A 144,179-nucleotide genomic window follows, 5' to 3' on the forward strand; every position below is an offset into this window, starting at 1 on the left:
AGAATACCAAAACTGCTTAATAACACACTCAAGTGACTAATATGTATCAACAACAAAAAATTGTCTGGAAATATTCATTTTTACCTAGTTAATCATTTGGCCAATTTGTTATTTCAACCAATTTGTTTTAAAACAATTCGTATGTAGTCAAAATTTCCTACTCATAACATGGTGAATGAGGACAAAAATAGATGTTTGTAAAGGGACTGAATCAAGACAGACAGTTAATAAAGCATAGCTCTTCATTTTTTTTGAGGCTCCAGAACCTTGATAGCCGGCCAACAACACAGAACCAAAAAAGTGTAACAAATTGAAATAACTTTAAGAATTGAGGATTGTTGGAGAATCGTTTCTACAAATTATCCTATTATTCAGCATGTCTGATGTTTGCATAGTTCATGGAGCTCTTGTCTTTGGCAAAAAGAGAAATACATATGTAGTTGATTCAATTCTACAACTTATTGATTTACTTGTCAATTTGAATATTTGTAACCCGGTTAAAGGAGGTATAACCAGAGGCTTACCTGCTTCAGGCTGTTCCCTGAATTCTCTCCCTGGTCATCCCTGCTATTGGCTATGGTGACCAACACTTATACCATGAACTCTGGTGACACCTGGTATCATGTGCAATAATATCAGAATTTGGGGTTATATTCTTCTTTAGTGGTATATACACACAGATACATTAGCTGAGCCAAGTTCTATCTCATGATTCTTCCTGTTTTTTATAACTTTTTGCTGTTTCTATAGTTAATAACTATCTCATTTCCCGCTCCAAAGAGAACTGCCTTTGGGCAATCACCCCACAGTCATCCTGGGAATTCCCTCGCCTTCCTCTCGCCTGTTGTAGCATCTGTTTTCCGGATCCCATTTCTCCGTCTCTTTGGGGTTTACTTCCGCATTTTGGTGAAATGTATCCTCTGATAGAAGCTTGAGAAAAAAAGCCCGTGGGTAAGTTTGAGACTGTGCATGTCTTAAGCTGTTTTTATGTTATCCTTGCACTTGATTTATAGTTTGCTAAGATGTGATTCTCAACAATTTTTTCTCACTCAGCATTTTCAGGCCTCATGTTGCCTCTAATATTGTTGCGAGAAGTCTGATGTCATTCTGATCCCCACTCCTTTGTGTATAACTTTTTTTTCTCTTTTGGAAGCTTTTAAGGTCTTCTCTTTATTGTTAGTGCTCTAGTAAATATGCTTTGATAGGCCTTCTAACATTTTTCTTTTTATTCCCCTGGTCAGTGTGGTTCAGTTGGTTAAGCCTTGTCCCATGCACCAAAAGGTCTCCAGTTCAATTCCAGGTCAGGGCACATGCCAGGGTTGCAGGCTCAATCCCCGGTGTGGGGAGTGCAGGATCAGCCGATCAATGATTCTCTCCCATCATTGATGTTTCTCTCTTTCTCCTTCTCCCTTCCTCTCTGTCCCTAAAATCAATATATATATATATTTAAAATTTTTTTTTGTTGTGCTGGGCACTTGGTGGACTCTTCCAATGTAGACTGGGGACTTTTTCTTCTTGATAATTTTCTTTTTGCCACTTTTTGGGGAAATTGGACTTCCTGAGTAAATTATCCCATCTTGTCTTTTCTATTACATATCCTTTCTTTTTTTAAAAAAAAAATTCTACTTTTGGGGAGATTTGTTTGACTTGACATTTTAACTTTTTGCTGACTAAAAATATTTAGCTACTATACTTTTGAAATATTCAAGAACTCTTCCTTCACTGATAATTCACCTTTCATAGCAACTTGTTCTTGTTTCATGCTTTCTTTGCAATTCTCTACTGCTCCCTGCAGTAACTCTGCTATCTCCAAGTTCCTTTTTGGTTGTTTATTTGTTTTAGTATTGTTTATCTTGGAAGCTTTCCTCAAATGCCTAGCAAACCTTGGCTGTCTCTTCACACATGTAAGAAGTGGGCTACGAAAAAGCTGATTGGAGTGGGTATGGCAAGACCCCGCTGTGCTGTGGTCTAGTTGCTACTCAAATGTCAGCATCCGATAGATCTTTCCACTGAGATGCTGCCTCCTAGCAGAATCCTCCAATTTCCTGACTGTGAGTTTGAAGCATGGCTGCTGGTGTGTAGAGGTGGGTGGGGAAGGGAGGCTGGGGTATCATTGTTCAGTATTCAGACTGTAACTTAATGATTAAGTTTTCAGTGTGATATTTTCCTGACTATCTGGGTCCTTGTTTCAGGAACCTCTCTAGTTCATTTCGCGAGAGACCATATCACCTCTCTCTGTGGGGGAGGGTTGCATTAAGAAGGAAACCTGGAGTTATAACTGACACTAACATACACCTCAAGGAGCCCCCCCTGTTTTAGGCGTCCTCCTCCCACCTGCTTTCTGGGTGTTTCCAATGCCTGAGCATCTCTGGAGTTTCAGTGACTCCGCTTGCTTCTCCTCGGTGGCGCCATCTAGAGGCCCTCGTTCTAACCCCCCTGCACTCTGGTGGGGCATCCTCGTCCTGTGTCTATTACAGTACACGGTTCTAGATGTCCCCTTTGTGTTTCTGTTTTTCATTCTACTTACTGTTTGAGGATGGCTTTTGAAAGGGTAAGGAGATAGAAGTGTCTTTTCAGTATCATATTGAAACGCGAATCTCCGGTGTTAACCGAGACATCAGAATATGTCGGGAGTGGAACTTGCTCTCTGTGGCTGTACAGAGAATACCCGGACACTAAAGACACTGAGCTCACCCCTTTCTTCTTCTTTACAACAGTTGGGTTTGGTTTTCATGGGATTTTGAGCTTATGCTGTCTACTGACCCTATGGTTAGTCGCCTTAGACCTTCGACATCAAGTTAGCCAACGACACCAAGTATTTCGGGGAGGACAGTAGGTGATGAGGCAGACCGAGCCTGCTGGTCGGTGGGCCCTTCACTGTGTGGGTCTCTATCTAACCCCGTGCCCATGCTGCTTGTGATAATGCGAGAGAGTTAGTGATTTTCGTCTTTGTTTCCAATCTTTTAATCCGGTGCAAATGAGGAATAATTGGCTTCTTAATTATTGCAGAGTGTGACTCCTATGGTTCCTTATGAACCACGGGAACTTGGACAAGTTAAGCGATTTTGCAAACTCAGTCTCTTCTCTCATAAGCTAGGGCAACTAATACCAGTTATTGGTGACACTAAGTGATTGAAGGAGCTAATTCATTTTGTTTATTTAACAAACGTGCCTTAAACTCCTCTCAAGTGCCAGGCATTATGCTGGTGATGCAGCGATGAGTAAGCCCCAAATCCTTGAAAGCAGTTTAGCAGGCAGGGAAGCACGGGAGTGGTTATGAGGTGTGAGTGGTGAGTGCTGGGATAGAGGGTGGATTACGCAAGGACAGAGGAGGAAACTAGCCCAGTCCTGGGGTGTGGGAGCATGTCAGGGATTGCTCTAGAGACGGTGACATCTGAAACTTGCGAGGCAGATCTTAGAAGAAAGGTAGGAGCTACCCAAGTGAAGAGGGAGTAAAAGAATAGTCCATGTCAAGGAGACAGCGTGAGCAAAACGACAGAGGTGAGAATCAACATTGTTTGTACAAGAAAGTGAAAACGATTTGGTGTTAATGAATTGCCTACCAGAGACTCTGGCACCAGAGAAATGTTAGTGACCTCCCTCCCTTCAGCCCCTAAAAATTCAAGGGGCCCTCAGTTTTTGGAGTCAAGATGCAGAGATGTCTGTCATCAGTCAGGTATAGCCCTGCAGGATGTGTGTGTGTATGTGTGTGTGTACACACACTTGTACATGGGTGTGTGTTGTATGTGTGTAGGCGAGCTTATACTTTGTCAACGATGGCTGATTTCACATAGCTTTTGTTAGGAAGCCCATTTCTTCCTCTTAGCAGTTCAGTTTGACCTCTGTCATTAGTATATTAGATTAGAGTATAATCTAATATGCATGTATATATTATACACACAAAATATGCACTAATGTGGTCTATTAGGTTACTCTCTGCTGTACTTCTCTATGAACTCTCTGTGTAATTCTCTACGAAAACAGCTGTCATGTTTTATGAAAGTCCTTGTGCTCAGACTTGTGCCAGAAAGGGGACTTTTGCTTCGCACTGAGCTAGATTTGCCTACTCCCGAATTCCCTGGAAAGGCCAAGGGCTGCAATGGAATTGAGACATAATCTCTCATTGAGGCATATGGGGGATTCTAGCTCAATATGAAAACTCTGCGATTGAGATTAACATGGATTTTTCACAAAAGGAGATGGATTAATTACCTATAAGTTCTTTTTTTGTAGTTTGGAATTTATTTGTGTATACAGTTAGATGCAGTAATATAATAAACAAATTTAATCCAATCAATTGATGGCTGTCCAGTTTACGAGAGGCAACAGCTAGTCTTGATATAGCCTTTCCTTTATATCCTGAGTTATAGGAGTTCTGATGGTTGTCCTGTAATTTAGTGTAATTTTGCTGTGGTTGTGGGAGGAGGTGAGCACATCATTTACCTATCCACCATCTTGACAAAATCCACCTGTAGATGCTTAATTTTCTCTCTTAGTATCAGAGATGAGTTGCATGAACATCATGCAAGGTGCTCTGCTAGTGTTTGTGGCTTTGCTTATATTTTCCACTGAAAGCATAGTGTGTCTTCATTATTGCTGAACTGAGCTTATTTCAGAAGAATGGCAAACACTTTCTCTCATGAAGTGTATCCGAAAAACAATGAAAAAATCATAGGAAGAAATATGGTCTCCATTGTGGTTATTCTCTTGGGAAAGTGGATTCTGGTGTCCATGCTGCCTTCCAGATCCTGAAGCATATGGCCTATTGAATATTCTCAATTAATTTCATCCTCTTTTTAATTTTTTTAAGCTGATTTTTAGAGATGGGGTGTGCAGGATGACTGCACAGAGGAAATAAGGATGCCCTGCCAAGTGACTTCCCTAAGAAACAGGACTGTGTTGGAATATTTAAGTTCTACCTTTCTTTTAAAAGATATATCCTTACTTTGTAGATGTGTTTACAGTGATATGATTGTATTACATATTTGAATTTAACTATAAATTTCCTATTCATATCATATACCTATGAATTTCCATGTACCTATAGAGGGAAAGATTTCTGGATAAATTAAAAAGGAAAGTCATCTGCCCCATTTCTTTTAGAAGTACTAAACTCTGTGTTTTTTTTCTAAGACAACAATGGACATGAAAATTTTTTTTCATATTGTTCAAATAAGAGTTGGAATTGTTACTGCTGTTTCTACCTGGACCCATTCACGCTTTAAATCAGATATCAAGCACAAAGTTATTGAAATGACTGATTTGTGAGCCTTGTAGCCTTTTCTTTTCTTGTAGTAAATAATTTATCAGTTGAGATGAATGTAAAGAAACAGCAATAAAAGTGACCAAAAAGCATATTTTATTTAATTCTTTTAGGAATATGCTATTTTATTACTTTGGGGTAAAATGGAGAAGCAACAACCCTCTTGCCCAGTGTAAACAGTTAAGAACAATTCTAAATTCTCTATTTACTTTTATTGATCTGTTTCCATCATTTGGTTTCTTTCCACACAACTTTCTTGTGCAGAAGTAAATGTCATCTCAACCTCAAAGTACATATAACAAAATTTATAATTTATTCATTGATCATAACATCTTGGAGGTGGAATACTGCCTGCCAGCCAACACCAGAATTGGTTGCAGCCAGTGCTAGGTTCTGGATACATTAAAACAGACACACACATAAGATCTAGGTCCTTCCTTAAAGAATGGGAGTCTAACTAGAGTTTCAATAACTTAATGATACTTTTAACAATTCCTGTTAAAGGCTTGTGGTAAACCCGTGGCTCTCTCATTCATAAACTCTTCGAATACTGAAACCCTGAGAAACCTTTCAGGGGGGATGTAAGTTAGTATGATGTGCTCATTTATTAACTATTGAGTATACAGCTAACATCGGCCAGGCATGGAATTAGTGTGGAATATACTGTCACATGGGCATGGTTTTTGCCATCATAGAGCAAATGTGCTTGGAGATTGAAGGAAAAATTATATTAGACATGACTTATGCTTCTTGTTGATGAGACAACGTACGTTAAAATTCAGTTTTAAAATTTTTTTCAGGTTTATAAAAGCATGTGGTACCAAACACCTGAAATTCCAAGGCAAGACGCAGTTCACTCTGATGACTGGTTTGAATCTGGACGCCTCCTCCCACATGTGACAGCTAAGTTCCCATGTCAGGAAGGAGTGTGACCCAGCTCTGAAGGTGTCCCCTGACATGTTACTGAATTTCAGGGCCAGAACTCGGGCCTAAGAGATGTTTATGGTGACAAGTTTCCACGTGTGTTTTCCTGACTGCTGTATATTTTGGCCATTGTTTATACATGCAGCACATAGTGGTGGGGTTGGGGGGGGGTGCGGAGGGTACACGTGGCAAGAAAATTCACTAAAAGATTTTGATGTTAAAAATGACGGACTTGGGACCTGGAATCGCATGAGAGGTGTGGGTAGTGAAGGGTTCACCAAGCCAGTCATTAACACGAAGGAAAAAAATCTGCTCAGATGTGTTCGTAGGCCTGAGGCTCGTCCTTCCACAACAGGGCACACCCAGCCCACATCCTTTGCAGGCCTCGAACAATCGGCTCTCTCAGAAGATGACACCCCCTCGCGGGTGCTGGGTTGGGAGGCCGGAGGGCACAGGGCGCCTGAAGCAGCCTCTGCCAGGTCAGGGCCGTGACCGACGCGGACAGCGGGCTGGGCCCGTGGCAGCAGGACAGGTCTCCCAGGGCTGCACGTGGCGCCCATGGCCATGAGCCGGCAGGTCTTGGGGAGGCGGGGCAGCGCCTAGGCTGGTCTGCATCGCTCCTTCTTTTGTTCCCCTTAATCCCGTCCTTAAGCATCTGTCAGGGAGACAAGCTCCCCATTGAGAGAGATTATGCGGAATCCGCTCTGCAGGCAGCGAGGTGGGAATGTAACTCTTGCCACATGCCTTGGACTTAGCTCCTTGCTGAGGGAGAGGTTTGGTAAATATCAAGAGACCAAAGAAGTCCAGAAAACTCCCAGAGGCAGCCTGAAACTGAGCTCTGCTTGTAGCGAATCCAGACCAAAGACCCCGAGTTGTGGAACCCACCATGCCAGACACTCATGCCAGGCACTCCTCAGGTGGAAAAGTGGAAACAGGAGTGTGGGCGGGAGAGACAGGACAGCTGGAGGTCTGCTGGCAGGTGCCAGGGCCACGCCCGGGCAGCGACTGAACAAAGTGGTTGCAATTCCTGTTCTTGTTTTATTTTCCTTTAAATGGCAGATCCAAAATTTAAATCTCTTCTTAAGTCACCCACTCTGCCTTGTCCAGAACCTTCTCTCATGGTCAGAGATGAATCTCCAGGGGGAAGAGGGGTCCTGGAGGGGGGGTTACCTTGGAGTTTGCCTGCATTTCCTGCCGGCCTCTGACAGGGTTACCTTTTCCAATGTCATAAACGTACGGAATTACTTTTTCTAAACGTGGTGGAGGGGTCAGAGTTTCTGTCGCCTTTACTAAGATTGCAGAACTTCTTAAGGTTGAGAGAGAATTTTCCTCGTGTGATAGAAAATTCCTGAGAGATTCCTCATTTAGTGTTTTTTGGATGCAAAGACTTGAGCACAGTGTTTTAATTCTCATCGAATAGCTGGGTGTAGATGTAACTGCTCTTCCTCTCATAGTTGACCTCCACGGGCCACATTGCAGGCTGTGCTGGTCCTCATGCCCCGGTTTAAAGGAGGGGAACTTAACTTGTCCATATTCTGGCAGTTGTTTTCAGATTTTATTTCACCCCAAACATCCAAATAGAAGTAAGTGTACATTTAAAAACACATGTAAAAATGCACTATAAAAGTACCTCCTCGAATTAATTTTATTAGGATGGCCTACAAATCCCAAATACATGTATAGAAATGAAAACTTGCAATCGCAACCGATTTTTCTTTTCTTTTCTTTTCCTTTTTTTTTTTTTTTTTTTTGCAGGAGAATGGAATTCTTTGCTGCATAAAAGAACTTCCCACAGAGTTGACTTAAGTAGCATTCCTGCTCGTTTGTTTAACGGAGGATTATGAATATGAAAAATTCCTAAGCACTTTGAGGTGCACTGAACTTCTTAAGAACATTTCTAAGGAGTGAAGTAAGGCATTCGCGTGCTTGTCTTTCATTCGACAGATCATCTTTAGGTGCTTTGTGTGGGCTGAATGCGGGGCTCGATGCTAAGAACCCCGTGGCGGCAGACCCCGTGTTGAGTCAGGGGTGGGTGGATGAATAGGCTGCACGTACCACGCCACATGGCCAGGGCTGTGGCTTGTTATGCAGAGAGGGTTCTGGGAGCACAGAGAGGTGTGTCTCAATCAGACGAGAGGAGGAAGGTGGGCTTCTTAGAGTGGCGAGATTTGACCAGGACTTGCTTGTGGGATCAAGACCGTGAGCCCGTGAGAGTGACGGGAGAGAGGACTTTGTTGGTTTTACCCCTACTCACCGGTTACTCCTGTTCCATCTTCTTGGCTGGCTCCTATTTTTCTCCCTTAGTTCTTTTTTAAAAAATATTTTTTCTTTTTCAATTCTAGTTGACATACAATTTTATTTTAGTTTCAGGTGTTTAGCACAGTGATTAGACATTTATCCATCTCACGAAATGATCACCTGAGTAACTCCCATGCCCTCCGACACCATACCTAGTCATTGCAATATTACTAACTATATCTCCCTTACTTCTTTTTAAAAAATCAGCACCTAAGGATCTGTTTATTGATTTTAGGGAGAGAAAAATGGAAAAAGAAAGAGAGAAAAAAAAGATTGAGAAATACCCATGTGCAAGAGAAACATTGATTGCTTGCCTCCTGTTCATGCCCCAACGGGGGATCAAGCCCACAGCCTAGGTGTGCGCCTGACCTGGAGTTGAACCTGTGACCTTTTGGTGTTTGGGATGATGCTCCAAACAACTGAGCCACCTGGCCAGGGCTCCCTTAGTTCTTACCTTCGGATTCTGAGAGCTCAATCCTTGGGCCCCTCTCCCAACAGTCACTCCTTTAGTGAGTTCATTCCATCTCATGCCTTTCATTGCCATCTCTCTGCCAACAGCTCTCGAAAGCACACATTCTCGCCTAAGTGCTCTTCCAAACTAAAAACTTGCAAACCAAACCATCTTTTTGGCATGACTATTTGGGTGTCTGATAGACCTTTCAGACTCAAAATGTCCAAAACAAAACTGCTAATCTTCCCCACTAGCCTGCCCCACCCACTGCCTTCCACCCACAATGGCCCCTCTCTCACCACCACTGATGGCCACTTTATTCTCCCAGTTACTCAAGCCAAAATATTATGCGAATTATTTTTCTTTTAATAGAGGCAAAATTCACAGAAAATAAAATTCATCATTTTAACCACTTTAAAGGGCACTATTCCGAGGGTTTAGTACATTCAACAGTGTGAAAGCATCACCACAATCTAATTCCGTAATATTTCATCACCCTAAGGAGTCATTCCTTCCCCATGAGCCATGGCTCCCATGCTCTCCAGCTCCCGCAACCACCAGTCCTCTGGCCGCAGCTATGGGTCTGGCTCTCTCGGATATTTCATAGAAACGGAATTATCTAAGTGGCCTTTTGTGTCTGGCTTCTTTCACGTAAGAATAATGTTTTCAAGGTGCAGCCACATTGGAGACTAAGAGTATTTCTGATCTCTCTTTCTTTACACCTCATGTTCACTCCGTCCAGAAATTCTATTAGCTCCATCTTAAGAATATATCTGAAATCTGAGCACTCAACCCCTCCAACTCTACCCCCAGTGGGAGACGCCACGTCTCGTCTGCATTACTGCCATCATCTCTACCTGTCTGCCCGCCCTTATCCTCACCTCCCTCCCGCGATTCCCCACCCAGCGGTCAGGTCAGAGGGAGGCACAAAACCCGTAGCCAATGGCACATTTTTGATCAGCTCTAGGTACTGATGTACCCTAAGTGGCTAGATCTAGGGTCTTAGTCATAGCAACAAATGAACAAAATGATTCGATAATAATATACATCTGATATTCAACTGTGATTACAAACAGCCTTATTCTGTGCAAGCATTCAAGGAAAAAGCAAATGTTTCATTGAATCAGTAGTTATTTTTTCCTTTGAAACATTAATGCAAATAGCATGCATCTGTGTCACAAATGAAACAGATGAGGACAGGAAAAGAATCAAACTCCAACTTCAAGTTTAAAAGAATAGTCTAGTACTTAATGGATGCAGTTTCTCATCTATACATCCTTTGTTACTGAGGAAAAAATGTTCAGATAGGTGAATAATTACCAAAGACGCCAATGAAATAAGCGTTTTGTGTGCGATGTTCCTCTGTTCCAGAATCTTCCAGTTGACAGTTGCCGTGTTCTAGGCAGCGTATCGGCAGGAAAGCAGGGGTTGCACATTAGGCTCCGGGAATGAACCGCAGGGTGGGGTTTCTCAAGCTTTGGAACCTGCGATGTCTGTTGTTTTCCTTTTTCTCTGCTTTCTGAAATAGCCTGCTGTTTTCTAGGAGAAATACACCTACAACAGGGGGAGGCTGCACTACATTCAATATGCTTTGTAAAATTTGTCTTTAAACGTGGAAAAACACATTAAATATGAACCAGTTGGACGTGGCTCGAGTTAGAGATTAGTGACAAATGTGTTTATAAAGTAGCATCAAACTTCCAAAGTGGCAAACGTAGGACACTTAGAAATGTTAGACAAAATGAAAAATTGTACACAACCACCCCCCAAAAAGGACTCCCCCCAAAACCAAAATCCCAGGTCGGCGCATGGCAGGCCTCTGCTCTAACCTGGCGGTGGCCCCCGCTCCACTCAGCGGGAAAGCCAAGTCCCTGGTGTCTCATGAGGCCTTTGGGACCCTTATAACCGTCCAAAGCGGTGATGAGTGGCCTTCTCCCTGCAGACTGGCCTGCGCCCCTGCATCCTCGCTGAGCCACAGGCCTTCCTGCTGCTCCTCACTGCACTCACTCTTCCCTCTGCTTAGAATGCAGCCCGCTCCCGTCTCAGGCCCTTGCTCATGGGCCACCTCCTCCTTGAGGCTCTCACTGACCCACCCCTCGTTTCCAATTGCTACGGAGCCGCCCACCCCAGCACCCCATCTCCTTTGCCTTGCTCTTCTATCACCATTGTATGTGCATCTCCCACAAGAATGTGAACTCTACGAGGCTGGATATCTTTGTCTGTTTTTTTCTTTTCTTTTTTTAATTTTTATTTATTGTCTAAAGTTTTACATATGTCTCCTTTTTCCCCAATTGACCCCCCCCTCACCAAGTCATTCCCACCTCAGGCAAGCCCCCACCGCCCCAGTGTCTGTGTCCATTGATTATGCTAATATGCATGCATACAAGTCCTTTGGTTGCTCTCTACCTCCCCCCTCCCCTACAATTTGCCTCTGGATCTATTCTTGTTCACCAATCTTTGTTTATTTTGTTTACTGATGTACCCTAAGTGGCTAGAATAGTGCTTGGCAAATAGTCCTCAACTTGAATAAGTTTATAACAATCATTGTAATACATAATATTTTTAGGGCTAACTACCACTTATTGGTCTTCTAATGTCCCAGGAACTCAGCTAAAAGCTATCCTTTGTCTTATGTAATGCTCACTAATGACTCCGTGAGAACCCTCTCGAACTTCTTTCCATGAAGGGCTGGGATGTGAAGGCAGAGGCGGTGCAGGAGGCAGTTGTCAGACCGGCGAAGGTGGGCCCCATGCTGAGCTGGCCCGGAGATGGGAACCCAGATGGGGTCAGCTTTTCTCCTCTTGGCATCCTGTGCGGTTGATACGGAGTTAACTTAAGTTTGCGTGTTGCCTCCCCACACAAGCCCAACTTGTGAGAGGATTTCGTTTCACAAAAGCAGAGTTAGAGAAAACAATGAAAGAACAGTCCCTTCAGACTTGGGTCATCTCCGAGATTCCGTTTTAAGAGCGATTGAGTGTAAACACATTTCTAGGGTTTCCTGATACCAGCTGATATCATCCTTCAGGGAGAAACCAAATGTGCCCAAATACAATAGTAGTAAATGCCACAGAGAAATTCTCACAAAAGATAAACTATTGCAAAAAGAGATATACAGGGTGCCCCCCCCATGTACACACACTTTATCAACTGATAGCTCAATTTTGAAAATGAAATGTATTTTAATAAACATTACCTTTATAATTATTCAAAGTGTGTGCATACATTTTTTGGTATATATATATATATATATATATATATATATATATATATATATATATATATATATAAAATCAGCTTTGGCCAGACTCAAGAAAGATAGCTTAACAGAGGGCAAAGATTAAACCATAATACTTTGATTCAAAGAGGCTCAAAATGATTTAAAATAATCCTCCCATGTTCGCAAGGGAGTCACTGTGGTCTGGGCTCTCCGGTGTGTCCCTTGCTGAGCTGGCCCAGAGATGTGCACATCCCAGAGGGGGCTGGTGGAAACAGCCAGCACCAGGCCCTGGGTGAGTGGTGGCCTCATGCAGCTGCAGGTCCTTCTGGCGTGTTCCCTCCGTGCACAAGAGGGACAGTCAGCTGCTCACAGACTCTTGGGTGTTCACAGACTCATGTTTATCCAATTTTGATTTTGCAGCCTGGCCAGCGTGGCTCAGTGGTTGAGTGTTGACCTATGAACCGGGAGGTCACGGTTGGATTCCGGGTCAGGGCACATGCCCAGGTTGCGGGCTCAATCCCCAGTTGGGGTGTGCAGGAGGCAGCCAATCAATGATTCTCTCACATCATTGATGTTTCTATCTCTTTCTCCCTCTCCTTTCCTCTCTGAAATCAATAAAAAAAATATTTAAAAAATTTTTTTGCAAACGCTCACTGACCTCCTTTCATTGAGCAAACGTTTGCTTGCATTGTGCTACAGAGATTCACCAAGTCTCTTTCCAAAAGCATTTCAGTCTCTTGAAGGAGCACATGAGTGACCCACAGTGACCATGCCTGAGTAACAGGGTGCCGGGGGGTCGGGGAAGGCGGAGAGTTCATCTCGGTAGTGGGGAGCAGAGGGGGGTTTCTGAGGAAAGGGCCCAGAGCAGGCCACACGGGAGCTGTCTCTGATACCCCGAACTGTAGCTGAGTGAGAGTAAGCCCCACCCGCGTTCCCAGTGGGAAAGGTTTGTCTGTCTTCCTGAGCCATGGCTGTGACTCAGCAATGTGTCGGAATGTGATTTTACCCGTTTCCATCTGATCCTGCTTTAGGTTCAAGGTGTGAGAAACTAAGACACATTCGGTATCTCAGGCGTCAGGGGGCCGCTTTAGAGCCATGGCTGCCTAACTGACAGTGTTTGCTCAGAGGGAACGCCTTGCGAGGAGAGTTTAGAGACCATGCCACCCACATTTGTACCTCACTCTTAGAAAGTATGCCAATGGCCGTGGTATTATGTGGCTGATGTAGTGACTAGAGCCCACCTTTCTCAGGCAAAATCTCAGAGCCAGAACCTGCTGTGACAAGGCGAGTTGTGTCTCCCTCCAAAGGCACATGTTGACTGTGACTCTATCTGGGAATGGGGTCATTAGCTAAAAGGAGGCCACCTGGAGAGGGTGGGTTCCTAACCCAATGTGACTGCTCTCCCTATGAACAGGTGCCATTTGGACACTAACCCTCACAGCGGGGAGGCGATGGGAAGAGACACAGGGAGGAGACGGCCACCTGCAAACCAGGGACAGAGGTCTGGGCGCACCCTCCCCTCACAGCCCTCAGAAGGCGCCACCCTGCCGACACCTTGGCCTTGGACTTCCAGCCTCCGGAACTGTGAGACAGCACCTTTCGGTTGCTTCAGCCACCAGTGTGTGGCACTTTGTCTTGGCAGCCCTAGTAAACAGCACGCCCACCCGCCTGGCATCGCGGCCTCAAGTGGCGGGAGCGGGGCTCCGGAGCGTCACCTCCTCGGTCACAGCTACTCCCTTGCCTCCATTGTCAGGGGAACCTCAGTCTTTTTCCCCAGAAATGTCAAGTGGGGATTGTGAATGCAGCACGACGCAGCCTGGGGGCCTCTGTCTTTAAAAATGGTATTAGAGGAGGGGAAGGACTCACAGAATAGCCTTCTATTACTTTGTGGAATGTTGGACGGGGAAGAAAAAGAGAAACAGCCCTCAGGCACTTTAATAATGCTTACTTTTAACTAGCAGTGAAAGAATTCACAAGTTATTGGATGGGATATTTTTAAGGAGAGAAGGTATTTTTGTGGATTTCCTCTTGAAATGACAAACAACAACAACAAAAAAAACAGAACCCAAGCCCAATAAACCCTTCACTTTTTTTCTCAAAGATTAGCAGCTCTCTACGGTCTATCTCAAATCCCTGGCTTCGTTTTCAGTTTTTCTCTGAATTTCAAACCTTACTGCTCAGTATTCTTTAATTCCACACTTAATTGTTACGAGTTGCCCAAGAGGCCCATAACTTCCTTTCCCTGATTTGCAAAGGTGTGTGTATTTGTCTAAGGAGCAGGTTAGAATATGATTCCACATTTTATCTTATAATGTGATAAGTATTAATAAAGTCCATGCATACAATCATTTGAATGTGACTGAGTAGAAAGCAAGTTAAAGAGAAATATGGTGTCTAGGAAGAGAACTGACATTGTAATAATTGACGCAAGCTCTGACACTTCCTGCCTCTGCACCTGGGACCTGGTCACACCACCTCACTGAACACTATTCAAGATATAAGATAGCGATGTCCCCCTGTATTTACTCTGAGAATTGCAATTAGATCGTGTACTTCAAGGTAGCTGGCACGATGCCCACACATAGGTACATCCTAAAAAATAGCTATTGGGAATTCATTAAATTGAAAGCTCTGTTAGCGTAATGGATAGATATTATTTGGATAACAAATGGATATTAATAAATGGACATTCCAGTTTTCCAATTTTTAAAGAGCATGTGTCTTCTCAAATGTCAAAGCTTTTAAAAATTAAGCCAAAGGACCTAAACTATCATCTATTTTCAAGGCACCTAGTTTGAGGATGTCACTTCCTATTTGTTGAGGCTTTCTTGTGTGCCAGAATGTGTTTCCTATCTGTTACCTCATGGAGTCCTCATAAAAACCTGAGGAGAGAGACACTATCATGACCCCATGAGGAAACAGGTTTAGAGAATACCTTCAACTGCCAAGTCCCCTCCCCAGCTGGCAGGGGAAGAACTAGCTATAAAGAAGAATCAAGCCAAGTGGCTTGGGGGTGAGAGCAAGCTCTCAGCTCTGCGCTGGGCTGTCTCCCTGTCGTAGGAAACAGCCCCAGCCCTGCCTGCTCACTAGCCAGAGGATAGCTTATGGATGGAAGGTTTTTATCAGGAGAGATAACTAGCAAAGGGAATCTGATTTATTATTACCGCAGCCTAGAGAATGGAGGCTTCTCGGAGATCGCAGCTCTCTTTAACCTCTTCTGGAATGAGAGCTCTTGGGAAAGGAGCAATGAAAGCGAGCGGTGCCTGCCTTGAGAGAGAGATGGTTTCCCACATCTGAGATGACTCACGTCTTAACCTTCTTGCTGTGATTTCTCTCTCTGTACGTATCCTGTGATTTACTCTCTGGGTGATGGCTCTGCAGCCGATTCCCAGCCGATGCACGCAGACCCCACACACTTCGGAGGAGACATGCCCGCTGGTCTAAGTGGCCATTTCCCTGGTCCCAGATTCCTTCCCCCTGAGACACGCCGCCTCCCAGGAAGCAGCTGAGGAGGCGGGACCGTCTCGTGCAGGAAGTGTGGCAGGTTGATTCTGTAGAGTTTGGCTGCATTGGTTCCTGGATTGCTTCTGGGTATCGCAGGCTCCCGTAACCCCCTCCTGGGACTAAGGCCATGCCTATGGATGCTGGTTTTGTAATGTGGCCGACATAGGGCTGATCACAGCCCAACAGTCAGAGGCTGCCTGCTGTGATTCCGTCTTATCAGTCTGTCTCATCTGGCCTCAGACACAGTCTTCTCTTTAAGACGACCTCAGTGCTGAGAAGAGTGAATTCCAAGAAAGCCCAATAAATCTGACAGCAAAATGTGGAGCTCGAGAGCCACGCCGACCGTGAGGACTGGCGCATGAAAGGCTCCGGGAATTGTGTTTATGACTTCTGCCCCTGCCTCTAGCGCTCGGTCCCCTGTGCCCATAAATGGTGCGGGCTGGCTTTTCATGAACTCGGAAAGATGGAATCATTCTTTGTAAAGGATTCTTCAGTCGCGCAGGATCCCAGAGTTCACCAAGACCCAAGCCCGAGGCCTGGTGGCGGGCCCAGCAGCGTGTGTGTCACGTCCAGGGCATGGCTTGCTGCCTTCGCAGCTGGAGCTGTTCTCATTTCACGTCCCCTCTGACACCGTCCCCAGCACAAGGGGCTGCTCTGTGCCTGATGTCATCTCCCTCAGGAGCCAGGACAGATGCTGTCTGCATGGGCCAGCGAGTCACTCTGACTTCCCCTCGATATTTCCTGCGTGTCGTGAGGCATGGAGCCATTCTTGGCCCTGGGGGGTCTGGCCAGGGGTGGGGGAGGCGGGGATGAAGCAGAGAGATGCTTCATTGTTCAGACCCCCTCGGCCTCTTTTCTTCTCCCTTCGGGAGGGTGGGATGTGTTAAAGAACCCCGAGGTGAGATGAAAGTAAACCGAGAGCAGGAGAACAGGTGGCCCCCCTTCTTGGACATGCTGCTCTCTTGTTCTTAGCCTGTCATATCGTCCTTATGTTTGTCATTGAAAATATACGGGCACAGGAGGAAATGGCGTGTGAGCGACATGGGGGAGACCAGCTGGGCTGTAACAGCCCCGGGAGCACAGGGGGCTTTCAGGGGCCGGCCACTCCGAGCGCCCCCGTCGTGGGCAGAGGCTCAGGGCCATTGGGACGGGCCACACACAGACAGAGCAAGGACAGCAGCCCGAGGAGGCAAATTCTTCCTGCAGGAGCGGGACAGGGGCCTGGGCAGGTGACCTCCAGAGGCTCCCGTGTGTCCCTTGGTGACTGTATGGTTGGACGATGGCCACCTCGGTCGGTTTCCAGAGGAGTCCATGGAATGCATGAGCGTCTGGTCCCCCGTGTGACCGGTAGTGGCTGTGACAGCTGAATGCCCTTCCAGGGGCAAGAGGAGGCCCAGGAATGAAAGACAGAGAGGAAATGATGGCAAGGTGGCTGTGTACCTGGTGCAGGAGAGGGAGCCCCGAGAGAGGAGAGGTGGAAGGTCAGAGGGGAACGTGCACCCCACAGCAGGCCCAGGACCCTGCGCGGCAGTGCGATCTGCAGTCCTGCTTCTACTTGCTGGCCTGGGTCCCTCCTTGGGGGCGTCTGTAGCCCGGGTCCGGTGGCCTTCCCATCATAGCACAGCATTCGGACCCTCCGAGACGTCAGGCCCAGGCTCCTGCCTCCCATGGCTTGCACGGCGGGAGGCAGTTGCGTTAACCTCTCCTGCCTTAGCTCGCACGTCTCCATTGCGGGCTTACAGGAACGAAGCCCTAGCTCTGCCATCGGGGTAGTCATGGGTCCAGTAACACAGGGAGGGTCCCAATGGTGGAAGAATGCTCTGGTCACCGACGCGTGGCAGCGCTGGGGGCGCAGTCAGAACAAACACGGCTTTTCTCTCGCTCCCAACCACAGTCAGACATCCCAGGAGCTGCGAGGCAGCCTCCCCTTCTCCCTCCATAAGGAGCAAAATATATTTTAAAAAATGGAAGCATCTGGTTAAATATTAAATAGGAGAGCCATTCTTCGGAGGTCTCGCACCGCCAGCACTTAGGGAGCCGCGAGGGAGGAGGCCGTGGGCTTTGACAGCCATGCATTTACGATGCTGCATAAATAACAGCTGACAGCAGCTCCACGGCGGCCTTTCCCCCCGTCTTGCGTCTCTTTGCAGTTTCTTTAGTGGTTTATACACACACACACCCCTACACCCACACCCACACCCCTACACCCACAAGGGCTATCATAATAGCTATTGTCTCTTCCCTCCCCCCTCCTTTCAACAGATGTGTCCATTTTTAGTTAATGCAAAGGAAATGGCAGCTTTTAAAGGTAGCCTCTTGCAGTGGGAAAGAGCTGCATTAACTGTAAAACCTTTTAGTTGCACAGTTTTTAGTTGCACAGTATTCAGACTCCCCTCCCCAGACATTACTCGCCCAGGCCCGCATTTCCCGTGGAGCTCCCTGGTCTTAGAGGGAGGGCGGAGGGCGGTGGGCGGAGGGCGGAGGGCGGAGGGCTGCCTGCAGAGGAGATCTCACAGCAGCACCAGCAGCCACAGCTTAGAAACTGGGTCCCTGGGCGAGGGGCCAGCAGCACGCACGGCCTCTGACAAAGTAATATCTGTGCGCAAAAAGGGCTGCGTGGAAAAGCTTGTGGTGCCAACCTGGGCTCAGAATGCTAACGGTATTGGTCTAGGCCAGTGGTTCTCAACCTTCTGGCCCTTTAAATACAGTTCCTCATGTTGTGACCCAACCATAAAATTATTTTTGTTGCTACTTCATCACTGTAATGCTGCTACTGTTATGACTCGTCATGTAACTATCTGATATGCAGGATGGTCTTAGGCGACCCCAGTGAAAGGGTCATTCGACCGCCAAAGGGGTCGCGACCCACAGGTTGAGAACCGCTGGTCTAGGCCATTGGCCAAAAAACAGATTCTGAAGTGGAAGGGCATTGGAGTCAAGCTCACCTTCCCAGGGAGCCTCAGAATGCGATTAGCCTGTGTGCTCGTGAGACCATGGCATCCACAGGGCCCCTCTGGGACAGGCTCCGGCCGTAAAGGGACCTCAAGGGAATCCACCAAGGAGAGAACCCTTGCACGTTTGCAGTGTGGGAAAATCCCCCGGTAGAGTTTTCACCCGGAGTCGCTGAGAGAATCCACTCAGGGGCAGCCTCGGGGCCTGGGTTGTGGGAAAAGCTTTCTAGGTGGTGGGGAAGGCCAGCTCCATGTGCCAGCCCCGAGTTAAGCGAGAAGGCCCCAGGATCCAGTCCTGCGGGGAAGGTTTCGAAAGGCGATCCCTCGGAGCCCCGCTGGCACCCAAGGCCTCACACCTGAGCCCGAGAATGCAGCCTATAGGCCCGGTCGGAGAGAATGCCACCAGAAAGAGAAACCGCCCTGCCTTCCGCCTTGCCTTGGCCTGCAGGTTTTTAGCGGCACAAGATAATCTGAGGATTCGAAACCGCTCTGGAAATTCACGAATGCAGGAAAACTAGATTCCATTGTGGCTCAAACCTTGTTACTCCCGGGAAAGATGCCTGATACAAGGGTGACACCCCTGCTTCCATACTAGACTTAAGGAACAGTCTGTGACAGATAGCCTCTCCCCCGCCTCCCCATTTCTGAGAAAACCTTTCCTGGTCCTCCTAAAGGCTGCTCCCAGCCAAGGTGAGTGGAGGCCTCTCTCCTTTGGGCAAGCACTGGACTCTCCCATTAGGACACGGTGCTCGCTCCTCTCAGTGGAACTGAGCATCACTGAGGAAATGGGGTTATGTACGGACACTCTGAGGATTCTAGTGTCTTCACCAAGCTGCCGTTCTCAGAGAAACATTGGTGACAGTTGTGTTAGGTTTCTAGAGCTGCCATAGCAATTTACCTCCAACGTAGCAGCTTGGATTTTATTTATTTCCGATTCAAATGTATTTATACCAACCCTTGTATGACCTCACGTTCTCTGCAGCAGGTCTATGGGAGTCGGACGGACGCCTGTCTCAGCAGGCCGACATCAAGGCGTGGCAGGGCTCCTTCCCGGAGACCCTGGGAGAGACTCTGCGTCCAGACTCCTCCGGATTGTTGGCAGGTGTCACGTCCATGTGGCTGTAGGACTGAGCTTCTCATTTCCTTCCTGGAGGCCCGCCACGGTCATTCCCAGCTTCCAGGGGCCACCCGCGGGCCTTGGCTCTCAGCGCCCTTCCTCGGTCTTTAAAGCCAGCAAAGGTGGGTTGCGTAGTTCTCACGGTTCACATCCCTCTGGCTTCCCCTCCCGGCTTGTCTGTCCTCTGCCTCCCCCTCCCGCCACATCTCTCTGACTCACTCTTCCACCTTCCCCTTCTGCTCTCCAGGGCCCATGTGTTTACATCGGGCTCACCTGGATAATCCAGGACAGTCTCCCTATTTTAAGTCAGGTCAGCTGATGAGGACCCTAAGTCCCTCTGTGCCAAGGTTGGTGTTGGCTTAAACTCAGCCTGAGGCTGAGTGAGAATCTTGGAGGATATGGTTGAATTCTGCCGGCCACACTGGTGATTACCAGAGAGAATGGGGAACCCTTTTGTGGACAGTAACTGGCTAGAGGTCAAAGCCAGGGTCAACCAGTAGATGAATGTTTTGAACTGATTATTATTTTAGTGGTGGCCATAGACGTCTACAGATGATGGCCCTGTGGCTGATGGAGCCAACTAGGGAAACAGGCACAGGTTTACCCCTGACTTTTCAGCTCACAAAGACCTTTCTAGAATTGGCTTAGCTGTTTGAATACTGGGCTCTGTGCAGAGGGTGGGCGGGGATCTCAGAGGTGCCTCAGGCCTGCTGAGAAACGGGGAGGAGCTGAGGACCAGAAGTCAAACAGGTCGGGCTCTGCCCTCCTCCTCCTCGGCCCTCCGAGCGGAGCAGCTCTGCTTTGATGCATTTGGGTTTGGGGCTAGACTGCAGTGACTCCCATAGAAACGTCTTCATGAAACCATCTTCGGGGAACCTTGTGAGGTGGTAGTTCATCTGCTGGTTTCCTTGTTGCTGGGGGGGAAAGAGGTTCCCTGCGGTTCCATGGGGTCCCTAGAACCCATTTAGCCTGGGTGCTTCATTCTGCTCAGCTCTGGTGGGTTGTAGAGCCCACCCACAAGCCATGCGAGGAAAATCAACTTTTTTTCTTTTTGTTTTTGCCCTAGGACAATCCCATTGTGACCCTCAAATATTAGACATCAGCCATGGCCCTTGGCACAGTGGACTTTTCCTACAAATCATACTATGCAAACATGAAGGAGATTTAAAATGATGTGCTAAGCACTGAACATAGCGGCAAAAGAATTTCTCACACAGATCGTTGACTCTGTGTGTATGTGGAGGGGAGGGGAGGAAGGGAGAGGCTTCATTGAAATGAATCCAATTCCCGGACAGGAATCCGTTTCGAAGAGGATGAGACTTGTTTGGATCCATATACGTTTCCAGTGTATGTTTTAGACAAACAAAGTCACCTACATTCACCATATTCAGGTTTGGATAGATTTAATAAAGGCCTTTGAAATGACTGGAAAAGGGACAAGGAGGAAATGGAAAATACTCTGAGTCCATGGCACGTTATCAACCCAAATATTAAAGCTGTGTGTTGCTAAGCTTTCAGACTTCTGCTTTTGGAAAGGGATGGATTTTCCTCCTGGCTGCAGAGTGTTCACAGTATTATCGGGGCTGGCAGGCCTGGCAGCGAGAACTCTGCTGCCCCCACAAAAAGCATCAGCAACAAGAAGTCAGCCACGAGGCTGATGGGCAGGGAATTTCCTAGAGAGAAACTCATGCTCCTCGTCTCTTCTTCCTCTGAAGTGTCCCTCGTGGGGTCCCCAAGTGGGGGCTTTGGGAAGGAGGGGGAGCAGGGGCAGGGAGGGAAGTGGGCCCGGGAAGTGTGTCTGGGAAGAGCAGCGGGGCTGCGGCTCCCGACCCCCGACCCCCTGGCCACACAAGCACAGACGCATGCCCATTAGCGGTCAGCGTCGCTGCAGTCCGCTCGGCACATTTGCTGGGGTTGGATCGATCGCTGCGAGCAGGAGACAGCGTCAGCCGGGAGGTGGTGCGGGGAGGCCTGGTGCTGGGGCTTCCGCTCTCACACATCATCAAGCCCTTGCGAAATGGTTTGAATTAATGACACTTATTCAGACAGGCAAGGGAGGTAAATGGAAACATTAGACAAGGCTTTTCACCTACTTTGCTCAACATTTCCCGTTACCTTGGGTGCTGGAGACTGGCCACGGCCTCGCTCAGCCTGAAAGGGAGCTGGGAGCTGCATGAGCTCACAGCCCGCGCGGCCCGAAGCCGGGACGTGCGCCTGCTCAGGTAGGAGGGTCGGCGTGAAGGACGGCCGCTGGCCGCTCCGTCGGGGCAGACGGGCCTCAGGGAGAACTGCCGGGGACCATGAGTCCCCGTCCTCCCGCATCAGGACCACCCCGCACGGGCGGCCATTCATCTCGCAGGCTTTTATAAGGGCCGTGACAATTTTCTGGCAGTGGGTAGCAAAGTATCTGGAGCAGGGGCCCCTTTGACAAACTCACACAAAGTGGCCTTTGAGGCTGGTGGCAGGGCCGCAAAGCATCACCTCGTGGACAAAGCAAGGGCTTTGAAGTCCGAGCCCAGCTCCAGTCCTCGCTTGGCCGTTTCCTGCCTGTGCGATTGGGCAAGCCACCTGCACACTCAGAGCCTCGGTTTCCTCCTCTCTAATCTCGGGTGTTATGCGAGGCTCAGAGGAGGTGAGCTGGGAAAATGCCTGTCACAGTAAGAACTGTGTGAGCTCCTGGTAGGTGCTCACGATCACCAGGGCTGTGCCCTCCTGTCCACTCCCTTCCTTACCAGGGAGCCTGGAGCCATGGATCATGTGACCTACAGGGATGCTGATGCACTGAAGCCTAAACTTGACCTGGTGGCTTGAGTCTGGGGGCCTGCAAAGCCATCCTTGAGCCAGGCCCAGGAATTCGTTCTCAGGGAAGCAGCCAGCTTCCTTCCCCAGTGGAATGCTCCAAGTTATCCCTTGCACCCCCCCCCCCCCCCACACACACACACACGAGGGGCAGGGGGCACTGAGTGTGGCAGCAGAAACCCAGCAGGATGGAAGGTCTTTATCTCAGAACAAGGGTGACAGCCCCATGGTGGGATGGGGAGGCAAAAGCCTGCAGCAGAGGAAGTGACCTTGCCATGTCTGCTCCGAGGACTTGCGCTGGGCCTCTGTTTGGCCCCCTCTTGCCTGTTTTATGTACATGGAGGAGCAGGGCAGAGCGTGCCCGGGAGTCGGACTGCAAGGATCTCAGTCCCGGCTTCGTGTACTTACTGGCTGAGTGACCTTGGACAAGTTACTCGACCATTCTGTGCTCCAGTTCCCACATCTGATTACATGAGAACGACTGAGCCGAGTCAGTATTCAACACATGAGAACATCTTTTATTTGCTACTTATCTATAGCATCATGTCACCAGCTTATATTTTTAATGTATGTGCTTTATAAATGCATGCAATGAGTTTTATGTGCAAATGGATGCTTCTATGATATCAGCAGATTATTGATTGGGTCCTGGCGCCCATTGGGAGGCCTGGGGTCCACAGGCCCCCCTTCCCTTCTGCTTCAGTGGAACCTCTGGCTGACGTTCCTGAGGCTCAGCTATAAAACCACTCTTACAGACCGAAGGATTTTTATTCCGAAACTATTATTTTCACGTTCTTTCCCAGGGGGGGTTCTTCTTCTCTAACGGGACAGTCGAGTTCCCTTTCAGACCACGCGTCTTAAGTGTATGCGTCCGGAGGGGGACAGCTCTGGGTGGGTGAGAGCTCGGTGGGAGCTCTGTGCGTGTTAGCGGAGCTTTGCAGATGTTTGCTAACATATGTGTTCTTGTTTATTTATGTGCATCTATATATTAGAAATGTTAACTTGCACTGAACCGTTTAACTCGCTTAATCCAAGGCAGATGGAATGGTCAGTGAATTATTCTTGCAAACCACTTCTGTTGGCATTAGGGGCTTCCTTTCATATCGATTCCGTTCTGGCTGACCACGTGAGGTTTCACCAAAACACGCTGGTGCCAGACTCCGCTTCCAATGACATGTGCGTTGCTTCCCCTGAAATACAACACAGTTGCAAACTTCTTCTGCCCTGAGAGCCACTCTTGTAACTAATGAGACCAGACAGGGCGCTGGGAGAAACCCCGGCCACAGCATTGCGTCCTGATAGGTATTTATTCTACGCGCCAGACCCTTCCCAGAGTGAACAATTGCCCAAATAATTATTTCCTGCTGTGGATTCCTTTTTTTTTTTAATGCTTTGTTTGTTAAATCCTATTTTCCTTCCTACTTTCCTGTTGACTGCAGCTAAATTGAATTTGGTACAACCCGTCTCACACTAGGTCAGCAGAACGCTCTGCTCAGAGGGGACGGGGTTAACCCTTTGAGGGCTGCCGGGCCCAGCCTCTGGTTATCTCCTCTTCCAGGGGCCGGGCCAGCGGAGAGGAAGGGCCTCACTGATCTGGGGGGAAGTGAGATGAGACAGACTATGTTAGATTAGGATCATGGCCATGTGGGGGAAAGAAAGCTCGTGTCTCTTTTCCATTTGATCTTAGGGCACATTTGAATAAAGGGCTTTTCTAGAAACACAGCATGAATTTGAATAAAGGGCAGGTTGTCAAGTAGAATTTTTTGAAAATTGGGGTAATCACCCTGGGTCATGAGATGAGTAGAGGGGTCTGAAGGTCAGAGGGGGAGGGCGACTTGAATTCATGGCACATCTGAGAGCACCCTGGGGGCAGTGCCCGGCTCACCGGTGGTTTCCGCGTTCGGAGTCTTAGTGGTACCGCGCTGTGAGACCGCATAGCTGCGTCTGCTGAGAGGTGCGAGATCCCGAAGAAAGGACCGGCTGCGAGAAATATTCTGGCCACTACCTGCAAGTGTGACTCTGTGAGCATGTGGTGGCTCCGGCCCTCGGATGTGAAAACTGGCCCCATCCGGTGAGCGTGTGTGGGACTTGCTGGAAGCAGAGACGGTGTCGGAAGCTGCATTTGGCTGTCAGTCTGGAAATGTAGCTTAGGTTTCTGCAGGTGGAATGTCCGGGTCAAAGCTTTTCCTGTTTGATGGAGAGTCTCAGATTTCCCTCCTTAGATATTGTGTGAAATTTTACTTCCACCTGGAATATATGAGAATATCTGTGCCCCCAGGCCACCCTCGAAGAGCATGTAATCAAACTTTTATGTGGTGCCAATACATGTTTAAACAGTGATATTTCTTTTCAGCAAGGGAGCATTCGTTCATATGTTCACGAGCCACATGTAATGTTTTTCCTGGATGGTGTGATCATATCTTTTGGTAAATTTTCTATTGGCTTGTTGGTCTTTTCCCTATGTATTTACAAACTTATTTTTAAAATACATTTTGTTGATTTTTTTACAGAGAGGAAGGGAGAGGGATAGAGAGTTAGAAACATCCATTAGAGAGAAACATCGATCAGCTGCCTCTTGCACACCCCCTACTGGGGATGTGCCCACAACCAAGGTACATGCCCTTGACTGGAATCGAACCTGGGACCCTTGAGTCTGCAGGCTGACGCTCTATCCACTGAGCCAAACCAGTTAGGACTATTTACAAACTTTTAAAACAAATATCACACATATATAAGGACATTAACCCTTGATTTATTATATAAGTTGAAAATATTTTCGCAATTTGTTGTCAAACTTTTGACTTTTCTTAGAATACGTTTTGCTATGCAGGTTTTAAAATTTTTATGTGGCAGAATTTATCATTTCTTTTTTATGGCTTCTGGACGTAAAGTCATAGTTAGAAAAGCTTTTACTTTCTACTCTGACGTTAACTAAAATGATTTTTCCATTTTTTTTTTTACAAAAATGTGAAATGATAAAGGAAGATAAGAGAAATACAGGAAATAAGTAGAAATCATAAGACTGTTTAGTTCAACTTCATGCAAATAATTTTGACACTTAGATAAAATGAACAATTTTCCAGGAAGATACAATTTTCTAAAATTGACCCCATAAGAGAAAGAAAATGCAAACCAATCGATATGCACCAAAGACATAAGAAAGTTGTAAAAGATTAATTCCCCCCAAATGGACCAGGTTCAGGTGGTTTCACAGGGTAATTCTACCACATCTTTAAATTAAAAAATAATTCCATAGCATAGAAAAGCACAGAGCATAGGAAAAACAGGAAAACTCCCAATTTTGTTTTACAAAATGCATTACATTAATACCAAAAGCCTAGATGGATGGATGGATTGAAAGCAAAGCTAAAGAGTATTCTTCCTTATAAATATTTATTCTAAACCTTAAATGAAATATTAGGAAACGTGTTTCAACAGCACATTAGGACAATGTATCATACTAGGAATGCAAGGCTGGTTCAATAGTAAGAAATCTATAACTCAATTTATCACATTAATAAGGAAAATTATTTATACAAAATATTTCTGGAGACCAGAAATCTAAAACCAGACAGAAATCCAGGTGTTAGCAGAGCTGCACTCCCTCTGGAGGCTCTCACTTTCTCCTTTCTGCTTCTGCTTCTAGAGGCTTCTGCATTCCTTGGCTGTGGCTGCACCATTCTAATCTGTACCCCTGTAGCCACACTGTCTTACCTTCTGAGGCTAAATCTCCCTCCACCCCCTCTTTTATAGGGAACATGCAATTATTTTAGGGACCATCTTGATCATCCAGGATAATCTTTCCCTGGAGAAGTTTCTAGCAGTGTTAATTTTTCTGGGGACGCTAAGCTCTTGTGAAAGTACTGGGTTCCTTCTTGTGCCTGTTTCCTTCTTCTCCCTCCTCCCAGCATCTTTGCCCCAAGCCTCCTCAGGTCCTCCTCATCGAGGGCACAGGGCTGCTGAAGGCTCCCTTGGTTTTACTCCTAGGCCACCTGCTCACGCCTGAGGGTGATTTTCCAAGAGCTCTTCATAGTGTTTTGTTTTTCTCTTCCCTAAGAGGATTCTTTTTGGTGCTAGAAGACTTATTCATTTATTTTTTTTTAAATATATTTTATTGATTTTTTTACAGGCAGGAAGGGAGAGGGGCAGAGAGTTAGAAACATTGATGAGAGAGAAACATCGATCAGCTGCCTCCTGCACACCCCCTACTGGGGATATGCCCGCAACCAAGGTACATACCCTTGACCGGAATCAAACCTGGAACCCTTCAGTCCACAGGCCGACGCTCTATCCACTGAGCCAAACCGGTTAGGGCAAGACTTATTCATTTATAATCACCATCTTGCTAAATGCGCCATTCTCATTCGGTTTCTAGCTGAGCAACGGTATCATCTGTGATGACAATAACACCAGGTCTTTCCCAATACTGTTCTTGGCCATTTTCACAAAAAGGAAACTCAAAACTTTTTGCACATCGTGTATCTCCTCCCGCCTGCCCCCAGCCCTGTCCCAGAAGTCCAAGCCCCTGGCTTTGTTTTTCAGGGCAGAAGGTCCTTATCTACTCATCATTTGTGCGCTTTTTTGGCCTCGGCAAAGGGCTGACCCTCCGGGACTGAGTGCTTGGCTGGCAATCCTGCTGATCAGGCCGTGGGTGCTGGGATCTGCCGTCAACTTCCTTCTCACTCCTCATCCCATCTTGGCAGCCTTTGGGTTTGTCAGCAGGAAAGTTTGTTTAATAGGTCAGTGACCCAGTCCCCAGCCCTGGGACAGCTTCTGAGAATAAGCAAGCAGGAAATTAGATGGCAAAGCCATTCCCAGATGTGGGGAAAGTGCAGTACAGGCCTGGTCTCCCTGCCTTTGTTTGCAAACTCACCCAGCATCCGTGTAAACACTTTCTTTCTTCCCTGCTGGATTCAGCGTCTCCATTGTAAAGAAGATAGGACTTGTAGGAAGTCCTATCCTGGGTCTTCCGTTGGCAGATACATGATTTTGTCCAAATTACATAATCTGGTTCAGCCTGTTTCCCAGTCAGTGAAATGGGCCCAATGAAGTCATATGCTCTGAGGACTTAATGAGACAATGGATATCATACCCCCAACACGATTCCTGGCACACAGGAGCTGTCTCCATATAAACTCCCCTTTGCACCCCTGCTCAAACTTGAGCCCTGTGTTTTACTCTGTATTTTCCCTCGTGAAGCTCAAGCTCCCCTTTTAGATTATGCTTAGACAGCCAAAGTGTGCGTTAATAGTTAGGATCATTGAGATTTCTGTTTGTTAAGCCAGGTACTATGTGAAGTGCCTTATGCGCATTTTCTTATTTAATCCAACCTGAAGGAAAAGATAGAAAAAGTTTTAGCTCCGTTTGTATTCCTCCCCAATCTCAACCCCCTTCCTTAAACACAAGTGTGAAGTTGATGATCTTTTCTGGTCCTTTTTTATGCCTTTGCTACATTTCTATGGACATGTGTAGAGAATAAAATAGTGTTTTTTCTGTTTTTAAAATGTATACAAATGGTATCATACTGTCCATTTTCTTCTCCAACCTGACCTTTGGAATCAATAATGTATTTTAGAGATTTATCCAGGAGGCTCTAGCCCACTAATTTTAATTAGCATAATAGCTTATTGAATGAACAATTAGTTTGTTTTCTATTTTACAAGCACTTCTGCAATGACTATTTTTATCATGTCTCCTTGTTTCCAAATTATTACTTTTTTTAAAAGACAAATCTCTAACAGATTAACTATTTGGCACATTTGAAAGTCTTTTGTTACCTACTGTCAAATGCCACTTCGTGTCTACCGCCATCATTTATGGTTTCGCCAGCAAATTATGAAAATGTCCATTTCTGCTGATCATCCCTGACAATGTATATTTTGATTCATTTACATTTTTCAACTGGAAAAAAACAATACAAAAACAAAAGCCATCATCTCAGAGTTTAAGTTTTCATGTCGTTGGTGAGTAGTGAGACTGAATCTCTTTCCCTATACCTATGATCGTCAAACTGCGGCTCACGAGCCACACACGGCTCTTTGGCCCCTTGAGTGTGGCTCTTCCTAAGCCTTAGGAGTACCCTAATTAAGTTAATAACAATGTACCTACCTATATAGTTTAAGTTTAAAAAATTTGGCTCTCAAAAGAAATTTCAGTCGTTGTACTGTTGATATTTGGCTCTGTTGACTAATGAGTTTGCCAACCACTGCTATACTAACTGGCCATTTGTTGTTTTGGTTTTGCAAATTGCTCATTCTCATCTGGTCTAGTCTCTTTATCTTCTAAATATTTTGCAAATATGTTGCCCAGTTTGCCATTAATCATTAAGCTTTGTGGTGATTTTTACTCTATACAATTTTTAACTTTGGATATAGCCGAGTAGTCAAATCTATCAACATTTTCAATTGAATCCTTTTCATTTTTTTTAGTTATGTTCAAATAAATTCTACAATTATACCTGCTATGTGAAAGGCTTACAAATAATAGTTAGTTATGATCTCAGGGGGAGCTTATTATTTAGTTGTGGGACAAGATATTCAAATAAAACTATAATCAATAACACAAACTGTCGATGATGAGTGTCAAATACGTGGCACAAAAACGAGGTGATTTCACTTAGGCTGCCAGGAAGCTGAGAGCAAAGAACACAAGCGAATGCTGAGTCACAGGGACCAGATTAGCTTAGGTGACTCATGGAAATGCAGAATATTAGGGTTGGAATAGTCCTAAGAGCCACCTAACCCAATCCCTCCATTTAAAGGAGTATCTGTCTGACTTGACTGAATTCTCACCAAGATGTTCTGCCAACAGCCTTGGCTGGTGTGGCTCAGTTGGTTGAGTCTTGTCCTGTGCACTTAAAGGTTGCTGGTTTGATTCCCGGTCAAGGCACATGCCAGGTTGTTGTCTCGTCCTCAGTCAGAGTGCATGCGGGAGGCAGCCAATTGATGTTTCTCCCTCACATGAAGCTTTTTCTCTCCCTCTCCCTCCCTCTCTTTCTCTCAAAAGCAATAACAACATATTTTTTTTTAAAAAAAATGTCCTGCCAACAAAGTGCCCTACACGAGACCCTCTCCAGCCTCTTTCTCCTGTGGCCCCAGCTCTGAAAGCAACTGCCACATGAGCCTAGACAGCCCCATAGACCCCCACCAATGCCCGCACCAGAGCCCCAACTGCTGGGAGCGGGGGCCCTTGGATCTCTGACTGCCGCCCCAGCTCTGGGCCCTGTGAACCACAGAGGAGCAGTATTGGAGGGGTCAGCACAAGGCGCTGGAGAGCTATGTAAGCAGATCATGTGTTGATCAGATGTTCCTCTTCATTGCTGAGTATTTTTCCTTGAATGGAAGCACCCTAGCTTGTATTACGATTCACCTGTTGGAGGACATGGGTTGCTCCCCAGTTTGAGATATTATAAATAAAGCTGCTCAAGCCATGCAGTGGTTGAATAGATGCACACGGCTACTTTAGAAATGAGCTCGCAATCTTTGTTAATAGGAAAATATGCACATTTCTAGGGAAGTTCTGTCCTACTTGATACTTCAGGAGCTTCTTAATGGGGTGTTGGGTGAATGACATTCCCAGGCCACCCTTCTGGTACCTGATGCTGATTTTTATACTTCTGTTTGGGGAGACCAAGGCGGGTCCTCTGCCTGTAGAGATCGCCTTTCTGAAGACTCCAGCTGCCAAAACCTGTCTGCTATGCGCATTCTCACTTTGGGGCCTTGTTTCCTTGCCCGCCTCTGCCACTATGGCTCTGACATCATGATCCTTACTGGTTTGGTCCCTTGTTCGTTGGCTACCCCGTCTATGAAAGCTGGGTTTGCTTTGTTCGCTATCCTCTAGTTTATAGGTTGAGGGCCATGCATAGAGCAGATGTGTTGTGTTTTTTAGTGAAAACATAAATAAATTATGTCTTTAATGCATAAAAGAGACTTTTAAAAAAATCCAAGACCAGGTTTAAATATACGTAAAGCCCACCAAAAGGGAGAGTGAAGGAAAACCATTCCGGAGCTGGTGGGAGTGGAGGGGTGGGGAGAGGAGGGGGTCCTAATATAAGGTGACAGGAGAAGATTGGACTTTGGGTGGTGGGCACATGGTGCAATATACAGATCTTGTAACTTAGAAACTCCCATGTTCATGTTGACCAATGTCAACCCAATCAATTTAATTAATAAATATTTTTTAAAAAGAAAAAGAAAGCCTGCTTCGGAATCTCAGCTCTGCCTCTTGCTGGCCTGGACTCTGTAGACAAATGGTTGAACTTCTCTACCCAAGTCTTCTCACTTGCAACACTGTCCATGATCTTCCCAGGATTATTATGAAGCTCAAGTGAAATAATTTGCGGGAATGCACTTTGTAAAACACGAAAGTGCTATTTAAATCCAGGGGAGCCTCTCCATTCTCGCAGTCATTGTCTCCTCCTTTTTCTCCTTTTCTCCTTCCCCTCCCCCTCCTCCATCATCATGCTCATCATCACCTCCATTCTGCCCATCTGCACCCTGGAAAGGATGAAAGCTTTCAGGCCACTGAACATTTGAAATCATGTGTTCTTGTGACATTCCATCCAGTAGAGGGCAACAGCTCCTACCAGCTAAGTCCACTCTAAATATCAAGTTCAAGTACAATCATGGTAACTTACAATCGTTAATATGTATTTATTGTTAAAGGAAGCACACGTGTCCACCCTACTAATCCTTTCATTCAGCAATCTCCAAAGACTCCTGTTTGGTACATTGCCTTGTAACCCAGGCTTCTTTCAGAAATGTCTGGCTGCCATAAAAATCATCTTTCAAAAAAAAAAAAAAAAAAGGATTTGCACTCTCCCTTCCTTCCTGGTTGGCTGGGTAAAATGCAGAGCAAACTGTGGCTCAGGAATGATGACACAGACATACTTCTCTTTTGACTATTTATATCCTTGGCGTTGGTATTATGAGATAGGTCGGGTAATTGTTTTGCTTGACCAGGTTATCTGAGCATTCTCCCACTTCTTAATTCCCTAAAAAGGGAATACTCCCACCTATATGCTCTGTGGCCTGAACGCTCTCTGTGTGCATTTCCTGCTAGGATTGGCGGGGAGGGTTCTCCAATAAACTGATGTCCTGAGTCTGTCTTGTGGGATCTGGGAACTCCCGCCTATGGTGCCAATCGGTACAAGTCCCTGGGGGGCTTCCCTGTAGATAGTAAGTGCAGCTGGGCCTTTGATACCCTGCTTTAACTGCTGCCAGGGAAGCTCACTAGAGTAACCAGTGCTACCACCTCCTGATAAGGAGAGAGAGAGAGAGAGAGAGAGAGAGAGAGAGAGAGAGAGAGAAAAGAGAGACAAGGTAGCCCAGCCCAGTTCTTTCAAGTTGATGAGAACCAGTTGGGGATAATCAATCAAGCATTAACAATGCTTGCTCACTCTGAAGAGGACTGTGCTTGTCCATTACTGGGTGCAGAGAAGTGGCTGGGTAATCCTGGGATACGTCACCTTTTTTATGAAACTCTGTTGAACTGTTAACCTTTGCATCATACCAGCCCCTTTTATTAAGAAAGCCACCAAGATGTTTAAACAAAATGGTTTGTGCATCTTAGTATCATTCACTCACTCATTCATTCATCTAGGGTCAGTGGAAGGCCTACTATATGCTAGGAATTGAAAAGTCAAAATGAAATAAGACCAGGATCCTTCCTTTGAGTAGTTCTCAGTCTCTGGGGCAGACCAATGTGAACCATGAATGACTCCACAGAGGGGTAAGTGCTATGTGAACTCGGGGTGCAGGGCCATGAGAACGCAGTGGAGACGGTGACTAGCTCTGTCTGCAGAGGCTCTTAAGGAGCTGGTATTGAAGCTGTGCCTATGAGCGTGGGACACATTTCAGGAGGCGAGTTTTGCATCTCATTTCACCCCCTAAGCAAACCATGGTCCATATCTACAGGAAGGCTGGATGAGAGATGCAGTCAATTTGCACTGCTATCACTCCCGTCCAAGTCCCCCGGCCCTGCCTGGGCTCAGCTGTGATTAGATTCGACGGTAGTGAATCAGTGGCTGTGTGGGGTAAGCTGGCACACACTTCCTGAGAGCTCAGAATGGAAAGGGAAGCCAGATCTTGAACAAAGGGCGCCCCTGGGGAAATACAGCTTCTTCCATCTGCCCTGTTACTTGGCCAAGGAGAGAAATGAATAGAACTCGTGTGAGTTCCTCTGGTAAGGACCCCACTAACTTTTCCCCAGGACAGGGCATGCCTGTCAGTATTCTGCCACGAGTGCTTTTGGGACACTGAACGAAAGCACTGAGTGAGGGAGAGGACTCCGCAAGCCGTGGGTGGGGAAGGAGGCCCGGCCCAGGGAGACAGACGCTCCCAGGAAGCCTTATGTGACCGCGGGAACGTTCTCTCCTTCTTTGGAGCCACACCGCCCTATGTGTGAGTTTGGTCATCTTGCCAAGCACTGCGCTCTCCATGTCGGATTGCCAATGCTTTCAGATATGCTGGAGGGCAGAAGCTTGGCCTTCTAGCACCATGGATGCTCAGAGGCTCGGAGCCCAGTGTGCGGAGTAGGGGGTGTTGTTGAGTGGCTGCCTCTTGGCAGAGTGAGCGAACAGACCTCACACAAGGCAGAGTGCCCAGAGCCGCATACCCTCCCGGCTGTGATGGAGCCAGAGGCAGAGCCCAGCCCCAGGCACAGCACAGCTCACACTCCTGGGCTGGGAGCCCTTCGGACTGGCGCTGGCTGGGCTCTGGAGCTGGCGGTGGCCAGCGGGGACACTGAACCAGGGGCTTGTTCTGTCGGCAGCCCCGACGCACGGGAGCACCCCCCCCCCACGCCCATGGGTGAGTCTAAATTTAGCCCCGAGGAAGCTGCCTCCCCATTTTGCTGGAGAAAAGCTCCTTTCACTGGACTGGGCCTCGGCTTTGATGAAGTGGGAGGACCCACATCTGGGAGCATATAAACTTTATTGTCCTTGGATGACAAAATGGTTTCCTTGCCTACCGGTTTTCCACCTTTTCAGCTGGAGTGTGATCGTCCCTGCTCATGACTGTGCTGGCCAGGGCGGGCCATTTCACTCTGGACTGGGCTCCCCAGGTCCACATCTGGGCTGGAGGTGACACCTGAGGACCGTGCCTTGTCCCTACTTCACCCAGGGAAGCCGAGCCCTGTGTGTGCAGACACAGCAGAGAGCAGGAGGCCGGGTCTCCTGCATGATCCTGGGAGAAGGTGAGGCCCAGGTTTGTACCCTCTGGGACCAGATCCCAGGACTGCAAGAGGCGCGAAACATCACGGGGCTTCCGTTGAGGCTCCGGGGTCCAGGTCTCAGGAGTGAACACACGACTCCCAGATGGGAAAGACGTCAGCCCTAAGGGGTTCTCTGGGCAAAGAAGGCTGTTAGGGCTCCTCCTGGCCCGAGCAGGCTCCTTAGGCGACTCCCACCCGAGAACCCCTTGGCCATTTGCGTCTCGTGGGAACTGTTTGGGGAGCTGACAGGTGAGCATCCCTTTAAAAGTCAGCTCTAGTTCACGGTCATGTCCCTTTTGATAAACATTTCCTTTGGTGTCTAATGACACAGCTCTGGTTAACTCATCTAAAGTAGGAAGCCTGGAATATGGGGCAGAGAGCGGTGGATTTGGATTCAGAAGAGCTGGGCTGCTGGGTGGTCTGGTTTTACTGCTCATTAGCTGTGTGACACCGGGCAAGCTACCTTCTCCAAACTCCCGTTTCCTCGCCTGGAAAACGGCAATAATGAGACTGAACTCACGGCTTTGTTGTCAGCAACAAAAGAGAAGATGTTGCATATTTTCAAAAGCTCGTGGTTAAAGCAGATTGCCTTCCCCGTGAGGTGACCTGGGCTGGCAGCAAATGTTTGTGTGGATTTGGTTGGTTCCCATACATCTCCCTCCCTGCACCCCGTGGAAACCTCTTTTCTCTCCAAGAGCCCCCAAAAGGACACGGGGGGCCTAGAGGATCATGGGAAGGGGAGAATGTCCCGGTTTCAACGCTGCGCTCCCCATCGAGTCCGGCCTGTTTTCCCATCAGGACCTAGACTTGGCTCCTTTTCCCGGGCTCTCCTGCCCAGCCTTCTGCCCTCGCACCGGAATAAGCTTCCCCGTGAACAACAATGGATAGAACGTTAGGAAACGAGGCTATGTCTCAGAGAAAGGAGGCTCTGGGCGAGGGGGGTTGGGAGGGTACCCCCTGCTGTACTTTTCCAGGATGCCCTGGACCGCCCCCAGAAGTTGTCAGTATGGAAAGAGCGCAGGAACATTTTACGAGCTAGTAAAACATTGTGAGACGGGTGATAGATTCCTTGGAATTTATCTGCATGGCTGACGTCACTTTCTCGGCACAGGGAGCCAAACTGTCTCCATGTCTGTGGCCCCTTTCTGGGAGGGTTTCCCTGTAGCTAATCCCAAGTGACCCTGCGGGCCACTTCCCTGTCAGAAGTTGTTGGTTTGCAGCAAGAAGTGGCCCTTTCTGGGCCGCGGCAGTTGGCCAGGACGCTCTTCCATCTGAAACGGAAAGGAGATTGATGGCTTCTCTGGGCTCAGGGCCTCTCCCCTGCAGACTCATGTCTGGGCTGTTCAAGCCTCCTATTTTATATCTTTGCCTCTACAACGGGGAGAGTACCAGTTGTAGTGACTGGTACCCGCCCCAGCTAGACACCACCCTCAGGGGCTCTGCTCAGTTTTCTGCCCCCAGCGAGGAGGACAGGAGGCCGGCCAGCCCCCTGCTACCAAGCCGAGTCCCTGGCTTTGTCACGGTTGGTAATGTCACATCATCTTTCCTAAGCTGCAGCTGTTACAAAATGATGTGCATTTTCATTTGCCCATCGGAGGACGTGGCCATTGATCCAGAGGAGGGAGAGGGCAAGGGAGATGGGAACAAGTGCACATTTATTGAGCACCTACTACGAGGCAGGCACTGTGCTTACCTGTTTCACGTACATAATCACATTTGGCATTCAGAATAACGCCCTAGTCGAGGACAGCACGGATCTCACGTGACAGGCCTGGAAAGGAAGGTTGGGAGAGCTAAACAGAAAACGAACAGTCACATGGCCTTTTCTTGATTCTCCTGGGAGTTGGCTTCTCCACAGAGGTGGTGTCGCCTGGTGCTGGGAGGATTAGAACGCCGATCCTCATGTCACAGCAGCAGGACCTGCTGAGACCCTGTGTCATAGACTCGGCCCCCTCAAGAGGCCAACATGGAGGAGCCGAACAGCACTATAGGAATTCCAAGCAAACCACTCTCCTCTTCCCTATCAGGAGGCCTGGGGACAACCAAGCCTTGGTGTTCCTCGCCTCCAGGACAGGGCAACCCTTCGGAGACCAGCTCTCTCTAGAACAGTGATGGCGAACCTATGACACGCGCGTCAGAGGTGACACACGAACTCATTCTTTTGGTTGATTTTTCTTTGTTAAATGGCATTTAAATATATAAAATAAATATCAAAAATATAAGTCTTTGTTTTACTATGGTTGCAAATATCAAAAAATTTCTGTATGTGACACGGTACCAGAGTGAAGTTAGGGTTTTTCAAAATGCTGACAGGCCGAGCTCAGAAGGTTTGCCATCACTGCTCTACAAGGCTCTCCAGATGCCCAGCGCCAGGTGCCAGCGATCCCAGCTCTGCACGCTGCCCAGACGAGCCTGGGGAGACAGGCAGCCGTGTCCAGCTGGCGAGAACCTGGGGTGACTCATCTGGCCTCGGGAGCCTGAGCATCAGCATGCCCCCTGCCTGCTGCACCTTTGCCGTGACCACGGTGGCCACAGGGCACGCACAGGCTGGTCCCCAGCCCGAGAGGGGGCGCTCTGGAGGCAGCGAGCTCAGCCTGCATGCCCCTGCACTCCATGGCCTCCTCTGCCTGCAGCTGGATCCCCAGGACTAAGGGTGTAGAATGATTCCTTTCCCCAGAAGCCAACATGGTGGCGGGGGGCGGGGAGGGGATCTGTGGGTCTCCTTCAGTCAGAGACAGCAAAGACGTTGATCCCCGAGACAGGCGTCCCCTGGTGTGGGGGACCTGGGACGGCTGCCTGCGTCTGTCCTCAGGAGAGACCGCCGCTCTCTGACCTGGTGCTGACCTCAGCGCACGCGGCAGCCACTGCCCTGCCATTGCCTCTGCAGCCCGAGTGGGACAGATGACGCCGCGGCGCTTGTGGGTGTGCTGGAGTTTTGACAGATTCCAAGGAACATCAAAGTGCAGAACAACAGCCAATACATCACAGTCTGTCACCAGGGCCCCCACCCCTGATTATCACATTAAAGTAGCAATGGGCACATTTCAGCTGAAGCTCAACAGACGCCTACTGCAACTCACAATTCCTTCAATTTCTCCCTCCAGAGTTACACAAATGTGGCAATGGTTACATTCAGAAATCTGTGCTCTCGTCTACATTCAGCAGCTGAGCCCTCGCACTCACGCACACGCTCAAACACACAAGCACGTGCATGCACAGCACACACGCATGCACATGCACAAATGCACACGCACAAACACATACAAACACACATATACAAGCACACATATGCACAGCACACGCACAGGCACACATGCACACATGCACACGCACTTTCTTGGTAAAGAACGGCAGATCATTGTGATTGGGCAGCAACATAGACTAGAAAGCGGAGTTGGGTTCTAATTGGAGCTCTACCACTGAATAGCTTGAGGGCGTTAGTGATTAGTTCACACCTCTGGGCCTCGGTTTCCTCCGGGTAAAGTAAGGACAGTGACACTTCCACTTCCAAAGCCGTGAGTTCAGTGGGTAGAGCAGCTCCCCTTCCGTTCACCTGGGAACCGCAGCCAGTGTTTGCTCATCATCATGATGTGTGTTTGTTTCTTGGTGTGTTTATCGTGTGACTTTTGGGAGAAAGAGAAAACATTCTTTCCCACTAAAGATTTGCTGAGAGGTACTTGTGAGTGGGGGTGAGGTAGGCCCCTCATGGCTGGAGTTTCAGGCTCTGAAGGAAATGCTTGCTGGGTTGGTATTTCCGGGGGTAAGTTCTCACTGTGGTGGTGGTGGTGGGGTTGGGGCGGGGGGTGGGAAGTAACTGCAGAAAGAGCCTTCGCTGATCTTTAGAACTGTTTTCCCCAAACTCGGGAGCATCCAAAGAAAGCAGAGTCATCTGCCAGAATGTCCCAGAAAGAGCAGCAGGCATGTGAATGGTTCCCACATGACCAGGCATGAGGAACACCACACTCCTTTTATTACTTTAAAGAACATGTGATGTGCTACTGTTGCCAGCCTGCCAGGTGGTGGCAAATTTAGTCTCAGACCTTCCTTCCGGCGATGCCCGTTCCTTCCAGTTCCTGTGAGCACTCAGGTAGGGCCCTCAGGCCTTGGGTCCACATGGGTGACTGGTCCTGTGTTCATCTACCATCTCTTGGCAAAGCTTTACCATGACGGTCATTTCTCCCTGAGGCCCTGCCACATCCGCATAGGGGTTTCAGGGAGGCAAAACCTCTGTGCCTGGGACGGCAGGGCTCTGTCCCCTTCTAGTCCTGGAGGGGCCCTAGAATCCTCTTCAGGCTCCCCTCTCTGATAAGACTGTCTCCCCAGCATTTGGAGATGATAGCGGGTGATCTCCCTTCAGACGGCCTTCAGAAAGACAGGGTGGGCGCTGCTTTCTGGGTGCATGGGCGGGGGGAGATAGGTTATCTAGGACTCAGGTAGCCTAGAATCCGCCAGTTCTGTTGCTGAGATGAGTGTGATAGGACTGGAGGATTTGTTTAGAGACAAATGAGGGAAATGCAGGAGAGAGATTTGAAGAACCACATGTGAAACAAGTTAAGATCCTGGTCCCTCTAAAATACTGTCTCTTTCTTCCTCCCATCTCGACTCTGACAAAGTAACGGGTTGAGGAAGACGCTGCTGCATGGAGCCCCAGCAGCAGCAGACACTGCCTGCACCTACCCGGCTCTGAGCTCTATAAGTTTAGAAGGTGCTTGCTCGAGGGACACAATTTGACTGTCGCGACCACTCTGCAACAGGTGGTGCGGTCGTCAACCCCATTTTCCAGATCAGGAAACTGAGGTTCAGGTGGTTTAAAAGACTTGCCCAAAGCTGATGGCAGGGTAGGAGGAAGCATCCACGGCTCTCGACTTTTCCCCAGACTACCCGATCTGGCTGGGGTGTTTAGATTAGGCTCTGGCTGCCCATCAGTGACTTGCCTTCTGCAGTGTCAGGCGCTCTGGAAACTCACCTGTAGATTTCGTCTGACTCTTGCACATATGCTAGTCTCTTCTATTTTCAGGAAGAGAAGCTAGAAGTAGACACATTTCGTTTTTTAAAAATAGTTTTTTCATCTCTTTTTTAAAAATATATTTTTATTGATTTCAGAGAGGAAGGGAGAGGGAGAGAGAGATAGAAACATCAATTATCAGAGAGAATCATTGATTGGCTGCCTTCTGCACCCCCCCCCCCCCAGTGGGGATTGAGCCCACAACCCAGGCATGTGCCCTTGACCGGAACCAAACCCAGGACCCTGCTGTCTGCAGGCCAACGCTCCATCCATCGAGCCAAACCAGCTAGGGCTAGACACATTTCTTATAAGAGAATATGCCCTGGACTTCCAATCACATCTGCTGGGACCCCAAAGTCTAGGCTATGGCCAGCGTAAGACCATGTTGCCAATTCTACATGCATTCACTTAGGGATGGGAGTAGTTTTATAAAAACGATTAATTCAAGTCTCAAAGAAGAATGGCAGGAAATGTATTTCTGACTATTTTAGAAGTGACTCATTCTGGGGCTATTTGGAAAATATATATAATTTTTATCAGTAAGTAGAATATAGTCAATGTTATCTCGTCACATCCAGGGATTCTAAGATCCGATTACCCATTTCCCTAAAAACAACCCAGAGCACCGCTGTGGGGGACAGGGCCCACCACAGGCTCCGCAGGCCCCCTCCCTGCACCCCGTGCTGATAACACCACACCCGCCCCAAGAAATAACAGGGCAGATAAGAAGAACTCTGCATTCCAGCTCTCACTCATTTCCACAGCCCGTGAGATATTTGCATCAGAAGAGGTTCCGTAACCAGGAAATCTTGGCTGGCGTCTCAGCCTTTGGAAGCAAAAGAGGAAAATTAAGAATGCCTCAGATACAGCCGTGCTTAGGGGGCTTTGTCAGGATAGGGGCTTTTTAAAAAAAATTATTTTATTTTTTAAATATGTTTTTATTGACTTCAGAGAGAAAGGGAGAGGAAGATAGAGATAGAAACATCAATGATGAGAGAGAATCATTGATCCACTGCCTCCTGCATGCCCCATACTGGAGACTAAGCTCGCAACCCTGGCATGTGCCCTTGACTGGAATTGAACCTGGAACCTTTCAGTCTGCAGGCCGACGCTCTATCTACTGAGCCAAACCAGCTGGGGCAAAAAAATTGTTTATTTAAAAAATATTTTTAAAAAATTTATTTCAGAGAGGAAGTGAGAGGGTGAGAAAGATAGAAACATCAATGATGAAAGAGAATCATTGATCTGCTGCCTCCTGCACACCCCACACTGGGGATCGAGCCCACAACCCGGGCATGTGCCCTGACTGGGAATCCAACCGTGATCTCCTGGTTCATGGGTCAATGCCCAGCCACTGAGCCATGCAGGCCGGCAGGACAGGAGCTTTTGGATATTTAAATCACAACAAAAGATGGCTATGAGTTCCTACTCTTCAGTCACTTCCCAATGAGCTATCAGACTATACAATGTATTTTTGCGGAAAGTACCTAAGCCCATTTTCATTAGCAGCTATTTGGTCTGGCCAATTTGAAGCAGGAAAATTCAACTCTGCCGTCAGCCGGTTCTGCGGGACACAGGTATTCACTGCGTGAGGCACTCTGCTCCCCGAACAGTTGAGCACAGCTGAGCTTGCTGCCTCCAATGTGAGCATCAGGGAGATGAGATGCAGTGATGGGCCCACCTGGCCAGCTTTCTGTGCTTGCTCCCTTCGAGGGAGGGGTCCAGGCCTTTCTCTCCCACACAGGCCCTGGGTTTGCACGTCCTGGAAAGCGGGGCTTGTTCCCTGTGTGCCACAAGCCTGGAATGCAGCCCTCAGGGGAAAACAAGGGCTTTCAAGGATGCCAGGGACATGGCAGGCACAGGACCCCCGCTGGGTGGGCTAGGCATCCTGGGGTTGATGGTGCCTGCATGGGGCATTGCAGAGGTGGGGGGAGGGGGAGGGAAGGAGGAGGTGAAGGAGGTTAGAAAGGTAGCCTGGGGGAGGCAGCCCAGCGCTTCCAGCCGGCTTAGGAGTCTGGGACATGCAGCGTCCTCGGCACCAAGCACTTGCCAGGAATGCAGAACCCCAGGGCCCAGTCAGTCCCATTGAAACGCAATCCGCCTTTCCCCAGGAACCCCAGGAAATGCATATCTTCATTCAAGCACTGCTCTCAGCTGAGAGGAAGCAAGGAGGATTCTGGTGATGGCACAGGTGTTGGAAGGAGCTGCCTGGAGCGGTGAGAGGAGCCCATGGCCACCGGCCAGACAGGTCTGCCTTCCCTCAGGTGTCAGGAACTTGTTGGCGATCAGCCCAATTGAGGGAATGTGTGTTTGGGAGGTGGCCATGCCCAGGAGCTGTGATTTTGAAGTTGGGTTGCATTGCTGTAGCTGGTTATATGCCCGACCTGTGGAGGCGGGATAGCACAGGGTGGGGGCGGGGGGCTGCCGCTGCTTCTGGCGGAGCCCAGTTTCTGGGAGAGGTGTTTCGCCAGTTTTCTGCGGCTGCAGCAAATTGTTGGGGTCTGCCCTGCAGCTCCACTGTGGCGGCCAGCTCCTGAAACCGGAGACTCCCGGCCAAGGTCCTTGCTTCAGGTGAGGTGTGAGGCTGCCCCCGCCCCCCCCCCCCCCCCCCCGCCACCTCAGTCCTGCGAACAGGAGGGCCAGACGGAGGTTGCTGGGCCTCTTGTCCTGGGAGGGGGTGCCCTGGGAGGGGGTGCCCTGGGAGGGGGTGGTAAAAACAAGGAGGCAGAGATCTGGGTCTGGGTGGGTTAGGTCTGCATCTGCAGGAAGAAAGAGAGGCCAATCTTCAACTGGAAAATTCTGGCTCCCAGTTTTGAAAGAAAAGGGCGAGAACTGAGGTGTTAGTGAACTCCTGCCTTCTCCAATTGCAGCTGTGTGATTTGGGCCAGTGACTACCTCTCTGAGTCTCGGGCTTCTCTCTAAAAGGCCATGAGACCTCCGACATCTTCCCTGGCACGTGGCTGGCTCACCCATGTTAGTCTTCCCACCCGTCCCTTGCCAGGGCTGCTGCCTCTCTCTCCGATGTTTCTTGCAAGTAAAGTTCTGAATTAAATGGTTCCTGTCTGGTAATTCGGAGGAACCAGAGGGAAGACAAGTCTGACACACGTGACTTTTTAAATCTTAAGGCTACAGTTTAGAATAACCGTGGCTGTTTGCTGAAACCAAAGTGTTTCCTAGAATGTGGTCATTGAACACACCAGCGGGCTCTTAACAGGTTTGTGATTGAAGCCAGAGGCTTCTCTCAGGACACAAATATACTTGAAAGCAGTCTGTCCCAGGGCCCGCAGCTTATGTGTTGCCCGCCGCGTTCCTTTTTCTCCCCCTGCCCAGGTGAACCCCTACTTTGTGAGTTCAAACGCAAACCTCTGATGAGCCCTCCTGACTCTCAACAGTGTCAGAAACCGGCGCTGACGGTGTTTTCTGTTCTGGGCTCCCCGGAGCCCCCGACGTTATCCCTCTTGCGGAAAACCTCCCATGAAGTTTTCCTCTAATCCAGACCTTGGGAACACAGCAGCCTCCTTGAATGGACAGTCTTACCTTTTCCCAGGACCATAAAAATATATATTTTTGTTTCCTATTCCAAACACAACATAACTCACTTCCCATTTTTCCTGGGAGATTGTGGTCTTCGAGGGAGGCCTGGGGGGTCTCTGGGATAAAGCAGCTTGTAAAACAACTGGAGGGGATTCCAGATCTGACTTAATCAACATTTCTCAGGATCCGCAGACCCATAAAACGGCTTTCTCACCGCGGTTCCCCGGCTGATTTACTCCTCTCGCCTGCTGACGCGTCACTGCTCGCAGCGGCCCATTCGTCAGGCCGGGAGAATTACAGCTCACAGGGCCCTCACTGGTACCGTCTCAGTTTATAAATCGCACGAATAGCAATTTATTGCTCGGCACCCCGCGGAGTCTTATATTAATAAATTGCGTCTCATCTGCGAAAGCGTGTGTATGTGGCTCCCTTGGACCCAGGCTCAGGTCCTGGAGCTGCGGCACGTCTGCACGTGGCCAGGAAACTAACGTGGCTGTTCCCTCGCACTGAGCCCCAGTCCAGGTCCCTCTGCCTCCCTCTGCTTCTCCCTTTTCCTGCGGTGACTGTTTGCAGGCCCTGCTTGCTTGTTTTTAACTCCACTGGGATGCTGTCTATGCAAAAGAGAACAGATACCATCTGTGTGTGTGTCTGTGTTGTGGTGGGGAGATGGGGCCAAAGGAAGAACTTAATTCCCTCCAAAATGGCGTAGATTTCACCTTATAGATTTCATCAACCTGTGGGTTGCATGAACAGACAAAATTGCATTAATAGTGCAAAATTTTCTTTTGCCCAGTCTCTTCTTGCCAGTTACAGGAACCTCAGCTCGAGCTTTCAGGAAGTCCCTGGTGGGTTTCTCGCAGAAGCTAGTCCAGTGGGAGTGGTCCATTGGTCAGCTCCCACAAGGCACCTCCCACTTCCTTCCTCTTCCCCTGCTCCGGCCTCGTCTGCTGGGCAGGGCTGCTGGCTCCTTCCAGCACCTGACAGTGTCTACCAGGCACCCCAAGGCCACTGGGCACCTTTGCTTCTTGCTGACCACCTGCTGGTGACGTCTAATTCCCAAGGGCGTGTCATGATTCCCACTCTCTCTTCTCTGCCATGGACACTTCAGTCCCTGTCATGGGCTAATTGTCCCCCCCCACCCCCATCCATATGCTGCAGTCTTAGGCCCCAGCATCTCAGAAGGTGACTGTATTTGGAGGCAGAGCCTTTACAGAAATAATGAAGGCAAAATAAGGTCATTGGGGCGGGGCCCTAATCCAATCTGACTGGTGCCTCATAGGGGTGATTTGGACAGACAAGTATGGCGGGAAGATGCCTGAAGACACAGAGCGATGAGCACCACCCTACGCCAAGGATAGAGGCCTCAGAAGGACCCTCAGCTCGGACTCTGGCCTCCAGGACGTGAGAAAGTAAATGTCTGGTGTGTGAGCCATCAGTCTGTAGTGCTTTGCTATGGCAACCCTTGCAGCTAACACAGCCCCCCGCCAGGAAGTGTGTGGAGCCTTCGTGGTGACTAAGCTGGGTACCGGTGGACGTAAGTCAGGGATGAGAGCTCTGGTTTCTGTTGAGGTTTGGCTTCGTTAGAGGAGCCACAGCCCCGCTGCTGGGCCCCGAATGGCGATGGCTTTCAGTGTCTGTGGAATCGCCCACCCCAATCTGGCATCAGCCTACTGCCCGGGGCTCCCCCCCCCCCACCCCCTTATGCCTTGTGCTCCAATCATACTGGACTCATTGTTTCTAGAAAGCATTGTGACTTGCAATTAGAGCAGGGGGCGGGGCCGCCCAGGGGACCTGGAATCACAGTGACCCCATTTGGTTGGGAGCTCGAGCTGTGGGAAGACACAGCCGCTGCTGGGGTTGCCACTGGAGGCTAAGAGGGGAGAGGAGAAATACCCTGGCTGCTTCCTCCCTCCCACCCTCCGTCTCCCACCAAATGCCTCCCATGGCTGAGCCCAGAAACCCCAGGGGTTTGGTAAACAGCCTGTAGGACTCAGCCTGTGCCTTAGAGAGCAGAGTAGGAAAAGGGTGAGGACGCAGGGCAAATGGTCCCAGGACTGGTGTTCCTTTCAGACCTCTGTGTTAGTGTCCGGTGGCTGCTGCAACACACTTGGTGGCTTAAAACTACAGAAATGTACTCTTACAGTCCTGGATCCCAGACACTCAAACTCAAAGTGTCGGCAAGGCTACAGGCTCTTCGGCGGCTCTAGGGGAGAAGCCCTGCTTCCTCTCCGGCTTCCGGTGCACCCAGGCGCTCCTTGGTGGTGGCGGCATCCCTCCAGGGGGCCGTCGCTCTGTATGTCACTCTTCTGTGGGATGTGACACTCATCACTGGAGTTAGGACCATCCAGATGATCTGGGATGAGCTCAAAGAGATCTTAATTCAATTGCATCTTTTCCAAACAAAGCCACATTCCTGGGTCCCAGGGGCTAGGATGTGGGTATATTTTGGGGACAGGGTTACCATTCAACCCACTACCATCTCTTTAGCTGTGCTCAAGCTGTTCTCCAACCCTTCTTTATCCAGAAAAATCCCTCCAGGCTCCACCCTGGTGTCACCTTCAGGATGAGACCTCGTGTGAAGCATGCTCTCAGACAGACTCACTCACAGCCCCGCGTGGGCCCTGGAGTTCCTTGTTTACCAGCCAGACTTATCGCCTTGAGAGTCTGTTCCCTGGACCAGGGGCTCCTCAAGGACACAGCAGGCCTGGCCCTCAGCTCCAAGGGCCAACGTCGCTTCTCAGCTTCGCTCTTTCGTGAGGACCAAGGTCTTTCTGCCTGGACCCCGGTCCTCTCTTCCTGCTTTGGGTCAAAACAGCTTTCCTAACCACGCATGCCTCTGCCCCCATCTGACATACGCTTGTTGAGCACCCCATTTGTCTGGAATTTGCCCCCACAGTTAGCCTGAACCCCTTCTTCCCTGGACCCAAATCACACAGGCCCCCCAGCACAACACTTGTGTAAGAAGCGCTGCCTTGGTAAACAGCCTGTAGGACTCAGCCTGTGCCTTAGAGAGCAGAGCAGGAAAAGGGTGAGGATGGGACCTTGGGCCAGCGTTGTTTACCAGCCGGGTAAAGAAGTCTTGTGAGAACCAAACAGGGCCAGGTCTGGAGGGGGAGGCCACCTGTCCTCGGAGCACTCCAGACAGGAGAATGGATCTGGAATTTGAAACAATTGGATCTGCCTTTGAACTACTAGGCGGGTGCTTCTCTGTCTGTCCTGAACAGTTATTGCGTTTTGTTCTGGGAAGTATTTTTAAAGAATCACAAAGTCCTAGAGAGAAAAATCTCGATTACCTGGAAGACGTGGGAAACAGTTCTTTTAAGTTGTCATCAGCAAAATTCCCCTCCGTGTTTAAGTCTTGTTGCTATTCTGCCTGAACTCCATGTTTTCCCCTGTTTTAGTGGGAGGAGGGCAGCACGTGGAAGCTCTCGCTCTACTCCTAGGCTAGAGGGCTAAGGACGTAGGTTTGGGGATTGAGCTGAACAACCTGGGGCATAATCTTAGTCCCTGTTTACTTGTTTTCTGGGGATTTTATGTTTTTCTCCAAAAGTAGAGGGTAGAAAACAGCCCCTTCCATGAAGGTGCCTTAGGCTGACTTCTGATGAATTTTAGCTTCCCTTCCAGAGCGCTGGGGCTCTTTCCTCAGCAGTGACCACCCGCACCCACGGAGAGAATAAAGCATATCATAAATGTCGCCGGAGAGAGGGGCCGGGCCCCTTCCCGAGGTTTCCTCCTGGCTGAGCCCTGGCGGTTAGGTGCGGATGGGGTGTGTGAGTGAGCGGGTGCCCCTGGGCGAGCCTGGGTGGATCCAGCCAGCAGAGCTGAGTGAGAGAAACAGAGACTGCACCTCAGAAACCAGGGCATCGTATCCCCCTTTGCATCTTACCAGCGCTGTGACCTCCGGCCTAAACATTGACTGTTTCTGGTCTGAAGATGAGAGACACGCTCATCCCTCCTGCCTCACAGGATGGTGATGTGAGTGCAACGGGATGTTCTGAAAGCGCCTGACACGTGAAACAGCGCCCAGACATCCCCTGGCGCCCGCGCCACTAAATCCGCAAGAAGCACCGCGTGTTTGTAGCTTCTGCTGCTACTTGGCATTGTTGCTATTGTATTTGCTGAGCTGGTTCCGCTTTACCGCATCGGGGTTAGTGCCTTGGGCTCATCACAGACAGGCCACGTCGGGGGCTGTGTCCCCAGCCTTGCTCGGCCCCTCCTGCTCCTTCCCCAGCCCTCAGGCACCCCCAGCCCTGTGTCCCGGCCTGGCCCACCCGTGTGCCCAGCCATTTGTTACACTTCCAGGGAGAAGCGAGGCTCTGCTCTTTTCTCCAACATAAAACCTGACGTCTCCCTCATGTCGGGGGCGGGGGAGAAAGAAACAGCGGATTCGACGCCAGAGAGACACTATATATAGTTCCTCCTTGACTGCTGGAGGAGATAAGAGGCTGAACCGAGCCGGGAATTGTCGCCTATAAATCGAGCGCAGCAGGTTTATCGCCGAGCGTAGATGTGCGAGGAGTAACCGGAGGAAGATGGGAGGCTACAATAACACGGCGAGCGGCGATGCCCAGGCCGCAGTCTCCGCCGCCTTCACGCAGGCGGCGGGGTGCAAAGTGCTTAGGTTACAAGAGAGCTTAAGGTCCCGGCCCCAGACACCTCCCTGGCTCCAGGAGGGGGCGCGGTGCCCTGACATTGGTATGCGCCTTGGCGGGTCCGATGTCACCGGAGAGGCCCGCGGTGGCCTGGGTGGGGTGGGTGGCGGGGGTGGCAGGGCTTCCTCCCCCAGGGCACGGCCATGCCCCAGGGCCGGAACGCACAGGCTGCGGGAAGGGCAGCACCTGCCTGGCGCGGAATAATATTTGGGCAGGGTGCTCCTTGAACCGTGGGACCCTTCGAGGTCTCCCTCCCCTTGCAACCCTGTGAGCGGCAGGTGATGCTGTCTCAGTCCTACTGGCACCCGCTGTCTCTATGGAGCCTCCAGCGAGGGCCACTGGAGCCTGGGGGGGGTTGGGGGGGGGCGGGCCAACTTCCGTGGACCCCAAAGCCTTTCTGGTTGGTGGGTGCAGTTTTTGCGGTGCCCTGCGGTGGCCGAGAGCCAATGACGTGGCCAGGGACCAGAGACCCGCTCCAAGGCGAAGCGCGGTGACATGAACGTGCGGCTGCGTACATCACCCCCGAGCCTGCACTCCCTTATCTGGCAGTGGCTTTGCTTTCTAGATAAACCGCCCTCATGACCAAATGGCTGCGGCCCAGATTAAGCGTCTCTGGGTCGTGTCATGGACTCACGCTGGTTCCCATTTGGGACTGTGGTAGAGGCTCACAGAAGGGCAGGACCAGTCCCCCATAAAACGGATACCCAGCATTCCCTGCTGTGTGAGTCACCCCACACTGTGAGACAAGACGGTGTCAGGCTGAGGGGCCCAGGGCAGGCGCCTCTTCCAGAGTGGGGGGGTGGGCGGGGGAAGGGACTGAATATTAGCAGACATCCGGGGGAGTGCTCCCTGCTGCCTTTGAAAGGAAGCGGAGCCTCTCCAGTGAGGAGGCCGGAGGCCTTAGCCTTTCTTTCCAAACTCATCTCTTCCCACTCCATGCTTGTGCGCCCTTCCCTCCGGCAGTGCCACAGCACTTCAAATTTCCCCCGTCCTTTATCCATCTGTGCCCTGGACAGTGCTCATGCTCACCCCCTTTGGCTCCAATGCCTATCTTTCTGGTGAGCTTCTACTCATCCTTCAACACCCAGCTCAAATGCACCCTCCTTATAACTTTGGGGGTCATGCACCCGCCTCCCCAGCACTCGGACACAGACTGACACGTGTCCTTGTCTGTGCTCTCGGGCAGGTTGTCTGTCCCTTTGGGTAGGGCTTGTCATCTGGCCCGGCAGGGGTTTGTTCAGGGTCTGACTCTCCCACTAAACACTTGACTCCTCTAGGCTGAGCCCTGGCTTGTTCAGGTTTATTTGCCAGAGACCCTCCGTTTCTTCTGAATTAAAATAATGTTCCTGCAACATAAGTGACCAAACCATGTGCCACTTTCTTCTTCCTCACCCAACAGTTGTGAGGGTCAAACGAGAGCATTCATAGAAACGTATGATCATCTTCTGTTCGCTACCTATGGCATGTTATGAATAAAAAGCAAGGAGTAAAGTAGGATGGGCTGGGGTTTATGAATTAGAAGCAGGGGAGAGAAGACGGGAGCTCATTTTGTGGGAAGCATACTTTGCTCTGATTTTGATTATTCATTTTATCTTTCACTGATGTTTCTCGGTTCCTTTTTCGTCACCAAAAAGAAGTGACAGTATCCTTGCTCACCTGTGTGTTGTTGACAAGGAGAGTGACATCAGATTGGCAATCAACACACCCAGAGTTGCACCCTAACTCGGCAGGAATCATAAATCGTCTTTGCTTCAGTTTGCCCACCTGGGACGTGGATCACTCAGCTCAGTTTGTGTCCCTCGGCTGACAGCTGCGCAGGTAGAAGGAGGTCACGGGCAGAAGAGCGTTCGGGACACCCACCGTGGGCCAGGCGTTTGTCTGGGATCCTTCGGTGCGGTAGGCTCCATTATTCTCATTTTGCAGGCCAGGGCTCCGAGGGTCACCCACAGTGCGGCGTTGCCTAAGTAGCAGGCTCAGGTCTAAGTCCAGAGCCCACATAGGTATACTCTGCCCATTGTTCACTGCTTATATTTTATTTATAAGGACGCTCTGTTGTTTTTATGCCTCACAACGATAGTCCACAACTTCTGTAAAACTTGAGGTACTTCAGCCATATGGTTGCCAAATACTCTGCATCTAATTGTACAAACAGAATCTTCTTTTCAAGGTCTAGGCAGCTTGTGTCTAGCTTGTGCTCCTCGGTACTGCTGGGGTGATCTTTGTCAAATAGAATCTGGTCATGACCATCCTTCCTACAAACCTTTGGTAGCTTTCTGTTACCCATCAGAGAAAACCAAGATTCCTGAGAAGAATTTCAAGACTCCTTATGATCCAGATCTTGCATGTATCTCCTGTGGCTTCCATGTGCCTCTCCCCAGCACCCCCTCCCACATGCCACCAACAGGCGGAAGCAGGGTGAGAGTAATAGTGCTCCCCACACCCCCATACCCGCCCGGTGTGGGCTCAGTGAGCTGTGCATGCATTCTCTTTATTGGAAAGAGGTTCCCCACTTTATTTCCTTCTCAGCCTGGTAAACTATGCATTCCTCTACTCCCACTAAGGTATTCTTTCCTCTGTAAAGGTTTATCTGCACTCCAAATCTGAAAGTTAATTATTCCCTCTTTGTGGTAGGAAAGCTTGATGCCCAATTCATATGGAGGCATCTCTTCTTTCTTATTTTCCATATTAGTTTTCCATTGCTCATAACAAATTGCCCCCAAATTCATTTAAAGCAACAGTCATCACTTCTGCTCCCACACCGTTTCTGAGCGTTAGGGATTCAGGAGTGGCTGAGCTGGGTGGTCCTGGCTGAGGGTCTCTCACGAGGTGACAGTCAGGTTACACTGGACTGCTGTTCCCTGAAGGCTCGAGTGGGGCGGGGGGAGCTGCTTCTGAAATGGCTCCTCACATGACTGGCGATCAGCGCTGGTTGGTGGCCGGATGCCTCATCGAGCTGATGGAGGGTCCCCACAACACAGTGGCCGCTTGTCCCAAATGTTCCTCTCATACTGATCTCAAATTTTGTTCAGAGTAGCAATGCACCCACTCGACAAACTTAAATTCCCAGGCTCAGACATACCCAAGGTGGCCCTATGAATGACACTGCTCTAGCCAAAGAGGTGGAAGTGGAAGTCTACTGCGTGGAGCTCCCAGACAAGCTCTTATTTTCCTGGTTAAAAGGGGCAGCCTCGCTTGGCATGTGCCTTTTCATCCTTACCCTTCCCTGTTTCTTCTGCCCCAAACTTATGTTTGCTGTCTGGATGTGTAAGGGGCCATCTTGCAAGCGTGGAGATGAAAGCTACAAATGCGGAATGACAGCTTCATGGAGCTTCTGTACCTGCCCTGGGCTGCCTAACTCTGCTCCTCTTGTTACTTGAGAAAAATGACTCCTATCTGGTTACATCGCTGTTGTCAGTTTCGTGTTACATGCACCTGGATGCAATCCTAACCAATACACTCCTTTGTCTGCTTCTGAACGTGTAAAATTTCTATTGCTGCACACATCTCACTGGGTTTTCATTACTTGTTTACACGGGCTTCTCCTCCACCCTTCAGTGAACTACTTGAGGGCAAACACTGGGTCCTACTTAGCCTTGTACGGCACATTTTAATTCAACTGATGAGCTTATATTTAAAACCTTTAATGAATTCTTTGAGCTTTGACCTCAGAGAATAAGCGCAACCATTCTATAGGTGATTAGTAAATGTGGTCTCATCCTGACTTTCTTTCCCACCAGTGCCAAGACCTGGGTCAGAGAAGAGAGACATCAAAGGCAAAGGGGGGTGGGGGAGGGGGTGGGGTGGGGTGGAGAGGGGAAGACCTGTTTGATGTGATAGGAGAGGGAGAGGTCTGTGCTAGGTTGACTACAAAGAAGCACTTCTGTGAAAATGGCTGCTGGCTCACCAGGTCATTATTTTTGCCATTCACCTTGCATGGGTCAGAGGACTTGAAGACAGATTCCTGCAGCCAGGGAGTCTAAGCTCATCGCGAACATGACTCCAACCTGTCACTGGGTGCCCTCCCCCTGCCTCTTAAAGCCTCTGCCTCAAAGGGTAAGGAGGGAAGAGTCAAAGTTGATTCCAGGGTGACGAGGTGACTAGGAGGATGGCTTGTCATTAAGAGAAATCGGTGGTCAGGGGCTGGGGGTGGAGTACACAGCGGGCTTGCTTCTGGCGTCCAAGTGGATGAGTGCGGCAGGGATTTAACTGGGAGAGATGTCTGGATGGAAGTGGTCCCTGAAAATGTGAGGATGGAAATGATCCCCTAAGAGGGAGAACAAAGTGAGAAGAGGAACAGCTCAGGATCGAAACTTTGGGGAACCTCTCAACTTGAGTGAAACAAGAAAAAATGGGGTATTTAGGGCACTGAGACTATTCTGCATGATTCTGTAATGGTGAATGAAATACGTTTTCCAAAACCAACAGAATGTGTGAGATAAAAAGTGAATTCTAATGTACACTATGGGCTTTAGTTAATAATATTGTATCAGTATTAACTCATCAATGATAAGAAATATACCACATTAATGAAAATGTTAATAATAGGGGAAACTGGGGCAGGGGAGAGGTATATGGGAATTCTCTGTCCTTTCTGTTCAATTTTTCTATAAACCTAAAACTTCTCTAAAATTTAATCTATTAATTTAAAAATATATGTCACAATAGATATAGAGTAAGAGTCAAACAAAAAGAGTTCAGTGCCTTGGATACCAAAGTAGAAGAAAGGGAGAGGGTGGGAAGGATCCCTGTGGGTTAGCGGGACTGACACTAAATTGGGAATCACAATAACCCATCTCAAGCCATGAACTCTGTGTGACCTTGGAAAGTTCACTTATATCCATTATGTCTGGGTCCAGTGTCTTCATCTGTGTGATGGGTATACAAAGTCTCAGAGTGTTTTCTCAAAACTTGGTAGACATGTGACTGGTGGCTTTGGAGATGTTGGCACATGACATTCGATAATATTGAATAGCATAGTGAGAAAGTTATCTGTTTTCTGGTTCAATTTCAGTTCTAATTTGGTCCACTTGAAAGTCTCAGTTTAGTGCTAGTATGACTCTAACACCTTTCTAACCAATAATTACTAGTCTCGTTTTTTTAAAATGGTGGTAAATATATATCCTATATGATAAAAGGCTAATATGCAAATCGACCAAATGGTGGAACGACTGATTGCTATGACATACAATGACCACTGGGGGGCAGATGCTCAATGCAGGAGCTGCCCCCTGGTGGTCAGTGCACTCCCACAGGGGAAGTGCCACTCAGCCAGAAGCTGGGCTCATGGCTGGCGAGCGCAGCAGTGGTGGCAGGAACCTCTCCTGCCTCTGCTCAGACATCCCCTGGGAGCTCCCAGACTGTGAGAGGGCGCAGGCTAGGCTGAGGGACACCCCCCCCCTCCCCGAGTGCATGAATTTCGTGCACCCGGCCTCTAGTATATAACATAACTATTAACATTTTAACCATTTTGAAGGGTAAATCCAGTGGCATTGAGTACAATCACATTGTTGTGCAACCATTATCTCTGTCCATCTCCAGACCTGTTTCATCATTCCATCTTGAAACTCTGTTCCCATTACACACTAACTCCCATTCCTCCCTCTCAGCCCCTGGCAACCACCCTACTACTTTCTGTCTTTATGATTTGACTACTAGAGGTATCTCATGTAAGTAGAATCATACAGTATTTGTCCTTTTGTGACTAGATTATTTCACTTAGCATAATGTCTTTTTTGTTTGTCTGTTTGTTTAAAATGTATTTTTATCAATTTAAGAGAGGAAGGGAGAGGAGGAGAGAGAATCATTGATCGGCTGCCTCCTGCACTCCCCACACTAGGGATCAAGCCTGCAACCTGGGTATGTGCCCCAACTGGTAATTGAACCATGACCTCCTGGTTCATAGGTCGATGCTTAACCACTGAGCTATGCCAGCCAGGCAGCATCATGTCTTTAAGATTCATTCATGTTAAAGCATGTGTCTGAATGTCATTCCTCCTCGAGGCTGAATAATAGTCCATTCATCTGTCAATAGACATTTGGGTTGTTACCACCTTTGGGCTACTGTGAATAACGTTGCTATGAACATGGGCCTACAAATGTCTCTTCAAGATGCTACTTGCAGTTCTTTTGTGTGTATACCCAGTGGAATTTCTGGGTCAAATAGTAATTCTATGCTTAATATTTTGTGGAAACACCACACTGTCTTCCACAATGGCTATACATTTTATATTCCCAGCAGCATGCATAAGAGTTTCAGTTCCTCCACATCCACACTTGTGTTTTCTGTTTTTGTGTGTGTGTTTTCTTATGGTAGCTATTCTAATGGATGTGATAATCCTAGTTTTTTCTTATAATTAAGCTTTTTTTGCACTTTTAAATATATTGTTTATTGTTGATAGTATTACAAATATGTTTCATTTTCCCCTCTCCCCCCCCCCCTCCTCCTCCCAACTCCTACCCCTCTCTCTCCCCCCAGGTCTTCACTATCCTATTGCCTGTGCCCATGGGCTATGCATATAAGGATGTGAGTTCTCTGGGAAGGTATTTCTTCCCACTGGCTAGGCTCTCCACCTGGGTGCCACCAGGGCTTCCAGGGTTCTGAGGTCACGGCCTTCTCAGGCCTTGGGGGATGGGACGGGGTGGGGCTCGACCTCCCAGCAGTCCCCTCTGCCACTGAGCATCTCCTCCACATACCCCAGTGCCAGACCAACAGCACCATTGTCGATGTTTGGGAATTTCAGTGGTTTTAAGAGCTCTGTGCCAGAGACAGGGACAAGACCAAATATGCATTTCTTATTCTAAATCACAATGTCACAGCCTCCATCACTGGCGTTTGCTTTGGATTTAAGAACCCCAGGTGTCCTTGCATGCCCTTCACAGCTCACGGTTCCCTAGTGTACCTTGGCGGCCCAGCAAGAGGACTGCACACCACCTGCCTCACTGCCCGATCGGGCACACCGCACCCCCATGCCTCTCTGCCTCTGTACGCGGCAATCCCTTTGCCCAGCATGCTATTCCTCCCTGCTGTTGCCTGGCTAGGTCTTATCTTCCTTAAAAACCAGCTCCCACGATGAGGAATAACCTTTGATTTACTCGTCTGCCTCCCGTGAGACAAAGGCGGCGGACCACTGACTACTGGTGAAAGGACTAATAATAATAAAGTACTAATCATCCAGTTTCTCATCAGATCCTCAAGCACCCCAGGGCAGGCCCTGAGAGCCACATTCGGTAGATTAAGAAACAAAAACTTAGGCATTTCTTTCTTTGACAAATCTGCATTGACCTCCTACCACGTGCCAAGCTTAGAGGGTTAAGTTGCCCGACGTCAGCCATTTAGAAAATCGTAAAAGTATTTTTTAACTCAGGCCCATCAAATTGCAAGCTTGTGTTCTCACTACTATATTTTTTTTCTCCTTAGCACATAGTAGGGGGTCAACAAATATTATAAAACAACAACAAATGAATGGATGTAAGCACCGCCCGTAACATGCAAATGAGAATAAAGGCCTTGACAATGTAAACCTTCTTCTGACTGGCCTCCCCTGCCATTGGCTGTGATATCACTACCTGGAGGTGCTTGTAATTCTGTCTGTTGATCTTCCCTATAGCCTTCAAAACAAGGTGCTGCTTTGTGCGTGGAGCCTGTTAGCAGGATGCCGACGGCAAACACACAGGTTGCGCCAGAGCTTCCCTGGGAATCATCCCCTGAGAAGGCCAACGGGACACAGACTCTGCAGTTTTCACGTCTGAGATTTCTAGGATTCATTTTTATGGTTTGGGAGTGGAATGTATGGTTTAAGCAAACACAATTAAATCCAAATTACCCGTGGCCAGGCAGCTACTTGCTGTCTTTCAGGGCTAGAGCACATTGAAGAAAAAAAGGGGCGGGGGGGGTATGAAATGATTTTGTCCTTTTCCTTTTTGTAAATGTGCATTTAAAACACACCAAATTCCCGAGGACGTGGCTGTTTTGTTTATTTGCTGATTTGTTAGTGTCATAGAGCATGAAATCTTATTTAAAAGGCGCTGCTCTTTCTGGAGAAAGTTGCCCGGTTTGGGGATTAGCATTCTCAGAGTCTAAATGCAGAAACCTAACACAGCTTTTCACCTCTTTGGGGGCATCTCTGTGTTTCTTAAAATTTGCTGGTGTTTTTCCTGCTAGAGATACTTCAGCATTGGAGGGCAGGAGATTTGTTGTGACTCATGGTGGGTTGATGTACAGGGAGATTGTTTTAAGCCCAGTGTGTCCCTTGGTACGTAATATATGGGCACGAGTGTCGGCTCCATATGGTTGGCGCCGGCCATCTGAATAAAGTACCAGATGGAAGTTATCGGTGAGACGACTACTTTCCCATCACCTAAATGCAAACAGCAAATTGGGAAGCCATTTTCCAGGGCTTCCCAAATAATAATAATAATAACAATAATAATAATGGCATTAAAAAATCCTGACGGATACCTTCAGAGAGTCTGGTATTATAATGACCGTAACTGCTATAATGGGGCTCTTTACAGATGGCAGCCGAGGCAGAACAAACCCTTCATTAGTCCTTCCAAAAACTGTCATATACTTTCCCTTCTTTATGGTCCAAAACACAAAAGGCCCTTTGTGCCGTTAGGAACTTAGCTGCAATTTCCACTCCAAAGAGAAGCACATTAGCTGCTATTATGCATGAGCCATATCATCAGCATAAAAATGAATTTGTACTATTTTGCCACATGTGATGTATTATTGCTGGACTGTGTAAACAATACTGGGTCTGAAATTGAGCCTCGGGGACTCCCTTTACAACTGACAAATTGAGAAACAAGGCCATCAACTCGCACACATTGCATCCGGTGAGTAAATAACTCAGCCGAGATCCATTTCCAGTCGAGTCTGAGATAATCTCTGTCCTGTAATCATAAATCATAGTCAAGGGCGTCGGATGCCCCGGGCAGATCTATAAACCTGTAAACACTGCTATGCTACATGGTTTTGATCTCTCCCAAAAGCCGAGGCCACACCATTCCTGGGTTTCATCTCCGCATCGGGCGTAATTACATTCACAGCTCCTGCCTGCCCACCGGGAACAGCGGGGCTGCTCTTCGGCCGTGGGAGTAGCCGCCTCTCTTTGTTCTGTCTCGGTCTCCCCCTCTGACGGGCAGTTCAGCAGAGCTGGTGCCTGCGCTGAGACTCGGGTCACGGAGACCCAGGCCAGACTCTGTTTACTCGGGAGGAAGGAAGCAGGGAGAGATTGGGAAAGTGGAATTGCTGAGGCCAATGCTTCTCTGTCACAGGACCTGGAGCAAAGGTCTGGGCCAGAAATGGCCTGCGGATGGCGAATCTGCTCCCTTCTTCCTCCTAATTGTTTGTCGTCCCTTTGCTTAATGGTATAAGTGCGTCATTTCACGGGTTTAACCGTCTGGTCAGTGCCCACCTTGGGCATGGCAGGGTCATTAACACTTGTTGATTGTATAGGGTTAAGGCGGATGCATTAAATTTGGTGTTTTAGGTAGTATGCCTATACAGTCTTATCAAGGATAAACATACAGATCCTACTGGGTTTGTGAAGTGATGGCAATTGTTCACCAATACTCATTATTGCCTTTGAAGACTTCTGGGAGGGGGTGCCTTGGAACCCAGTTTGAGAATACAATCATTACTTCTTGGGTGCTGGTAGAAATTTTTGTAAATATAGGATGGTGATGCTGCCTCCCTAAAAGCAACACCTACTGGTTCTCTTTCTGGGCCCAATTAGATCATAAATGTAAGCTCCTTGCCCAGGATTAAATTCTCCATTTCAGATGCTTGCTTGCACATGAATAACTGTGTGTGTGTGTGTGTGTGTGTGTGTGTGTGTGTGTGTGTGTGTGACGGTTTCCAAGATTCTGAGTTGGGTCCAAAATTCTGGATTACATCTGAGATTCTCAAGGCAAAAAATGAATGACATCTTTAATTGTAGGGCCTTGGGATTCACCAGGAAAACTAGGCCACGTTCAGTTTAAAGTGAATCACCAAAGGTCTTGTAAGCTTAGTTGCTAAGAGTCAAGGACACTGGAAATCAGACATTAGGGATCACTCACAATTTTAACAGATACAAATTTTAAGACCTTCAGATGAAAATAAACAGGTTTTCCAGCTGCAAGATTTCAGCTTTTGTTTCATTCCCACGTACCTGGAACGCAGCCGCCCACAAGTGTCTGAGACAGGGCAAGTGGGGAGACCAAATGCTGCTCAAAGCCTTGGAGACAAGTTTAGATCCAGCGGGAACTGAAGTTTTGCTCGATTAGGGATTAATACAGGTCATACCCTTCAATTCCTTTATATTATTTCCCACTGCCTAGTGAGTACTAGGGCTCAAGGGCCATTGGCACAGACCCATTAGAGCGAAAAATGTATGAATCCAATTATAAAACGTGCTCATTATTTCCTTTCTTCCATTGACGGGGAAGAATTGTTTATTGAACTGAGTTTAAAAGAAGTGAAAGTTTAATGGCAAAAGTGATTCCTAGCCAGTCTTTGTGATATAAGCCAACCCTAAAAGGCACCTACTAGTAATTACTCCCCCCACTCCTTGAGTCAACATTTCCTAAAGGTATACCCCAAACGGTTGTAGGTGGACTCACACCCCCGTAGATAGAAGAGGTGATTTTAATTTTTTCCCCTGAAAAGAAAGGAGCTGGAAGGGACTTAAGTATAGACCTCATCAAGAAAATTAAAGGAGGTTTTTAAAATGTATCATTTGCTATTTAATCTTTCAACAAGCCTGACTGGCATGGCTCAGTGGTTGAGTGTTGACCTATGAACCAGGAGGTCACGAGTTCAATTCCTGGTCAGGGCACATGCTCATGTTGCAGGCTCAATCCCCAATGTGGGGCATGCAGGAGGCAGCTGATCTATGATTCTCTCTCACAATTGATGTTTCTCTCTCTCTCTCTTTCTCTCTCTCTCTCTCTCTCTCTCTCTCTCTCTCTCTCTCTCTCTCCCTTCCTCTCTGAAATCAATAAAAATATTTTTTAAAAAGAATCTTTGGACAAGACTTCAGAGGGATGGTTGCAGGAAGCCACGGAGGAGAGTCCAGGGTAAGATGTTTCAGAGCCTGGTTCATTGTATGCTCAGCGAGTAGAATTTAGAGAATCCAGGAGGAGAGCAGAGTGTGACTATGCCTGAAAAAACACACCCAGAAAGCCCAGAGGTTGCTGATGGCTCAGCCAGTGCAGACCCAGCACAAATGGACAGGCTTCGGAGGCATTACGTTTATGATCAATTGGGGTTCAGAGAAGGAAGCGCGAGTAAATCAGTGGAACTTGGAATCTCCAAAAAGGAAAGGAGGACCTCCACTCCCCGGACGGTGCTAGTCATGGCTGAGATGTAGAGTGGCACCTGCCAGCTGCTATTGAGGCAGAATCCAGGCTGGGAGCCCTGTCCTGGCGCATGAATTAGGAACACAAAACTGCAGCTCTGTGACTTTCTTTCCCTGGGGCTGTGTCTGGCCTGGATATAAAGATGTTTTGAGGAGACCATAAATCCAGTCCATGACCCTGGCTTCAATCCAGTTCCTCTCACCTCCCTAAATCAGGTCTCAGAGTAACTTGAGCTCAGAGGAAGATAATTCTTCTGTCTGTGGAAAATATGAGACAGCAAAAATCGATGACAAAGATTGGTTGTAAAACCTAAGAATTAGGAAGAGTGATTTAGCCCAGTTCTCTGCCTGCCTAATGGGGTATAGATAGAACAGTTTTTTCATCTATGAAATAGGACTATAGTGGAATTTATATCCCATTGGTGGTTGTGAGGATGGAGTGAGTAGTGAGGAATACACCAAGGCCCATGGTTGTAAGTGGGCCCTAAATGATATTACGGAGAGAGGTTTTTCCTTCCTGTCCTTTAGGTGAGAAATTCTAGATGGTGGGTGTTGATTTGAAGACCCTCTCTTGTTCTCGCTTTGTCTCCACATACAGCCTCTCTGCTTGGGCAGCCCCTTGGCCCAGAATGATCTTCAAGGACTGGGGGGTGGAGAGTGAAATACGGAGCCATTGTCTCCCTGCACTGAAGTGGGTCATTTTTGTGATCTTTGTTAAGAGCCGATGTTCTCAATTTGTGCTTGTCCTCAGCCTCGGCAAGTGCGATGACATTACAAAAGATCATGGTTCCTGTGGTTCCGATCCAGTCATGTGATGATAACTCAGGCTCTATGCTGAGTGTTCCACACACATGAGCTCATGTAACTTTGTGCTACAGCCCTAACCAGTGGCTGCTGTCTGTGTCATCATTTCAATGATATGAAAACGGAGGTTCAGAGAGCATACGTGGTTCGGCCAGGCTCACAGAACCCGTATGTGCAGACTTAGGATTGGAACTCAGGTTTGTGCAAATCAGATCCCAAACTCTTAACCAGCCTGCTTTCTTCACTGCCTCTCATTCTGCCGTGCTGACGTGCATGGCGTAATGATACTGTGATACTGACTTGGTTTTGAGCTTCAGAATGGGGACTTGGGGAAATGGGCTGTCATAGGACCTGTGAAAGGAGCTGCCTGTTACTGTGCTTTTCCGAGAGAGGTGTTCTGTCTTACCAAGCTCAGCAGGGCGAGGACCCAGCCCTTCTCTTTGACCGTTCCTTGCCTTCCATGTATTTCATGACTCTGGCTGCCCCTGACCTTGTGGTTACGAGAGGTCATCAAAAGCTCATGCCAGTTATCTCTGCTTCTTCGTAGTCAAGTTAAAAGCACAGAAAGTTCAGATTTTCAGCAGAATTGCAGATGTGTTGAGCATTTTGTAGATGATGATTTTCAATCTTACGCCATCCCCGTGGAGTAGGTGTTCCGCTCACCATTCTGCAGATGAGGCAGCCAAAACTCAGACAGTTCCCAGCCATGTCTGAGGTCAGCTCTCTGGTCGGTAGATGAACTTACATTTTAGGTCTAACCGAATACAATGATCTTGCTTTTTACTTATGCTGCATTCCAACCGTGTAGTGCAGTGGTCCTCGGCCAGTGGCATTTGGCCCTGCGGGGGACATTTGGCAATGTCTGAAGACATGTTGGTGGTCACAACTGGGGGCAGCTCTAGGGAACTAGTGCTAAACATCCTACAATGCACCGGACAGCCCCTCGCAACAGAGAATTATCTGACTCCAATGTTAATGGTGCCAAGGTTGAGAAATCCGGCCCTGAAGGAATACAGGGGAAGCTGTGTGGTCGTGAACAACAACAACAAATGGGCGTAGAGATGTGAGGCCATCCACAGGGAGGGCATCTCACCCCCATCTCTGCAGGGGAGGTCTTACCCCCATGCCACACCAGGGAAGCTGGGGCTCAGAGAAGCTGAGAAACCTGCCCAAGTTCACATCGTTAGCAATCAGTACAGCTGGACTTCAGACAAAGGCCTCCTGATCAAACCCAGAGGTCGCTCCTTTATCATGATCGAACTTCCCTGCATTCTTGCTTTTCTCCTTGAGTTTGAGTCGCCCTGAGTACTATGGAGCTGGGTCAGTGGTTCGCAAACTGTAGCAGGCATCAGATGCACAGGAGGCTGTGCAAACACAGACTGCTGGACCCACCACCAGCTGCTGATTCAGCAGGGCCTGGCGGCACCTGAGAGTCTACATTTCTAGCAAGCCCCCAGGTGACAACGCTGCGGCTGGCGTGGGGCCATGCTCTGAGAACCGCTGGGTTAGGTTCTAAGTGTGCTTTCCTTTCTTCTATCCTTTGGAGACTTCCTCCGCCTCCTCGCCTCTCCCTCCCTCACTGTCCAGAACATGGGAGGGCAGGATGGACAGCCGCTCCCACGGACAAGCCGAGGCGGACGGGCCAGTGAAATACTAGTGGAACATGTGAGATCCACAGCCTCATGGACACTCATGGCAGAGCTCAGCCAGATTCCATCAGGACCTGTCCAAGTGGCCCTGACAGTCTCCCGGGGTGAATTAAAATCATTTGCTGGTGACACAGGCGGATGAGCTGGTTCTGGGTCGGGTCTCATCTGGGTTGGAGAGCATGGCCTGATCTGTCACCTCTCCCTGGGGTTGCCTGGGGGACCACGGCTACCTCTGTGGGAGGAGGCAGGAGGGTGGAGGTGCAGATGGCGGCCAGTCCTGTCCCTTTGTCCGGCAGCTGCTCTTTGCAGGGAGTGGCTGCCTCAGGGAGCAGTAGGTGGGCTGCTTCAGGGGCTGGGAAGCTAGGCTTCCTGGAGCCCGGGGGTCCCTCCAATTCATTACCTCTGAATGCTTGGAGCATCTGATGTGCCAGAGTCCAGGAATGCGATGAATATACAGTGAAGACGTGTGTTGTGTTCAAGCTCGCACTAAGTAGGCCAAGGAGGGGGGAGATAGAATTTAGTATTTACTGAGCCTGATTATGTGCCAGGCAATGTGCTTGATGCTTTACAATTTGATCCTCATAACAGTTTTTCAAATTTGGTATTTTTCTTAGCAAGGAGAAACTGGGGCTTTAAGAAGACAATTGATGTACTGATGTACACAAGCCCATAAGCCTTGCAAATGAGGGAGCCAGGATTTGAACCCAGAACAATCTACTCCAACAGCTTTATCGTTGCACTTAATGAGGGAGGGTGTGGAGAGAGAGAGGGGGTGGGGGAGAGAACTAGAGTGTTCAGAGGAGGTGGGATGCCTTATGTCTAGTGATTTACTTCTTTGGCTTGGTGTAGAGAAAGAGAATGAGGGGAAACCATGCATTAGAATATGCCGTGAGGGGTGTGTTTCCATCATTGGGTTGGTGACTGGAGGATTGAATGTTCCCCTCAGAGCTTTGTAGGAGGCACAGTAAATTCCAAAACCACGAAGGGAGTTTTATAAGAGGCGTAATACAAGCTGTTAGGAGGTGGAGACTTGGTCAGGGTAGACATGCAATTTGTTTTCCTCTAAACCAGAGCTCAACATCTCGTCTTAGATATAGACAGAGCGCCACTGCTTTTTTTCTCCTTTTATGAACAATAAAAATAAATCAACTTGCCCCCCATAGTTTTCCTGACTTGGGAGAATAAAATAAAAATATATCTTTGTAATTTTATCCTAACCCAGAAGAAGATGAAAGAAGCATGGGCTCAAGGGATTTGCCAACCTGCTCTCTCTGTGGTCCCCAATGCCTGGGTCTTAATTGCAAGTAGGAATTGGCATGACTCTTTTAAGCATTCACTCATCTGGAGCAAATTGTGACATCCACGGGGTGGGAAGAACCAAACATTGAAACCACTGTTGTAGATAATTGGCCTTGAGCCTCTTAATCCCATAATATGCTTAGTGGTGTCTGCCATGGGCCTGCCTTCCAGTACTGGCCATTTGAAATTAGACCCAATTCACAACGTAAGTAATAACACCTTACATTACTTGGTGCCTTTTACAGTCCTATAAAGCATTTTTCATGACATTATCTCATATAATCCTCAGACCAGCTCTATGAAGGAGCTATTTTTATCATTAATTTACAGGCAAGGACACCAAGCCTTGAAAAGATCACCCAGTTAGTAAGGGGCAAAATCCCAATTCAGATTCAAACCTTTTAGTCTGGGGGCTTGCTCTCTATATTTCTCTCTGCCTCTTTGTGGTGTGAATTTGACTTTGTCATTTCAGCTTAGTGATTAGATTTTAAAATTGCTTTTCCCTGATATAAGCTAAGCTCATATTCTGATCGAAAATATAGAAACAATACAATAAAAGAACTCAATCACCTTCATTAGGTCAACCACTGTCAAGATGCTCCTGTATTTTTTTCTATGCCAATGAACCAGCACCTCCCCCTTCTGATTGAGCTTAAATTGCATACATATATTTTTCAGTTTTTTTCTTCCCAGGAGCTCCTAGCACCATTTCTGGAGCCTCAAAGTTGCTCTGAAGAGGTCTGCAGAGTGGGTGGGGGATAGGACAAATGCCAGTGATCACAGCCGCAATGTGGGACACCAAAGAATTAGAAGAAATTGTCCCCGCCCTTGAAATGCTTGCCATCAACATATGACAAGACCAAACACTTACTCAGGTTGCAAGTTTTTTGGAACGAACAAAAACATAAGGAAGCAACTAAACCTGAGATTAATCATGTGGTGTGGGTGTCCTATATTAGTGCTGAGAATGAGATTGAGCAGCACACACCGGGATTAGTCCAGGGGAGAGTCCCTGGGAAAACAACTTTAGTTAACCCTTGAGAGAAATGGTGCTTGTGGTTTGTAGAGAAGTATGTGGCTTTCTAGTCTTTTCTAAAATGATGGCACTAAGAGGAACAACTGTGAGAATTGGAAGTTACATAGAGGATAGGGCAAAAGTAGGTTTACAGTTAGGAGTATGTGAAGCACAGTTTATTGTTGTATTAATATTTATTAATTACTAGAGGCCCGTGCATGAAATTCATACATGGGGGGTTCCCCTCAGCCCGGCCTGCACCCTCTCCAATCTGGGACCCCTCAGGGGATGTCCGACTACCTCTCGCAATATGGGACCGCTGGCTCCTAACCACTCGCCTGACTGCCTCTGCCTGATCGGTCCTAACCATCTCTGCCTGCCTGATTGCTCCTAACCACCTCTGCCTCCCTGCCTGATTGCCCCTAACTGCTCCCCTGCTGGCCTGATCACCCCTAGCCACCTCTGCCTTGGCCTAGCACCTGGGACCCAGGATTCCCTCCTCTGGCCATCTGCAGGCACACGGGACCGGACTGGCTTCCCCGGGCCAGCCGCAGCCGCAGGGGACCAGGGGCCGGTGGCTTCACCCTCTCCTGGGCTGCAGCCGCAGGCGTTGGTGCCCGGGACCATGGGGTAGGCAGCTTGTCCCGGGCCTGGCTTTGTCAGGAAGGATGTCCCGAAGATGTCTGGTCTAATTAGCATATTACCCTTTTATTAGTATAGATTGTATTGTTTTCCATGTGAACAACTGTAAGCCTACTTTTGCCCCACCCTGTATATTCTAATAGTTCTCTATTGGCATTTGGGTCCCTTGAGTGAGAGTATAATACATTTAGTAGGCCAAGACCTATTTTTAATCCATTTATAGAAAATATAAATGTGGCCCATGTTTCTAAGTGTGCTGCTTTCTAATCACTTGGGGGAAATGCGAAAGGAAATGAAAATAGCCGCTTTGCTATTTAAGCTTTGGGAAAAAGAAACGGAGCAAGCTAAATAATTTACAGATTAAATATCTGAGTGTGAAGGAAGAGGTCAGCGTTGTTGCTTTTAGAATGATTTACGGTCTCCTTAGCTTTTAAAGTCCTGCTGTGACATTTCAGGAACATGCTTTTCCATTGATAACACTGTAGTGTGTTAGATGAGGGAACAATAGCCTGAGTTTGGCCAACTAGTTATTTTTAATGTTTGTTTAACAGATAAAGAAGTCAGGCGACATTTTCCATCAGCGCAATACTTGTACAATATTGCGAAACTAACAGCTCCAAGATTTAGCATAGAAAAATGAGAAATTCCCAGGGAAACTAGGCTGGCCATCTGAAAAGGCCATGCAACACCAGTCAATTCCTTAAATACCTTTTCCCAGGGTCTTCACAATTCAGAGGGAAGTGCGCAGACTTTGAAGTCAGATCTGTGTTCAAACCCAGCTCTCCCGCTCGCTCTCTGGATGTGGGCCTTTGGGGATGTTACTTAACCTTCATAAACCTCACCTTCTGGATGGTGTTAGTCATAGCTACGTCACAGGGGTGTTGAGTGAATGAGAACAGTTACATATGTAGAGTGGCTTACCTTGATGCCCAGTGGACACTATTCATCCATTTATTCAACAAACATTTGACATTGGGCTAGCAGCTGGGAATATAACCAAAATGATGAAGACAGTTTCTGGCCCCATAAAACTAATATTTCAGTAGTGAAGATGGACCTCAAATACAAGTAAACAGATCAATACATATAGTCACTACAAATTTAGTCAAATGTTCTGAAGACTCTAGAAGCTGAGACCGAGAATGTTTGAAGTACATGTAGAACTGTTTCATGTAGGGGAGGAGAAGGCATGACATTTTGAGCAGGTGGACTTTAAGCAGAGAGCTAAAGCTTGAGGAGAAGCCAGCCTTGAACAGACTGGGGGGTGTGGAGGAGCGTTCAGAGCAGAAGGAATAGCATGTGAAGTAGCCCTGACGCAGGGCATGGCCTCGAGTGTTCCAGGAACTGAACTAGACCCATGATTATGGCCTGGCGAGCAAAGAGGTGACCCATAGGGAGGAGTGGGGCAGGAGAAGGCAACAAGGATGGGTCACGGAGGACCTTGGTAGGGAATTTGGATTGCATTCAAAGTACAATTTCGCCATTAGTTTTATTCCCTCCCCATTGTAATTTCAACCATTACTTAGCACCAAGAACCAACCGGCTGTCATCCAACTTTGCAGGAGTTGCTAGGAGTATGAGCTCCAAGAATTCGGGAGTAAGTACCAGGGTTGTGAGAAAGCATATCCCTTTGTGAAGTTAAGCTTCTGGAACCCACAGTAAGGGGCTACTGGTCTGGCATTTGTTCTACTAACTGACACGGGGTCAGAGCTGCCCTGGGCTTAGAGCCCCTCTGGTTCCACTCCCTCGTTTTGGAGACAGAAAGGAGGTCTACAGAGGGCATGGTTTTAAGATAATCAGGAGAAAGAGACTTGTGTGCTCAGTTACTGGTCGTTCTGTTTTCTAGAAAGCCTGCTGGGTACTTTCCTGTTTAAATTCTTCAATCTTCCCAGGTACCAGTGAGGTACTCATGTTAGCCAGGTTCCCATATGAGAAAACAGTAAATTGGCTAAGAAAGCGACCCATTGGTGCAAGTACTTTGGAAAATAATTTGGTTTTATTCTGTTAAATTGAACAGAAGGACAATCCAAACTTTCATTTCTTAGTACATTCCCCAAGAAAATTCCTACACCCAAACACCAAGAGACACAGATAAGAATGTTCAAAGAAATATTGTTCTTAGTGGCAAAGAACTGGAAGTAATCCAAATTCCCATCCTCAAGGAAGTGGATGAATAATTCATGATCTTATCACACAATGGAATATTACACAGCAGTAAAGTGGAGTAGCCTGCAGCCACCCACAACAATGTGCGTTTCATTTAACGTAATAAATAAGAAAGTCCCAAATGACTTCTTAAAATATTACACTCTATTTATAAATTTCAGCAACAAGCAAACCTAAACAGATGTGCTCAAAATTTTGAAAGCAAAGCAATGATAATCATAAAATTCTGGATACTGGTTACATCTGTGTGGGGAGGCAGGAGGTAGGATAATAGACGTAGGTAAATACAGGTAAATATACTTCAAGTTCCTACGTAGAGTCACGGGTTCATGCTTACTTGTGGCATTGTAACTGAACAAATGAGTGAAATGAAAGCTCATCCTACTTAGACCAATGGTGACAGCGTGTTTGAACTAAGATAACGAATAATTCAACTCTACAGTTGAAATCCATTAAAAGAAAAAAAAAGTTACTTTCTGGTCCTTCTATTATGTGGGGATGCTTGGGGATTAAAGACAAACATTTGACCATTAGCAGAATTTTGAGCTCCTTATTCACTTGGTCTTTCCATGATGTATCTGCAGCCACCACTACCTGTAAACACACAACGGTACCACATTATTTTGGATTTATATTGTTTATTATATAGATGTGTGGTTCAAACTTTTCTGATCAGGCACTCAATTAGTTAAAAAAAACTGGGGGGCTTCCAATCCTACTATCTGTGAATTTACTGATAAACTATTTACACCTACTATTAATATGTCTATGCATTTTTCCTTATTTTAAGATAAAACATAACCAGAAGTTTGAGTAATTAATTTCTTTCCACACTCCCATGGATTATCCTGTGCATCCCACTTTGGGGAGGTCTGTCGGTCACTAAACCGTATGATACAGATATTTGACCTTTGTATTTCGAAGTCTCTCTTGTCCCTGCCATATGTTTTCTTCACAATATATCTGAGAAGCAGGCGGAGCAGGCAGTGTTACTCCCACGGCTCCAGTGGGGAAAGCGAAGCCCAGAGAATTCTTGGCTCTCTCACAACATCACCAAGAGAGCGACTAAGTCTGGACCAGGGGCCGAATGGCCCGGCCCCTGATGAGGACTGCATTTGGGAGCTGCTAGTCTAACACCCACTGTGTTATGTGATTCTTTTTATGCTTATTATGCCATGTTTTTATTTTTCGGTTAATTACATGTTTTATTTTTTTCCAATTACAGTTGACATTCTATATTATATCAGTTTCAGGTGTACAGCATTGTGGTTAGACTTTTATATCATTTACGAAGGATGCCAAATAGGTTGTCAGACCAGCCTGGCTTCAAATTCCAGCTCCAGTGCTGAGTTGCTATGTACACTGGAATGGGTTACTCAGTGCTCTGGACCTCAGTTTTCTCACCTGTAAAATGGAGATAATTATATCTGTCTTGCATGGTGGTTGCAAGAAATAAAATTAGATCAAATAATTAAGACTAAATAGGGAGGACAAGATGGTCAATAAATGTTAGTTTTCTTTTTCTTCTTATTCCTGCTTTCCTCTTTCATTATATTGATGTACTGATTTAGTGGTCTTTGGAAGGCAGGGGAGAAAGCTGGAATTGTAAACAGTATATAAAACATAGTCTTATTGTTGTTTGTTAATCCTCACCTGAGGATATTTTTCCATTGCTTTTCAGAAACAGTGGAAGGGAGGGAGGAAGGGGAAGAGAGAGGGGGGTAATACCCATGTGAGAGAGACATGTCGACTGGTTGCCTCCTGCATGGATCCAGATCAAGGGGCAGGGAGCAAACCCACAACCCAGGCACGTGGCCTTGACTGGGAATTGAACCTGACGTTCTAACCACTGAGCATAATGGTCAGGACTATGTATTTACTTTTAAATGCAGAAAGTCCTATGAACAGCATTAATGTTGTCCCTAAATCTGTCTCATATTTATAGAGGATTTTGGCACCAAAATGGGCAGTCCTATCACAATGAAAGCCAAACAGGCCAAGCTACTTCGAAGCAGTGTGGTCCACACAGACCTTATGTCTCTTCCACTTCTTTGGTATCAAGCACGATGCCACATTGAAGTCTTCCATAAGCATACCCGTCATTTAGCTAAGCTCTAGCTCTTGAAGTTGTAATATGATATTTTCTTCCTTATCTCTCTCTGAAGGAATGGAAAAGAGTTGTTGGCGCTTTTTTTTTTTTTTTTTTGTATCTGCACAACTGTACCTGGATGTGAAAGAGCAGCTAACCCGGGTACCAGAGAATCAGACAGTTCATAGTGTGAGTAAAATTCCGGTGCACTCAAGACATAATAGCACATCTTTCCAGAGCTGACCTCCTCAATGCCTCCACGTGTTTCCAATTTACGGGGGATTTTTCTCTCAGGAGAGTCCGTTCTCCCTTAGAAAACACACATGTACAAACACGGAACTTGATTTAAATGAAACAGACACCTTAAGAATCTTAACAAGTAGGGTTGACCTTTGAACATAATGCTACAAAACTGTACTGTGCTCCCAGGAGGCCTCAGACAGATCAATGCCCGCCTCCGCCTCCCTGAGCTTCCTCAAGCCCAATGGGTAGGTGCAGAGGCTCAGTGTCCATGAAGCCCGGGGGCGAGGGGGGCCTGGCCAAAGTCAGGTGGTGCTGGTTCTCCCAGGAGCCCGGCCCTCATGAGCCCTTCCTTCCCCCTGGAAACCACATCGGGTACTTCTCTCATTTGACAATAGCAAAACCTTTGAGTACAGAGACCATGGAACATTGCCTTGCTGTGTAAACAACATATGTGTACAGTAACATGCACGGACATACTTAGACACATGTAGTGGTCCACGTATGCATGCCTGACTGATCATGAGTCCTGGCTTCATGCAAGGTCACAGGCAGATTTTAGGGAGATAACAGGACAAAATACACTGAATCTACTCTGAGGGCAGTTTACCCTTTTGCTGAAGATACATTGGTATCCTACAAAGGCTGAGGTCGCCTTGGCCTTCATTTCTCACGGTTTTGGCCAAGGGCAATACTGCTGCGGGGGTGTCCCTTGCCCAGAATAGGCAGACCCACAGGGACAGAAGCAGGTGAGTGGTTGGTTGCCAGGGGCGGGGGGCAGCAGGGAACGTACGACCGCTTCATGGTACAGGTTTCCTTTGGGGGTAATGGAATGTTTTGGAATTAGAGCGTGGTGCTGATGGTGAAGAATCATGAGTTGACTAAAAGCCCAACTTGTAAACTTTAAAACGGTTAAAATGGTGAATTTTATGTTAAGTGAGTTTTACCTCCACGGGGGTGGAAGGAAGAGGACTCAGGAAACAAGAGTGCTGAGCCATGGAACAGTGTTAGGTCTCCCTGTGCTGGGACCGAGTGCCGATGGCATCCTGGGCCTGGCTGCCAGGTGCTCCCGCCCGGGCAGGACCAGGGCTGAGGGTGATCTGACTCCAGCACTGGAGAGAGGCAGGTGCAGAATCTGGGGGCTCAGGCCTGGGGGGTGCACTGATGCTGCGTGTGCACAGGTGCCCAGAGCACACCCAGGGCCCAGAACACGCCCTTCCCCCTTTCCCTGGCCGCTGCCCCTGCTCACCTGCCCCAGTTTGGCTGGTTTTCCTGATCCCGGGTTATGTTCTGGAGACTAAAAGCAGGGAGTGCTCCCTAAAATGCGTAGGCCCCAGGTCCCAAAGCACAGCCTCCATGTTTATTTGCCCAGGAAGGAACCCAGCAAGGGGTCCCAGCTCTGAAGCTGTCAGTGAGAGCGTCCTGGGGTCGTCTGGGTCATCAGTGCGGTCTCCGTGGCCAGAACTTTGCCCACACATGTTGACATATGGGTACTTCTCCCTGGCAAGGGAGCCCAGTGTCATTTCTGAGTTCAGCTCAAGAGGAACTTATTTCTAAGGCAAACCAAGCTGTGCCTTTTTATTTGGGAAACCAGACCGTCGGGGCTGAGTAACTCCATGTAGGGAGCTTTTAAATCAGCTTCCCTATGAAACACTGTGAGGCCGGACTGTGGAGGCATCGTGGTGGAGGTTTAGTTTTGCTCGAGCAGCAGGACTGCAACGCTCTTCTCGGCAGAAAGTCTTTGTCTTGAGAAACACCAGCAAGGAGTGCTGTGAATTTCTGTATCGGAAAGTCTGAGTCAGCCCGGGATGCACATGCGTTCCTTGATGAAAATGTGAAATTAATTTTGTACTAAATAAAACTTGAAAATGGTTTCAATTACGGGGGGAAAAAACGTGAAATGAAGACAGTAGTTCCACTGTACTATACTCTTGCTTCATTGCTTTGAAAAATGTTTAAAAATCATCATTTCTAGGTACTGCTCCATTTCCTAAGGACACTGAGGTTGTGAACACTGGAGGGTGTGGTGGCACTTCATACAAACCTGTCACCGGACAGAGAGCGTCTGGGAGTGGGTTGGAGTGGGGAGAAGAGGAAGGAACAGATATTTATGGAGCATCCGTGCTATGCCACAATCAGGGCCAGGAAGTTTCCCATATGCCCTCATTTAATGCTCAGGGAGATGACTGCCTGAGAGGAATCCTGTTAGCTCCGCTTGTTTCAGATGGAAGAGGTGAGCTCAAAGAGGTCGTATACGGTGACAAAATGACAGCTGGTAGCTGGCAGGGTGGGAATTCGAGCCCAGGTGTTCCTCTCCGACTCGAAAGCCCACTTTTCTTTGCGACCGGCCATGGAGGAATCCAGACAACACCCTCTCCCCACCGCATGGGCGAAGCCTTCTCCAGGCAAAAGCCTGGGATCGCTCACCAACACCTTCAGTTGGGCCTGAGCTTCTAATCTTAGTCATCACGCCATACCCACCCTCAGCTGAGCCTCCTGAGAGAGTCCTGGCGATATGTCAGGAACTGTGATCTTGTACAAAAGTGAACAAAACACAGTTCCACTTCCTGGGGCATGGTGACATCTGTAATATTTGACCTCAGTGTCTTCAACTTAACATGGCAATAGTGCCGCCTGACCTCAAGGGTGGTTGCATGGATTAAAATGGCATCTGTGTCTAGCACTGAGTCTGGCTTGGAAGAGGAACTCAAAATGTTCTCTTTGTCCCACTACCTCTAGCTTTCCGCAAGAAGCAGATGACAAGTGTTCTTCGAAATGTTAAAAAGCAAGGTGGAGTTGGAGGGCAGACAGCAATTGGCGTTTTTCGTTCACCAGGTGTGATCAAAATCTTGGTGTGCTCACATAAGTGTGAACACACACAAACACACACACGTGAATACCACAGACCTTTGCAAACTAACCTCGCAGTGCAAGAGCGCTTCTAATGACTGGAGTCATTCAAAGACAGTTTCGTGGTGGAATTCCAGGGTGGCAGGATGAGGCCTGGGTGGAAATGGCTTCGGGCGCCCCCTTTGAATGGAACGCCACTTGGGGGCGGGGGTGGTTTCTACCGAAAATGGGTCCAAATCAGAGCAGGAAAGGGGAAACATTTTCTTTACTTCAACTTTGAACTCTGCAGTTGGTCCGGGGAAGTCTTTTTAAGGAGCCAGCTCCTGCAGAATGAAGTGGAACTTCTACTGTCAGAGCCGAATAGATGCGTCATTGCAAACATGGACAGGCGCCTCTCACAGGCCTGGCAAGGGACTCAAAGCCAAACCGACCAGAGAAAGAAAGCAAGCTGAGTGCGTGTGGGTGATAACGAGGAAGAGTCACCGTTCTGGGCTCAGAGGCACAGTCAGCGCAGGACCAGGGGCCGTGAGCCTGTGCGCGCCGATCACACACCCACTCTGAGTTTTCTAAATAGTTTGGAGCACTTTTACCTACGTCCTCTCATGCTGCCCGTACGGTGAGGAGAAGCAAGAACAAGGGGAAAGCCGTGTCTGGAACGGAACTTCTAGGGCATGCTGGGCACTGTGCTAAGCACTTTGGTGACCTCATTTCATTTGGCTCCGGGCTGTTCTAGAAGCGCCGGCCTCACTCTTCCAGGCTTGCTGGGAAGGAGACTAAGTTTCTGATGCATGCGGGCTTTGTTGTCTTCCTAGGTGTGTCTGCTGGTAAATGCTTATAGGACGTTGAGAGTTGGAAATAAAAGAGGTCAGCCCGAGCCAGTTTGGCTCAGTGGGTAGAGCATCAGCCCTCAGACTGGAGGGTCCCAGGTCCTATTCCCATCAAGAGTATGTATCTCGGTTGCAGGCTCGATCCCTGGCCCTGGTTGGAGTACGTGCAGGAGGTAGCCAAGCAATGTGTCTCACATCGATGTTTCTCTGCCTCTCCCCCTCCCTTGCACTCTCTCTAAAAACCAATGGGAAAGTATCCTGGGGTGAGGATTAACAGCGATGAAAAGAAGAGGTCAGGGAAATTGTCCGTTTTGAGACCGCGTGCAGATATTAGAGAAAGGCAAAGCAAGACCTTAGCGTCTATGAAGGTAATAACTTGACGTGGTGGGCGAGGGAATACTTATTATTTACACCTAAGCATCTCCATAGAATGTGCCCTTAATCCAGACCGAGTTCTGAGCTGCTACTGTGGGTCACAGGTGACATGGCCATCGCCTGTATAACAGAATCAGTGCTTTGCAACTTAGAAAATGCTGGGAGATAGAGTAATGATGCAAGTCTATTTAGGTTTGGCACATCAACAAGGTGTATAAGCTCATTGAAAACAAATCCAAACAAAATGTGAGGGGTTTGAGGATGAGCAATATGGTTTGGAAATGGAGGGAAGATTTTAAATAAACTCATCACAAGTCCCCAGTGTCCTGAATTCAAGTTGTCTTTCATGTGCTCATCTAAGAGAATGATTAAACATCTTCCTGCCATTCTAGACTTACTGGCAAAGTAGTTTTCAAAATGTGTTCCTTGGAACCTCAGGGTTCCTTGGAGGATGCCCCATGGGGATCCCCTAGGGCAGTGGTCGGCAAACTGTGGCTCGAGAGCCACATGCGGCTCTTTGGCCCCTTGAGTGTGGCTCTTCCACAAAATACCACGTGTGGGCGCACACATACAGTGCGATTGAAACTTCATGGCCCATGCGCAGAAGTCGGTATTTTGTGGAAGAGCCACACTCAAGGGACCAAAGAGCCACATGTGGCTTGCGAGCCGCAGTTTGCCGACCACTGCCCTCGGGGAAAGGCCATGGTTAATCTGGAGGACTCTTGGCTGTCTACCCCTCATACACCTCTTCCCTCCCCTCACCCCGCCTTCACTTTAATCACCCCGCCTTCAACTCTGCTTTTATTGGTGTTATGTATTGGCCTTCCCCATTTGGTTTCATTTAGAAAAGCTGCACTAACAACAATTTCTAAATCAAGGCTTTGGGAATGGTAGCTCTTGGAGTCTAATACAAAAAGCCCTCCTCCGAGGAGACTTACCTTAAGGTTAATGACTTGGAGAGTTTCACCTGAGGGAGTGCGGGCCAGAATTTAGGGGAGCACGTTTCACTGTCCAAAACCATGTCAGCTTTGAGGACTGAAAAAGAACAAAACCATTGTGAAAAAAGAACGTATCGGAGAAAGAACAAAGTGTGGCAACACCACCAGTGAGATCAGACTCCCTTTAGCCCACAGCCTCGCTGATTGGAGTTTTCTGATGAGGCAGACAGACGCGTGGAAGGCTGCCAGGAAATTGTGCACATCAAATTGCTTTTGCTAAGCCAGCCCAGTGGTGCAGTAAAGAGCTAAGGAGTCCCAGGAGAGGGCTGGGAAAGGCTCGCTCTCTGTTTCTCTTCCCCTGATGGGGGCCTTTTTCGATTAGGAAGTGGAGTGTGAAGGAAGTTATCGGGGGTGAAATCAACTCAGCAAGAAACCTTTTTAGACCAAAGCCCAAGGAAAACCAATAAAACCCGTCGGGCTGCTTCATGCTTATCATATGTTGTGCATGTAGCTCAGCTCGCTTTACAGCAACGACAGACACCCCCAAACAAAACACTGAGCTCTCCAAGAGGGTTGCCAAGTCCCCAAAGGATGGCCTGGTTCTTTCCGGGGGCACTGGCTACATGAAACTCGAGTACAAGCAAATTTCAGATGCACTATTTCTAAGGGAATGATGGAAATGAAATGTTGCCTAGTATATGGATTGGGGATTATATTCAACTGAGAGAAAAAAAGCCCCCCAAACGCAGAGCCTTAAATAAGTGGCTGGTTCTGTTTTCCTTAGGTGATGAGCTGTCCGGGGCACCAGCTGCTGAGCTGGGAAGTGGCTGAAGGCGGGCAGCATCGAGTTCTTGGTGGCCTCCTGGTTTCTTCACTGCGGACCAGTGGTTGCTGCCACTTCTCCTCTGGCACCTTCTTCACAACCTCAAGGGGATGAAGGGAGCAGACAAAGGGTGAATCAGCAGGAGACGGGTGAGTCTGAGCTCCGCCTCTCCCTCTGCTCCCATCCCCACACTGTGAGGAGCTGTTCTGGAAAATTCACCCAATAGTTTCATCCTTTCACTAGAACTATGTCACACGCCATCCCATTGGCAAAGAGGGCTTGGAAATATAGTCTTTTCCCTGGTCATATTGTTGTCTCCAACCATATTTGGGCTCTTTTCCAAGGAAGGAGGGGCGGGGGAATACCATTCTGACAACAAGCAGTGCCCACCAGACCTATCAGATCAGTTTTAAGTCTTCACATGTGGGGACACAACCGTGCTACCTCTTGGCCTGCTCTCCTCCCTTTTAAGAACTATTCTCACTGGGGAGTTGTTGTTGTGTTGTTTTTTTATTTTTCATTTTGCAATGGGTTCTTCTTTTCCTCATGTCCTCAGGCTCTTTGTTGAAATATCACACCGTAGCCCATATGAATTTAAGTAGTAGGCACGTCTTTTCTCTGGGGAATGATGGTTACAAATGTGGCCCACGCTGAGTCACGCGGCTGTGTGGGAACCGTCGAATTAGGTCCTTTGTAGACGAAGCAGCTGGTGCCAGGTTTGAGGAAATGGGCTGGTGACTGCAGGGCTTCCTTTATGGTTTTGCTGTCGTGAGGTCGAAGGTGCACCAATGCCGAGTTCACGCAACTTGTCCAAGTGCGGTCATCGTTCCACAGACACAGATGAGAGATGATGATGCAGATGCTTCAGACTTGCTGTATCTTCCCCAAACACTGACCATACTTTTGTCCCCTCCTAAGTAGTGGTGACCTCAAATCCTACTTTGCCAATAAAAAAGATGAGGTCCTTTGGTCTACACAAAGCTTCCTTCTCTTCCCTTAAGCTTCTAGTCTTTCTTCCCCCTCCTTTTCCAGCAGGCTGGCTGTGCACCTCCACTGGGGGTCCCATCTCCTGACCTCCTGTGGATGGCCCTCTTTTCTCTCTCTCTCTCTCTCTCTCTCTCTCTCTCTCTCTCTCTCCCCCCCCCCCTCTCTCTCTCAATACTCACTCTTTCCTCATCACATGTAGGAGTAGTAAGTGCTCAGGAAAAAAAAAAAGAAGGAATCTGAAGGTTATAGCAACTGTGTGCTCTAGTTTGGAAAATTATTGGTGATATTTTTAAAGGAATCGGTTTCTTTTTTTTGTATATGCTTTCTAATCTTTTGACGTCAAGCATATTTTAACCAGAAAATACCTTGCACTTCTATAACTGTCTATCTACTCATAAAAACAAGTAGATAAAAACAACAGAGAGAAGTCAAGAAAAGTGGACTCAAACCTTATTCATTCACAGTTCAGCAAATGTCACTAACTTGGTTTCCTTGCCATCAAATCCAACCATAACGCCTATTCTCCATACTTTCCTGGGCTTTTGTGAGAACTAAATAAATTAATGTATGTTCAATTATCTGTAGTAAAGATTCATTTTTTAAAAAACTAAAAGTTCATGGTTATTTAGATTTTCTTAATTTTTTACCTAGTGTCCTTAATCTGTTGTACTACTATCCCCTCCAGCACACCATAATACATTAATCGGCATTACTCCTTATTCCCTTTTGGCTGTGACAGGTTTTCAAACTGGCTTTGTTTTTGATGACCTTGGCAGTTTTGAGATATATTGGTCAAAGTATTTTGTAGGATGTCTCACTATGGGAATTTGTCTGATGTTTTTCTCATGCCGAGACTGGGGTTATGAGACGACAGAGGTAAAGTACCGTTTTCAACACATATCAAGGGTTCAAACTAGCAACATGTTATGACTATTGATGCTGACCTTGATCACCTGGCTGGAGTATTTGCCTCTTATTTCCATCCCATTTTTTCTGTGGTTCCACTACACATGCTAGGACACGGTTCATGACACATGCAACTCACCATGCAAGTGCAACCAAATGAGTCACATGTTTGGGTGTTACGACCATGTCCCATTGCCAGGAAGTTTCTGATGCTCACTCTCAACTCTCCTGCTTTTCTCATCCCAGAGAGTCACAGTTCGTAGAACAGCCTGGAGCCCTGGCCACACTTTCAGGAGGTTCAATAAATAATTTGAGATCAAACTGATTCTGAAGCAAAAGGTAAAACTGAGTTGGAATCTTGACATCATTGCAGTGAGAATGGGAAGGGATCTTGGGGGATAATCGTTTCAACCCACTTATCCGACAGATATGGAATGTGAGTCCCGGGGGTATGAGAGTTTGGCTCCTCATGGGAACGTGGTGTCAGGTTGATACTAAGCCAGGTCTCCAGTCCCTAACCAGGGCTCTTCCTAGCACCCAACTCTGATCCGTGTCATTTCAGGTTCTCCCACAGGGAAGAGCAGAGAGGAAACAGGTGGAAGGGGACGGGGGCTTTGATCTACAGCAAAACTAAATTTCTCCCTTTCTGGCCTCCTGCTATCCTGTTAACACTTAAATGAAGAGCTCAGGAAACCAAAATGTTTAAGGGGAGGCAGAGGGGCTCACGTGGATATAGTTGGCATTCTGATCATTGGAGGTAATTCATGCTTCTAAGATAAATAAGTGGGCCTCCCCTTGGCACCGTCCCATCTGTGTTGTCCCAGGGCAGGTCGGAGAGAAAGAAGCCCGGGGCCGAAGATGGAAAACAGATTAGTGAGCGGCGGTGCCCCCTCCTCGCTGCCTGCTCGCTCTACTTCCCTCGCAAAAAAGATGGAGCGGAGATGTGGGTGAAGGACAAGGGAAACAGGAAATCAGGGACATCGGAGAGGTTTACTCGTTTGACTTCTTTTCCTGTAGAAATGTATTTGGGATTAAATTAGACATGACATTTAGTAGACTCCCAGAGGAAAAATATTTTCTTATACCTGAAGGGGCTCTGGGAAAATGGAACAGCTGGGCCACCAGGGTTTGGTGGGAAGTGTAGGTCCCACATGGTACAGTGAAATACACCACACGGGATCTGAAGTGGATGAGGATTCTGGGGCCACCTTCTTCTTAGCCACCCCATGTGTGCTTTCCTCTAAGTATGAAGGTTTCAAATTTAGAAGGGGAAGGTGAATAAGAAATGGATGTTACCTAACTGGGGATCGCCCCTACATCACAACTTTCCATGACTGCCCATTGCTCCTCATTGTAGGCACAGGGTACCCACAACCTGAGCCCACCCTCTCTCTCTCACCTCCCTTCTCTCTCTTATGTCATTCTTTACCTCCATCCTTTTGCACATTCTCCTTCTTCATCCCGGAAAGCCCTCCCTCCTCCTCAACTATTGAAATTCCATTGAACCTAGAAGCCCCAGCTCAAACATGACCTCCTATGAAAAACCCATTGCAAGCTCCTGAGGCTCAATGAATAGCCCATCCCCATCCCTGCGGCCTGTTCAATGCGTCTACAATCAGACTGACAGCATTGCTTTCAGCATTCGCTTACATCATTGTCTACGCAGTGCTTCTGTGTGTCAGGCACAGTGTGAAGGGCTTTTCCTAATTTTCTTACTTAATCCCACCAGGATCTATCAAGTAGGAGCCAGGATTATTCTCCTTCCACAGACAGGAAGTAGAGCCTCTGAGATGCCAGGTAATTTGCTCAGGGTGATCAGTCAATACAAGAGGGATTTAAATGCAGGGCTTTCTACTCTGAAACCCTCTCCCTTTGCCTGGCTAAAGCTGCCTTAGGAGCCACATCCAACCCTGCATGGGTCATCCACAGACCTAACTCCCCATCCAGCCCCCACCCTCTGCTGCAGGCGTCTTGGGAGCAGAATTCCCATCAGATTGCTCTCTGGGTTCCCCTTGACCTTGGCCCATAGAAGGGCTGAGGACTATTTATTGGCCAATGGAACTTGCTTGAGCTCTCTCACAAAATCTTACTCGGTAAAGCCTTTGCTGATGCTTCTTGTGTAAGGAACAGCCTGGCAGGCAGGAAAATCCGAGCTGAGTCTTTGTGGCTGGCATGTGACTCCATGCTAGTCAGGGCTTTCACAGCTAAAAACAGGAGGCTTTTCCATGTCTGTGAAGCCTTTTTATTAAAGATCAAACTACCCAATTTGAGCTCTATCCATCTCAGATACATTGCAAACTTGACACTTTTTTAAAAAATATATTTTATTGATTTTTTACAGAGAAGAAGGGAAAGGGACAGAGAGCTAGAAACGTCGATGAGAGAGATCGATCAGCCGCCTCCTGCACACCCCCCACTGGGGACGTGCCCGCAATCAAGGCACATGCCCTTGACCGGAATCGAGCCTGGGACTCCTGAGTCCGCAGGCCGAAGCTCCATCCACTGAGCCAAACCAGTTCGGCGCAAACTTGACACTTTTCACATCCCTTTGTCACCTTGGCCTGGCCAGTGGTCTGTTTTGAGTTGAAATCACAACCCAGCAGCTGACTGCTTCTGCACCACCAGGGGTGTCTTTGGAGGCCACGGGGTTGCTTCATTTTGCTCTCTCTTGCCCAGGGACAAATCCCAGCTTTCAGACTTTTGAAGTAGCTCAGAGAATAGAAAGGAAGGCCTGAAAACAGAAGTTAATACAAGTGAACTCACACACACAGACACCGTGTGTGTAGACACCTATCTCATAAGCATTCATTGAGTCTGCACAGAGTTCCTTGGCATGACCTTGAGAGAAGTAGAGGTCTTCAAGGCAAGGATTCATGGTAAGAAGAACCTTCACCGTGAGGTTCTGAGGGCTTTCCTCACCTTGGGGAGGTATTTCTCAGCTATTCCCATGCCTTCCTTTTCCCACATGATGCTAGCAAGCTTTCTGCACCACACACCCTCTTGGGATTTGTAGTGTGCGATTACATGACATTCATAATTTAATTTGTAGATTGGGCCTCTTGACAATGCTCCTTCCTCCCTCATAAGAACAGCATGTTTCTTTTCCTTTATGCACGTCCTCAATCAGATTTCAGGTTTGTCTCCATGCAGAAGTTATGCGTTTTTTAAACTGTGTTTCTCAAGGTTTTGTATTGTTGTGGCCATAGTTGGGGTTTAATGTTGAGTTTAAGCTGTTTCCAGCTATTTTTAAAAAGGGGCATGTCCTGAAATGAGAGTGGACTAGAATCCCGTCCTGGGGTTTAGTCTGTATCACTCTGCGGGATGAGCTTGTGGGCAGGGGCCTAGTCCCTTGCAGGAAGTTGGGGTCATGAGAGAAATGGGTCTGGAGATGAGTCCTTAGTCATCAAAGTCAAGGCTGGTCTGTGTCAGTTCCTTCCCCAAACTCAGGGGCTTCAACAATCATGTATGGTTGCTCTCGCGTTTGCAGGTTGGCTTGGGGTCTTCTGCTTCTGGCTGTGACCGCTGGGGTTGCACGGAGCTTCTTGGTTATCTCTTCAGTTCTGCTCAAGATGGTACAGGTCAGGTGGAAATGAAAGTCTCAAGTTCGGGATAGTGAACTGCTATGCTCACTTCTGTCTGCACACCATTGGCTAAGGCCAGTCACATGGCTGACCTCAAAGCCAGGGGCAGCCTGTTGGTATAGCTAAGCTGAACGCGTGCATCTCAGAATGCCCTTCCTTGCATGGTTCTGGTTTGGGGTGGCCACAAGGAAGCCGTGCACATGATTTGGAAGGTGGAAGTGAAGCCACAGTCATGTCTAGGACTGTCGCAAATCACTGCTGAGGGCCTGCTGGCTGACCTTGGCGTGGGGCAGCAGTCAGCCCAGCTTAGCTCCTACCTGATCTAGTTCTTCAGCTTCTCCAAGTCATGGGCTGGTTCCTGGGCAGTTCCCAGGACAGGGGAATGCATCAGCAATTGTGGAGATCTACATGAAAACTGGGGGCTTGGGAGTCAGGGGACACCCCTGTGGGAGCTAACTCAGCCTTTGGGCCCCAGTGTGCCATGGCTCTTCTCCACTCCACATACAGCTCCCTTCCCACGTGCTGGCTCCATTGACTTCAGGCCTACACATGTTAGCACGACACCCTGACATGGACTGCCCCACCCACTCCCAAGATCGCATAAGAGCTAATCCCTGTAATAAATCCAGTGTTTCCCTCATGATTCCACTTTTCTGATTAAACTATTACTGTGCAAGCAAGGCAGTGCACTTGGCCCATGACGAGGCCAGGGCAAGGGAGGGTGAAGAAGTGGGAGCAGTGATTCATTCTCTCATGGTCCTGATGCAGTCTTTAGAAAGACAGGAGAATGCATCCAAACCCTTTCCGAATCTTTTTTGTAAGGGTTAAGGCGAATGGCATTCCAGCTGACTTTCAGAACACAGCGACTTTATAATCAGTATGTCCCATATGGCTTAACTGCAGATTTCACTCTGCTGCACTATGCATTTTAAATGACCTAGGAGACTTCCCATCAGTGACCCCCCAAGCAAAATTACCAATACTTCATTGTAAAGGGATTTTTAAAAAGTAGGCTCCCTTTTCAATCAAAGCTGAAGGTCTAATTACATCCTAACAAATGCTCCTCCAGCAAAATTATGTAGAATAATTAAATTTCTAAGGTCTAAGTCCTGACCCACTTCCTTTTGAAGGAATCTTTGGTAGGGTAATAGGGTAGAATAATTAAACAACCTGGTCTCTTTAGAGTTCTCTTTCACAGGATTTGATCTTTTGTATAAATAATTTCTGCTTTCCTTTGCCTCCCGCCCTCCTGGGTTCCCCATTTCTTACTGGTCCAAGCTGTGGGCTTAATTGTGAATTTCCTCAGAAGCCTTTTGTGCCTTTATTTTTTCTTCAAACAATTTCGGTTTGCCTGGCCGGGGACAGTGGCTTTGGGGCTTTGGGGGAGATAAGACATATTGCTGTGTTCCTGGCAGCTGAACTCAGGAAAACCTCTCACACACACGTCATCCGATGGGCTCCATGTCATTTTGATCGTTCCTTCTGACAGTTCCGATCTAGTTTTTCTCTCACAAAAGGGTATCGGTTTCAAGGTTTAGAGTTCTTAGGACTTAGAATCTTTGATTAAAAATGTGAAATGTAATCCTGAATCAAGGGCAGGGAATGTGAGCAAGGCTAGCTGGCCTGCCTCCCATAGAAGACTCTGGTGGCCAGTGTTTATTATGGCAGCGCTCTGCCATTGCAAACCTCCTGTGAGGAACATGTTGGGGAGCTGCCACACAACAAGGCGCGCATTATGAGACCCGGTGAGGAAGAGGGCGGGTGGGACAGCGACCGGCCGAGACGCACAATTATCTCACGGCTCTGCATGTCTATGGAGCGTGTGATGACTTTTGTTTTTTACAACATGTAGGATATTTTCATTGTAGGTGAAGCATCAGGCATATTTTCATTCAAAGGAAGAGAAACAGAATGAGGGTTGTGTCTGTGGGGTGTTCTGGCTAGTGCCCCGGTGGCCCCAGTCCCCTCTCATGGGGGCGAATTTATAACCGGGCATTTTGGAGGCGCCAGGACATTCGCCTTCATCGTCTGAGCCGTGGTCTTCTGACATCCAGGTCACACAGGAGGGTGCCTGAAGAGGGTATTGTCTCCGGTTGGTTTAGTTAAAGATTCAGTAAAGCTTGGTGTGTGTTTGGTGGCCCACAAAGCAAGTGAGCATGCAGCTGACATGGACTTTGTCGTCGGAGGTTCCAAGGCCGTAAGAACAGGGCTGGAGGGTAAAAGCAAGGCAATATGTGGAAAGAAAGTGAATTGGTGACCCCTGAGCACAGAATGAGGGCCAACGGGTTTGCTTACGCTGTCCCTTAGTCCTCGTGACAGCCTATAAGGTGGCTATTACTGTCCATTTCCACAGAGGGAAGGAACCTCAGGTCCTGAGACTGAGTTGCCCTCGTTGCTAGACACGGGGGAGCTGAGAGCCCGCCGGGTCTGCTTGCTTCTGAGCTTAACCAGGCTTCCACTTCCTAAAGTGGACCGAGGGTGGGAATACTGGGGGTGATTCATGGAAAAGAGAGATGATGAGGAAGGGGCCATGGCCAGATGTATTTTGGGAATGTTACATCCATAATGTTTTTTCATTTAAAATTTTTTTGTTTTATTTTGACTTTTCAATTACATTTTACATGGAATATTATTTTGTATTAGTTTCAGGTACAAGAGCAAAGACATGGATGTCCTCCTTTAAAAAGCTTCAGGACTTCTCAGAGCCTTTAATATACAACTATGCAGCATTTCTCAAACTTGTTTGACCTACAAATGCTTTTTTTTTTCTTTCAAAAAGTGATAATAATATTAGGAACCTCACAACGCCATCTGCCCCTCAAAGGCATTTCAGTGGTGAGTTGGTGGCGTTGCTGCTCTGAGGAACATGCACGTCTCTGCTGCTGTGGGCTTCATGTTCTCCCACACCTGCCTCAACCCCCACAGCACGGGCACTTTTGACATGGAGGGGTGGCTGCGTGGCCATTTTGCTCTGTGATGAGAGCGAGCAACGAGCCTGAATCTGTATCTAAGGCAGGTGAGCCTGGGAACCCACTCCTTTGCTTTTCATATTGAGTGCGAGCCCTCTGGCCCCTGATGAGCAGACAGAAGGCCCTCCTCTCAGCCCTCTGGCCACTGGTCTGTGCTTCCTCTCAGGATTCCATCCCAAGCTGGTGCGGGAGGCAGGCGCACACATGGATAATGACGCTATAATATGATGTCTGGTGGTGGTGGAGAGATGCCCAGAGTATAAAGGGAGCACAGAGGGGCAGATGGGGCAGTTGGGGAGAGCAGGATGGGCTGCCTGGGGCTTAAAGATGGAGAAGGACTTGATCAAGTGTATAAAAGGAAAAGGGCAGCTCCTTCAGGGAAGGGGACTAGCAAAGGTCTGGAGCCTGAGACAGCGCAATCTGCATAAGAACTAGAAGCTGTTCTGGCCGTGGCTGTGCATAACCTAGAGGGTGGGGACAGGTTGGAGCTGAGGCTGATGACAGTGGGGTCCACCATGGAAGACCTTTAATGCTATTTAACAAACAAGATTCATCCTGGAATCTATGGGGGGACATTGTGGGGAGTGAAGGAAGCAAATGATGGGGGTCAGACCTAGGTTTTGACAAGACACTCCGTGGACAGGCACAAGCCCAGGGAAGTTAGGCGAGCTACAGAGGTCAAGGTGGGAGGGCTCACCTGCACCACAGCAGTGTGAACAGTGAGGGGGGGAAGGAATGATTTTGCTCCACATTTAGGGGGACAAATGACCATTGAGGGTTGACTGGCACAGAGGAATGAAGAGTGGGAACATGTACTTCAGCTAGAGCGTGGGCTGGGAATGAGGGCCTTGCCCATTCATTTGGATCATTTACATCAAAGGGTGTGAGATAATTCCACATGCAGAAGCCCCTCTGCTAATACCCTCACATTCTCCTTGCTCATTTGTTTCCTGCCGAGGCCTGGAGAAAATTGCTAGGGCACTGGGGGCAGAAGTCTAGACTTGGGTTTGCATGCTAGGTCGTCTGCAACTCAAGTTGGGTTATGACAAAGCCACCGGGTATGAGGTAGGACCTTGTCCCTTGTCTGCATGTACCATGTCTGTCTGTGGTACTTCGGACTAGTTGTGCAAATTTCAATGTCCTCATCCACTGGCGATGGCCTCTGCTCTGAGGCACAGGTGTGAGGTGATCTGCTTGTAGCATCCGTGTGTGCGTTGGCCAGGATGGATGCCATCCACTGTCATTCACCAAAAACAGGTGTGGCAGACGTTCTCTCTCCTTACGTGATGGCACCATCTGCCCAAATCTGCATCCAGCATGTCCTGGGAGAGCTTGCAGGCTGAGCCCAGGCCTCTAATCTAGGGCAGATTCCTAAATGAGCCTTCAGTGCCTGGAGAACCTGGAGTGAACTGTTGTTTCCACAGCAGGCCAGCAATCCTCTCTAACGAACTTGCACATTTCCCTTGTGGGCCTCCTAAATTGTGGAAAATAAATATGGAAGCGCTGTTAAGACTCCCCCTGATCCCGGGGTGAGCACAATTGCCCTTTTGTTTACCTTCGAGTAATGGGATCATTATCTAGGTGCCCCATTTGGATGAAGCCTCGAAAACATATTAACCTGCTGACTTGGTTAAAAGTAATTTAGGAAAACCTCTCAGGCTCCAAGCCCAGCTTTTTAAAGCCAAGTGCGAAGTGGTCTTGCCTTGTTTTCGATGTTGACCTTCATTAAAGATCTGCGTAAACATAGCTGAACGGGGACTGGGCTGATGTTTGGTGCCAGCCAATTATGGCAATTGGCTTTTGCTGGCTGACTGTGTTTTTGATCTGCCGTCTGTAAAGGGTGGAGTCTTTGGGTGTTGGCTGACCTGGACGTGAAAAAGGGGAGGACTTCCCTCTGTCTCCTGTTGTCCTATAACAGAGACTGTAGTGCTCAGTGGGGGAGCCCGTGGCTTTCCACCTCGACTGTGACAGTCTCATTCCCCAGAGCCACCCCAGCGGCCGAAAGGAGGTTTTTGCGCCTCTCTTCCCACCGCCCCACCGCCCCACCGCCTGCCTCCATCTGCCCAATTAACGCCACGGAGGCCACGGCCCGCCTGCCGCCTTCCTGGTTGCACTCAGGCGACCCTTCCTCTTTGCCTTGGGAAGGCTTGATGGATTGGTTTGAAACAAAACCATCCCCTTCCCAAACTGAAAGATTCCTTTTTTACGTTGGGGAACAACCTGAAACCCCTGGAGAAAATCACGTGCCAATTATGTGTAAACTCTTTACCACAAGGTAGAAAGGAAGCCATAATTCGGGGGGCTTACGTTTGATTGAAGTCATCTGTTTCCATTTTGTAAATGGAGAGGAGGGGGAATCCGCAGGGTGGACAGCTGACATAACGCAGCTTCTATTCCCGGGCAGAAGAAGGGGTGGCCCTGTCGCTTCACCTCCTCGGAGCCGGGCTGCTTGGGTGTCGAGAATCACAAGGAACTCCTACACTTGGGAGGGAGGTTGTCAGCCTGGATCGCACAATGCCAGGCTCTCCCAGAACCATAGACCTCGAAGAGAAGGGACCTTGTTTTGTCCATCATCCAGCCAAGAACAGGGACCTTCACTGGAGGAATACCCTGCCCCCAATCCAGGATGAGATTTACACCGAGGGGTCTGTGCTTGCTGCCAGCCGACAGTCAGACTTCACCCTCAGCCTCCCTGACTGTGTTGGAACTAGATGGTGGAAGATGAGACGCACTGTGAAAACTGTCTTTCCTTGCCTGCCCGGCAGCCCCACCTGATGGGACACTGAAACTGCAAGCTGCCTCGTAGAACCATGCCCGCAGGTGACTGCACTGGGGAAGCAGGGAGGACCCGGGAAGGGGAAGATCAAGGCCCCCTCATTCCCATTGTCATTAAGGAGAGACTAGCTGTGTGTGGGCATAGAAGGTCAGTCCTGGCTGTGGGTAGGTATAGAGCAGGGATCCTCAAACTTTGTAAACAGGGGGCCAGTTCACTGTCCCTCAGACAGTTGAAGGGCCAGACTATAGTTAAAAAAAAAACTATGAACAAATTCCTATGCACACTGCACATATCTTATTTTGAAGTAAAAAACCAAAACGGGAACAAATACAATATTTGTATTTGCATGTGGCCCACGGGCCGTAGTTTGAGGACCCCTGGTATAGAGGGTCAATCGATACCTTTCCAGGTGTGAGCCTGGTGACCTCTGACGCTTGGCTGCTCTGGCTTGGAAATCAGGCAAACTTGGATGTAATCCCAGGTTTTCCATTTAACCAACTGGTGGTATGACACTTGGCCCCTTCCTGAGCCTCAATCTCCTCATCTGTAAAATGGGAACATGTACGTACTTCATTGGGCTGTTATGACTTAAACAATAATTGAGAGTCATGTAACATCATACAAGTGAATAGCTGGCCCTTTCCATTTTGGGAAACTCAGTTCTTGAAGGCCAGCTCTTACATCCCCTATTTTAAATTTCCTCCGATGCACCAAGAAGATTCATTACCATATAGGTAAGGCATGGATGCATTCGGATCTTTCTGCATTCTCCCCAGGCCACTTTGGGTCGCTCCCCTCTATTTTGGTGACTGTGATAAGTGACCATCTTGATTGCTACCCAGCTAAACCACTTTTCTCTTGTTAATTTTTAAAATATAAACATGTTTTTCTTCCAAGTGAAAATAGATTGTTGTTGGCTTGTTGCTATTGTTTCTATTAGGTCAATCCAGGGACTAGGGGTGCAAGGTTTACGTTCAATGCCCTATACAGACCCTTCTCATCTAGTCTGTTCTCCATTCAGTTCTGCAAATACTTCATGATGGCTAAGGGGTTTACGGGTGACCTGTTTAATCTTCTTAACTGCTTCATTTTTATTTCTGATCTACTGAGAAGGGGAGGGAGTACAGAGTATTTAGTCACTTCCCTGAGATTACTCACCAAACAAGCCAGGTGGGGTGGGATTGGAACCCAGGCCATCTGACCCCACCACCTGAGCATTGAGGACTGTGCCTTCACCCACCAGGTGTTCCTTCACCCTCTTAGGAGAGATTGCACGAATGAGAGCCCAGATTGTGAATCCCAAGTCAAACAAATCAAAAGACTCCCTTGTGAGCAGTGACGGGGGAACAGGAAATGGAACCTGAGGCTCAGACCCACCTGGGGGGCTTGCACCAGCACTAGTTCCTCCCTAGTCTCATGGTCAACTGATGTGTCAACTGCATTCTGCTCTCAGAGAGAATCAACTTCCAATGTCTTCAAGATAAATTTTTATTAATTTAAATGGAAGGAAAAAAGGGGTCCACCATTGCTTCCCAAAGGCAAGCCACTCTTGACATCCTAAAATGAATGTGGTCACCAACTGCCCGCCTCTGGACAGTGAAAATCGTCCTCAATAGTTACCAAGATCTGTACTCGAGCGACTGCTCCTCCCGCTCCTGGGCAGTCTCATAATTGTGTGTTTGCTCATGATTTATGTCACAGCCGCACATCTGACAGATTTTTCCTGTTATTTGTTTCACCAACAGAATCTCCCAGGCTGTCCCTGGGTCTGAGACAGACTGGCTCTGTTTTGCTTTTAGGATTTCCCCCCTTCAGGGCATCAGAATGTCCTGGGTTCGCTGAGTGGTTTGAATGCAATTTTCTCATGAGACAATGTCTTGAACTTGTGGGCAGCGCATTCACGTTGAGCAGAGGTAGCCCGGGTTCGGGGGGGACAGACCTAGACTTTTTGGAGGATTGATCCTGTCAACATTTCCAGGGTACTTTGTCTTTGTGGGATGGGTAACTGAGGAGCCTCGGAGATGAACAGCACAGTCATTTGTCGCTTCCCAGACAGGGATGGTCTTATCGTCTTATCGGGGGTGGGCTATCCAAGCCGAGGAGACGATGGTGGAACTCTGAACAGTATTTGCTCTTGAAAGGCTGGCAGTCAGCAAACCCCAGCGCTCTGGCTCCCTTCGAGGCAGCTGACCTGATCTTACCCTGATGCAAGCAATTTTAATTCATCGAGATTCTGCCTAATGATTCTGGCGATTTACATTGTTGTCATTCTTGAGCGTTATTATGTTTTCAAAGAAAGGGATCGGGCCTGTGGAGACGTTTTCCTCTAAATGCTTCCTTTGAAGGACACTGTGCACCGTGGAAGGCAGAGGAGCGGAACAAAGGAGTGTCTTCTGTGAGGCAGACAGGGTCTCCCCTAAGAACTCTGGGAAGAACAGCGTCTATTGTACTCGCGAGGCGTTCAGATACCTGTCATCCATATCACTTGGACTGCATCCTCGGGGCGATCCTTGGGCCTGTGGGAATTTTTCAGGTTCCCCTGAGCTCAGATTTGGGTTCATCCAGTATTTTTCTCCAAATTAAGGTTCCAGGGGGGCCCTGCCACCCCAGAGACGGAGCAGACCCTTTGCGGAACACTTGGGTCCAGAGAGGGTAAAACTATGCAGGTAGCCTGATGACCCTAGTGGTTATTTGAAGACTTGAAGGAAAATGAGAGCGAGGAATAGGAGGGCAGAGACGATAACTATCCTTTGAGAGCAGTCCTCACAGCAGGGACCCCCGCTGAAAGGGGAGAAGACGTGGTCCTGGTTAGGTGGGTAAGCATCATTACAGGTGCTGGTTTGGGTCCTTCCTTTAACCCTGGTTGTAAGTCTACTGTACACCAGGCACTGCTAGGAGCTTGGTTAACCAGCCCGCATCAACTGTCACTTGAATTACTCCGATCTTCTTTCCATCCTCTCCCTACACTCAATAATCTCTTATCAACAGAACAGCCGAGTGATGGATAGTCAGATCCTGCCACACCTCTCCCAACCTCCCAAAGGCCTTCCTCATGTCTCAGAATATAGTGGCCGACAAGGCTGCACAAAAATCTCTCCCCTGACCCCCGGCCCCACCCCACCCAGCACCTTGAAATTCTCATTGAGCCACTGAGACCCAGCTCACCTGCCATGTCCTCCTGGAGACGCCCTTGGACCTGTGTTCACCGCTTAGCCCTTTGCTCATGGCTCAGTTTTAGCCCCGACTGTGATGTCATCTACTTTCTCTCTCATCCTTTCCCCTCCCGCACTGTCTCTGAGGCTCTTGCAAGAGGAACTGGGTTTTGCTGTTTTGGAATCATCCCAAGGCCAAGTGCTCAGTGAGGTAGTGTTGAATGAATGAATGATTGAATGAACAGAAGAGTGCGTAGTGAGCGAGCGCCTCATTTCCATGGGCCTGCACACAGCCATGGGCATGTGCTATTGTGGAAGCAGGTAGACTCCACTAAGGGCACTGTCAGTGGTTTACTCCACACCTTGGGTACCTCGATACCCAAAAGCTGCAGCCAGTAGCAGAAACACCTCATTTTCCTGCCCCAAGACACACACAGGGGCCACCACACCTCCATTCCTGGCTCCTAGAGACATGATGCGTGATGAGAGAACCTCCCTGGATCCTCCAGTCCTTGTTAAGCGGTGCTTGGTAGCCCGGCCCCCACACTGCGGCTCCATCAGTGTGAATATTGTTCTTTGAGGCCGGGAAGGAAAACCCATCACCAGTGAGGGGACATGGGTCTGCTGTGCCTTTTCCAGAAGACAAAACCCAGTCTGGGCAGAGCCAGCGTCTCAGCCAGGCCTCCATGCCCTGCTCTAGGGGAGAAGGCACCGCAAGGGGCTTGAAGGCGCCCCCACCCTGCCCGCCTCTTCCCTCATTCCCCACGGGCACTGGGGGCACCTTCCATGGGCCAGGCTTTCCTCAGGGGTTCCTGGCCCCAAAAAGGTTTGGAGAAATTACAGGGGGAAAGCCATTTGCTTGTGGCACACTGCCCGGGCGAGTTAATCCAGTTCCTCCCAGCGCTCTTCCTGAGCAATTTATAATTAATCCCTGAGCTCCCACCACAGCCCCAGGAGGGGTGAAGCCAGAGCGTTCAGGTCTCAGAAAGGTGGTAGGGCGGCCTCTCTCCTGTGGCCCCTGGGCAGTAGTCTCCCAGGGCTGTCCGCGGGCCCCCTTGGGGCACAGAGAAAACGCACAGCCCCGGGAGGAATAGAGGGGGTGGCGAGGCTAATCAGCACAGTAGTTAGCGGTTAGTGAGCCAGCTCCGGCCTGGCTTCCTGGGCTACTCACGTGCATCTGGTCCTGTGTTTTCCCTCGGCCTGGAGACTGCTGCCACCCCCCGTTTGACCAACGCTGGGCAAGAGCTCAGGGACATTAAGTACCTTGTCTATGGTCACACAGCTGGGGGGCCCCCGTTAAAATCTAAACTGAGGTGCAGGGTCTGCAAATCAGCTCTTTAAAATTCTTTCAAGTTGATTTTAGAGAGGAAGGAAGAGGGCAAGAGAGAGAGGCAGAGCAACACATCAATCTGTTGTTCCACTTATTGATGCAACTATTGGTTGATTCTTGGATGTGCCCTGACTGGAAAGCAAACCCACAGTGCTGGCGTTATCAGGACGATGCTCTAACCAAGCTACCCTGCCTGGGTGTGGATCAGCTGCTGATAGCCGGGGCCTAGTTCCTGTGCTGCCACGGGTTGGAGTGGCTGCGGCTGGGCCATGCGGGCCTTTTTCCTGGGACTTAGTGCCGGGTGTTAGAGGGAGGGCTGGGTTTGAGTGACACACCTGGTCATCACCAGCAGGACCGGACAGCAGCTTCATTCATCTCTCAGCTGGTGTCCTCATCTGATAGAGCAGACATAACTCTTGCCTGTTTTGAGTGGTTACATGTAATGTTGTATTAAAAGACGCTGTAAACACAAAAGTGCTATTTAACGGTCAGATTTAGTTACGAGCCTATATCTAATTATAATAAAAAGAGAGCATTAGACCCAGGCTGTCCGATCAATCCTTCTGCACTGACAGAAGTGTTCTTTATCTCTGCTGTCCGAGATGGTAGCCACCGGCCACAGGCGGTGGCAAAGCCCTTGAAATGTGACTAATGAGACTGAGGAACTACAGTTTTTGGTAACTAATTTAATTTAAATGAAACCAGTGGCATGTGGCTGGTTGCTACTATAGTGGGCAGCTCAGGAGATACTTGCAGCTGGAAAGGACCTTGGAGATCAAATTGGTCCAACCCCTTGTTTCCACAGATGAGGAGACTGAGGTTCCTAGTGGGGCAGAAACTTCCCCAAGATCACACAATGAGTTAGCAGACAGCAGGATCAGAACCAATTCTTGAAACACCAGATAATCACCACTTAAAAAATTCAGAATATCCTGATTTAGACCAGGAGGTTAGACAAGAGGAGTGATTATTTTCAACCTAAAACCCCCGTGAAATAAGCTGTTCTTGACATTCCAGAAAGACTCCGGTTCTGTGGGTTCCCGGGGGCTGGAGAGGGAGCTGAGACCAGGGCACCCACACCCAAATGTGTGAAGCAGCATGTGACTCTCCCCCTGGGGGCCTGACTTGGTGCATCCTGGACCACGCCGGGTCCTTCTTTCTTAGAGTCCACAGACAAGAGGCTCTGTTGAATTGCAGCGCATCCTAACGGTGATGGAGACGCCTCTGGCTGGTCCATCTCTCCGAGGAGGGGCCTTGCCGGTGACCAAGGGCGGGGGCTCCAGTGGACTGTAACGGTATAGCTGTGGAAAGAAAGAAAAAGCCTGTGGTGAGTCTGCAACCACAGTGCCCAATCACAGTGTATAATTGGGCCTGATTTTTTCCATATGTATCAACAAAAACAGCCTTGCTTTCATGGGAGATGAAAGCAACCCCTTTCTTTGGTCATATTTCCTTTTTGTGTATAGTTCTCAGGTCTCCAATGGGTTCCCCATTCTCTCTCTAAAATATACCTGCTTAGGAAAAAAATCAGAAATTAGAAATTTATTATTAAGTTAGAAAAATAAATCAGAAACTACCTTTATGTTTTCCATAGCTGAGAGATAGGCTGTTTTGCTTTTTTCCCCATTTTTTGTTGTTGTTGTTGTTTAACCAAAATAATATTACCTTGTCAGGGTTTTGGTGAAATCATACTTTGGGGGCAGTGAAAATGAATAAGTACTTAAGAGCAGTAGATTAATTAATATGGGTGAACCACCTTTCTTAAAAGACACTCAATCATTCATTCAATGCTCCTTTTGTATTAATTTGCTTGGGCTTCCATAATAAAATACCACAGACAGAGAGGCCTAAGGAACAGAAATTTATTTTCTCCTAGTTCTGGGAGCTAGAAGTCCAAGATCAAGTGCCTGCAAGTTTGGTTTCTCCCAAAGGCTCTCTACTTGGCTTGCAGACAGCCGCCTTCTTGCTGTGTCCTCCATGGTCTTTGCTCTGTGCTTGCATCGCTGGTATCTTTTCCTCTTCTTAAAAGGACGCCAGTCCTATTGGAGTAGGGATGTGCCTCTGACCTCATTTAACCTTAATTACCACTTTAAGGGCCCTATCTCGCTGGGGGCTAAGGCTTCCGTATATGAACTTTGAGGGAACACAGTTCAGTCCTTAACACCTTTATTGAGCACTTTCTGTGTGCTGGGCACTGGAGATACAGAAAAGATGATATCACAGCCTGGCCTCTGGAAGGTGGGAGTCTCACAGGCGTGTGAAAAATGCAATATGACATGCAGTTTATATCCACCAGGGCATCCTGGGAGAGAAGCTAATTTGTTTGAGGGAATGGAAGAGGGAGAATTCAGAGATGTCTTCAAACACAAGGAGCGGAGTGGACTGAGTGTCGAAGGAAAGCCTGGCCTGGGCAGGGCAGGGTGGCAGGCATAAGAATCAAAGGGAAGCCGCCTTGGCATATAGATGAGATAAGCTGAGTCTCTCTCCAGGGTTCCGAAAGGCTCTAGAAATACTCTCCCCTGTCTCTAAAAATCTGACAGTTAAATAGCACTTTTGTGTTTATATCATATTTTGGTTTAAAGGCCTAAACTTCTATAATAAGAGATGATTATCTTTCATTAAACCATTGTTTCCTAAAAACGAAACAAAAATACGGCATTTGGTTGGGATGATCTTGGTTACAAACATCACAAAACCATGCTACAAGCTGCTTGAACACTGGGCATGAGTAACTGGTCCCTTGCAGAAGGTCAGGGGTGGGGTAGGTTCTGGGCACAGTGTGATCACGAGCTGAATGATGGCACCAAGGACTCAGGCTTGTTCTCTCTCCACTTTGCCTTCCTGACCATTGGATGCAGCCAAAGGCTGAGTCTTCCGGTTACTATGGCTGCCAGTAAAAATCGGGCCTGCATGCTTGCTTACTCACACCCCACGGGAGAGGAAGAGAAAACTCGGCCCCCAATCATTGACCTGGAGTTGGCTTGTAGGAGATCATGAGATCCAATTGTCAAGTTTCCAGGAATTTTGCAAGCTGGCTGTTAAACATAGCTGTTATTAAAGATTAAACTATATAAACTTAAAGTGAAATGAATTACATTAACAACAGAGATAATGAATAGTCAAAGCTCAGCGCCCCGTAATTATTTTCCTAGTTTTACTATTATCTATGACCCTGACATGACATATGTCCACTGTTTCTGTATGACAGTATTACTGTATAATAGCGTGTAGTTCCCTCTCTGACGCCACAGTGAAGGCTTGCAAGCAGCCACGATGGGAGTATTTAAGCACAGAAACGGGCAAATGCTATAAATCAGGTGGTGCTTTGTTGTGTTTTGATTGTCCAGACTTCAGTAATGGCGAGACATAAATAATGCAGATTAAACCTTAAAAAGTGTTGTCCTAAAACTGTTACATTATGAATAGTACAAAAACTTGAGGGCATATTTTCCCAGTATTATCTATTCAGCAAAGAAGCCACCTCATTGACAAAGGAGTGAAGTTCTGACCATATGTCTTCATTGTTTACTCATTAACATACACAAAGCAGCCAGCGCTATGTCAGCAGTATACTCATCTGTCAATGGCAACCATAGATTTGCCATAGATGTGAAAATGGCAAAGGCCAATGAAAGCATTCTGTGAAAATCAATTGGCTGTGTGGCATTTACAATAAAGGACATTGCATTTTTTGTTTTACTTGTAGATTGGGCTCCACACATGCATTAGATCAGTAAAAATTGACGTGTATGAATGTTTATACATATGTTTTTCCCTGGACAGCCCATTGTTAAACATTTATTAACACCACTCCCCCAATTCTTTAGTTTGATTGGGCCAATCTAGCTTACACACCCTCCCTTTGTGGCTGGAAATGGGTGGTTTCCTGAACTAAATAGAGGGTTTGTTAGGAAAAAGGAAGTGGGGGATGGATTTGGGATGGGCAACCAAAAGTACCTATAACTGTAAAAGTCACCCAACCCCTACCAGCAAAAAGGACACATCAATACAATATCAATCTTTATATTTCAGTGTGAATTAATGTAGGACACCTTTTCCAATAGAGTAGGTGGCTCAGAGCATCTTGGATAGAACTATTGACAGTTTCGGGGGGGGGGGGTGTCCTGTACATTATAGAATGTTTTAGCAGCATCCTAACCTCTACCCATTAGATTCCAGTAACAACCCCCCTCCAGTTGTGACAGCCAACAGTGTCTCCAGACCTTGTCGAATGTCCCCTGGGAGGCAAAACAGAGAACTGTTAGTTTAAACCCAGGATTTATGGTCCCAAACTTGAAAGTTTTTAGTTTCTATTCCACTCCCTGTCACGTCAATTTAACTGAGTGTAAAATTGATGGTTCAGAGGTGACACCAGCCCTAGCTGGTTTGGCTTAGTGGCTAGCAGGGGTCCTCAAACTATGGCCCGCGGGCCACATGCAAATACAAATATTGTATTTGTTCCCGTTTTGTTTTTCTACTTCAAAATAAGATATGTGCAGTGTGCATAGGAATTTGTTCATAGTTTTTTTTTAAACTATAGTCCGGCCCTCCAATGGTCTGAGGGACAGTGAACTGGCCCCCTGTTTAAAAAGTTTGAGGATCCCTGGGCTAGAGCTTCGACCTGCGGACTGAAGGGTCCTGGGTTCAATTCCAGTCAAGGGCACATGCCCAGGTTGCAGGCTCAATTCCTGGTAGGGGTTGTGCAGGAGGCATCCGATCAATGATTCTCTCATCATTGTTTCTATCTCTCTCTCCCTTCTCCCTTCCGCTCTGAAATCAATAAAAACATATTTTAAAAAAAAGGCAACACCAGAGTAAGAGGCACAGTCCTAAGGGCTGGAAGCCTGGCCCCGTTATTGATGAGTCAGAGGGCAAACCTTCCAGGCTTAGGAGACAGGGATGGTCCACCTGGGGAGGCCAAAGCCTCCAGATCTTACCTCTCCTCAACTCTGCAGATTTCACCATGGCTTCTTCCACTTTGGGGACTCAAAGGCTATGAAGCCCTTGACGTGAAGATCCATATATGAAGATCTTAAAGGGCCTTGGTTGCTTTTGAGAAAACTTAAGCTTTTTAGGCCGAGTGAGGGGACGCATTTCATTTAGCTTGTGCTTGGGTTCCAGAAGCGTCAATTTTCAGACCATAGCAGTGATGTATGTCCCAAAGGAAGCAAACAAAAGCATCTGAGCAGTTTGTAAATGGTCCAAAGTCTGGGAAATGTCCTCATGCCAGAGTCTATTGCCATTTGCGTAAAATAAGCTAACCCAAAGCTCTCTTCTCTGCAAAATAGCCCTCTTCAGACCTGCTTCCCCTTCCAGCTGGTCTGCATCTTTCCTCAACAGCTAAAGATCTGGAAGGATTAGTCTTCATTTGCTGTCACAATCTGTTCTCCTTCTGTTCATTCCTTGGATTCTGTCCCCAAATTCCAATGATGTTCTGGTGTGTGCAGTCACCTCCTCCAAAACACGCTCGTTCTATCTGACCCTTAGGACAGCGATTGACTCTGCTGGCCATACTTTCCCCCCGGTTCCTGCCTCCTGCTAGTTCCACAATGCCACGGTATTCCTCCTGCCTTTCTGCTGACTTCTCTTTTCTCTCTCTGCCTCTTCTTGTTCTCTCCTCTCCTCTCTGGGCCATCTTCTCATCACCTCTAAACGCCGGGCATACAGATCCCAAGCCTACATCTCCAGTCATGGCCTCTCTCCTTGGCTCCAGAGATGGGTATCTTCACATGGATGTGCCACACGTGCCTCAACCACAACCCATCTAACCATTCCCATTGTGCCATCTGCTTCAGATTCCTGTGTATTTCACCACCATCATTTCCCACGCATGCATGCCACCCTTTCCACTCCCACCAGTTCAGACCACAGCTCGGCAAGCTTTTTTTTAAGGACCAGATAGGAAATATTTTAGACTTGGCAAGTCATGCTATCTTTGTGGCAACTGTTTAACTCTGCCCTTGTATCAGGACTGTGTTTCAGGGAAACTATTTACAAAAACAGACTTCTGCTCTGAGTTAGCCCGTGGGACACAGCGTGCCCAGCCCCTTGTTTAGAAGATTGTTATCTCTCACCTGGATTGTCTCACCACTCTAGGAGCTGGTCTCCCTGCTGCAGTCTTACTTTTCTCTAAACAGTTATTTTTATCTTGTTGTCCAAGGTAAATATCTGTTGATTAATACATCTTCCTAAAATGCAGGCCTGATTAGATGCATCAGACACTGAGATTCTAGGTAACTTAGCTTTCTTTGAACATGACACACACTCAAGCTCTATGCTTCGCCCTGGCTTTCTTCCCTGTCCCCCAAATCCTCACGTGCCTATTTGTAAGACCCAGCCTATCAGTTATCTCCTCCCTGCGCAGCCCTCCATACCTCCATTCCCAACTCGGAACTCTTCCTTCTCTATTACCCTCTCTCTCTTTTTTTTAATTGATTTCAGAGAGGAAGAGAGAGAGAGAGAGAAACATCAATGATGAGAAAGAATCATTGATCAGCTGCCTCCTGCACGCCCCCTACTGGGGATCGAGTCCGCAACCGGGGCATGTGCCCTTGACTGGAATCAAACCCAGGACTCCTCAGTCCACAAGCCAATGCTCTATCCACTGAGCCAAATCAGCCAGGGCCTCTATTACCCTCTAAAATAATATTACACCTCTCTTACAGTGTCATGTCATAATGAATTGGCCTCACAGTGAAGTTACATCTACTTATATTTGTCCACTTCCCTCCATCAAACTCTCCCTAGAGGACAGACAGTGTCTTAAAATATTTTTTTAAATTCTCCAATGTATTACTCTTCAAGTATAGACATTCCTCTGCCTGTGTAATCTTCCATTTCAGATAAAAAATATACAAATTGCCAATGTGTAGACGTAAAAAAGTTACAGCCAGAGCTAACTCGGGTGCATTCTAACCACCACCATGGAACTGCATTCGGGGTTGGTAGCTTCCATCTCAACCACCTCTTGTTCACAGTACGTAGCATGCTTACTGAGTCTGTGATTAGTTTTTAGGTTTTGTTTTTGTTTTGTCTTTTAATGAAAGAAAGCAGAAAATACTTGCAGAACCAGATAGAGTGTTGAAAGGTCTAGGAAGTTGAAGCTATGATAGAAATAAAAGAAAAATTCATTTAAAAAATTAAAAAGGCAGGAAAATGGAGACTGTTGTATCCATGGGTTAAATCATTTGTCCATAAACATGAGTTTAAAGGACCAGGAATGAACCAGACCATGTGTGAAGAGTGTCATGTCAATGCAATATTAGTGCAATTAACCATAGCAGCAAGAGGGGAAGGTATATAATAAATATAATAAAGAAACATAATGGCCAGCACTATTCAATAGGGTCATTACTAATGACACCTGCCTATTTAAGTTTAAATAATTGGCATTAACTAAAATTTACGATTGAATTCCTAGGTTGCATTAGCCACATCTCAAGTGCTCACTAGCCACTTGCTGCTAGTGGCTGCCATATTGGACAGCACAGGTTTAGAACTTTTCCATCAACACCATCCGAGTGCTGGTTTCGCATCAGCAAAGTCAAGTGCCTCTTAGCTGAAAATTAAGTCAAAAAAGGGTGGGGCTCTGTTTGAGAAGTTACAGTCCAAGATGGTGAACATGCTGGTGATGAAATTTGGGCCAAGAGCAACAGATGGTTCCACAGAGTTGAGGGCCCCCTGCATCCGCTCAGGGAAGATGGCCACCCCCGAGCAATGACCACAGAGACTCGATGATTCCATGTCAAACTGTGGGTCAGAATCAATTAATGGGTCATGAATCATTTAGAAGGACATAAACAGACTTTTCTTCTTTTTTTAATTAAATACAACAGACTGGGAAATATTAGGCTGCATTAGACATTGTTAGGGCAAATACTGTTTTGTGAAACTTTTGTCTCAGTGATATGTTTGTATTTCTTAATGTGAGTTGAGCCCCAAAAGCTTAAAAGCCGCTGCTTTACAGAACATAGATTCACAAGAAAGGGACACATAGGGTTAGTTTTTCAAATGCAAAAAAAAACAAAAACAGATTCACACTTCTTGGTGTGGGGCTGCATGTAGAGAATCCAAGCTTGAAACCCGCTCAGTCACTTGGGCTTAGACAATAAATCAGACTTAGAATCCAACCTGTCCTTTGCTCTCACTTCCTGGAAATGTGTGAACTGTTACCGATCCCTGGCTCGTCTGCATCCCAGAAGAAATGTGTTTTCCTGCCATCGGAGCTACTTTGCCACCAGGAACAGCCCGAGCTCGCCTGCCAGGAGTGGACTGACCCCATGAGTCAGGGCTAGCTACTTAGAAAGTGGGCGTGCCCCCTGCATGCATGTGAGAGGCAAGGCCACCGGGTTCAGGATGTGTTCCCCGCCGCACAGCCCAGCCGTCAGTCATCTTCCGACTTGGCAAAAACAAAAGCTCTATTAGATTGTGAAAGAAGAGAATAATGCTTGTCTTATTCACATATTAATATGATTTATTTAAAAACCCCAATCCCGTTGCCTCAGAAGACTTATAATGCGCTGTTTATCTCTTGGAACGTTGACAATGAGAGTTCAGATTTCTCCCTCTGGCCTTCTGACTGTTCTTTTTTGGAGCTGGTAGGAGCCTACTCGTTACCCTATACATCACAGAGTAACATGGAAACCTTGATTGCTGACTTAGGCCAATTTAATAAAAAATTAAAAGAAAAAAAAAATAAAACCTCAGTCTAATGAAAATTCCTATGGATGGCCACCCAAATTTGCAGAAACCCTGAAAACTTGATTAGTCACTTTGAAAAATAGCATTGATTACTTATAATTGTCATTAGAAGTTCAGTTTCAGAATTCTTTCCTCAGGTTAAACATCAAATCAGTTCTGACTGAAATATATCCATCTGTTTGTTCTAAATTATCAGCATTTCCAGAGGCAAGAACTTTTTGCCTCGATGAGGATAGATAACTGAAATTTTGGAAGTAATTTTCTCAAAGCATTTGGATGGGTGAGGTGCCCTGAGCTTCTATTATACATACTATATATATTAAAATGCGGTGACTAACAAAGTTTACCTCACACTGTTTCTCTATGTTTTTATGTACCCCTTCAGTTTTCTCTGTGAGGCACTATGACTATTAACAGGGCTCAGCTGCCAACTACATGCATTTAGTTGCAAATCATATTACCCCCAAATTCACATCACCTAACGAATTTAGACTCCTGGGCCCTATAGTCCAAGGGATATCTCCCTTCTCAATCTCCATAGGCACCTCAAATTCAACACATTCACATCTGAACTCATTACTTGGCTGCTGTGGCTCAGTGGTTGAGCATCAACCATGCACCAAAGGTCACCAGTTCACTTCCCCATCAGGGTACATGACGGGTTATGGTCTCAAACCCCAGTGAGGGATGTGCAGGAGGTGGCTGATCGATGTTTATCTATCATCATTGAAGTTTCTATCTCTCTCTCCCTCTCCCTTCCTCTCTCTCTAAAATCAATAAAAAACATTTAAAGAAAAAATCTTAACTATCATCATCTTCCTGTGGTAATTTCTGCCTTGGTGAATGGTATGAGCATTTACCTCAATTCTTTCCTTTTCTTTCTTTCTTTCTTTCTTTTTTTTTTTAAATTGATTTCAGAGAGGAAGGGAGAGGGAGAGGGAGAGGGAGAGGGAGAGGGAGAGGGAGAGGGAGAGGGAGAGGGAGAGGGAGAGGGAGAGGGAGAGGGAGAGCGAGAGGGAGAGCGAGAGGGAGAGGGAGAGGGAGAGAGAAACATCAACGATGAGAGAGAATCATTGATCAGCTGCCTCCTGCATGCTCTCCACTGGGAATCGAGCCCACAACCCAAGCATGTGCCCTGATCAGGAATCCAACTGTGACCTCCTGTTTCATAGGTTGGCACTCAACCACTGAGCCATGCCAGCCGGGCTTCCCTCATTTCTTAAACAAGCAGCCATGAGGTGTTCTTGAGGGTCTCTCTGTCACCAGCCCCCTGTTAATGAAAAACTCTGATGTTCTTCTCTAGAAATGTCTAAGTCTTGGACTCTGACAGTGCCTGAGACGAGGCTCGCTATCCCTCACCTGGTCACAGCCACAGCTCCTAACTAGCCTCCTTCTCCAGGCCAGCTCCTTGTCCAGCTTCCTCTGTGTTATCTTCTAAACACAAGTGAGCGCATTCCTGACACTCCACTGTATGGCTCTGCCCAGGAGGATGGTCCCTGTCATCTCCTGTTGTCTAGGGTGAAACCAAACTCCCAAGAAAGGCAAATGTCCTTCACAATTTGACCCCTTGCCTTCAGCCATCTCTCCTCTTTACCAGTCCCCTCCCCCAATTTGGTGCATCAGCCACATTGACTTTCTCCCCACTCCCTTCAAATGAAAAATATGTTCGTGTTTCCTTCCTGTACGGTGCTCTTTCTTCTAGAATGCTCATATCCTTGCCTCTCAGAAAACACCCTTTCGTCTGTCAAGAATTCTCTTACAATAACTTCAAATGCTATCCCCTAGCAGTGGTCCTCAACCTTCCTAATGCCGCGACCCTTTAATACAGTTCCTCATGTGCTGGTGACCCCCAACCATAAAATTATTTTCGTTGCTACTTCATCACTGTAATTTTGCTACTGTTATGAATCGTCATGTAAATATCTGATATGCAGGATGTATTTTCATTGTTCGTGACCCACAGGTTGAGAACCCCTGCTGGGAAACTTCTGTAATTGCTCCATGAATCGGTTAGTTGAGCGCTCCCTCTTCTTTCCATTTCTCTATTAGAGCTTTTTGCACACCTCACAATTATTTAACATGTGTGTAGTGTCCATTAGGGCTATTCTTCAAATGTTTTGGATCTTCCCCAACTTAGTTTGAAAGTAGAATTGTCCTCTTGGTTTCCTTGTGGTTGGGTAGGATCAATGACTAAGTCTGGACAATGAATTGATAGTGGAGGAGATGAGTGTCATTTCTAGAATGGGACATTTAATTTCCAGACAGGACTCTTCAGATACCTTTTTTCTTCTAGCATGATGACTGACAATATTAAACATGGTAATGGCTCCATCAATTAGGTTCCTGTTGACCTACAATGTACATGGAGCATGAGCAAGAACCTTGACTATCTTCTGCCAATGAGATGTCAGGGATTTTTGTTACTGCAGCATAACCTCGCTGATCCTCCCTGATACAATATGTGTCATCCCTGTGGGACAGTGAACTCCTCAACAGGCCTCAGTGGATTATTTTGGTATCCCTATTGATTTGCATGTGCACAGTAGGTGTTCAATGAAATATTTGTTGAATGAAGGCATACATAAGTAAGGTATTTAAATCCCAGAGAAATAAATATAAAACCATTACTATAACTATAATGTTTCCTCGCCTGTTAAAAAAAAAATAATGGCCACTGGAAAAATGGAGTTCAATCCAATTCAAAATGGTTCTCTTTGATAACTTAGTGTTCTGTGCAATTTGGTATTCTGGCTCTGGACCTTGCATGGCCGTGAGGGGAGTGTTTGTTAAAGCAATGGCACAGGAATAGCATGTTTCATTTGTAGCTCTCTGTGTGGTTGGATGATCGGGCCTCATGGACCATCAGTGCTTTTTAGAAAACAGCGCTCAACAGTGTGTCCATTGCCTTGATGAGGGGAGCTCCTCGGCAGCCTGGATGCTGCTGAGACCCAGGAACTGGCTTCAGATGTGCGCCAAGTTAAGCGACTCGCTGTTTTGCAGCAACTAGTCCTGAGCCATTGTTTTCAGTGATGGAAAATGACAAGGAGCTGCCCTTGACCAGCTGTGCATTTGCCTTTGTAAGTGACCAAAACTGTGTCAAAGCCTCACACACAAGCTAATCACTCGCATTTGGAGCTGCTTCCTCTGTCCTCCTGGCAGCAGCGCCATGTGAGGAAATTGTGACTAATGGCGAGGAGGAGGAACCCCGGGAGGCCTGGCTGGGGCGGGCGTCAGGGCTCCTTATAGGAGCCAGAGAAAAGTCAAACATGGCTCAGTGAACCAAGATAAGCTAGGAGCCCGCTAAGGGGAAATCTTTGGAAAGGGACAAGCACACACACAAGGGACTCCCGAAAGGAGTCATGGTCATTATTACTGTCATGGTTATTATTTTATTGCATGTAAACCTGAAATCCAGGCGAGGGGTTACAGAGCCTTTGCAAGCTGGGAAACTTCTCCCAATGTGACCTCTTTCATTTCAGTAGGCTAAGAAGGAGTGAGGAAGGCGGGCACGGAATAGAAAAGGATTCCACCTTGAGTCAGACCCATTTGGCTGAAGGTCAAGTCCCAGAACTGCCACCTGCCAGCTGTGTGACCTTCACCTCATTGTACCTCTGTTTCTTCATCTATAAAATGTACTTATGACTCTGAAGTGTTATGATTTTCAATGAGATAATGCATGTGAAAGTCTTTTTTTAAATATATTTTTATTGATTTCCGAGAGGAAGGGAGAGGGAGAGAGAGATAGAAACATCAATGATGAGAGAGAATCATTGATCAGCTGCCTCCTTGTACGCCCCCTACTGGGGATCGAGCCCGCAACCTAGGCATGTGCCCTTGACCAGAATCGAACCCAGGATCCTTCAGTCCGCAGGCCGACGCTCTATCCACTGAGCCAAACCAGCCAGGGCTGAAAGTCTTACTGCTCTTATTCAGCATGCACTGAAAGCTCCCATGAGCGGTAGAGGCTCTCGGCTCTGAAATGTGCATTCGGAAGTCCGTGATTTACAAAGCATGGTCTGCTCCTTAAAATGAACCAGAACAGGAGGCGTCCGTGGTGAGGACGAGGGCAGAGAGGTGGGCGTTGGAATTGAAAGAGCATTTTGTGGCAACGTGTGCTTCTGGTTCCCTACAAGGAAAGTGCTTTGTAAGATACAGTTTGGGGTCCTGTTGTCTCTGCAGCAGCGGCAGCCAGGACTGCCAGCCTCTTGCTGACGGCAATGGGCTGGGCAGCGAACAAAGCCACAGTCTTCGCCTTCACAAAGCGGAGCCCAGGAGTTGCTGTTTTTGCAGAGACTGTGTTTGAGCTTTGTCAGCTGGTTGGGCTGAAGTTGATCCTGTGTCCGCGTCCCCTCTCAGCCGCCCCTGGTACACATGTTCCTTTGCTCGGTGAGTGGCAGGACTCAGGACTCCCCGTTGACAGAGCTAATCCATCTTTCTGCTCTGCCATCTTGAAATAACTTTGGAGCAGCTTGTCGGGGAGCATGGAAGCAGCCATGGCGACTGGGAAGTTTTCTCAGCCAGGGAGGAGCCCTTACTTCTAACTGCCTTCTTTTTCCTTGCAGCGGTTCTCAACCTGTGGGTTGTGACCCCTTTGGCGGTCAAACGACCCTTTCACAAGGGTCGCCTAAGACCATCCTGCATATCAGATATTTACATTATGATTCATAACAGTAGCAACATTACAGTTATGAAGTAGCAACGAAAATAATTTTATGGTTGGGTCACAACATGAGGAATTGTATTTAAAGGGCCAGAAGGTTGAGAACCACTGCTATGGAAACACCAATGAGGCTGCCTCAGGGGGTGGCCCCACACCCCCTGGGCTCATTTATGCGGGGGGAGGGGCGGATGCGGGGAGGCATTCTCAGAGGACCGCCCCACTCACCAACCCTCTTCACACAGTGTCTTTAAAGGGGGTTGAATGATCCATAGCCAGTTTGGGTCAGTGGATAGAGCATCAGCCCAAGGACTGAAGGGTCGCAGGTTTGATTCTGGTCAAGGGCATGTACCTTGGTTGCAGGCTCCATCCCCTACCCCAATGCATCTGGGAGGCAACCAATCGATGTGTCTCTCTCACATTGGTGTTTCTTTCTCTCTCCCCTCCCTTCCACTCTAAAAATCAATGGAAAAATATCCTCGGGTGATGATTAAAAAACAAATGTAAAGGAGGTTGAAGGAACAAAAGAGCCCCCAACAAAGTCAAGACATACTGCATCCCTCCCAGCCCCTTGGAGCTGCCTATTGTCAAGGTCAACCATGGTCACTATGGCAGAGGTGGGGCTACTTCCTGTCCCTAGGAATCCCACCCCACCCCCCCACCCCCCCCCCACCGCAGGGCTCCATGGCTCCAGCACCTGCTAGGCGGTTTGCAAGCTGCCATCTGACCATTACGGGTCCTACGTTTTGGGACTGTGTTTGATAAGACAGCAAAGGGTGGAGGCAGGCTTTCTCGCCTGTAGTTCCCCCTCCTCTATATATTTGCATATTAACCTTTTATTATATAGGATATGCATAACCCATGGACATGGACAATAGTTAGTGAAGGCCTGGGAGGAGGGATGGGAGTGGGGTAGAGGTGGTCAGTGGGAGTGGTGGTGGTAGAGGGGGACATCTGTAATACTTTCAACAATAAAGATAAAGACAGTCTACCCTCTATATGAAAGACCCAGGTTCAGGAGTAACCAAGTTGCCCTAAAGGCTGATTAGAGTGAAAACCACATTCCTACCTTTTTTGTTCTTCCTCATGAAGTCAGGTTAGGGGACTCCCTTGTAGAAGACAGTCCATCTAGTTTGGCTAGAGGGCATGTTGGGTGAAAGCTTAGCCTGGTCAGAGTGGCTGTGCAGGAGGTTCCAAGCTGGTTCCAAAGTCCAAGCCGGGCAGGCTCACTTGATTGCACAACCCCAGGGGGCAGCACTCACACCAGACTATGCACAGCATAGTTCACAACCTGCCAGAGGTGCAGCCTGCACTTGAGCTCCGGTCCCACAAAACCTGGTATCAGCCTCACGTGATGTTGCATGTACTGCTGCATCAATACATCGTTGGTGGTTACCAGTCTCATATCTAGTAAAAACGTACAAACATTTTCTTTATTGTGAGTTAAAGAAAGCTAAAATCGCCACCACTAGGTCACTCTTACTGTGAATGAGATGTGTTGGCTTTGCTTTTCTTACTTAAACATTAGATAAATTTGAGAGGGAGAGGGGAAAAGGAGAGAAAGGGGGAGGGGAGGGGAGGGGAGGGGAGGGGAGGGGAGGGGAGGGGAGGGGAGGGGAGGGGGAGGGAGAATGAGGTACAAGGGAGGTACAGCTCCAGATTGAGAATTACATCTAACTGAGCATTGTGGTCATTTAGTCACTTACCTTGTATGCCGGGATATGAAAGTCATTAGGCGTGTGTGTTGGGATGGAATCAGAGTCAAAGATTTCTAGATAAGTCCAGGAGCTCTTACAGCAAGGCCTATACCTTAGCCGTCTTGCTTCCTAAAGTTAGCATGCTACCTGACATGGATTGAAGGATTGGTGGACACTACATTTACATTTTTACCACCAACATGCCTGGCACCACCCTGCCTGTGGGGGGCTAGTGGTACTTTAGTTCTCATACTTCAAAGGAAGGAAGAATATGGTGAGGCATCTAACCCATTCCTGGACCCTTGCCTTGGATTGGATTTCTCTGTTTAGTACAAATGAGCAACAAGAGATGTGTGTTGCTTACTTGCTTGTTCACAGAGGGATCTTGCTCATTTTATCAGGTTCACCTCATTGCTAGATAGAAAGTCAGTCACAGCAAGACAACTATCACATGATCTCACTTATATGTGGAATCTAATGAACATAATAAACTGATGAACAAAATAGATCCAGAGACATAGAAGCATGAAATAGACAGATGAATTTCAGAGGGAAGGTGGTGGTAGTGGGTGAGGGCAAGATTAATCAGAGAGCTTATATGCATACTAAAGGCCCAGTGCACAATATTCATGCACTCGGTGTGTGTGTGTGGTGGGGGAGGGGCGGTTCTTCAGCCCGGCCTGCACCCTCTCGCAGTCCGGGAACTCTCGGGGGATGTCTGACTGATGGCTTAGGCCCGCTCCCTCTGGGGAACAGGCCTAAGCCAGCAGTCGACATCCTTAGTGCTGCCACCACCTCCACTACACTCGCCCGCTGTGAGCCCAGCTCAGGGCTTCTGGGTGAGTGTCACTCCCCCTGTGGGAGCGCATCGACCACTAGGGGACAGCCCCTGCATTGGGCATCTGCCCCCTGGTGGTCAGTGCACGTCATAGTGACTGGTGGTTCCGCCGTTCCGTCTATTTGTATATTAGCCTTTTATTATATAGGATATGCATAACCCATGGACACAGACAATAGTTAGTGAAGACCTGGGGGGAGGGATGGGAGTGGGGTAGAGGGGGTCAATGAGGGTGGTGGTGGTGGAAGGGGACATCTGTAATACTTTCAACAATAAAGATAAATTTTTTTAAAAAGAAAAGAAAGTTGAGTTGCTATGAGCTCATGCAAGGCATAGGCACCGTATGGGTGGAGTACCAGGAATTTTCATGTGAATCTATAAGACTTGCTCCTGTTTCTTACACCTGCCTCTTTCCACCCCAGGATCTCTCCCCTGAGTACCAGGATGGTTGGGAAAGGGCAGGACTGGGTAGGAGGGTGTGCCTCTGCCCCCTCCCATCTAGTGTAACCAGTCCCCTCAGTTCCTGGAGCATCCTCACCAAGTGATGAAACTGCGGGCTCCGGAAGGAAAGATGGTAGCGACACCGCCCTGAGCTCAGTGTGGCAGATGTTGTGGGGACTTCTCATGGGCTCGTGGAGTCACTCCAGGAGAGGCACTCACACCTGCATCGTTTGTCAGTGGACGTCCTGGGCCCTTGGACACGTCCCCAGCATGTGGGTTCTCAGTCAGAGAAACACCAGGGAGTCGGGTATAAGAATGCTTTAAAGAAACCTTCTTTGCATTCACTGAATTCCCCAGTAAACGTGGGCTCTTTATGAGCCTAAGTGGTTCCCTGACACTCGGAGCTCTAGGAGCATTACAAACACCCTCTCCCCCAAATGCCTGATGACTCCTGGGCTCGGCGGCAGCGGCTGTAAGGGACCTGGGCCTTCCGGAAGGGGCTCCAGGCTTCATTTGGAGCGCCCTGAGAAAACGGGACCTGCGTGAAATGAAAGCCGCCCCTTCCACGGGCAATCAGGTCTGCTGAAATCCCAGCGTCTGCGTTTGTGTTGGCTCTGGGTTTTGGGTGAAGGTTCAGCTAGATTCTTGTTTTCCTTAAAATGTTCCTGTCCATAGATAGACTAGCTAATGAGTCCGAATCCTGCGATCACATTGGCAGATTTGCTGAAGTCACTGAGATCTTGGCATGAATAAGGATCGAACAAGGATTGAGGTGTGACTCCGTTGGTCTCAAAGGGTGAACTAAGTTTTCAAGACCCTTGTTGAAGGAATTTGCATCCAAATTGCCATCCCCCATCTGGGTATTGGACAAAAAAAAAAAAAGAATTTGGGTTTTCTTTTTAGGTCTCCCTTTAGTCCACTTCTAAACCCACATAAAAGCAGCTTGGGACTGGTCAGGGCTCCACAGAAAGAAATAGGAGACTGAGATTTTTGGATAAGAATTTTTCCTTTTTATGGAGATAATTTGCAATAATACTGACTTTCGGCATAGACTCCATAGCCTTTATCTTGATCAGAAAACATTTTTGGAAAGAGTGTGTGTGTGTGGGGGGGGGGGGGCGAGCTCATTGCCTGCAGTGACTCCCGCACAGGGACCCTGAATAGGAAATTCACTGGCAGAAAAGCAGTGGTTACTGAACATGGCTGGGGGGAGGGTGGAGAGGAGGGGAGTTGAGTGGGGCTTGGGTTCCTTCCTCCTCAGGGGAGCTATTTTTTGCTTTACATGCAAAGAATTGCTTTGTACAGCCAAGTTGGTCTCGATCTTGTTTACATAAAAGAAATCGAACATTTATTTTGTGCCGGGCTATTTTCTTCTTCCTTTGCCAGTCAGAGGGTCCTAGGCAAATCAATAAACAAAGACCTTGCTCTGTTTTCACTTTGTGGCAGGGCATCTGGAGTGGGTAACCCTTCCATGGCCGGCTTCGCTATTTTTGTAGGACCGAGGCTCCCTGCCTCGGTTAGCTGGCTTGTCAGTGGTGTGGGGGTCATGCTGGGACCCTGGGCTCCAGCAGTCAGTGGGAGGACCCTTGGGGTTTTGGATCCCGTGGCAGATGGCGAAAATAGGATAGAGGAGAAAACTGTCTCTTTGGCCTCTGCAGAAATCAGCTGAAGCCTTGAAGTGCATGGTCTGGTTACTTTAATCTTCACTCAGTCAGGAGCCAGCATTTTGGGGGGCATTCAATCAACCCAAACACCTTTAAAAACTGCATCTCTGAAACTTGACTCTGCAAATGTGGAATTCCCCAGAGGGGCTCCATGCTGGGAGGCAAAATATATTATTTTTTTTCCCCCTAAATTTACCTGCCATGAACTTGGACTGATCCTTTGTTCTCTTGTTTTGGGACAACATGAAATGTAACGGGGGAAATGTATTCATTGTGAAAGTGTTCCCTTACCCAATGTTCAGCTGGCTAGCTTTCCCCCTTTTCACCTCCACACAGTGGCTTTTATAGTGGTTCATCATCTATAGATCCCAACCATTTAACTTCTTCTCTCACTGCTCTTAGCTTTGGTTGGAGCAACATGGTTGAGACGGGAGAATAAGGGCTTTGGTGTCTAGACCTAGACTTGAATACTTATTTCATCTCTTACTAGTAGGTTGAGATAAGTAATAGAGATCAGTTTAGATAAATCATATAGCCTCCCTAAGCCCCAGTTTTCCCCTCTATAAAATGGGAATGTTGAAATGTTTTTTAGAGATGCTATCTAAAAAGTCGTTAGCATAGCATTGCATAGCAGAGCAGAGCATGACTCCCAACCAATGGCGGTCATTATTGGTTTCATTCTAACTTGGAAGTCGTGGTGATAGGGTACCGGAGTGTCATTGGTTGACTGGTTGCAGTGGTTCTCTACTTTGCCTAGGGCTCCAGGACAGTTTTGGTGGCATATATCATGTCCACCATATACAATCTATTTATTTGTAAGTGTGTATAAACATATCTAACATGCCCCACAAAAAGCCTGCATAAAATAAAAATAAAATTAATCAAATTGAATTAAGCAGTCCTTGCTTTTGGCCAAATATACAATAGCTCACCCCGCTCCCCTTATCCATGGTTTCACTTTCCAGTTTCAGTTATCTTACGTCCAAAAATATTAAATGGAAAATTCCAGACATAAACAATTCATGTTTTAAATTATGTGCATTCTGAGATTTTGTGGCATCCTGCTCTGTCCTGCTCAGGATGTGAGTTATCCCTTTGTCCAGCATATCCACGCTGTATAGGCTACCTGCCTGTTAGTCACTTGGTAGACAGCTTGGTTTTCAGAGAGAGAGGGAGAGAGAGAGGTGTTGCATAATTTGTATTACAGCATATTGTTATAATTGTTCTCTTTTATTATTAGTTATTTTGTTGATCCCTTACTTGCTTAACTTATAAATTAAACTTTATCATGTATGCATAACTTTATATGTATGTATAGGGAAAAAAACATAGCATTTATAGGGTTTGTACTACCTATGGTTTGAGGCATCATGGGGGTCTAGGAAAATGTCCCTTATAAATGACAGGGGCCACTATTTATTGCTACCCAAATTGGAAATAGCTCATTACTTGGAGTATACATATGTTTGAGCGAGTAAAAAGAGTAGCAAAAAAATACTGAATTAGTAAGAGACCTAGAAGTCTCAGTTCAACCACTGTATATATTTGGGTAAATTATCTAACCACTTCAGTAGCGGGGAAAGTATGTGGAGTACTAATTAAAATGAATATCTAGTATTTGATGAGAACCTAATAGGCCAGACAGTGTTCTAATCTTTTCACATATATCAAACTCATTTAACAATTACCTAAATACAGTCTCAGAGGATAGGCACTCTTCTTAGCCCCATTTTACAGATGGACTCACTGGGGCTCAGAGAGATTAAGGATCGTGTCCAATGTCACACAGATGGAAAGCGATAGAAGCAACATTCAAACATATTGAGTTTGACGCCAGAGTGTGAGTCCCGGCCACATCCTTCCATTCCCGTGATCCGTGTGAGATTTCCACCTAGAAAAGTCTCTGGGGTTAGTTCAGATCATGGGCTCACAGCAACTAGAGTGTGAATAAAGGACATTTAAAAACTTTGTAACATATGTACTACTTTCAACAATAAAAAATTATTTAAAAATAAATAATAAAAACTATGTGAAAGGACCAAGTTAGAGTGAAGTCGTATCTCACAAAGAGATTAGTATCTGGAAGTCATTGCCCAGGTGAAAATCCACAGTGAGCACTCCACACACCCAAAGACCAGCCTGTCCCGCCTCCTGGAAAAACTGTTTACATTGACATTTTTCTTTCTTGGTCACTGTATAGAGTTGAAGTCATGTCCTTAAATAAAAGTCATATGGCCCGACTGGACTGTGCAAATTTTAGCTAAATTGGAGCCACTCCTTGCTGGTGGGACCCTGCTGAGATTTCCCAGCATCAGAATTGTTCCAAGGGTCAGACTCAGATAAGAAGGTGATGGGAACCTTTTTGTAAAGGTGATCTAAACACGCCACTGCATTACGTTGTGGGGAGGGGGGGTCACTTGTGTTCACCTCGAATCATCACTGGAGGTCTGTGATACCCAGCTGTGTTGGCTCTCAGTCACAGCCATGCTGCCCACTGGCTGGCTGGCTTTCACCGGCTTACGTGTCTGACTAGGTTTCTTTCTGTCCTGTAGGCGTGGTATTCAGCGAAGTCTCGGGACACTTCTTGAATCTTTGCTCTTTTACAGCATGATTTTCAGCTCTCACATGCTGTTAGACCTGCCACTTTTCCAGTTCAACGCCGCCCGTTTTTCAAAGGGTCCCCTGTGCACGAGGTTCTGTGTCTTCTGCAGTCCTTACCCCCCAGCCAGGAGCTCCAGATCTATAACCTCCTTCAGAATGTTTCCACTGAGAGGTCATCTCTTCCTCTCGGCCTGCTCACACCTGAGCTGAGCCTCTCCCTGGCCTTTTGGGAGCTACGGCCTGACTTGCTGGTTTCTGTGGCTGACAGCAGCTTCTCCCTGGCGATGAGCCCGAGACCTCAACAAGAGGCCCCTCTCTTTTGTCTCGCCCGTTACTGAGAAGATGGCAGTTCTCAAAACTCATCTACACTTTCCCTGGAGTTGTAATTGAAATGCCAGTGGATTTGGTTTTTTAACTTCTGGTTTATCTGAAAGGATCGATGCACACAAATAACAAAAATATATTTGAAAAGAAGGTATTAGAGGGGAAGTTTCCACTGACAGATATTAAATTGTAACATAAAGTGGCCTTCAAATAAACAGACACAACCTGTAATGGATAGACCAATGAAATAGAATAGACAACCCCAAATGTAAGAATATGTCTACTTTTAGTATGTGAATAAAAACAGCCTTCAAAAAATAATGTGACATGATAAATTATCCAATAGGTGATGAAAAAGTAATATTTACTTAAAAATTAAGTTAGTTCTTTACCCCTTATCATACGCTAGGACAAATCCCATGAAAAAAGTGTAAAAGCATAGAAAAGATAAAACATACCATAAAAACACCAGAAGAAACCTAAGTTAGCTATTCATATAATCTTGATATGTGGGAGGTCTTTTCAGGCATAACCCCAAGGCAGAAATCATAAAAACATTTAGATTCGTAACCACACAAATGTGAAATTATGCATAAAAAGTTATAAACAAAATGAAAAGCAAATGGCAAAACTGAGAAAAATATTTGTAACATTTAAGCCAAACAGGAGACTACTATCTTTAGTATGTGAAGAATCATTACAAGTCTATAAGAAAAAATAAACGCTATGATAGAAACAAAGGGGCAAAGGCTATAAAAAGGCGGTTCATGGTGAAGAAATAGAAATAGTCAATACAAATATGACAACATATTTAACCGTGCTTGTAATCTAAAAAATGCCAACTTTTCCTTTTTACTCTATGAACTTCTATATTTCTTAACAAATTTTGAAAAAAGAAATTCAAGTAAAATTGAAATATAAAATATGCTCTGGTGAGATTTGTGTAACCCTGTAAGGGACTTACCATCGTCTTAACCCTTGAGAATGATCTTATAAGAGTAAATTTATTGGTAACTTTTCTCCCAGTAAATACGTTGTTAAAAGATAAAAAACAGCTGATAGATCAGAATGTGTAATAAGATCCCATTTGGGCAAAAATGTATGTAGAAACATAAAAATATGTAGAAGAAAATCTAGGTGCATGTGAAATAGACTGTTGACAGGGGTTATCTCTAGGTATTAGAAATATGGATAATGTTTTATTTTCTTACTTTTGATTATTTTGTTTCTAATTTAATTTTTCAACCAGGAGCTTGCATTTCTCTTTTTAAAAACTTCTAAGTATAACGTACGTACATAAAAGAATATCACTTGTAAGTCCCAGCTGGATGTATTATCAGTAGGTGAGCATACCTGTTGTATTAGGTTCCTAATTATCACAACCTTTGCAACCTAGATGAGCCAAGAACCTTGACAGTCATAAGTGCTGCTCCCTTTATGCTTAGCACTTCCTTCCTCAATTTATGCCTTTCCTCTTCAATTCGCTATAGGCAGCAAGGAGAAACCAGGCTGCCTCTTCAACACTTTGCTCAGAAATCTCCTCAGCTAAATATTCAAGTTCACGCTTACAAGTTCTGCCTTCCACTCCATTCAGCCAAGCATTTTCACACTTTATAACATGAATTGCTTTCTTCCAGTCTCCAAAAACACGTTCCTCACAAGAAGAAGTGCCTTTAGGGAGGAAGGAAGTGTGAGGTGAGAGAATTTGTTGATTACTTCTGACCTCCTATGGATGAATGTCCTGTGGAGGTCAGATCCAAGTCCCTCAGACATGGGATTTCGTCTGATTCTCGGAGTGGTAGGAAGAGGCAGAGACTCCACCAGGCCAACCAACAGGGCTGGGCCTGAGTGCCCGGGGACATGCCAGAGCCTGATGTGCCTGCGGTGAGGTGGGGGCTGCACAGTGGGTGGCACCAAGCGTGAGGTGGCAGCTCCAAGACCCAAGGCTCTCCATGAGTAAGCAGCCAGAGGTCTGGGTTGGTCGAGGCAGGAATCTGAGTAGGTGCCTATATTGGTCACACACACACACACACACACACACACACACACACACACTCCTCCACTTTGAAAATAAAGGCAACTCCTTGTGAGGCCTGCTGGCTCCTGTCCACTCTTATGCCGGAGCCACGCCGGCTCTCTTTCGGCCTCTTGACTGTACGGTGAGCCCTCCTGCTATGAGCTTGTCCCTCCTGGAATGTCCTTGGCCGCTCCTCCCATTCGATAGTTATCTCCTGTTCATTGTTCATCTCTCAGCTTGTCATTCCTTCTTCTGAGGAGCCTTTCCAGCTCCCTTCCCCCAACCCCCTTCCCAGGCCCAGGAGGTACCACGCCGTGGAACTGTCCTCCTCAGAGCACGGAGCCCACGCTCGCCGGTCTTGTCTGATTGTCCATGTCCGCAGCCACACTGAGCTCCACGAGGGCGGGGGCCTGCCCTGGTGTCCGAGTTCCCCATCGCTTCCCCTTTGCCCCGTGCCTGACCCATAGCAGGTGCTCACGCAATACATAACTAGTTTCCACATGGAAGAGACATTACAAGGTTTCATGGGGCAAATGAAGACCAGTCTATGCATATAGAGATTCCGGAGTGGGTGCGGGCTGCCTGGGGGGTTTCATGTCTCTGTTAGTGAGCATTTTCTCAGACTGATTGCTCTCCTAGGTAAGCGCTGGCCTGGGGGACCTCCGAGACCCCGAGGATCTGTGCTTCCGGTGCCCCCACAGTCACATCACTGGCCGGGCTCCGCGGAGGGGCTCCGCCTCCCTGGGCCGGGCACCATCCCTTCACTTTGTTTTCCTTTGTTTTAGAACATTTTAAGATGAGTTTATTTGAGCCAAACTGACAACGTATGACGGGGAGCAAGATCTGAAACCTCCGAGAGTCACAGTGCTGCAGTTTCTCTTATGCTTCTAGAATGAAAGACGGTTCCCTGAAGGTGGGGGGAAGCCCTTCACTCGTCAACCCTCCACCCGCTGAGCGTTTGGGAAGCACCGATGCTCCCAGCGGGAGATGCGGGAGTCTGGGCCCTGAGGGTCTCTGGGCTTCTGGTGGCTGGATTCTGTGATCCAGAGCACGGGGCGGAGTTTGTAATCAGTTCTGTGTTTTCTGCCCTTTCCAGCACTTGAATCTGGAGAAGGAGTGAGGAAGGTCGCAGAATATCGAATTCAGGCAGGGTAGGATGCTGATGGAGACAGGGGGGACGTGGGCAGGAGGCGAGAGGGACAGGCCACGGCAGTGTGTCCTCAGCACAGACCTGCGAGGCATCGCGCCTGCTCACGGCTGGAGGTCAGGTGTCCCGAAGAGGACCACGTGGAGTTGCCTAGCGCACGTCAGCTTTACGGTGCTGGCTCCAGCCAGCTCAGCGGGTACAGAACACAGACTCCCCAGCAGCTGGCCTGCGTGGCTGCGTGTCGCTTTAAGAGTCTATTATTTTTGCAAAGTTCTAATGTTCCTTGCCTACGGTTTGCCCTGGCGAATGCTTGTTAATTCAGTTTCACTGTTGCCTGGGGAGAAAGAGCCCCAGTGACCCGCTGTAACAACCGCTTTAATGTGGGGCCTCTGCTTTGGGCCCGGGTCGGATCCTTTAACAACGAGCAAAAGTGGCCCGGGTTATATTAGGCACCGCTGCCAGAGGTTTATGATAAAATCTGCAGTCACTGCCAGGGACAGTGTGAACCCTGTCAGTCTGGGGATTAACTATTCTGTAGTAACAGCTAAGACCTCTTTTTTTAAAGGCCTCTCAGCACATGCCAGACGCTGAGCTGGGTGGCAGGGGTGGGGGTAGGGACATGCGGGCAGGATTGCAGTTAGTCTCCAAGAGCACTCTAAGGTGGGTGCTATTCTTCTTACTTTACCAATGAAAACACGAAGACTCCAATAGTTTACTAACCCTCACCCGAGGCTATTTTCCCACTGGTTTTTAGAGAGAGTGGAAGGGAGGGGGAGAGACAGAGAGACACATTGATGTGAGAGAGACACATCGATTGGTTGCCTCCTGCACATGCCCTCATGGGGCTGGGCATCAAGCCTACAACCGAGGTACATGCCCTTGACCGGAATCCAACTGGGGACCCTTCAGTCTGAGGGCAGACGCGTTATCCACTGAGCCAAACTGTCTAGGGCAGTGATGGCGAACCTATGACACGCGTGTCAGAGGTGACACACGAACTCATTTTTTTGGTTGATTTTTCGTTGTTAAATGGCATTTAAATATATAAAATAAATATCAAAAATATAAGTGTTTGTTTTACTATGGTTGCAAATATCAAAAAATTTCTATATGTGACACGGCACCAGAGTTAAGTTAGGGTTTTTCAAAATGCTGACACGCCGAGCTCAAAAGGTTCGCCATCACTGGTCTAGAGCCAAAGACTCCAATTGTGTAGATGACATACCCAAGGTCACACTGGGGACAGATACTGGGACTGGGGTCCCACTCCCCACACAAGGCTGCCCCTAGAATTACTGGAGACTAGAAAGCCAGCTGGCCTGAGGCTGGTTACTTGTCACCCGCCGGTCAACAGGAACTGACGCTGTTTCCCACGCCACCTGAGGTCACGCAGAGAGGGCGTTAGGGATGGATCTACGAGGCTCCAGCTGGGTACCCTCCAGCCCATATCGAAGGTGCAGTGTATAGAAGGTGTTGACAAATGTTGGAATAAATTAGAAAAATTTGAACCAATCATCGCTCTGTTTGTTCAGCTGCCGCTTGTCTTAAACCCCCATCCCCAGCTGGAGCCGGAGTTTTCCTTTGTCTGGCAGATTCTAGCCCGCACTTTAAATCCCTGGATGATACCTACTTCTCTGGGTTGTTGTCAGGAAAAACGGAAAATGATAATGAAATGTGCAAATGATCATATGCTCACCTATCACCTCATTGCGTTACGTAAGCAGTAGATCTGGAATACGCAGGAAGTTAACATGTGAACATGCAGACAAGGGAGTCTTGCGCAGCTTTTAATACTGAGCCATCCGTTCGGCCTGAATATCCTGCTGGTCAAAGTCAAAAGAGAAATGACATCGGGTACATGATACGACTTTTCATAAAGAAAAACTGATGGAAAACACAGTTTCTCAGGGAGCAGAGGTTCCCCTGGCACTTAGAGCTGAAATAAATTTCCCTAGACCAGCAGTTGGCAAACTGCGGCTCAAGAGCCACATGCGGCTCTTTGGTCCCTTGAGTGTGGCTCTTCCTAAGCCTTAGGAGTACCCTAATTAAGTTAATAACAATGTACCTACCTATATAGTTTAAGTTAAAAAAATTTGGCTCTCAAAAGAAATTTCAATCGTTATACTGTTGATATTTGGCTCTGTTGACTAATGAGTTTGCCGACCACTGCCCTAGACGATCAAGGATGACATTGGAGCATATAATGACCCTTGTCCTCACCATTCCCCTCCCCCCGACCAATAAATTCAACAGAATTCTATGATGTGTGTGTGTGTGTGTGTGTGTTTTAACCTTCACCTGTAGGTATGTTTGTTTGTTTTTCTTAAATTGATTTTAGAGAGGAAGGAAGAGACAGAGAGGAGAGAGAAAAACATTGATGTGAGACAGAAATATTGATCAGTTGCCTCCCATATGTGCCCCGACAGGGGATCGAACCCACAACCTTTGGGTGTACAGAACGATGTTCCAACCAGCTGAGCCACCCAGCCAGGGCTAATCTTTGTGTTTTTATCATGTGTCGAGGCACAAGGGGCTGTGGCTAAGGCCTCCTACGCTCTGCTAAAGCCGCACTGTGTCCTTCACGGCATGTGGAAAATCAAGCCCCTCTTTGTCAGGGCCAACTCTGAAGATATCGATAGAATATTTCTTTCCATGGATCGACTGCCTCCTTATACTCCATGGATCTCGTCGAGTCCAGGGCCGGCTGCTCTGGCCTCGCTGCATTGGACACTGCCCCTAGCTCCTGTGCCAGGAATTCTCTGTGTTCAGGAAGAGGATGCTAGCAACATGTTTTTTGAGTGGCTGCAAAGTTCTGGAGGCAATGCCAGGTATTTTTTACAGAAATCGTCTCCTTCAGTCTTGGCGCTACCCCGTGACGGTGGGCATGATGCCCTCTCCCAGGTGAGGCCAGGGAGGCGCAGGCGAGGCGTCTGAGTCCCAGGGCTGGTAGGAGAGAGGGATGTTCCCCTGCCTCCCTGTTACTCTCCTGGACAACCCCGGCCTTCCCTTAGATGGGGCCCGGCTACCTGACCCAGCACTCGGCCAGCTGGATGGGAACGGAGGCTTGCGGGAAGGCACGGCACAGCAGCCCTGGGGCTTCAGACAATGGTCTTTAAATAAAGATGAGCTGGGTTTGGCGCCACACCGAAGCCGGACGTGTCCAGCCGGAGCAGATAGAGGACTGTGCAATGCTTCAGGCCGCTCAGGGCTGCTGAGCAATGAGTGGGTCCTGCTTCGCACCTGGCAAGCCGTCTCCAGGGGCTCACCAGGGCCTCCCTGGGGGAGACACCTCACCAGGGTCTCTCCTCCTTCGCTCTCCTTGGTCTCGCTGCATCCCAGAGCGGTGGCTCTCCATGCAGAGCTGTGGGGCCCAGGCCTGGATGAGTGATGTGATTACTTGGCTCAAAGAGCCACAGCAGTGGTCTGAGAGTTTGGGTGTGCAAGCACCCAGGTATGTGCAGAGCCCAGGCCTTCTGCTGCTGGCCTGGGCTGCACTGGAGCGCCTCTGGTCAGGGATGAGTTAAGTGAGCCTGCTGTGCTGGAGGCCGGGATGCTGAAATGTTCTTTCTGGCCTCTCAGGCCTATTGCTCTGTGTTGGAACAGAAACTCCTCTGCATCTGCCTGCGGAGAGCTCAGCTGGTGTCATCACCGGCCGCCCTGATCCAGCAGCACTCATGACAAACAAGGAAACTGGATCCATTTGGACACAGGCTTGACTCAGTGATGTCCTTTGTCTCCCTGTCATCCCGCTGGTATTGACAAATAGGAGTCAGGGGTGTGGGCGGCAGTGACAGCTCCCGCAGACAGCAGGCATTAGCGGCGGCATTTGTGTCCTTGGCCCTGACAGCCTGGGCACTTGAGAGAGGATTAAGCGATTAGTACTGTGTATATGACAACCATCTTTTTATTCCTCGTGACTTTTCAGTTCTGCTCACTTTCATAAAGATATGAAAGGAAAAACAGATGCATTGATACATTTTTGGGGGGTCTGATGAGTAGCATATGTGTCAGGCATTGGGCAATGTTGAGACATGATCGAGTATCTCCAGGAACACAGAAAATTATCTTGACTTTGTGACAAATATTGGTCTACAGTGAGCGTTGAGCTGCATTATATATTTAGAAAATAGAGATTTGCTCGAATCTCTTATTGTATTTGATGAGTTGGTGAATGTAGGTTAGATAATCACTTATTCCCTGAACATTTAGTAAAAAGTAGATTGATCTCAGGAGAGTGTGCTCCTGATAGGGGTTTAATGTAATAGCTAAATATAGATTCATTTTTTATTTTTTGCATTTATTTCTGAGTTGACCAAATTCTCTGGAACATTCTTTCATAAGAAATGGCCCAAAGGAATACCTCACAATATCGTTTGTATGAGTGATAACACTTAAAACATTTCTAGGGTAGAAAAGTGTATTACAGTCATTGCAAGTTAGGACTTTGGACTTTGTCTTTTATCACAGAGTGTGATTTTTAGGTTGTAAAATGCTGAACTCTTTCATTCTGTATTTCCATTCTCTTAATTTATTCATTCACTAGGCAAACTTCGTATTGAGCACCTACTCTGTAAAAATGGCAGAAATACAGAAGAATCTAAAATGTATGCCTTTGCTCCCCCAAGTCCACATTCTAGTTGGGAAAACATGTTAACACCACATTGGTCGCAGAGCTGTTGTACGATAGCTTATAAGTAAGCCCCAAATGGCGATGCAGCAGCACGTGGAGTGGACCTGTCAGGGATGCGTCCGCGGTGATGGAGAGAGGAGGGGAAGCCTTGTGGAGGAGAGGCAGTTCCGATCCATGGCCCTTGGAGAAGGAGAGGGGTGCAGGAGGGATGGGGTGGCTCTTGTTGGGGCATGGGAGGCAATTCGAAATTCAGACTTGGGGTTCACAGTAAGGTTGGAAAGGAAGATAAGGGCAGATTACACCAGACCTTGAATTGTCCCATTTTGGAAATTTGGGTCTTGTTCCCTAGGAATAGGGAGCCTCTACAGGCGTTTGCAAAGAGATGTGAAGGAGAATGCCAGTTTAAAGAGATGTCTGCTGGGCGTTCACAGGCTAGATGGACAGGTGGGATGCGACAGGTGGCCTGGAGGCCAGCCAGGAGCCCACTATAGCAATCCAGGGAGGACTTGAACCCGGAGAGGAGGGGGTGGCTTCACGGAGCAGGAAGTAACTCTGCTGAGTTGTTAGGGGGAGGAGTCAGAGCCAACAGTTGGGACCCTTCCCAGGTGCCTGCCAAACTGCTGAGCACTTTGCATGCAGTTAGTCCTGCCAGAAACTCTGTGAGTGTAGCAACTGCCATCAGCCCCATTTTCAGATGAGGAAACTGAGGCTGAACAGGGTCAAGTGCCATGATCAATGTCACTCTGCAGAAAGGGGAAGAGCCAGGCTTGGACCCGCACTCCAAACTCCTTACTGACGTGCAGGGACTCCAGGGGTGAGGGAGAAAGAGGAGACACTTTTTAAAAATACTGGAAATGTAACATTTCAAAAGACTTTTAAAAAATTTTTGTCCTGACCTGAGATAAAATAGCTAGGCTGAAATAGAAATGAGTAAATTACATTTTCATCTAAAAGAGTGATATTCTATGGAGTGAACGTGTAGTTCGTGCCAAATGTCCTGTCTTAACATAGAGGCAGAGTTCAGAAATGCAACGTCTGATGTCTCTCCGTCCTCTGCACGTCCTCACTCACCGAGAGCTGGGTCACCTGTCTGCCTCTGTGTCCATGTGTGTGACCGGCGCAGGGACTCGAATGAGCTTAACCTTGATTCAAGCTTGACGTGAGAAAAGGCTGCCGTTTCGACTTTTAAAAATTATCTGTTTATTTCCCTTTCTCCGCCGATAGCTCCTGGTTGTAACGCTGAAATCTTATAAATACGGCACAGTTAACTTACAAAATGAGCTTAGTGTTCTCGGGGCGGTGCGAAGTGAACAACACATAATTTGGCACAATTTGGTGGGCCCGAGTTTAAGACAAATACGAGACTGAGAGAGCATAGAGGCGTTATTGTTTCTCCGCGAGTTCACGTCGTGGACAGAGCTTGAGCTGATCAGAAACCCCCACGCGGCCCTCCGCCCCGTCCAGGCGTCCAGCCCTGTGCTTTCATAAGCGTCGTATTCACAGCGCAGCGTTTCTCCTTCCCAAAGAGGAATGTTGTTGTTGCAAATTGCCATCTGCGCGCCTGGCAGAACAGTGAATGCCATCTCCTCTCGCCCCTGGCCCTGCTGGTGCCCCGGAGAGTTGGGAGGGCGGAGTGCGCCAGGCAGGGCGGAGGTGTCACACAGCCCGCGTTTCTGGCAGCATCAGGAAAGGGAGGAGAGGTGCCACGTGGAGCTGATAAATCGGGGCTTCGCTGTCCACTCGCACTGCGTTAAACCGCACTTACAGCCTGGCCTGCGTGGCTCAGTGGCTGAGTGTCGACCTGTGAGCCAGGAGGTCACGGTTCGATTCCTAGTCAGGGCACATGCCCCGGTTTCAATCTCCTGTGTGGGGGGTGCAGGAGGCAGCCGATCAATGATTCTCTCTCTCATCATTGATGTTTCTCTCTCTCTCTCCTTCCCCCTTCCTCTCTGACATCAATAAAAATATATTTAAAAAAAAGAAATTGCACTTACAAACAGAAGAAAAGGAGATGAATGTGGAATTGCCTTCTTCTTGAGAAAAAGGAAGAGAAAGAAAACTTCAGATTTATCAAGTATCTATGTGCCAGGCACCATATTTTGAACTCAGGTGGCCATATACCCCGTCCTGGATTTTGCTTATTGGTCTAACACAGTGATTTTTAATCAGTGTGCTACAAGAATTTTCAAAGCTTGCGACACTGACTATGTAGTCAGGGGCACTGACCTCTTTCCCCTTAGATTGCCAAGTTAAAAATGACAACAGCCAACACAGAGGTAGCTGTCCGGTGTGAATGAATCAAAATTATACCTATTTATTTTTTCTCTTTGGTCAGATTGGCAAAACATGTAGAACGTGTTTTTGGTGCGCCACAGACTTTGAGAAGTTAGCTTGTGTGTGCTGTGCGGATCTCCTTTCCACGATCAGAAGTGTCCTGTTTTAGACAATGAGTTACAAGGTCACCCTTGTGTAATCTGAACAAGAGTTCTTTATGGGAAATCTCACTATTTCCATTGCTCACATCTGAAAACTGAGTCTCAGAGAGGTTCACTAGTTCAACACACAGAGCTCAACACCACAAGGATCTGGCAGCAGAGATGATTTCCGCTTCATCTTGGTACCTTCCAAAGAGTGTTATCTGTGCCAAAACAAGGTACCAATCAGCAAAGTAATTTATTTTCAAAGCTACTTGAAAGGTCGTTCTCCAGTGGTGGGAAGAGGCATCTGGCATAATTCCACATGTTCTCTCTCACCTTGTCCTTTTGTGACCAGGGGTCAAATTTGGGGAAGTAAAAGAAGAATTGATGATCACAGTTGAGGTTGTAATATGAGCTCATGGACTACAAGAAGGATAGCAGATCTGTATAGGAATTAGACCCAGAACTACTCCTGTCTACCAAGAAGTCAGTGGCTGAGCCACCCCAGGAGCCAGAGTCAGGGAAGCCAGTATTTATAGCAACATGTTTCTGCACCATTTGGGGTCAATACGTAATAAAGTGCTTTGATGCAATGGGTGTTTGACAGATCTTAGCCAATCACAGGAGACCAAGGGACTCAGGCTTTTAGGGTGAACTTCCACTGCAGGAAAACAAACAAACAAAAAAACCCAAAGACTGAAGAGCTCTGCTCAGCGAGTGTGGCTCAATGAGACCTGACTCAGCAAGATGTACTCAGCATCGACCTATGAACCAGGAGATCCTGGTTTGATTCCAGGTCAGGGCACATGCCCAGGTTCCAGGCTTGATCCCAAGTGAGGGCATGCAGGAGACAGCTGATCAATGATCCTCTCTCATCATTCTCATCATTGATGTTTCTATCTCTCTTTCCCTCTCCCTGACATCAATAAAAATATATTTTTTTTAAGAAAAGAGAGAGAGGATAAAGAGCTCTATTCAGGGGGTCTGGAAACCTCGATTCCTCCTCCACCTCTCAGTGACTAGTCATGTGACCTTGACCCAGTCAGTAGACCTTTCTGATATTCTGTTTCCCTACCTAGAAGAAAAAGGAGGAGGAGGAAGAGGAGGGGAAAGAGGGGGAAAGGACAGTAGCTTATAAGGGGTGCTTGCCTACTGCTATTTTTGTAAAGTTTTGCTAGAACACAGCCACACTGATTTGTTTCCAGCAGAGTGGAATAGTTGCAACAGAGACTTTATAACCAGCCAAGCAAAAGTATTTACTGTGTGGCCTTTTACACAAAAACGCTTGCTGATCTCTGGATTAAATGATCTCAAAGGACACCTTCACTTTTTGAAAGTCTTTGACTCCAAGAAAGAAGTGAAGGAGAATGAGAAAGGGAAGGAGGTGAAGTCAGGGTTATAGATCTGAGTCAAAAAACCAGAAAGCAACTTGCAATCCATCCACAAGCCAATTGTCCCAATAGTAACAGATTGCAGCGCCCCTGCTGGCTGGGAGGACCTGTGGCATGAAATATGGGGTCAAGGGCCTCAAGAAAGGTAACAAATCTGTACAGTCATCAGACCCTCTGAATCATTTTCAATATGGTGGTCACTGCGGGTGAGTAGGGAAGTTTCTGTTTGCTCCTGACGCTCTAAATAGGGAAACCAGTTGAATTTGGGTCCTCAAGCTAGAGTATAAAGCTCCTTTAGAGAGAAGTAGGAACCGAGAGAGGACAGGGAAAGCATGTGTGAAAGGTTGACCCTGGTGAAGAAAGCCAAAGCTAATAACCAGTGCCGGATGGGCTCTCCCGGCCTCAGATAGCCGGTGAGCATGGTTATTGTTGCAGTTGCGTTAAGTCATGCTAACCCCAAGGCCAAAAGCCACCTGAAAGATGGAGTGAAGCGGCCCATAATGGCTACAGGAGGCCTCGTTTCTGCCGGGGCTGGGCAGGGCCGCTGTCCACGCCTCAAGCGCGCTCTGCCTCCTGTCCTAGGGCCCCAGCTCTGCCTTCGGTGGAGACTCGCAGCCCTGGCAGGTTTCAGTTTGGTTTGGAGTTTTGTTGTGTGTTTCTTGGCAGGAGGGGCTCCCGCTCCATCCACGGAGCCCCCGGATTAATGGCTAAAGTAACACCTACTGGCGGGACCAACCCAGGCTCAGGGCAGCCTTCCTGGCGCTGACGCATGACTCCTCCTGACTCACGGCCTCGCTTGCTTTGTTGGCGTGTGAGGCTGCTGCCCTGGAGCCCAAACTGCCTGTTTCCTGATCTGAAAAACACACTTGGCAGCACACGTGCTCTCCTCCCCGGGGCGCAGCTCCACTCGGTGGGGAGACCTTGGGGAGACAGACGAGAGGAAGGCGCTGTGTGTTGCAGTGAGTCCCGAAATAAGAAATCAAACGCACTTGACTCCCCCAATCGTGACTCGTCGCTTTCTTTCTTAAGTCTCCTTGAACTTCTGCTCCCGATCTTGGGACATGGTGGAGATAAAGTCTTAAGAACCCAAGTCCAAATGCAGGCTTGGGCTCTTTCCTTTCGGCTCCAGGGAATTGAGGTAAAGGTTGTCACTGTCTTGGTGAGCTGGCTTCTCCTCTGTGATAAATCCTTTTGGGAACAAGGCGGGCTATGGAAATATATGGTTAGATGTTTATTTACTTCTATAGTTTTTGCCCTTTCTTTGAACCCAAATTGTGCCAAAATGTGCTACTTTTTTTTTTCTACTTGGTAGAAGGGTGGAGATATTTATTTCTCCAATCTGTGTCTCTTGGGGCTCTAAAGAAAATCAAAATGTTTCCTGTAAGTTTTAAAATGGGTTCATTTAACTGGGAGCATAGCAATTACACTCCGCTCCATAGAAAACATTTATTTATATCATGGGTAGACATTGAGTAATGGGAATTTTCTTCGTTTTTGAAGGCTATAATACACAAGCCCAAGGAATGGTGAAGCATCTGTGGAATGGCCTCAGTGCCCCTAATCCAGTCGGGCTGGAAAATAGGAGACACGGGAGTGGAAAATGAACTGGATTTCAGAATCTCAGGAAAACTAGACAACCAGTTCCCACTGTGTGAAAGGGCATTCACAAAGGAACCGCTGGGCACACTAGTCACTGTGTGTGTGTGTGTGTGTGTGTGCATGCGCACGTGTAAGCACAAGCACATTTGTGCAGTGGGTGAAAAGTGGGCAGAATCTGACTAAAGGAACCAGTGCCTTGAGTCCAGATGCAAAAAGAGGGGATTCTGAGGTTCAAGGTGTTGGGGCAGGAATGGGTTCCATGTGCGCCAGGGTCTCTGGGCCTGTGCGTGCTGGGCTGTGGAAGAGCAATAGCCATCGCTTCTGAGTTTCGAGGCAGGAAAACCGGCCTGGTTCTCATCTGTCCCTCTCAGAGAAAAGGCAGGAGTCTGACGCACAGACGGGAAATAAAATGGCCTGCATGGTGGATCTTTGAGGAGAAGACGGCAATGAGATGCCGCCTGAAGGCCAACCCCGCCCATCACCTCACCTCTCCTGCCAACAGCAGCTGGCACCGGAATGGCTCTGGATTCCCATCTGAAGGTTCACCTGAGAAGTCACCTTGTGGCCCTGTGGTCTGGGGGAAAATTCTTCATTTCTGCAGAAGCTTTAATTCAATGGAAATTTCCCTTTTATAGGTCAACTGAAAGCCAGAATCCCAAAGATGTCAGAACCACCCACTAAAGTTAATTATTTTCCAAGTGACACAGAGCTCAAAGCAGGAGATTTGTTTTCATGTCACCTTCTCACCCTCCGTGAGTGGCAGCTGTGTTGCAGACAAGGGGAGTTCCCACGGAGTCACTGTGCTAGGACAATCTAACTGGAGCAGTGACCTCGTCGCTGGAATTCGTTTCAAAATTGACACTCCAGGGGAACTTTCCACATGTCCCACCTCCCAGACACAGTGCGCACTTCTGAAACTCTCAAAGACATTATTTATAACAGCGTCTGACAAATGGTGGCATTGCACCAAAACGTGTGGCCATGGATTTTCCTCTTGCTGGCTGCGTTTGCAGTTCCAAGCCTCCCAGGCACATGGCAAAATCATGCTTCTTACATGAGCCAAGAAATGTCATCAAGCCAATACTGCTTAGAGGAATTGGGAATTGAGGACCTCGTGTAGATGGTCAATACATGTTTCTTCAATCACATAGTTTTGCTTTTAAGTAGAAGTTGAAGAGATGAGATGCTGTTCTAAAGAGAAGCAAAGCAACTTGCAGATGGGTCTGCTCTTTCGCTGGCTCTTTAATCCTAAGCAGTTTATTATTAAGTTTACATTTTTTCAGAGGGTACTACCCGATAGTGGTGAGAGGTTGAGAAACGGGTCTACTCCTACACTTGCAACAAGAGTGTAAACTATTGAGTTTTTGGATAAAATTATGTATACACTGTCATTCAGGAAAGCCTCTTTGAAAAATTTATCCTAACAACGCAACCAGTAATATACATAGAGGGACATATGCAAGGATTTTCATTGCATTTGCCTAAGAGTGAGAAATTTGGACAAAGCAAAATTTCCAATATAAGAGGATGTCTAAACAAATTATGGCATGCACATTCTGCATACATAAACATTATTTTTGAAGACTTCTTAGAGATATAGAAAGGAATATTTTCTTCATATAATAGTAAGCAAAATAAAAGCAGGATTGAAACAAATTAATTAAATAATTTTGGTAAATAACATATGTATAAGAAAACTATTAGAAGTCTGTAATCACTGGTGAAATTACGGAAATGGGCTTCTCTACTTTTCCATATTCACCATATGAATGGCCATGTTTGTAGGTCAGGAACAATGGCATATGGGCGTGGTCATAGGACTCAACTGACTCAAGATTATGATGCCAGAACCCAGGTAGAACCTGACACGGCCTTGACCTGCAAGGGCTTTCATTCCAAGGCTTGGAAAAATGATGCAGACACTTGAGTCCTCAGCAGACGGTAGAGGATCTCTTGAGAGGATAAACCTGAAGAGCGATCACATCACAGGCATGCACGGTGGTTGGTACATTCACAGAGGTGGGGGGTGAACAAGGAGGAGGTCTTCAACTGCCAACTTCCGCGCAAAGGCACCTTCTTTTTCAAAATCTTACTTCCCTGCGCCAGTTGCTATCAAAATAAATTGTGGAAAAATGATCCTGTGAAATTGCAGCGCAAGTAATTCGCAGTGTGCCCTAAGGAGCAAACACATGTGCCAAGGCTATTAGTTATCTTTTGCTGTGGAACGAATTACCCATAATGACATTCATTATGTCACCATTTCTGTGAGTCAGGGACCCAGGCACAGCCTGGCGGGGTCCTCCAGCTCAGGGCTCTCTCTCCCAGGCTGTAATTGAGGCTGTAGTTGGTCAGGGTTTGCCTGGGCAGGCCCTACTTCCCAGCTCACTCCTGTGGCTGTGGGCAGGATTCGGCTTCTCACAGGTTGTTGGACTGAGGGCCTTGATGGCTTTTAGATGAAGGCTACCCCTAGTCCCGGTCATGTGGGTTTCTCCACAGAGCAGCTCACATCCTGGCCACTGAATCCCATCAGAGCAACAAGTGGGAAAGCATCAGAGGGCAGGCACTCAGAAGCCTATCCCAGGGAGTGCACCCTGCACTGGCCGACAGGTGGCCAGTCAGTTCATCGGGTCTGTGTCATCCCTAGCTGCTTCTCAAGTTACGACCTGGCCATCCAAGGGGCTACAATGCCTCCTTTCCATACTCAGGACATTGCTTCCTTTCAAAAGCTAATGATGCAGGGCTAATAAATGAAGACCCCTCAAATAAAACCAAAGTTACTTGGGCCTTTCCACATCTGAAGGAGGAATCATCGTGTTAAGTTGAGCATGGGGGTGAATTTGGCATTTGGCAACCTGAGGGGCTCATTCGATAGACCATGACCTGGCAGCACAAAAATTTTAGAGCAGAGCCATTCAGAACCCATTTTGATTGTCTAGTCAAAAATCGCAGGGTTGATCACTGACTCGGTTGCCATGTGAATCATGTTATATCTCGCCTTTTTCTTCTTAACTCAACACCCTCAATCTTGGATGCTCAGACTCCGGTTGAATTGACCTTCAGAATCTGGGAAATGTGTCAAGTGGTTTCAGCAAGCCAAAGGCTCGCTTTTGTTTTCCTGCATGCCACTTTCGAATAGATCAAGTTTACAAGCCTCCATGGTTCCTTTGCCACGTGGGTCTGTGGCACTGAGATCTGATTTACTGGTGACATTAGATTGTCTAGACATAGGTGTCAGTCTAGTTTGCCTCCAAGGTCATGCCGAACAAAGGCTGCCAATTAGGAACAAACCCAGAGATGTCAGCCTGAGATGAGGCCAGAGGAAAGCCCTGATTCGAAGTCATTGGCTTTTCTATACCCAGCACCTCTCTGCTCTGCCGTATTTGCCGGAATTTGCTGCCTTCCTTCTGTCCACAGTACTAGCAGCCACCCTTTCCCCTCTCTAACTGTCTGCTTGTGGGCTATCATCGACCTTAAGGCTTAGACCCTTGCTTATATTTAAACTTGTTTGTACACATTCTCACTCAGGTTTTCTGAATAATTCTCTCATACCCACTGCCATGTTACGTCCTACGTCCAAATAAAGGCATATTAACATCAAGAACCATTTCTGTTGTGATGGGACCAGAGAGAATCCCAGTCACTGATTTCAGCCAACCCCATCCTATGTCCCCAGTACCTGTGTGGCCCATGATGATTAAGGGCTATAGGAGTGTGGCCAGTCTGGAAGGGAAGCTTAGGTCCTCTCTGAGACCCAGGGAGCACAGGTGTGAGAAGAGCTCAGTGGGAGGGGAAGGCCGTGGGCTTTTTTCCACGATGCGTGTGCTTAAAGATGGTTGTGTCACTGCTGGTGTTTAAGTGAGGTGGTCAGCCCTGTATCTGGATCTTGGGCATCAACAAAGGACAGGAGGAAATCTGAGGTCAGAAGTTTGCTTGGGCAGATGGTGGTGCATACAAAGAGTTTGTTTTGTAGCACATTTTCTGTGCAACTCTACTTGAATTGATGTGATTATTCTCTCTCTCTCTCTCTCTCTCTCTCTCTCTCTCACACACACACACACACACACACACACACACGCACACACATGCACACACATATCAGGTGGGGTGAAGGAGACACTTGCTCTGGGCACCAAACTTAAGGGGATGCCAAAAAATACAGTCCTCAAGATAAAGAATATTTTAATGTAATATATTAGAAAATCAAAATCACAGCAAGAAACCCCATGATGAACAGACTATAAGAACTTTACATAGAGAGAGTATCAGTTTCATTGATTTTTCCTTTGCCTCGGGCTCTATAATAGCTCGGCACAGCAGGGCACTGTAACTGATGCTGTCTTTATGTAAAATCCTGATATTTTGTTTATTATGAATTCCTATATCAATTTTGATTTTTAAAATATTGCATTAAAATGGTAAAGAAAAAAAATGAGTTATCTTGATTACTGTGGTTTTTGGAGCCCCCTTCAGTTTGTGCCAGTCCTGGCCCTGTACACACGGGTGTCAGAGAGACAGACGTAGACACACACACACACACACACACACACACACACACATACCCCCTTTCTACAGTTCACAAGGAACGGAGTCTTCTCAGCCCAAACCTTATGCTCTCCACTACCTCGTTGTCGCCTTCTCACACCCCGATGAGTGCTGCTTCACACAGCACTTCTGTTATGAGAGTCCTTTACCAGGGAATATACTGCATATTGTTTTCTTTATCTTGATACCGTGTCATTCATTGACCTCTATACAGACATTGCTTTGACGCTCAGGTAGGGACCTCTGTGGATATAAACATTTTCCCAACCCTTCTGTCTAAAACTCACCTTTGAGACATCTGCACAGTGGGGGTCCCCCTGGGGCCTCAAGCCTAACCAGTCCTCACACACTCATGACCCCACCGCCCCAAGCCTCCAGCATAGTTCAAACCTCCACCCTTCACACATCTAACCAGATTAGAAACCCGGGGTTCACTTTTCCTGCTCCCTTCCCCCACCAAACCCTTTCTAATCTGCTTTTGCAGGGTCTCTTGATTTCTACCATCTGTCCCACTCCCAGTGCCGCTGCCCATGATGGGCCTGTGCCTCTGTGCTGCCCCCTCCAGGCCACCCTTCTTATCTCAGCCAGACTGGCTTCTCTACAAATCAGACCAAGAGTCCCTGTGCTGGTCCACTCTCCATTGCCCTGATTGTTGCAGGGATTGAGTTGTTTGTGTTAATTGAGTATCTTTCTACGCCTGGATCTAATTTAGAGCAGGGAATACATGGAAGGCTAGTCTGTCTTCAGCCCCACTACCCTCCTCCATGTCCCATAAGCTCCAGCCACACCGTACTTCCGGTCATATTCAGAGTGGCAGAGATCATACATCACTCGGCACTCTTGGTTCTAGTGAGCAGTATTCCATGTAGTACTCCAACGACTGGAATTGTATTTAACATCATTGTTTCCTGAAGCGGGTCCTGTTCTACCTGACCTTGTTTGGCCTGCTGCAGTTATAGGTGAGCTTAAGTTTTGCAAGTAGGAAGGAGGCCTAATAGGAAGAGAGCGGTAAGGAGGATATTCAGAATGTTTTGTCCACAGGAGTTTGTCAGGGCCAGGACTAGAGCTGGAGTTTTTTCATATCATCTTAAAGGACACCTCACCTAATAATTAAATGGAACAGAACAGGTTTGGGGATAGATGGAAGTTGAAGTCCAAATCTTCAGAACAGGAAGTGGGCAGGTTGCTGACCAAAAGGGGTCAAATGTATGTGTAAGAGTCAGAGTATGGAGTCAGAAATTCAGAAAGCAAGGGGATAAAAGCAAGTACAAGGACTTCGAAAGTGGCTTGAAAGGGCATTGGGGATTGTCCAGAATAAGACCATAAGCTTTTATCTGCTGTCTGGGGCAGATGTAGGCTAGCTGTGTCCAAGGTCTGGGAATAGAATGTCTCAGTTATGATCAAGACGCTCAAAGTCCACTAGTTAAGGCAAGAGGAGGGATATGCACTTGGCCTGGGCTGCTGACCTACCACCTATCCCTGTGGCCTATCAGTTTCCTGAGGCTATCTTCCCTGGCCTTTCCAAGACGCACTACTGATAAGTACCATTGCCTACTAAAATGGCTCCAGAAGCAACTCTTGGGAAGAAAGAATTTGAATGACTTGATGTACTATGCTTCGCTCTTTTTGTAAATCCATAAAAATGGGTGAAAAGTAAAGTTGAAGTTATAGTAATATTGCTGTAAACGCATTTTGTTATTCTCTACATGTGGATAGGCCAAGAAACAAATGTCATCTTCCCAAACATAACCATACATCATGCGCATTTCTACATTTTTGGATCAGTCTTAAAAGATGGGAAAGAAGGCAATGTTGATTCTAAGTACCACATTGAAGAACCAGCAGTGCTTCTCTTCCTTCCAGCTTTTTTACAACTCTGATTAATGATAAATGACCCACTGACATAAAAAAGCAACAAAGGTTTCATAGTTGGACAAAGTGGACTGCATACAGTGTGGCTGCTCACCTAAACTCCATCCTTCCTGCAGGGCCTAGAGCAGTGATGGCGAACCTTCTGAGCTCAGCGTGTCAGCATTTTGAAAAACCCTAGCTTAACTCTGGTGCCATGTCACATCTAGAAATTTTTTGATATTTGCAACCATAGTAAAACAAAGACATATTTTTGTTATTTATTTTATATATTTAAATGCCATTTAACAAAGAAAAATCAACCAAGAAAATGAGTTCGCGTGTCACCTCTGACACGCGTGTCATAGGTTCGCCATCATTGGCCTAGAGCCTTGGCCTCACTGCACTGAGAGATGCTTAGACCATTTATAGGGACACGTCCCACCATCTTCCCCTAGAAGAAATCTATGGGCTTGGTTTTTCTTGTGTAGTTGGGAAGCCTCTTCAGGGGGTTGCCAGGGAGTTGTTTGGCAGGGAGGTGGGGATCCTGCAAGGAATGAGAGAAATGGCAGGACGCAGAGCCAGAACTCATGTTGTGGGAGAGGAGAGGCTGTCCGTCTGGCTCATGATTACATCCCAGGATCCAGCACAGCACTTGGCACACAGTAGGTGTTTAATAAATATTTGTTGAATGAATGGGTGGGAACACTTTACCAGCCTTGTGAACATAGGCATATTTAATCATGCAAGACACAGTTTAATCACAGATTAAATTAAATTAAATCACATTATCACTTGCCCTGCCTTCATTATAGATTGTTATCAGAAAATGCTTTTTAACCATGCACAAATGTAAGTTATTATAATTTAGCTTTCCTCCATAAAAGCAGTACACCAGCTTTATGAAGATCATAAAAATGCAGCAGATGTCAGAGGGGAAAAGTTATCCAAGAACAGGACAATAAAACCTTGATTAATCAGAATGCTCAGAGAATGAGGTGTTCTAGTTAACTGAATCACTGTTTAAGTCAGAAATAAACAGAAAAACCTTCATTTCAACCCATAATGAATCTACAATTCCTTTGCCCTAGGAAGAACAAACATAATATTCCATTAATGATTAAGGCTACTTCTCTCTCTTTTGGTCATTATTATGAATACCATTTCTTCTTTAGCTATAAAAGCCGCTGACCACAGGACCAGAACGTAGCTGAGATGTGGTTCTGGCGTCCCATGGGAAGGCTTGGGCATGATGCAGTCAAGTTATTAGAAACACAAAGTGTTGAGGAAGGTGGGACTAGGCAGGGTAGAATATGTTCATTGTAAAGTAGTGTTTATGCAATATTAGGGCACCTCATACTCAAAGTCCAAAGAGCACCATTGCTGTTTCATTTTGGTTTTTGGTTGAGAAACATTTATTGGGTGCCTACCACCTGCAAGGCATTGAGCTGGGTTCATGATCTTGTAGGGAAGACAAATCGATGCATGTTTAATAATGTGACATAGCTGATCACAGAAGGCCAGGTGAGCACAACAGTGTTCTCAGCTGGGCTTCAGGAGGGAAGAGGAGTTAAATCTGCTAGGTATGGCTCATCTTTCAAAAGCTGAATGATACTCAGGTGGCCCAGGACAGCATGGCTCTGGGGGATTGGCAGGATTCCTGGGTAAAGGCCTACCGAGTTTAGAGTCAGTTACTCTAGGTTTGAAGAAGGACTCCCAGCCCTGAGTGGTAGCAGAGTTGCGGGCATGGAAGCCAAGGCGCACACAGCATTCTTTAAATTTGGGTGGGTGCATGGTAACCAGATTTGGCCAGGCATGTAGGCCCTGGACACATCAGGAACCATGACTCCTCAAATCTGCCCAACACCTTGTTCATTCATTCAATCATTCATTCAGTAATTTAAACCTTTGGATTTCTGTTGTCTTATCTGTGATTTGAAGGTGATAATATAATGAGCACATGTGGTATCTGGCACATAACTGATACCCAATGATAGCTGGATACCCAACCATTTTCCATTTTTATTTTCAACTATTTTCCTTTTACTTTTCTTGCAGTTCTCCTTCCTCCCACACACTAAGGAAGATTTCTTGTGGATTTATGGCCAATCTCTTTCCTTTTGAATTGTCACTGTATGGTACATTTTCTCTTTCTCGTGTGTTAGAAAGCAGAGGGGAACAAGGAGGAGGTGAGCGAGCAATTGTGACATATGCCTATGACCTGCTTTTGTTAATAAGAATATAAAAGGTTAAGTTGATTTTCTTTAAAAATCACCTTAGAAATTATATAAATGCTCGAATCTAGCATGTTCTTAATGGATGTTATCTGGGAAAATATTTTGAAAGAGATTTCCCAAGTTGAGTGTGTGTGTGTGTGTGTGTGTGTGTGTGTGTGTGTGTGTGTGTATAAAATGAAGTTGACACTATGTCAACCTGAGAGTGAAGAGAGACACTACTAGTCTCATAGGCAATTCTAGTGGCTTCTAATATCCAACCACCCTGACCTTCCTACTGGCATTCCAATCTTCTGATTTTTAGGGGAATGGCCTTTTGTGTGTAGGTTGACCTGAGAGCAATTCTAAGACTATGCCTCACATTATGGAATTTAAGGGTCCAGATTCTTCTCTATACTGTTCATTGTCATGTTCAAGGGCCAAGCATGTGAGATCTACAGACCACACATGATCTTAGGGCTGGGCACATGACCTAAGCTCAACCAACCAGAAACTATTTCTGGAATTTTGAATATTCAATAATTAACACAATAGAGAATAAAATATTTCAAAGTCAGGAGCCAGCAGAGCTGCCAGGTATTTGGTGGTCCCAGACACAGGACTCTCACTACTTGGTTCTTGGTGCGCCCCTGGTTCCTGCCATTACCCACGCATAGTCCTTCAGCATCCCTTTGATTTTAAGAGTTCTCTTGATTTCCTTTAGAAAAAGTCTAATTCCTGCTTAAGTTAGTAACATTGAACTGCTATTACACCACTGTTTAAGTATTACACTGGTGACTGGGAAATAGCAGGTGAAGAGGTTCATCTTTCACACTTTCAGGTCTCTCCTAAAACAAGAATTCTTAAACCCTCCCTGATTGCATCAACTCAATGATTTGGTTGAAGGAGGTGAGGAGGTTGATCCAGTTTCAGGATATGAGTCAGTGGGAATGTTCTTCTGGAACCCACAGCCTCCTATATTTGATCTCTTTTTTGAAATTCTCTACATCTGAAGAGATAAAGTTTCAGGCAATTAGCGTTTATTGACCTTTATTGACCTTTTAATTATTTCTTTTTCCTTTTGCTGAATAAGTTCTAAACAGAGCTTATTTAAGTAAATACTTAAAAATAGTGTAAAGTACATGATATTGAAGTTTACAAAATGACCGCTGTTTATGTGATACAAGCCAGTCCACAGATGGAGGTTATTATGAACATGCATTTATGTCGTATGAATCAGTCAATTGCAGAAGAGAGAGTAGGAGGAAGAAGTCTGGGCAAAAGGGAAAACATCGGTCAGCATTTGCTCTTTTAATGGTACTTGGCTGCCTCCAATTCCAAGCCCTGTCACCCTTGGATTATGCAGTTTCTGAGACTAAAATATAGAAATGTGTAGCTGAGATGGTGATGGGAGAGTCCCTATCACAATTCTTTTGAAGTCTCTTTTGGCTGAATAAGGTCTGGGATCAGAAGGAAAAAATAATGATAATCAATGAATGAATGAATAATCATTCAACATTTATAAATTCAACAGGAAATCAGTGAAGCCCTATTCTGGGCTAGACACTGGGCCAAACCCAGAGGAATTGGACATGAAAGATGACCAGTTCCTGTTCTCAAAGAACTTAGAATCTCTTGTAACTAGCAAGTGTGGGTAAACTAAATTTATTCTACAAAAATCACCTCAGACCAGAGGTTTGCAGGGCTTGGGTTATTTATTGAATATTCTATTGAATATTCAAAGCAGAAATAGCTGTCCCACTCCAGACCTGGCTTGCCCTTCCATTCTAACCACAATTGTTTGTCTACCATTCACTGATCCCATGGATTAGCCCATGAGTTTGTGAATAAAAGAGACAAGAAGCAGGAGAAAGACCAAGTGATAAGATAACTAACTGCAGAGCAGAACAGAGCCAGCTCTGAAATAGGGAAAAGGAAGAACAGAACAAAAGGCCAAAGATTCCAGAAGTCTTACCTATGGGCCAGTTCCATCTTGGCGATATTCTATGATCTAGGGCAAAAGGAGAAGAATAAGAACAGTGTAATACCTTACTACATGCTACTCTAGGGTTCCCAAAGGTTCTTTGTGGGAAAGACTCATCTACTTTAGGAATATCATCTTCCTAATTTAATATGTCCACTCATTTTATGATAACACGTATTCAACTGACAACTTTCTGAGAATCCCCCAGAATATGATCTTGGTCTGCAAAAGTTAGGAGTTGAGAACCACCAGTTGAGTGAGAAATTAGAGCAGATTTTACGCTACCTGAGGTACTTCGCTTCAGAAACACTGAGGCATTTCTCAGGGTGGGTGGAATTACTCTGGGTTCTTTGTGCAGAAAATGAAGAGGAAATAGTAGCTGGGACTCTGAATTCCAAATCGTCCCTCACCATCCACAGGTGTGATACATGTGGCCCATCAGAGGTTTGAATTTCAGAAGCTGATGTGAGGGCCAGGGGTCAGAGCAGTGTTTACATGGGTGATGAAAGAGTGGGAGAAAGAAACGGGTGAATCAGGGAGCACCACGGTAGAGTTAGAAGGAATTGCTATCTTCTTCAGCAGCAGCATTCACCAACCAGCTAAGGAAAAGACTAGGAAATCACTCTGACACCTGGGGTGGCAGGGAGAAAAGTTGCCTCAATTTTCTAAAAGAAAGTGACATCAATTCTTCATCTGAAGTAAGAAAGACTCCTGAAACTAGAAACCTCTCTAAGCCTCCAAAACAGTGAGCTTTCCCCCTTAAGGCTTCCTCCTGGTGCCTGCAGAAGTGAGCTGTGCTTCCCTTTGGGTGTTGATAATGGCCTTAGTCGACCTGAGGGAGAACATTCACTGTCTTTCCCTCATTGCAGTGGAGAGGGCTCCTCTTGCCCTTTCTTTCTCTGTCTGTCCAACTCAACTGTAGTCTAAAAGCATCATATTGGTTTTCTCTACACAAATCAACTGTTGTTTTGTTAATATAGTTAATCAGTGCTGTGGCAAACGGACAACTTCATGTAGAATTAGGCCCCCTCATAAAATACTTTATTCCTTCACACCATTCTTCAAACCCCAACACATAGTTACCCAAGGAAGAGAGCCTTGCTTTGGTAACAGAACAAATCCTTCTAGAAGAATTGCTGAACTTGGTCACTGCACCAATTTCAAACATTGAAGCCCTAACCCCCAGAGTGACTATGTGTGAAATTAGGACCTATGAGAAAGCAATTTCAGTTGAATGAAGGTGGAACTCTCATCGATAGGATTTGTGTCCTTTTTAAAAAATATATACTTTATTGATTTTTTTAGAGAGAGGAAGGGAGAGGGATAGAGAGTTAGAAACATCAATGAGAGAGAAACATCAATCAGTTGCCTCCTGCACACCTCCTACTGGGGATGTGCCCACAACCAATGTACATGCCCTTGACCAGAATTGAACCTGGGACCCTTCAGTCCACAGGCTGATGCTCTATCCACTGAGCCAAACCGGTTAGGGCAGGTTTAGTGTCCTTAAAAGAAGAGATATCAGAGCTTGCTCGCTCTGTGCCAGGGTAGGACACAGTGAGGAAGTGACCATCTATAAGACAAAAGCCGGGAAGAGAGCTTTCAGAAACCAAATCTGCAGGCACTTGATCTTGGATATCCAGCCTCCAGAGCCGTGAGAAATACATTTCTGTTGCTTAAGCCACCCAGTTCATGGTATTTTGTGATAGCAGCCTGCATAGACTAGAGTCATCAGTAATTATCATTGGATTGACTTTTATTTCTTAATAATAAAAGGCCCTGGAGGAAGTGATTGATGTCTCCCTGGGCATTGTATTGTCCTTTAGAAGAGAAGGCTACTCCCGTATTTGTATTTTTACCTATTTGCTAGGCACTGTGCTAATTATTTTATATGCATTAGGCAGGAAGCGGTGGGTGAAAGAGGTGCTGTAACTTTCCCAATGTCACAAAGCTAGTAAGTCAAGGCCCCCAGTGAGGAACATGAGGTTTGCTGGGCTCAGAAGCTAAGCTGTACCTGGCTGTTTGCTCTGCCTTTTGTACCATCTGAGCCTGTATCAGACTTCCTCATCTAACTTTGCACTTTTACTATAGAGATTAAAACCACTTCATAAACTAGTGAAGATTCATTTTTAAATCCTCACCTGAAATATATTTATTGATTTTTTAGAGAGAGGAAGGGGGGAGAGAGAGAGGGAGAGAGAGAGAGAGAGGGAGAGAGAGAGAGAGAGAGAGAGAGAGAGAGAGAGAAATGTCAATGTGAGAGAGAAACATCGATTAGTTGCCTCCCTTACATGCCCCAACCAACGATGGAATGAATGGAACTTGCAACCTCGGTATGTGTCCTGACTGGGAATCAAACTTGCAACCTTTTGGTGTACAGGATGACGCTTCAACCAACTGAGCCACCCAGCCAGGGTGCAAAGGTTCTTTTTTTGAGATTCACCAAGACCCTTGTTCGTATGATCCCAATTTTGCAAGGATAAGGAAGGGACAAAAGGCAACATATCAGTCTCTGTTGCACTAACAAAGCCTAGAAGAGTGACAGCAAATGATCATGGGTTTTCTCTGAATTTAGGATGAGTGATTTTGTTCTGCTTTTATACTTCTTTGATTTTACACTCTCAAGTTTTGAGATCAGAAAAACAATCTTTAATAATGAAATACAGGACACGCTGTCCTCCTCCTGTGATTTTGTGTGCTACGCCACAGCGCCGGGTCTCGGATGGCTCCCATCTGAAAGCCTGGGCACCAAGGTCAAGGCTCCAGAGAACCACAGAAAGAAGCAAATGGCAGGCGCTGACCCCGAACAATCCCATTACAGAGGGCTGGGGGCGGGAAGAGATGCTGACACTGGGTCAGTTCCAAACCTAACTGGGAAAACATGAAAATGGTTACCATCTGGAGCCTTCTGGTGACGGGAGGTGAGGCGGGGAGGTGGTCTGTGGCCAGGGCGCCTACAGCTGGGACTCTGGTGCCCCAGCCTTTCAACCACACCTCTCTGCGACCTTCAGATGACCCAGCGACTCACACTGGGTGGCCATTGTCAAAGTGACATTTCCAAATAATGGGGTGTTCCAGAGGAGCTGGCCCATATCTTTGTAGATCTGTCTTTATCAAACAGGAAAAGAAAGGAAAAGCGAATTTCCTCCCTGTGTTCCTGAGAGTGTGTGGCTGAGATGGGTGGTATTATCCGTGGTTGTCTTGGCAGTCACCAGCTCTTGTTCCCCTCTTACATTTTCTCAAGTGCCATTTTTGGCAAAGAAGTACAGGAGAAATATTATATTTTCAGGAAAAGAAAACAGTAGGGTTCCCACCCCAACTCTCTCCCTCGGTTTCATAATGAAGAGTTGTAAGTGGTAGAGAGCTAGGATTTCTTTGGAGGGGAATCATGGTGAATGGAAGCTTCTTGTAAGTGCGAGAATATTCTGGAGGGAATCCTGCTAATGAGAAAGTAGAAGGGTTTTGTATTTTCTCCCGGGGGACTTTGGAAGCAGGCAGTGACCTGAACACAACAGTTCTTCTAGAAGGATTTGCACTGTTACCAAAGCAAGGCTCTCTTCCTTCGGTAAATATGTGTTGGTGTGGGAGGAGTGTTATGAAGGAATATTGTGAGAGTCTAATTCTACATGAATCTGTCTACCTTTGCCATTAGTCTTTGTGACCCTTGCAATCAGGGATCCTAGTCTACTCATCCATTTTCTCTTCCAACTACTATTATTGAGCAGCGGTTATGTGAACAGCTCTGTGCTATACATTGAGCATATATATATACACACAAATACATTCTACACATGCTCATTACAGATACTATATACGTATCTGATAGTAGGCTGAGTGGCAGTCACTCAAAAGATAGGTCCATGTCCTGACACCTGCTAGGTGTGCACTTTTGAATAATTCATTCTCCAAGCTTCAGTTCCCTTACCATAAAATGGAGTTAATACTTTACCTAACTCAGAGGACTAAATGAGATAACTAATATAAAGCAAGTGCTCAATAAATGTCAGCTCCTCTAGTGTCCTTCTAGTCTCAGTTTAAATGAGCCCTCCTGGGCTCCGGCAGAAGCAGATACTCAGGATACTAGTGGAGGTGATCCTAGGAAACAGTGGTAGGAGTGTGTGTGTGTGTGTGTGTGTGTGTGTGTGTGTGTGTGTGTGTGTATGTGTGGTTGGGGGGGGGGTGGCGTGAGACAGGGAAGGGAAGGAAGCCAACATAAGGGTTCATGATCAAGCAAGTTCATGATGATGGCACATGGTGGGGGGGGGGGAGCACATGGAGAAGCACCAGGGTCAGTTAGAAGGCAGAGGAAGAGGACAGGACTGTGGACGAGAGCCTTCATTGTGGTCTCTGCAGGAAGGAACAAGCATGGCAGGGTCAGCAGGTTTCAGATGGTCTATTTGAACAAGTTCAGTGAACTCAGGGGCATAGGAACTGCCCCAATTGTCTGGTATCTGCCCTTGGTGATTAGAACAAATGGACAGTGACCTACAGTGTTGGGAGCCCAATCAAGAAGGTGGCTGGGGTATGGGCTCTAGATTGGATGATGGTATTTGAAAAGTGTGCCCATGGGCGAGTTGTTCATATCTAGGAATTAGCTAACTGCCACAGGCAGTCTCTCCAGGCTCAACAAGACCCCAAATGTCAAAACATCAGAATTCAGAAAAAAAGAAAAAGACATGGTTAATACAATAAGCCAGCTGGGAAGTGGTGAGCACCATTTCTTCCTTTTCTTTTTAAGCCATTTCACAAAAGGTTAGAATACTTTATATTTTAGCCACATCCCCTGATGGCCACACAGACCAACCCTAGTACATCAACTCATGAAGGGAAGTGGTTCTGTTTGTCCCAGGCCTCATTTGGAAAGGAATTTGAAATCTTTCTCCCTGGAAGGCCTCATATGCATAAGCACAAAACCTTATTCATTGATAATATATTTCAATGGAAACTTTTAATCATGTTTTTAGGGGCTGCTATTTTGAAGCAACCCAGTAGTACCAAAGCCTTCATTATTCGAGAGATATTTTTATGTGAAGTCTGTTGATGCCACACTTTGAAAGTGAATTAATGATGAGTTTGGGTAAGCTGGGTATTCAAAAAGATGTCAAGAGGAGTCCCCCATTGGAAATGTGGTGTACAGTGTGGTACTAAATGGGGTTCCTGTCTCAATCAAACACGTTGATGCTCTGAACTCAACTGCTCTTCCCTTCTCTTCTCTTCTCTTCTCTTCTCTTCTCTTCTCTTCTCTTCTCTTCTCTTCTCTTCTCTTCTCTTCTCTCTCCCCCTCCCCTCCCCTCCCCTCCCCTCCCTTCCCCTCCCCTCCCCTCCCCTCCCCTCCCCTCCTCTCCTCTCCTCTCTCTCTCCCTCTCTCTCTCTGCCTTGTAAAGAAGAAACCAGTCAGAAAATCACACACAACATTGTATTTCACTCTGTGGTGCTATTGTTACTTCCATTTGCATATTAATTTTCTAGAATCAGATAGCAGCATAACTACATACATAACACCAGGGAGTGTATGAAATGGACAATTTACTGTAGCACATAGATGCCTGTATTTGAGGGGGGAAAAAAGAAGAAGAAGAAGAAGAAGCAATAAATATAAAATGTTTTTAAATCAGGAAGGTTTAAACCTCAGTAGGCTTTGGTTCCTGGGCTTATTAGAACAGTTTGGTCAATGAATCATAGTGAGCTTTTGGGACAGGGCGGCGGGTGGGGTGGGGGGGGGGTGGAGCAGAGCACTTGGAAGCAGGAGCACATGCCTTTGAAAGCCAGCACTGGCTGTAGGAGCTGAGGGTATCCTGGTGGGGTGCAGCATCCAGAAAATGTAGCCAACAGCTCGCCTGGGTCCAAAAGTCTGCGGCTCACACTGGAAAAGTTCTCTCGGGTCATCTAATGAGAAGACACCGTCCTCACCGCCAGGCCCCTGCACTCGGTGCTAATCCTGCCGCAGTGTGGCCTCTGTCGGAGGGCTGCTGATGGGGAGATGCAGCCCACAGGAGACAGCTGGGGATGGCTCCTCCGAGATGGCCTTATGCCACCCCCTGCACTTGCCACAGGCTCCCACTAATCATCCACAGTGTTTGTATAAGTCAACCCAGGGAAGATGTGGAAAGGAGGAGAACATCCACCATTTGCAGAAGGAACCATTGTCCCTCTCACGTATTCAAAGGCAGATGTCATGGGATGAATAGAGAGGAGAAGGGAGAAGGGCTACTCCTCTCCACTCAGGCCCTTTCTGCTCCAATGACCCACAGGCCACAGGCCCAAAAGGACAGGCCACAATCACTTCCAGATGTACCTGTGTGATTCTTCACGAAAGCAGAAGATGGACAGGCGAGAACATGGGATCGCCAATATTTTAATTTTGCCAAATAAGAATTTTTAAAAATTCTATTCTATTCTTTCACAGTAAAATGGCATGGTAACACCAAGATACATGAGTACACTATCCTAAATTTCCTCATTTACGCACCATCTGGAGAAAATGTTGGCATGGCCTGTTAGGCTAGGGAGAAATCATTGACTCGTGTTTATTGAGTGTTTACCAGGTACCAGGTATTCTCCTGAGCTCTTACATGTATTGTCTCATTTTTTCCGTTTTAAAGTTCTTGGATGGCTCCCTATGGTCTCGCACAGTGATTGCAAATCTACCATTTCTGTCGCCTCTGATCCATTGATGTGGCCTGGCCCAGGGCATGTGTAGACAGGGATCCTGAGATTAACCAAGGTGCAGCTGGAAACAGTGCTGGAGGACCAACTAACATTGTCAGACATAGGAGTGTGTGTTGGGGGGGTTTAGGGGAATATAAAGGGTAGGTATTTGCCACCCCATAGCCCTCCAAGAAGTTTCAAAGTCCACAGTGGACAAGTCTGACATTTTCCGGCCTTTGGGAGGCCTTTCCCAACTGGCCTCCCGCCCCCTTTTTTCAGTCAGTGCTGGTACTTCTCCAAATATAAGGTGCACAGGAATCTTGTTAAAATGCAGATGCTTCTTCAGAAGGCCTGAGAGATTCCACGTTTCCATCCAGCTCCCAGATGTTGCTTGTCCGCACACCACACTTTGGGTAGACAGGCCACTTACCATTCATTCTGGGACCTGCCCATGTTTTCACTGGCCAGTTAAGGGTAGCCAGTTTTTATTTACTAGATGCCACGCCCTGTGCAAGCCTTTTACATAAATCATCCTATTTAATCCTGACAACCTCTTAGATCTGTAATAGTGTTACCATCCCATTTTATAAATGAGTAAACCCAGACTCAGAGATGAAGTAACCTCCTCAAGTTTAGAGGACAGCAATGGCCTTGAACCCAGGTCTGCTGGACCCCAGAGCATATAGCCCAACTCTTTTTTAAAATTTTAATTAAATCTTTATTGTTTAGATTATTACAGTTGTTCCTCTTTTTTCCCCCCATAGCTCCCCTCCACCCGGTTCCCACCCCACCCTCTGCCCTTACCCCCCCCCACTGTCCTCATCCATAGGTGTACGATTTTTGTCCAGTCTCTTCCCGCACCCCCACACTCCTTCCCCCCTGAGAATTGTCAGTCCACTCCCTTTCTATGCCCCTGATTCTATTATATTCACCAGTTTATTCTGTTCATCAGATTATTTATTCACTTAATTTTTAGATTCACTTGTTGATAGATATGTATTTGTTGTTCATAATTTTTATCTTTACCTTTTTCATCTTCTTCCTCTTCTTAAAGGATACCTTTCAGTATTTCATATAATACTGGTTTGGTGGTGATGAACTCCTTTAGCTTTTTCTTATCTGTGAAGCTCTTTATCTGACCTTCAATTCTGAATGATAGCTTTGCTGGGTAAAGTAATCTTGGTTGTAGGTTCTTGTTATTCATCACTTTGAATATTTCTTGCCACTCCCTTCTAGCCTGCATAGTTTCTATTGAGAAATCAGCTGAAGTCATATGGGTACTCCCTTGTAGGCAACTAACTGTTTTTCTCTTGCTGCTTTTAAGATTCTCTGTCTTTTGCTCTTGGCATTTTAATTATGATGTGTCTTGGAGTGGTCCTCTTTGGGTTCCTTTTGTTTGGGGTTCTCTGTGCATCCTGGACTTGTAAGTCTATTTCTTTCATCAGGTAGGGGAAGTTTTCTGTCATTATTTCTTCAAATAGGTTTTCAATATCCTGCTCTCTCTCTTCTTCTGGCACCCCCATAATTCGGATGTTGGTACGTTTGAAGCTGTCCCAGAGGCTCCTTACACTATCTTCATAATTTTGGATTCTTTTTTCTTTTTGTTTTTCCGGTTGGGTGTTTTTTGCTTCTTCGTATTTCAAATCTTTGACTTGATTCTTGTGATCCTCTAGTCTGTTGTTGGAACTCTGTATAATATTCTTTATTTCAGTCAGTGTGTGCTTAATTTCTAATTGGTCCTTTTTCATAACCTCGAGGGTCTCACTAAATTTATCGGTGGTTTCTAGAAAATTCTTGAAAAACCTTATAACCGTGGTTTTGAACTCTATATCCAGTAGTTTGCTTTCCTCCATTTCTGTCATTTGTGACCTGTTTCTTTGTCTCTGCATTTTGGCTGCTTCCCTGTGTTGATAGAGTGGCTTTCTATGCTAGGTGTCCTATAGGGCCCAGTGGCTCAACCTCCCCAATTACCTGAGGTGGACACTCTTGGTGCACCCCTTTGTGGGCTTTGTGCACAGTCTTGTTGTAGTTAAGCCTTGATTGTTGTAGGTATCACTGGGAGGAATTGACCTCCAGGCCAACTGGCTGTGAGAATCAGCTGTGTCTATGGTGGGAGGACTTCTGTGCTGGAGACACCCTTATGGGGCAAGACTTGCTTCAGTGGTAGCCCAACTCTTTGTCACTCCGCCTGTGGACCAGCACCATCAGCATCACCTGGGAGTGGGTTAGAAAAGCAGAGTCTCAGGCCCTGCCCTAGAGCCACTACACATTATCAAGATCCGGGGTAATTTGTACGTTAAAGTGTAAGAATTGCTACTCCAAATTCTTGACAACCATGACTTTGCATATTTTCTCATGCTGTTTCTTGCAAAATAGGAAGTGTTGAATCACGATTTTTACCACACCATTTCAATAAAGGATTTAAAAATATATATATTTTGATCCCACAAGGTTGACCCAGAGGACACTGTTACTAGGTTGCTGGGGAAATTTTTGGCTTGGCAGAAATAATCAACACAAACTAAAACTGACAATGACTAAAGCTACAAGTGATAAAACTTATAAGTGAAATCCTGCCCAAAGGGTCATCGTGATGGTCATGTTGGATCCTGTAAGAATTGGCTCAGGAAAAAAGAATTAGACTTGGTAAAAATGGTCAACATGAAGTAAAACTGTCAACAGCTAAAATTGCACATGGAAAGATGCAGATTTTAAAAAATGATAGGAGAAGCAAGTCTTTAAAAAAAAAATCTGTAAAATTAGAACCAGAAACATTGAACTTGTTAGAAATAATGGACTCCAAAAGAAAACTCATGAAGGCAGAGACAATTGCTCTGAGATTATCTGAGATAACAATAAAGTAGTATTAATATACCGTTAATATTAAGTTCCATGAGTGCAGGAATCAGTATCTTAATTATTTGTGTATTACCAGCATCTAGAACAGTGCCCAGCATATCATAGTATCTCAGTTAAAACACATTGCACAACCCTAGCTGGTTTGGCTCAGTGGATAGAGTGTTGGCCTGAGGACTGAAGGGTTCTGGGTTTGATTTTGGTCAAGGACACATGCCCAGGGTTTCGGGCTCGATCCCCTCTAGGGGGCATGGTGTAGGAGGCAGCCGATCAATG

This window comes from Myotis daubentonii, chromosome 10, assembly GCF_963259705.1.
Source record: "Myotis daubentonii chromosome 10, mMyoDau2.1, whole genome shotgun sequence".
NCBI lineage: Eukaryota > Metazoa > Chordata > Mammalia > Chiroptera > Vespertilionidae > Myotis > Myotis daubentonii.